This window comes from Loxodonta africana, chromosome 18 (genome assembly GCF_030014295.1).
Source record: "Loxodonta africana isolate mLoxAfr1 chromosome 18, mLoxAfr1.hap2, whole genome shotgun sequence".
Taxonomy (NCBI): domain Eukaryota; kingdom Metazoa; phylum Chordata; class Mammalia; order Proboscidea; family Elephantidae; genus Loxodonta; species Loxodonta africana.
This window is the reverse complement of record NC_087359.1, coordinates 17674883-17812277: the sequence shown is the minus strand read 5'-3', so window position 1 is coordinate 17812277 and position 137395 is coordinate 17674883. Positions and strand designations below refer to the sequence as shown.

Here is a 137395-nt window from a genome sequence, read left to right as displayed (position 1 = left end):
ACCCCGCCCTCGGCCCCGCCCATCTTTGCATATGCCTTCTGATTGGCCGGCAGGCAGATCCCGCCCCGCGAGCGAGCAGCCGGGGAAGCAGCGGGCGTGCCCGGCCAAGATGCAGCAGAGGATCCGGGCGGCGCCGGGCGGGCTGGGGGCAAAGCGGGCGGGAGCCGGCCAGGGGGCGCCCGCCGGGGCAGCTGCGCATTGCTAGCACCCAGGCCTGCCGGCGCACCCCGGCCCTCTCTGCCGCGTCCTGTCCGCCTTCCCCGCCCCCCGCCCTTTGTGCCGCCGCCCCGCGCCCCCGGCTCGGCAGGATCCCGGCCGGGCCGGACTGCGGCGGTGCCAGGCCCGCGTGGGCGCCCGGCCGATGGCGAGGGGGCGCGGTGCGCACGGAGGCGCCGCAGCCGGAGCGCCCGCCGCGGGAGGCCCGGCCCGCCGCCGGCGCCGCATTGTCCCGGGCCCCGCGCCCGGGCTCTGAGCCCGTGGCCGCAGCGCTCGCCGCCGCCCGTCAGGCCATGCGGAGAGCCGCCGGCATGGAGGACTTCGCCGAGGAAGAGGAGCCCTGGTACGACCAGCAGGACCTGGAGCGGGGTGAGCGTTGGGGGGCGGGAAAGCGGGGTGCGTCCGCGACCCCTGCCCGCTGCTCTATTGTTGGGCGGCAGCACCCCGGGAAGGGCTGGGCTGGGCGCTTTGGACTCCAAGGGGTGATGCGTCCGGAAAATGGGGACGTGGAGAGAGGGGCGGTACCGGGGAAGACAGAGACCTGCTAAAGTGGGGGAGGGGGCGTGTCTTATCGTCCTATTTCCCCAGACAGCAGGGGCATCCATCACCAACCCCCCATCTCAGAGGCAGTAGCTGCCCGGGTACCCCCAGTGTCCAGGGGACCTGGATACCGGCTGGGGAGTCTTAGGAGGCTGGGAGGTGGCTACTTCGGAACGTTTGCCGGGAGGGGGTGTGTGTGTGTGTGTGTGTGTGTGTGTGTGTGTGTGTGTGTGTGTGTGTGTGTGTGTGTGTGTGTGTGTGTGTGTGTGTGTGTGTGTGTGTGTGTGTGTGTGTGTGTGTGTGTGTGTGTGTGTGTGTGTGTGTGTGTGTGTGTGTGTGTGTGTGTGTGTGTGTGTGTGTGTGTGCGTGCGCGCGCCTGCTTTGGGGATGGTGTGTGTTATCCCATCCCAATTCCAGCGGCACGCTTCTCTGCCAGGATTCCTGAGCCCTAAGACACCCAAAAAGTTTCCTCAACTCCCTCATCCCCCCCCCCAGGGAGGGGGTGCGGGACCATGCAGGACGGTAAGGAGGGAAGGAGTCTCAAATCTGCCTTCAGTCGGGAGGGGTCGCCTGGCCTTTCCCCTCCTGGGCCCCCACTCCATCCTGCCCATGATTTGGAGGGGTCAGGGGTTTGGCCTAAGAGAATAGGGAGCCACCTCCACCTCCTTCCCCTATCTGATAATAGTAGAGAGGGTGGTTGGAGGGAGTTAGAAGCTGGTGATGAGGTGGCCCAAGTGACATCACTTGGAGTAGGGGGCGGGGCAGTCAGCACAGGAAGAAGGAGAGGCTGGAGAGGGTCAGAACCAAGGCCAGCTGGAGTTGGGTGGATCCACCCTGTCCTCCCCCAAAGTGCCAGGTTCCAGGACTGTCAGAGCTGGAGGGGGTGAGGAATCACGGCCCAGAGCATGACTTTCCCACAGTCAGGGGGTGTGGATGCAAGTCAGGCACAGTTTGTTCCCCAAGGCCCTGCCTGGGTCTCCTTCCACTGGCCATGCTGGCCCTGCCCCTGCCCTGTGGCCTCTCCCCAGATCCTGAGTCTTTGTTGCCTGGCCCTGACTCACTTCCCCACGCACCAGAAGCGGCAGATGAGTCCTTGCCCTTGTGCTCGGGACTGTGGGTTCATCAGCCTCCAGGACCATCGTGGGGCTGGGGATGCTGGGCTGGACCCTGACATACTCCGTGCCCGACTTCCCCTCCTGGAATCAGGTGCCCAACACTGGCTGTGACCACCCCTTCCACATCCTGGGCAATACCCTCAAAACTTCATTTCCCTGACACCTATTGGGCCTCAGTTAAGTGCCAGGCACCATCCTAGGAGCTGGGAATAGTCATAGCCCTCTAGGTGCCGGTGGGCTAGTGGAGGCAAGTTTGTAAGTAAGTGTGGATGGTCCAGCATTATGGGTACAGGGTGCAGTGAGGAGGGCTTCATGGAAGAGGTGGGCCTAGAAGGAAACCCTGGCGGCAGAGTTCTTGGGAAGATGGCCTCCTGGGGAGGGGAAGCTGTTGCCTATACTGTTGCCATCTCATTTAATTCCTGCACCCCTAATCAGGGCTCTGGCACCCTGCCCAGCCCAGATGTGAGAGGAAGGAGCCAGGGAATATGGGTGGGAGATGTGCTGCCTCCAGAGAGGGAGAGGTATCTCGATTGCAGCCAGGCTGGGTGGCCATGTTCTGGGCCTGGGTGGAGGTGAGCCCACCAGGCCCCTGCTCCCTGGCCCTGCTGGCCTGGCCTGCAGCAGTCCTCAGCTGCAGCCCCAGGCATAGCCAGAGCCCAGGGAGAAGGAGGCACCCAGAAATAAGACAGCCCCAGAAGAAACTGGAGCTTTTGACCAAACACCAACTGGCTGCGCTCCATGGGCCAGGTGCTGCGCTGAGGCAGGGGACATATGCCTGCTCTCAGTGGACACCACATTCCAGGAGAGGAGACGGAAAGGGGAACAAAAGAACAACTGGGATGGAGCAGGGAGTATTCTGTGGCCATTGGCCCAGCGGACAGTGAGAGCAGAGGGCGACAGCCTGGGACTCAGAAAGGTTTATGCCAAGTCCCCTTTGAGCGGGAGGAGGAATAGGAGATCCCCAGACAGAGGAAGAAGGTTCTAGGTGGAGGTGACATTTGTACCAAGGCATGGGACAGTGTGGAAGTACCACAAGGGGCTGGGAAGTGGCAGTCATCCAGAGGGCCTGGGTGGGGGTCCGAGGAGGTCCCTGGCACAGCTACTAAGGCCCCACCCCCATAAACCTAGCCCCTTCTAGCAGTGGGAGCCCCTGGGGGTCAGGTGTGAAGAGCTGGAAGGTGGCATGGGGGGAGGGTAAGATTCCTGTTGCCTCCCTCTTTCCTACACCCAAGTTCTCTTCTGCCCAGCTGCTCCCTGGTTACCTCTGAGAGGCCCAGGAAGTGGTTTTCTCAGCTGGCTCCCTGGTCCCCTCTCCCTGGCTGCTGTTTCTGCTCGAAGGACAGGCCCTGACTTCACTTTTCCCAAGCTTGGCCACACAGATGCTGTTGACTTTGATGCCTCGTCTATCCCAGTGGAGGGAGGCGGTTAGGACAAGTGAGGGCCTAGATTTTTGCTGCCTTGTCTCTGCCCACTGCCACAAGCACCTTAAATAGAAAAAAAAAAAAAAAAAAAACATTAATTATTAAGTACTGGCACTCTCTGCCCACCTCCTTACGCCACCATGGGGGAGGGGGCAGGCTCAGCAGGCCCTGTGGGTACCTCTTTCCAGGACAGAGATGGCTGCTGAGTCATAGATTTGATGACCTGGTGCCCAGTCTCCCCTGCCTACTCTGACCTTGAGTCCTTAGCCCTGGGAGAGAGCTCTGACATGGCCCCACCTCCACCTGGTTACCCCAAAGGTGGCCTGACCCTGATTCTGTGGACTTGACATTCATGCCCTGGAGATTGTGAACAGGACCCCACAGCCCCTCTGTCTTGTCCCTACCCTCTTTAATTTCGTCTCCTTGCTGCCCCTTTCCTGTGCCTCCTCTGCCTCTCTGGTGCCCTACCCGACCTCAGCCAATGAAGGGCAGTGAGATTTTGGGTTTTTTTTTTTTTTTACAAAGACTTCCCCGTGGTTCCCAGGCCAATCCCCTTGCAGGGGCCAGCAGGAGAGCTGCCAGCCCAGACTCAGTACGGTCCCGGCTCGGTCCAGTGTGACCCATGAACCTGGCCATGACAGGCTGTTTACTACTCTGGCTCTTACTTCCTGCTTAACCAGCTGCTCCATTCTTCGGCTTCCAGGCCTCCCTCCCCCTGAGGTCCCGTACCTCCCCGGAGCCTGAAACCATCTCCTGGCCTCAGCTGGCTGGTGTCCTTTCCTGGCACCTGGCTCCACTCAGTTCTCCTGCTCTGCAGCTTCTAGAGTCTTTGTGACCCCTCTTGGCAGCTTTGACCAGCTTACCCTGCACTGTAATTCAGTTTCTTTGAGACTCTCCCCTGCCCCAACCAGCTCGTTCTTCCCCTCCCTAAATCAGCAGGTAGCCTGGTCACATGCACCACTTTGCAGGGCACCCTCCCACATGACTGCTTTCAGGTGCCCTAGCCCACCAGCATTGGGAGCACACACAGCCCAGACACTCACCAGGAAGGAAAAGCATAACATTGCAGTTTGTCTTGGCCTTGCCTTACTCTACCTCTAACTCTGTGATCTTGAACTCTGGGTTAAGCTGCAGGGGCTCAATGTAGGACACCCGCATGGAGCCTGGTCCCTGATGCTAGTGCAGGTGGCAGCATCAGTAGCAATGGCCTCTTCACAGACCACCCAATTGTTTCCCGTGGGGAAACATTTCTGAGTTGTGACCCTCTGTTCTTTTTCACTTATTACTTGGCAACAACCAATTATTTCATATAGTTTGGAGACGTGAGGTCCCTGGGTGGCACGGTTTGTGCTGGGCTACTAACTGAAAGATTGGCAGTTCGAACCCACCCAATGGCACCGTGGAAGAAAGGCCTGGCAATCTACTTCTGTGAAGATTACAGCCAAGATCTGCCTTGAGCATTGGGCTCTCTTAAGAACTATCTATGTGTGATCAAATTGACAAAGCAACTTGAAAGATTAGATAGGAACCTTAGGAGGCAGTGAATTTATGTTAGTGGGGGAGAAACAATTTGGAAAAGGAGGGTGAGAATGGTTGCACAACTTTGAGAATGTAATCATTGCCACTGAATTGTACATGTAGAAATTGTTGAATTGGTGTATGTTTTGCTATGTATATTCTCAACAACAACAAAAATTAAAAAAAAAAAAGATGAGCACCAAGAAAACCCTATGGAGCTCATTTCTACTCTGTAACACACGAGGTCACCATGAGTTGGAATTGACTTGATGACAACGGGTTCGGTTTGGTTGGTTTGGAGATGTGCCAAATGCTTGCCGTTCCATTACAGAGGAGAGAAAGCGGGGGTGACTCTAGCATCGTGAGCTGGAGGTTGTCTTGCTGGGCTCCCAAATTATTGCCAACCCCATATCAACGATTTCAAAACCGAAGTTCATACTTGGGTGGGTACCTCCAGACTTTTGTCCAGTTGATTGTTAATAGATTCAGAAAGCAAGTGTCTTCATCCATTTTCTGGGTTTATGTTGGAATCATCACCAGAAAGTTCCATTGCTGAAGGCTAAAGGTTTTTGTCTGTGACTTATTTTTTCAATGGCTGTGGTAGGTGTTTAGGAAAGCTGCGTAGGGTTTTCCAGGCTAAGGCATTGCAGCTTTTCTCTAGGATAGCAGCTTTGCACTCTTTCTCAGCCTGGGAACATCTTCTCCAGGTGAAGTCTGGGCATGGGGTCCCCCTCAGGGCTGGGACCTCAGTCCCAGAGGCTCCACTTCTGCCAGCTCAAAGCCTCACCTGGAAGCAGATTAGGTTTGGTCTTGAGGGGCAGCTCGGCCCTGCATTCACCTCCTCGGCCTCTTGGCCAGGCCAGTGGCTGTCCCAGCCACTCTGGCTTTCGTAAGGCGAGGTCAGTCCTCACCCAGCTTGGGGGAAAGGAAGCCTGGGGCTCTGCCCTCATCCGCCCACCAAGAGTCACTGCTCTCCAGGGTCATCTGAGAGGGAAATTGCTATCCCAGGCCTACTTGGCGCCTAGCGAAGGGCGCAGCTAAAGCAAATGTATTTATGAAATTTGCTGGAAGGGTGTACAGAGACCATTCATCCTCCAGGGACCCTAAGACTATCACTGTGTATAAAAAAGGGAAGCAGTGAAGAGCTGAATCCCCGGACCGCATCCTATGGGGCCCAGTAGAGTTGCCTTTCTATATCTCGATCTGGGCTTACAGCACTAGCCTAGATTGAGAGCTATCGTAAGAAATAACCTCATGATGTAAAAAAAAAAACCAAAGCTTTCCTGGACAGCAGTTTGGGAAAATGAATCAAAGAGGCCTACCTTTTGTTCTGGTAATTCTGTTTCTAGAAAGTATTCTAAGGAAATAGGCAGCGATTGGCACAGAGATTTTTTTTTCTTTTTTACTGTTATTGTGAAAATATACAGAACAAAACATACATCCTCTCAATTTCTGCACGTACAATTCAGTAACAGTGATTACATTCTTCAAGTTATATAACCATTCTTGCTATCCTTGCACAAAGATTTTTGTACAACAAAGTTAATTGCAGACTTGTTTTTAATAAAGAGTGAAAGCACCCTGAAAGTTAAACAATAAGGACTATTTAGGGACAGCTACTTAGGGACCTGTATAATGGTCCCTGGGTGGCACAGTTTGCTCTCAGCTGCTAACCAAATGGTTGGCTGTTCAAACCCTCCTAGCAGCACTGCAGAAGAAAGGCCTGGCAATCTGCATCTGTAAAGATTACAGCCAAGAAAACCCTATGGAGCAGTTCTACTCTGTAGCACATGGGATCACCATGAGTTGGAAATGACTCAAGGACAACAAGTTTGATTTTTTTCATTTGTTTTATGCAACAGAATATTCTACATCCTATAAAGATGGTCAAATAGACATATATTGACACAGAAAACTACCCATGCCATGTTATTGGATGATAAAAGCAGGCACAGAAAAACATAATTCTGTTCATTTTACTTGGATCCATGCTCAACACCTGTGGGAGCAGCATCAAACGACATATCGTATTGGGCAAATCTGCTGCAAAGGACCTCTTTAAAGTGCTGAAAGCAAAAATGTCACTTTGAGGACTAAGGTGTGCCTGACCCAAGCACCTCATTGAAAAGATATTTTCAATCACCTCATATGCATGTGAAAGCTGGACAATGAATAAGGAAGACTGAAGAAGAATTAACGCCTCTGACTTATGGTGTTGGCAAAGAATGTTGAATATACCATGGACCGCCAGAAGAACGAACAAATCTGTCTTGGAAGAAGAACATCCAGAATGCTCCTTGGAAGCAAGGACGGTGAGAGCTTTGTGTCATGGACTTTGGACATGTTATCAGGAGGGACCAGTCCTTGGAGAAGGACATCGTGTTTTGTAAGGTAGAGGGTCAGTGAAAAAGAGGAAGACCCTCAACGAGGTGGACTGACACAGTGGCTACAACAATGGGTTCAAACGTAGCAACGATTGTGAGGATGGCGCAGGACCAGAGAGCGTTTTGTTCTGTTGTACATAGGGTTGCTATGTACAACAGAACAAAACTTTATCTACAGCTGTTTGAAGCCCAGAGAGCTGTTTGGAAGGATGGCCACCACTACAATGCCAACAGCACATTTCTCTAGGTGGTATATTTTCGTTTTTTTCTTCTGTCCCATTCCTCTCCCCTCCGACCACACACACACAGTGTAACTTTAATTACTTACAAATGCCATTATTCTTTCACAGCTGTTTCAGGTTGAATCTATTTGTTTATGGAATTCTCAGTTATAGACCTAAGATTCTTTATGAAGCCTATTTTCAAGTAATTTTTTTACCGTCATTTTTGAATCTTCCTGTACCATTTGATTTTTTCCGTCAAGCATGCCTTGTTTAACAAAAACATTAAAAACTGTTTTAAAAAGAAAACAGCCTGTGAAACTCATCCCTGAGCTTGCTCTAAGCATCTCTTCGAGGGCCTTGCTTCTACCACCAGTCTTAGTCTATGGACTAAGCTGCCTTAATCTTTTTTTTTTTTTTTTAACAGCTTTATTGAGTTGTAATTCACATTCCATACAATTCACACATTGAAAGGGTACGATTCAGTAGTTTTTAGTGTATTCATAGAACTCTACAACCAGCACCACAATTGACTTTGGAACATTTTCGTCACTCCTGCCTGCCTAAGTCATTTTAGAAACAAAGGGAATAATAAATATATTTAATACATGTTCAGCGGTTTGGTCTTGACCACCCCACGTGTCCACGTACCTTTGCACTACACTCGCTAGAGAGAATTTTTTTTTAATTGTGCCTTAAGTGAAAGTTTACAAATCAAGTCAGTCTTTCATACAAAAATTTATATACACCTCGCTATATACTCCTAGTTGCTCTCCCCCTAATGACAGCACACTCATTCTCTCCACTGTTTTTGTGTCCATTTGGCCAGCTTCTGTCCCCCTCTGCCGTCTCATCTCCCCTCCAGACAGGAGCTGCCCACATAGTCTTATGTGCCTACTTGAGCCAAGAAGTGCACTCCCCACCAGTATCATTTTCTATCCTATAGTCCAGGCCCATTCCTGTCTGAAGAGTTGGCTTTGGGAATGGTTCCAGTTTTGGGCTAACAGAAGGTCTGGAGACCATGACCTCTGGGGTCCTTCTAGTCTCCGTCAGACCGTTAAATCTGGTCTTTTTACAAGAATTTGAGGTCTGCATCCACTGCTCTCCTGGTCCCTCAGGGATTCTCTGTTGTGTTCCCTGTCAGGGCAGTCGTCGGCTGTAGCTGGGCACCATCTAGTTCTTTGGGTCTCAGGCTGATGTAGTCTCTGGTTTATGTGGCCCTTTCTGTCTCTTGGGCTCATAATTACCTTGTGTCTTTGGTGTTCTTCATTCTTCTTTGCTCCAGGTGGGTTGAGACCAATGGATGCATCTTAGATGGCCACTTGCTATTGCTAGCGTTTAAGACTCCAGACGCCACTTACAGGGAATTTTTTAAGGATTCCAGCATCTGCCTCTTTTAACCCCCTCCCTCTCTCCACTACACATCCCCCAGATTCCCTCCCAGCCTCTCTGATGGGTGTTCAGTGCTCATTTCCCTTTGGCAGGGGGTGAGGTGGGGTTTTGGTCCTACAGGGCACCGTAACAGGGCTGCCAGAGGAAGACGCTGGCTTTGCTGCCCAGGGATGCGGAAAGCCCCACAGAAGTTAGACCAGGAAAAGAAAAGGTTTGGGAGAGGAGCACGTGGCACTAGGGGGGCCAAATGGCACCTGACCAAGACTCGTCTCCCAGCGCAGCCATAAACCAGCTGGTGACCTTGGGCAAGTCTTTCTTCCCTCTCCTGCTCTGTCACAGCATCATAAATACAATGAGGAAGTTGGGCCTAAGAGCCCTGAAACCTCATTTGATTCTAACATTCAACAAGCCCTACTCCCCCTCAGCAAACCCCTAGTCACCTTTCCAAGCCCAGTTCCAGGCCACCCACCTTCCTCAGCCTCCCGCTGCCCACAGGAAGACCTAGGCTCTTTGATATCCACTGTCCCAGGGCACTATGACCATGTCTGTGGATGCTTTTATTCCATTCACCCATTCTTTCAAAAGAGATTATGAACCTGCTGTGTGCCAGGCACTGTTCTAGGCACTGGAGATATCAATGAACAAAACACAAAAATCCTTGTCCTAATTGAACTTGAGGCATTGGTGGTTCAGTGGTAGAAACCTTGCCTCCCACCCAGAACACCCTAATCCAATTCCTGGCCAATGCACTTCACATGCAGCCACTGCTCATCTGTCAGGGAGGCTTACGTGTTTGCTGTGTTGCTGAACAGATTTCAGTAGAGCTGCCAGGCTAAGAAGGACTAGGAAGAAAGGCCTGGCAACACACTTCTGCAAATCAGCTAATGAAAACCCTATGTATTACACCAGAACATTGTCCAATCCACAACTGATCATGGGGATGGCACAGGTCTGGGCAGCTAACGATAACACAGCTAACAACAACCGAGCTTACAGTTACTTGAGGGATACAAAAAATGAGTAAATTGTTTAGTAATTGTTTGCTAAGTTACATGGTAACTGGTGAGGAGAAGAGCTGAGCATGGAAGGAGTGCAGGGTGGGGGTGGGATAATTGTAAACCAGGTGACTGGGGAAGGCCTCCCTAAGAAGGTGCCAATTAACTGTGGACTTGGAGGAGGAGAGGGAGCGAGCTGTGGGGGAGTCTGGGGAAAGAACATTTCAGTGAAGGTGACAGCTGGTCCAAAGGCCTTATTCCTGGCTTACATCTCCTCCTAAGCCTGGGGGTTCCCTGAAGGCAGCGCCTGTGTTTTGGTTGTCTTGAGGTCCCTGGGACCGAGTCTAGAATGGATGTTTAGAACATTAAAGGGGTCCATTGGCTTTGTAGGGAGCCCTGGTGGTGCAGAGTTTAAGTGCTCAGCTGTTAACCGAAAGGTCTGTGGTTCGAACACTCCATGGGAGAAAGATGTGGCAGTCTGCTTCTGGAAAGATTGAAGCCTTGGAAACCCCATGGGGCAGTTCTACTGTGTCCTAAAAGGTAGCTACGAGTTGGAATTGGAATCGACTTGATGGCAACGGGTCTGACTTTGTTCTCGTGCTGCTCCTGTTTCTCCCACCCTCTGACCCCTCCCCCAAGACTTGCACCTGGCGGCAGAGCTGGGGAAGACGCTGCTGGAGAGGAACAAGGAGCTGGAGGAGTCATTGCAGCAGATGTACACCACCAATGAGGAGCAGGTGCAGGAAATTGAGGTGAGGGGCCACAGGGGCCTTGCACAGGGCACCCTCCCCGCCCCCCGCCAGTCAGGGCCTGTGTGTACCTTGGGGCAACTTCGAAAAATACACCCTCTTAGCAGACACAGCCTCGGTCCGACAGCCTTGTGTAGTTCACAACCTGCACAACTATCCCAGGCAGCCCTGTCGTACCATCTTCTTTACCCCGTCCCGCCCACCACGCCTGTAGATGAATACCCCAAGCAAACCTCTCTCTAGAAGTGGCAGGAGGGTTCAGGCAGAGACATTTTTCCACATCTGCTCTAAAGGGCCACTTAGTCCCCCTGTCCCCCCAGTACCTGACCAAACAGCTGGACACACTGCGGCACGTGAACGACCAGCATGCCAAGGTGTACGAGCAGCTGGATCTGACGGCCCGCGACCTGGAGTTGACCAACCAGAAGCTGGTGCTGGAGAGTAAGGCTGCCCAGCAGAAGATCTATGGGTGAGGGCCGGGCAGGGGCTGGGTGAGGGAGATGCCCAGGCTAGGCATGCTGGCTGGTGGATACCCCTTCTCCAGGAGCCCAGGCTAGGAACCTGCAATGGTGGAGAGTTTGCCCTTGTTAATACCATGCAGTTTAACATTCAAGCCACAAGGCTTCTTAAAGCACCAACTCCGCACCAGGCTCTGTTTTAGGCATGGGGATACAGTGGTGAATGAACTGCATCCTGCCCCTCTGGGAGTTTGCAGTCTGGGATGGAAGGCAGGTGTATAAATACTTGATTGCAGTGCAGAGTGTTCAGTGTGCAAAGAACTGCAGTGGCATAGAGGAGGAGTGATCGGCTCTGCCTGGGAGGTATGGGAGAGAAGTGGGTCCTTGGATAGATGGGGAGTTCCCCTGTCTGCGCTCAGGGCCAGGAGCATGCCTCAAGGTCACCTGTCTGTCCCCAAGCTCACGTCTCTCCATCTGCAGGGAGCAGGGGCCGCGGATACACAGGGAGGATGGCTGGTCTCATTCCCTTAAAGTGCCCCCATGTGTCTCCCCTGCCCCACTCCCAGCCTAACAGAGACCATTGAGCGCCTGCAGGCCCAAGTGGAGGAGCTGCAGGCTCAGGTGGAGCGGCTGCGGGGCCTGGAGCAGCTGAGAGTACGCCGGGAGAAGCGGGAACGCAGGCGCACCATCCACACCTTCCCCTGCCTCAAGGAGCTGTGCACCAGACCCCCGTAAGCAAGGGGCCCCTCGGGGTGCAGCAGCCAGGCTCTGACTGCCAGCCAGGGAAGGACAGGGAGGGTGGGCTCCCGGCAGCAATGAGAATAAGCCTTGGAACATCTTACAGGCCATCAGAGACCCTGGTCCTGTTGTTAATGAGAGTAATAGCAGCTGGCGTTGACGGGGCACTGACCCTGTGCCCACCACAGCCTGGGTGCCATGATTCTCCTGGCTGTACTGGGAGGTGTGTTTTATAATCCCCACTGCTCAGATGAGAAAAGTAAAGCCCAGAGGGCATGTGTCTTCTCCCAGGTCACACATTTAGTAGGATTCCAACCCAGGAGGGGTTAACCACCACCCCTTTCAGTTCCTATCAAATCTAAGACCATACGACTCCTTAATGTAGAATTTATACTGTGCGTATTTAGTGGGTGTTTCAGTAAAGGTCCTGGGAGGAAACAGTTCCTCAGAGTAATTGAGGAGGGATTAATAAAGAGGTGTGGGCAGCGTGGAAGGAAACACTTCATGGCCCAGGGTTAGTAGCAGCAAGGAGCTGCAACCATCCCAGGCCTAAGAGGGGGAGGGCAAGGGGGTTGCTGGAACCTGGAAGGTGTGAGAGGGTTGCTTGACAGGGCTTCCCAGGAGAGAGCCTGGGGCCACATACCCTGCAGCCTCATTCTCCTACCACCCTCTGACCTCCTGCTGGAGCCTGCCGTTGGCTAAGTTCACAGGAGAGTGAGGGTTGAGGCAGGCATAGAGGTCAGCCTCCTGGGGCAGAGAAGGGGGAGAGTAGGTCTAGACAGGCACATGAGAGCATCCCACACAGCGGACAAGACAGATGTGGTGTCCAGGCTGGGCTCCAGGGCCTTGGCCGTGACCACTACCCTATCCCCTCAGATGTGAAGATGCCTTCCGCCTGCACAGTTCCTCGCTGGAGCTGGGCCCGCGGCCCCTGGAGCAGGAGAATGAGCGGCTGCAGACCCTGGTAGGGGCGCTGCGCTCGCAGGTGAGCCAGGAGCGGCAGCGCAAGGAGCGTGCGGAGCGCGAGTACACAGCTGTGCTGCAGGAGTACTCGGAGCTGGAGCGGCGGCTGGGGGAGCTGGAGGGCTGCCGGCTGCGTGTGCAGGAGCTGGAGGCCGAGCTCCTGGAGCTACAGCAGATGAAGCAGGTGAAGACCTACCTGCTGGGCCGGGAGGATCACCTGGCCGAGGCCCTACTCGAGCCGCTCACCCATGCCCCTGAGGCTGATGACCCCCAGCCAGGAAGCGATGGGGACTTGGGTGCCCAGGATGGCATCTCCTCGCCGGCCACTTCCCCAGGCCACACTGTGCGCAAGAGCTGCAGCGACACAGCACTCAACGCTATCGTGGCCAAAGACCCAGCCAGCCGGCACGCGGGCAACCTGACGCTGCATGCCAATAGTGTGCGCAAGCGGGGCATGTCCATCCTGCGGGAGGTGGACGAGCAGTACCACGCACTACTTGAGAAGTACGAGGAGCTGCTGAGCAAGTGCCGGCAGCATGGGGCTGGCGTGCGGCATGCCGGCGTGCAGACCTCAAGGCCCATCTCCCGGGACAGCTCCTGGCGGGACCTGCGGGGGGTTGAAGAAGGCTCAGTGGAGGCCAAGGTGGGGGACAAGAGCCTGAGCCAGCACGTAGAGGCCGTGGACAAGCGGCTGGAGCAGAGCCAGCCCGAGTACAAGGCACTTTTCAAGGAGATCTTCTCCAGGATCCAGAAGACCAAGGCCGACATCAACGCCACCAAAGTCAAGACGCACAGTAGCAAGTGAGGCTTGCCTGCCTACAGCCTCCCCAGACCCAGGCGTAGGAGTCCCTCTCACCTGGCACCTGCAGCCTCCCCAGGCCCGGGTGTGGGGTCCCTTGCCTGGTGCAAGCAGCCTCACCAGGTCCAAGTGTGGGGTCCTTCTCACCTGGGGCCTTCAGCCTTCCTGGGCCCAGGCATGGGATCCCTCTCACTGGGGCCTTGCAGCCTGCAGTGAGAGAGCAAGCCCTTGAGTACCAATACAAAAGAGCAGGTGGCCACTCCAGAGATACAGGAGGAATGAGGCCGCTCTGATGCGGTAGTATGTGGGGTATCTGCATGTGTTCGGCTGTTAGGGGAGGCAGCCAAAACACAGCCTGCTTCCAGGAACCCTGACCACCTACTGCAGCCCAGAATTTAAAAGCCAAACGTTCCCACTCCCCTGGCAGGTCACCAGCTCTCCCAGTTTCCTGGCTTCCTGACCCTGTGCCTCGCCCTCAGCTTTGCAACCAGGCTTCTCAAAGCCATTCTGAATCAGTTGGCTTCTTTTCAGAGTTCTGTTTTTTGAGACCTTTGCAATGCAAGGTCTCCCTAACCCTTTGCCACCACTGGAAACACTTGAAGGGGGACCCTGGAGCCAGCTCTCGCAGGTTCTAGGGCTCCTGGACTATTCACTGCTTCTCCCCAGCTGAGATGCGCTGCCATTCCATAGCACCAGCTCTCCTACCCCAGGGTCCTGACCAGGTCAGAGGTGGTCCCTGCTCTGTGAGTGGGAAGCCTCAGCCAGGCCCCGAGCACTTCCACGCCAGCTCCTGTGAGGCCTGGCTTCTGCCCTGGGATCCTGGACCTCCAGTGATGTAGCCAATCAGAGGAGGGGAAAAGGGCGCACCCTAGCAGCCATACAGGAGACGGGCACCCTCTTTCCCTCCTAGCCAGCCACCTCGGGTTCCAGCCCCTGAAATGCCTTCTGGGTTAAGCCTTCCAGGGCCGGGGCAGCAGGAAGCCCCCCATCTCTGCATACCACCTCTGACGTGCCGAGCTTGACCTCTGCCCCCACTCAGGGACCGTGACATTTCATTCACTCCCACGGCCCCCACTGGCTGACCCCAGTGCAAGTCCTACTGCCCCCAGAATGACCTGGGCATGTGCCATCAGCCAGTGGTCCCAGCATCAGTCCATGCCCCCCACCCCACACTGGGGGCTGCAAGATTCTCGCCCCACACTGGATAGTATTGCATCGGGACAGGGCAGGGAACGTGTGTTTTCTCTCCCAAAAAATGCCTGCTCTTAACCTCCTTTTGGGGGGACTTTTGAGGACTCAGCTGGGTCAGGGGTTTAATCTTTTAAGTCTCCACAAAGCCAAGCTTCAGCTACAAAATGCCTGGGGTCCCCAGCTTGCCCTCAGCAGTTCTTCAGGGCCTCCTGTTCCTCCTGCCGCCCACCTGAGACCCCAGAAATAGGAGGAGCTATACATTCTGGTGGAAGGCAGTGGTCTGGCCTCTGTGTCAGAGCCCAGGAGGGAAACTTCATGCCTTATTTATTTCTAGCGGATAAAGGGGTTTTCTTAACAAGCATGCCTGACGCCCTGGAGGCACCACCCTGCTCCAGGCCACACTGTGAAGAGGGCTGGTGGCTGGCTCCTTCCGGTCACATCCCCGTAACTCAGAACTTTTGTCTTTTGGGGCTGGGCAGCTCCCGGTCCTCCGTGTGTCTCTGTCATCCAGGGTGGGGGGAAGGGCCTCATCCTAATCACACCCCAGCTCTGTAGCAGCCGACCAGCGTCACCTTTGGAGTATATGTGAGAGAAATATATTTACAAATGCTTTATTCTCTTCTTTAATAAAAAACGCACCAGTATTCTGAAAACAAGCAATGGCCTCACACCTATGGGTCCTGTGTCTGCGTCACACATCTGCAGGGAGTGGAAGCGGCCTGTGCTTCACTCCGTGGCCCTCCAGGTCTCAGTTCTCAGCCTGTCTCCCTTCTTGTTGCCAAGACTGGCACCCAGCAATTCTAAATAGTAAACCCGGAAGTTTCTAAGGCATTGAAGTGTCTCTGTAAGAATTACCTCACCAGATCAGTCCACCATATCTTCATGTGGCCCCCAGGGGATACACGGCAAACAACAGCCAGAGTCCCTATTCCCCTGGAGTTAACATTCTGGTGTGGGGAGATCACCACAAACAAAGATGTGATGGAAAAATTGGGGCAGGAGGGCAGTGCTCTCTCAGCTAGGTCGTGCATGCTCAGCCGGGGGCGGGGGTGACATTGCCCCAAAGGAGCAAAAATTGGTTCTTGGGGGATGAAAAATCTTTTTTAATGTATACAGGTATACAGGCTACCTGTGGTAGTAAAATTTCATGGGGGAGTGATTAGGGGAAAAATGTCTAAATAGGCTTCTTCGTGGGTGGGGGTGGGGTGTGATAAAGAAATTAAAAGGTTGATAAACACTGGTTGAGGGAGGTGGGGGCGCCCTGTGAAAGCTTTGACGATTTAGCTGACTCCTGAAAGCTGAGAAGGATTTGGAGTCCCTGGGTAGTATAAATGCTGAATATACTCAGCTGCTAACCATAAAGGTTGGAGGTTTGAGGCCACCCCAAGGTGCCTTGGAAGAAAGGCCTGGTGATCAACTTTCAGAAAATCAGCCACTGACAGCCCTGTGAGCACAGTTCTACCCTGACACACATGGGTCACCATGAGTCAGAGTGGACTCCACAGCAGATTTTTTTTTTTTTCTGGGGGAGAAGGAACCAGCGATAGGAAAAGGCGGGAAGAACCGTTTGTTGATTCTTTACCTTTTCTTCCCCTCCTTCCTCTTTCCACTACAAATGTCCACTTCCTGAACCACCATCCCAGGCTTTGGAGGACCAAGGAGAGGAAGGGGAAGGCTGGCCTAAGTATTCAGTGCCTACCTATTTAGGGGAACAGGTGGCGCCTCTCAGGCCTGTTTCTCCCAGAAGGGCCCCCATTCTGGAAGGTTCATGTCAACAGCAGGTGAGAGGAGCTTACCAGCTGCTCTTCTCTCCACGCCAGGCCAACTTGTCTCATCCTCTCCCAGAATCCAGGCCACCAGATGGCCCGAGCAGGCTGTTGTTTATTTGGGGCCATGGAAACCTGCAGCTTTCTTTTCCTACTGCTCTGGGTCAGGCTTGGGGCTGGAGGCCAGCCACAGAGAAACGATGCCCATAGAATGATTCCAACTGTGTTATTCATAATCCCTTAGCCTTCAACCTGAGTGAGTCCCTGGCTTTGCTCCCCTGAGCAGCTTATTCCAGTCACCATGGAGACACCTCTGTTCCCTCTAAGGTCTGAGGACTAAGGTAGACAGGGTGGGAACCCCGGAGACTCTACTTCCAGCCTAGAGTCCAAAAGGAGACTGTCAGTTGCCACCCCTTTCATAGATTTGGGCTTATAAAGTCAGTGCCTGGGAAGTTTATCCCTTCTAAAGGCTTTGCCCTAGTGGCGCAGTGGTTAAGAACTCTGCTGCTAACCAAAAGATCAGCAGTTCAAATCCACCAGCCACTCCTTGGAAACCCTGTGGGGCAGTTCTACTCTGTCCTATAGAATCACTAGAAGTCGGAATGGACTCGACGACAACGGGGTAAAGACTACCTGTCCCAATGATACTCAGAAGGTAAAGCCTTTTTCATTACAATCTCTTGTTTTAAACAGCCAGCATCCCCGGGGGGCATATTTTTCTAGGCAAGTATGCTTTTTCCTAAAAATAGAACTCTTCATTAAGAGACAACCACTAGTATTACTAACATTTATTGAGCTTTCTTTTCGTTTACCACACTGCCTCTCGAGAAAGTAACTTCCTAACTTTTAGCTGTTTTCAGACACCGCTGGAAAATTTTTCAGAACAAGAATGTCTCAGTTCTGGAGTTCATCATGCTTTATCAGCCCTAGAAAAGGGCTGTACTTAGCTTGTGGTTCTCTAATCTACCTTTTCTTCGCCTAAGTCTCCCTAAGACTCTGCAGTCTCCCTAAGACTCCACTGTCTTCCCAAAACTCCACAGTCTCCCTAAGACTCCTGGCTGGAAGAAATCACAGTCACATTCCACAAGCTACGTTCCCCACAAGACTGGGGGTGGAGTGTTCTACTTTTTAAAACTCTTTCTTTCTGCGACCTGCCTCCCACTCCTTCCATCTGGTATTTGTCCTACAAGAGTGTCTGGGTATAAACCATCACACGCATGCTCAGTGGGATTTGGGTATAGCCTGCTTTGTGAAAACAGCCCGAAGTTACTAAAACCCAGCTCTACCAGTGCTCAACTTTCAAAAACACATTTCCATAAAACTTGAGTTATCAATATTTATTAACTACTATGGACTGTGTTCTACGTGCTCGGGATATGGCAGCAAGCCGAGCGAGTGCCCTGTGGAGTTTACATTCTAGCTGGGGAAGAAAAAAAATACTTTGCTGTAGAGTCAATTCTGACTCATGGGGACCCATGTGTTAGAGTGGAACTGCTCCATGCTCCACAGGGCTTGGTTAAAAGCTTGGCTGCCCCCAAGAGACAGAAAGGGCCACATGAACCAGAGACTACATCATTCTGAGACCAGAAGAACTAGATGGTGCCCGGCTACAACCGATGACTGCCCTGACAGGGAACACAACAGAGAACCCATGAGGGAGCAGGAGAGCAGTGGGATGCAGACCCCAAATTCTCATAAAAAGACCAGACTTAATGGTCTGACTGAGGCTAGAAGGACCCCAGTGGTCATGGCTCCCAGACCTTCTGTTGGCCCAGGAGAGGAACCATTCCTGAAGCCAACTCTTCAGACATGGATTGGACTGGACAATGGGTTGGAGAGGGATGCTGGTGAGGAGTGAGCTTCTTGGATCAGGTGTATACTTGAGACTATGTTGGCATCTCCTGCCTGGAGGGGAGACAAGAGGGTAGAGGGGGTTATAAGCTGTCAAAATGGACACGAAAAGAGAGAGTGGAGGGAGAGAGCCGGCTGTTTCATTAGGGTGAGAGTAACTGGGAGTATGCAGCAAGGTGTAAATAAGTTTTTGTGTGAGAGACTGACTTGATTTGTTAACTTTCACTTAAAGCACAATAAAAATCATTAAAAAAAAAAAAAGAAGAAGAAGCTTGGCTGCCAACCAAAAGATCAGCAGTTTGAATCCACCAGCCACTCCTTGGAAACCCTATGGGGCAGTTCTACTTTGTCCTGTAGGGTCACTATGATTCGGAATTGACTTGACGGCAATGGGTTTGGTTTTTTGGTTTAATCTTTACATGAGCAGATCACCAGTCCTATCTTCCATGGCACCGCCAGGCTAGGTCCAGCGCAAACCATTTTGCACCATCTAGGGACCTTTCTGGCTGGGAGAAAAGATTGAAGTTGTCAAGAATTTCATTTTACTTGGATCCACAATCAACACTCATGGAAGCAGCAGCCAAGAAATCAAAGACACATTGCATTGGGCAAACTGGCTGCAAAAGATGTCACCTTGGAGACTAAGGTATGCCTGACCTAAGCCATGGTGTTTTCAATCACCTCATATGCATGCAAAAGCTGGACAATGAATAAGGAAGACCGAAGAATTGACACCGTTGAATTAGGGTGCTGGTGAAGGATATTGAATATACCACGGAATGCCAAAAGAACGAATAAATCTGTCTTGGAAGAAGTACAACCAGAATGCTTCTTAGATGCGAGGATAGAGAGGCTAGTCTCACATACTTTGGACATGTTGTTAGGAGGGACCAGTCCCTGGAGAAGGACATCGTGCTTGGTAAAGCAGAGGGTCAGTGAAAAAGAGGAAGACCTTCAAGGAGGTGGACTGACACAGTGACTGCAACAATGGGCTCAAGCATAACAACAATTGTGAGGATGGCTCAGGACCGGGCAGTGTTTCTGTTCTGTTATACACAGGGTCGCTCTGAGTCCGAACCGACTGGACGGCACCTACCAACAACAGGCGGGTCAGGGCGGGCCTCGTTGATAATGTGAGATTGGAAAGAGCGATCCAGGCGGAAAAAATAGACTCTGTAAGGGAGACAAGAAGTGGCGTTTCTAGGTGACACGGGATCCAGGGGGTTCTTTTCACTAGGAGGAGGCAATCTTGCGAGCTCGCTGTCTGGCCAACGTCAGGCCCACTGCTGGAACGAACCCCAGAGCGCCGACCAGACCCCTCGCGGGCGACCAACACGGAGCCTCTAAGAGTCGCCGCCAGAGAGCAACACCGAGCCCAGCTCGCCTCCTCCCCAAGATGGGGGCTAAAAGCGGCGCGGAACTAAAGTTCGACGGAAGCGCGAGCTAGCGGAAGGCTGATAGAAAGCGCCCGCCGGAAGCAGGCGGGAGTCCCGAACATGGCGGCCGCCAGGTACATTCCCTGGGGCGTGAGCCGAGCCGGAGGTTGGCTGCTCCCGCCGCCTGCGCGCTGTCCCCGCCGAACTCTGCACAAGCAGGTAGACGGCGCCGAGTTCCAGAGTATCTACAGCCTGGAGAAGCTATACCCCGAATCCAAGGGGGCGGACACCGCCTGGAGAGTCCCGGTGAGCGGGGAAACGCGGGATACGAAAAGAGCGTTTTTTTGCCTCTGCTGGGTGACGTCAGGAATCCGGGGTCTCCTTGGCCTGGCCTGCCTCTGCGTCGAAGCCCCGCCTCGCACCCTGCGCGACATTCTCCCGGGACAGGAGCTGGTTGCCCCAGGAACTGAGGCCTGGGTCTGGAGAGGGTGTCATGGTGCCAGCTGTGGCTCGGGTTCTTTACGCTTGGGTAGAGCCCACTGGATATGCTTCTTTCGAGGCCACCAGCTTTTCCGCGTTCGTTTCCCGGCCCACGGGCCCAAATTCCTGTCCCAAAGGCAAACGGGGGCATTCTGGTCCTCGAAGGTGGATAAGAAAGACCAGAGCTTGCAAAGTTGTTCGCTAAGAGGAAGATTACACTGTTCAGAGCCTCTAGTAACCCCAGCACGGCTGAGAAAGTAGGACCTATCCTTCGTTCCTCCTGCATGCATTTATTGACAGGCCACTGTGTGCATCCACTGTATTAGCCCAGGGAGCTGGGGAGCCAGGACTCATCCAATTCCATTGAGCTTCCACTTGCATCACTCCAAGAGAATATTCGTTCATTCATTCATTCATTCATTCAGCAAACTTTTACTGAGCATGCTGTGTGCACTGTGCTATGGCTGGATAGAGAATAGTGAACAAAAGACAATGCTTGTGCTTCTTTTTATATTCCAGTGGAAGGAGACAGGCCAAAAATAAGTAATATAGGGTATGTGAGGAGTGCTGAGTGCCTTGGAGAAAAATAAAGCCCAGAAGGAAGTGGAGTGCTAGGGCTGGGTAAGGTTGCAGTTTTTAAGTAGGATGGTGTGGGAAGGCCTCAGTGAGAAAGTGACATTAGAGTAAAGACCTGGAAAAAACAAGGCAGCTAGCTGGCTGTGAGAATAGTGGGGTGATGAACCTCCTAAGCAAAGGGAACTACAAATGCAACAACCTCTTGTTGCCCAGGAAGGATCAGGTGGGCTACCAAGTTTGTGGCTCCAGGCTGGCAGAGAATGTTCCTTTTGGAGTCTCTCTGATATATGTGTGCTGTGGCTTCCTTCCTCCCAGGAGCCAGGCCTCTGATGGGAACCAGCACAAGCTCAGGCTGAGGCAGGCAAGGCTGAGAGGTCAGTCCACTTCCCTAGAGAAGTATTCTGAGGTGGTACCTCCGGAGACTGGGGATACTTCATCCATCATTCTGATAGGATGAGTTTGCTGGGGGCCCTGAAAATAGCAATGCCTATATGTGCATTGTGGCTTTATGTAATTTCTTTTGATGCCTTGGACCAAGTAGGAGTTACCCAACAGATAATACGTATTTGACTCTGTGTACATTACTTTACAGGATGATGCAAAGCAAGCCAACAATGACATTCCTATAGGTAAGTAATTCTGTTTTATTAAAAAGCTGTCATTGCTCCCACCCCTCATATGCACCCTAAAAGGACAGAAATTATCTTTGGGAGTGCAGAACTGGAGTCCTTGCAGCATCATTTAGAACAGCGAATGAAGGATGGTGCAGCTGCTCAGTGGAGTACCGTGCAGTGCACAACGTGTATGGAGAGCTCTGGATGTGCTCGTGACATGGACAATCTCTGTAATAGATCAGTTGGTCATTACTTGAAAAAAATAAGGTGCAGTAGAGTATACATAGTATGCTACCATTTGTGTTTTACATATATGTATACAGGTACATGTATGTATATCTGAAAGAATATACAAGAAGCTGGATACAGGGCTGCCTTGGGGAGTAGAGAGGAAATGACAAACTCAGTGGCTGGGGAACAGGAGTGGAAGAATTCTCCATGTAATCCATACCTTTAGAATTTTGTACGTGTCAAGCAGAAGGCCAGGCCTGACAAATTTGGCCAGTAAAGAAACAATGGGCCCTTTTAGATTTGGACAGCTTATTACTTGGATGGACAGTGAAAGGAAGAGTAGCCGAAGGTGTGGCTCCCTGTGGCCCTTGCTCAGAGTGACACTGAAACAAGAGGCCAGATGTCCACTGATATGACTCCCTGTTGCCGAGGAGCCAGTGCCATGCTGCAGCTAAGCAACTTTGTAGCCTGCAGCTGTGTGCCTGAAGGTTGGGGAGGGGTATGTGCAAAAAGCCTTCTATCTCATCAGAACCTGGGGTGATGAGAAATTGTCTCATGACAGCCTCTGAGGGGCAAGAGAGAGGCAAGTGGGAAACGGCCTGTAGCAGCCCCTCACAAGCCCCCCATGTGCTCATGCTCTGGAAGGACTGCAGGACATTCCTGCAAAAACTAGACTCAGTGCAGGACGTTCCTGTGAAGACTAGACTCAGCACAGTTCAAGCCTTGCCTATGTAACCTCTGTGGTTACGTGCGACGTTGCAAGTGTACCATGGGGCGGGGGGGGGTCATTCCCCTACAGCACCATGTGCATATAGCCTGTTCAGAAACAGAATTTAATCTGATTTTTCATAAAGAAGAAAGCTTCTCAGAAGCAGTGTCAAGGCGGGTCACCAACGTCCACTGAGGCCTGTTCTCTGTCCCCATCGTGCGACATTCTTTGCCATCCAAACCTCTTATGGTTCACAATCTAGTCTCTGAAGTTTTCCCACTACCGCGCCTTCCTTGTGAGGATGGCGCAGGACCAGGCAGCATTTCGTTGTGTCGTACCTAGGGCCGCTGCTGTGAGTCGGAACTGACTTGACGACAACTAACAACAACAACATGCCTTCCTTACTTTCCTCTGAGACGCTACAAGACTGCTTTCCATGAATTATAAAAATGACAGAAGAAACCTCATTTTACAGATTAAAAAAAAAAACCTGAGACCCAGAGAAGTGGTGGGACTCTGCCAAGATCTCCCAGTCAGTTAGTGACTGAGCCAGTGTTAGAAACATAGGCTCCAATGCCAAACCAGGTGCTCACTGATTCAGCTGGGCACTGGGACTACACGGTGACCACACAGTAAATGAGATACAGCCCTGCCCTTGGAGCTAACTGGGATTCCACAACCACCACAGTTTGAAATTAAACATTAAACTGAGTGTGTCCCTTAGTTTGAGCTTTTGAGACAGTCCTTGCTTTAAAACAAACAGCAGAAAGCTAACATGGCAGGCAGCAGACCAGAAGCAAACGACCTGGGTTATGATTTCACTCCCTTGGATGTCTGTGTGACCTCAGCAAAGTCCCTCACCCTCAATTTGTTTGAGTTTTGACATCTGTAAGTAATCTCCAACTTGGCTAATTTGAATGTTACATGCATCTGTATAAACGCCATTGAAAAAGGGGTATTATGTGTGCCGGGGACAGTTCTACAGAGGGTAAACTAGTAGCACTTTACACATTTTCCCTTGGGATAATCAAATTTTTGTGTTCTTCTGGTTTACAGATCGCTTGACGATATCTTATTGTCGGAGTAGTGGTCCTGGGGGACAGAATGTTAATAAAGGTACAGGGTGCCTATGTTGTTTTCTTTTACTTTAAACTTCAGCTGAGAGACAGGCTCGAGGAGCTCCATGTCTGTATTTGTGTGTAATGAAAGGATTTTTCAGCAGAAGCTTAAATTCCGCCAGCTTATAATAATCCTCTTTCTTCTTTTGAATGAGCTCTGAATCTCAGACTTTCAGCCGTGGGTTGCTAGGACTAGGATTGGGTTTCGAGTCTAAACAAAGGAAATCACAGTGTGAGTTGGTAGCCAGCTACAAGAACAGGTTTCCTCCATCCTCATGGAGCCTGTTACCCCATTCTTTCCAGAGCCCAGTAAAACTGTAAGAAAAGCACTGAAAATTGAGCTACTGCAAGTTTATTTTTGTCCAGAAGCACCTCACTATCTTTGCAGGCTCACTCCATGACCAACTTTGTATCCCCAAGCTGACATAGGATAGAAATGTACATGGTGGGATGTCTCACCTCTCATTGTTTCTGGATGATCACCAGCCCCCCACTGAGAGTCTCAGTGACCCGTGTCCCTTCTCCCTTTGATCCACAGTGAACTCCAAGGCTGAAGTCAGGTTCCATTTGGCAACCGCCGACTGGATTGCAGAACCCGTGCGGCAGAAGATTGCCATCACGGTAACCAATGACCCCTTCCCCCATAATCCCTCAGTGGCTTTTAACCCTTTACTCTGTAGGACTCTGGCTTCTCCGTTATTCTCTGCAGCATAAAAATAAGATCAACAGGGCAGGAGAGTTGATACTCAGCTCTGAATGTAGCCGCTATCAGTTCCGGAATCTGGCCGCTTGCCTACAGAAAATTCGAGACATGATCACTGAGGCCAGCCAGACCCCCAAAATGCCATCCAAAGAAGATGCTGTGCTTCGGAGGATCAGGTACCAGAAAAGACCCTAAAAAATGCAAAAAAAAAAAAACGCACTGCCATCAAGTTGATTCTGACTCAGAGCAACACCGTAAGACAGAGCAGAACTGCCCCATAGGGTTTCCAAGGCTGTAAATCTCTATGGAAGCAGACTGCCACATCCTTCTCCCGAGGGGCCTCTGGTGGTTTCAAACCACCAACCTTGCAGTTGGCAGTTGAGCACTTTAACCACTGTGCCACCGGGGCTCAAGGAAAGGATGTATGTTTCTATAAACGGATCCCTGTGGACAAGAGGCTGCACAGGTAATAAAGGAGGCAGGGTAAAGTCCAGGACCTCTCAGCAGACAGGTGGAAAAGCCCCAGGAAGGGGGGAAGACTGACCTGAAACGAGGGGAAGGAGCTGGCACCCGCTGATTTGGCTGCTCAGGGTCCCATGGAGCTCCAGTGTCTCTTGCCATTTTCAAAAGCACTTATTGAGCATCTGGGCCTAATTGTGGTCTTTTTATTTTCAGAATAGAAAATGCGAATCGGGAAAGGCTGAGACAAAAGAGAATAAATTCTGCCATCAAGACAAGCCGAAGGGTAGACATGGACTGAGATGACCCCCTGCAGCTGGCAGAGACCACTCTGCAGGGTGTCTGGCAGCTGCAGCTAAGAGTCCTTTAACACCACAAAGAGATTTCTTTCTTTCTTTTTTGTTGATACTTGTCTATAATATTAGAGCTGCCACTGTAACATTATCATAGTAGATATAATATCTAATATGAATGTTCCTTTGGAATGAAGGTTGTAGGCACCGATTGTCAAGGTCTTTATAAGCAGTCATCATGTTGTCAAACCTTAATTGTCCATTTAATGTATTAGCTGCAATAAAATTTTAAACTTTAATAGGCTTCCCTTCTCATTCAGGATGCTTCAGAACAGAAGTCCTACCTTTCTCTCAGGTGAAGTGTGCCTAACAATTATTCGCTTGCCACTGACTATATGTCACGGTACAGGGGAAACAGGGAGGAATGAGCTCTGGGGTCTGCTCTCGGAGCGTGCACTCAGGTAGCAGGGCTGAGAGAGGTGAGTGGACGTTTGAGCTGGACCTTAATAAGTAAAGAGAGGAGTGGAACATGCCAGTTGAGGGGGACAATATGAATAATGGAGACAGGAAAGGGGGCGGAGGTGACAAGAAGCCAGTAGTACTGAATGGCGTATTGTGCAGAGGGATTATGGGAGATAAGTCTGGAGAGGAAGATGCAGGCTCAGTGTGGAGAGCCTTGAATTCAAGTTAAGGAGTTTAGATTTTATGAAACGTAGGTAAACGGAGCTATTGAAGGTCTTGCATGAGGAAGGCATACCATGTGTTGGGCAGTGGGTTCTTGGAGGCAGAAAAAGAGCAAGTTGGAACTGGGAAGTGATGTTTGCAACAGTATAGGCAAGGGAAAGAGCACCCAGGCTACGTGACAGTGGTGGATTACTCGTGTGTATGAATTTCTTAGAATATTCTGTCTTATTTTGATCTAATTTACTTGTTTGACAAATATCGTGATGATTCAAATGCAGGGTGATGAACAGTAGTAGTATATACACCTTATGTGAGCAGGGACCTCATCATTCATGTGAGAACGTTTATAAATGACCTTTTTACAAAATAACAAAAGATCTGAAAGATGTGGTCCCTGCCCTCGAGGGACTTAGGGCCTAGTGGGGAGCTGAGGCTTATATGCAAGGAAGTGCAACATTCATTAGTTCATTCATTAGTTCAGCACATACTAATTGACTGCCAGGTGCTAGCTGAAGTGGTGGGGAATCAGCAGTGCACAAAACAAAGACCTTTCTTCTGGGGAATTTACATTCCACTTGCAGGGAGAGAGAAAGATCAGGTGATGAGAAAAGCTGACAGGAAAAATGAAGTCCTGTTATAGAAACAGGACCTAAATGTAGCAAAGGACATAAGAAAGGCCTGAATAACCTGTGGGAGTGACAGGAGTGACTAGTTCCAGCAGGAGGCTCAGAGACATCCCTGAGGAAACTCCTCTTACAACTGATGGGCTGATCGTATCAAAGAAGTGATTACATTATATCACAAAGTGAAGGATAACTATGTCGTTACATAACTGCCAAACTACTGAGAATCATGGCCCAACCAAGTTGACTCAAACTTAGGCATCACAAAGATATACTTGAAGGAGGTGGCTTTTGAGATGGGCCTGAAGGAGGGGAGGAGCTGGGCATGGAAAAAGGAAAGAGCACGTCACCTGAAGCTCCAGTGCTGGCTAAGGTCAGGGCTAAGAAAGTATGGTCAATGCCAGGGCCCTGCCTGTGGCTGGGACAGTGTATACACTGATGGAGAGGATGGGCTTTGAATCCACCATCCCCCCAGCTGTGGGACCTTGGGCAAATTACTTCTCTGAACCTTAAGTGGAAACCCTGGTGGTATAGTGGTTAAGTGCTATGATTGCTAACCAAGAGGTTGGTAGTTTGAATCCGCCAGGTGCTCCTTGGAAACTATCAGGCAGTTCTACCCTGTCCTATAGATAGGTCACTATGAGTCAGAATTGACTTGGCAGTCCGTTTGGGTTTTTTTTTTTTTTTGGAAGTTTAAGTTCCCTATCTATAAACTAGAGATGATGTTACTAGTTCCTACCTCATAGGATTAATGTGGAATTTAAATGAGTAAGTGATTAATGGCACATACCAAGTGCTCAGGGAATGTTAACCATCCTTAATAGCTCATTTGGCTGGAACCCAGGGAACAAGGAGCTAAGGAAGGCAAGTTTGCCACGGTGAGTGGGAGCCAGATCCAGAAAGGTTTTAATGTGACAACTAAGACATTTAGACTTTACCCAAAACAGAGGATGCTGGGGAAGATCGTGTGGCCATGACTGAACAAGGCAAGGCTGCAGGGAAGGGGCACAGGTTGCAGGCTGACCCAGGTGAGCAGTCAGGTGCCCAGTGGTGACAGGGATGGGGAGAAAACATGCAAGAGGGCTTGCGGGCAGAAGATTGGCCGTGGTGGCGTGGGAGCAGGTGTGTGACTGGGGTGATGCCTGGGAGGACAGCTGGATGGTGAGTGAGGTTTTGTCTGTGAAGAGTTGACTCTGTGGGGCCTGTGGAGGACCGTCCAGGTACCATGCCAGGAGAGGGGATGGAGCCCTGGAGCTCAGGAGTGAGGCTGGATCTGGGAAATCCAGGCCAGGGGGACAAGTGGGGTCTTGGGAATGGATGGGAGCAGTTGAGGAGGGGGGCAAGCCAGAAGCTGGGGGAACGTATGGTTAGATGGTGAAGGTGGAAGAACAGGGAAGGGGTGGTCCAGGATGAGGTCGGCATCCCTGTAGGTCGCCCCAGGCGCATAGTGCTGGACCTGTGAAGACCCTCAGAAAACACCGGTGCCATGTGAAGTGGCCTGGAAAAACATTTAAGCCACGGAGGGAAACCATAAAGTGAAACAAAACAGGCTGGTGTGGACAGTAGAACACAGAAGTAGGACCCATCCTTTAAAAAAAAAAAAAAAAAAACGAGGGCAAAAGAATGAACATGGATGAATCTCATAGATATAATGTTGTGGGAAAGAAGCTAGACTTTAAGAAAGAGTATGGTTCTATTTGTGAGAAGTTCAGTGCCCGTCCACGTCCTCGACACCACGGCGGACAGACCGCGCCAGCCCAATGAACGCGCGCCTGTCTGGGCCTTTTTTAGAAGAAGGGGAGGCCGAACCGTCTGCAATAGCCTATTAGAGGAAAAGACGCCACCTTCGTGCGCCGCAAGCCCCAGTGGCCTAATGGATAAGGCACTGGCCTCCTAAGCCAGGGATTGTGGGTTCGAGTCCCACCTGGGGTACTTTTTTAGTCCACCCCCTCCCGGAAGTCGCCAAGCTTCGCTACCGCCCAGGCGGTCAGACCCGAACTCCAGAGTCGTCCCCACCCGCTCCCACCGCCCCAAGTCCGGTTCCCTGCCCTAATCTAACGGGGGGAAGGGCGAGGAGGGCCTGAGGTGTCCCCACTAGGCTGGGCTCAGGTTGCCGCCGTACTGACCCCCATCTTTTGGACAGGACTCGCCCAGTAGGCTGTAGAGTGCAGCGTGTTCCCAGGACGCCCAGCTCCGCGGCCCTCGCCCAGCTGGCGGGGAAGCCCGGAGCCCGAGAGGCCGAAAGCAGTGCCAGCCATGGGGCGCCCGGAGACGGGACAAAAAACTCGCGGAAACCTACCAACTGCGTTGTGAGACAAGTCCAGCGGGGAGGTGGGGTCAGTGCATTGCAAAGGCTGGGAGCAAACAGAGAAGCTGAGTCTCTACTGCAGCCTGGAAGGTGGAGCGGGACAGGGCAGAGACCTGCGCGTCCCAACACCAAAAGCTCCCGGCGGAGGAAGCCACCCCAGGTGGGACTCGAACCCACAATCCCTGGCTTAGGAGGCCAGTGCCTTATCCATTAGGCCACTGGGGCGCGGTTAAGAGTCGGTTCCACGTGGTCGGTGGTTACTGCCGGCTGAGCCCCACGTGCCGGAACGCCCGACCCCACGACGCCCGCGGACCCCGGAACCAAGCAGGCCCGGGCCCAGGCTGACAAGCGGAAGCCCCGCTGTCCCGCACCGTGTCAGCACCGGCTGCGCGAAAAGCAGGAGTTACAGGCCAGGTAACGGGGAAGTTATCGGCCCGGGCAAAAGGGTGCCCAGAAGGTGCCCAGAGGGGGCGCAGATGCAGCCAGTGTCAAGGGGTGTCCGAGAGAGCTGCTGGAGTCAATCTGGACGCGGAAGAGCGAGCGAGGAACGAGCCCACAAATAAAACCAGGGCCCGATTGCTGCGCCACGCGCCGCGGAAGGACATGGGCCACCCGCTCAAAAGGAGGGGCGCGCGCAAGGACTCGAACTCCTAGCCCCTGAGGCGAGGCCGGAGAGCTCATCTCTTAGGCTATATACCCGCACCGATCAGCGGGCTGCTGCAGCTCCAGCCAGGCTCTGCCTCTCAGAGGTGGCGTGCCGGCGACTCGGCAGGGGAGGGACGGGGCACGCGCGCTTCGCCGCAGGGAGCGTCACGGGCGGGAATCGGGATTGTAGCTCCTGGAATCCGTGGTAGCGCTGGTAAGTTCCTCGATCACGAAATAGTTGTCCTAATAGGGGCTGTTTGTGCGTAGAGACCGCGTGGCCTAATGGATAAGGCGTCTGACTTCGGATCAGAAGATTGAGGGTTCGAGTCCCTTCGTGGTCGCGGCAATGTTTTAACTCCGGAGGAGAGGGTAGCGCAATCGGTCCTTCCGCCAAATCCTGGTCCTTGTCCCTGTTTTAGACTTGGAAAGACGTCCGGATCCCCTCCGCACGAGTGCTCTCAGGTTCCGGAATTGGAGAGTCGGCGCCCGAGCCGCGTTGGGTTTTGCAGTTGGATGCTTGCGGGAACCCCCTGTGGGAGACATACACCCCTGACGTCATGACAGCCCCGCGGCGCCACAGTCCAAGAGGCATGTGATCGCCGGGTGTTCGTGTTATGTGCCAGTGACTTACCGGCTAAGGCACCGGCCCTCCAGGTGAGAGATGGTGGGTTCGTAGGCCAACTGCGGGTATCAGAATGGTTTGAAAGAAAAGGGAAGCTGAAAGGAAGTGCTTAGCCATGGCAGTTACGTTGTTTTTATTTTTATTTAATAGCTTTCTCTACTCTTTTTGGATGTTTCGGTTGCAATTAATTTACCTTTTGTTCTTGATGAAGCCCGGACTGCACTTTGAAAGGTAAACTGATACCAGGACAAACGGGACCTCATTTCTTGTTGCCTTTTTCCAAAGATGGTATCCAGAACCAGCTCAACATGCGAACATCCACCTCGTAAAGCTGCTCTGAAAGCGACGAATCCACATGCAAATGAAACAGCCCGTCATATGTGAACTCACCGCTATAAAATTACAAAAGCAGGAGAAATTCATTTCTGCTGTTAGAAATCAGGTTAACGTTACCCTGTGGGTGAGGTTGTGAAAGGAAGAGGGGCTGCTGGCAAACTGATAAGGTTCTGGGTTTTTTAAATCTGAACAGGTGTGTACCCTTTGTGAAGGTTTAGAGCTGTACACTTAACAATTTGTGCTTTTTCATATATATATAACACTTCAATAAAATGTTTAATTTTATTAAAAATGTACTGTTCAGGCCAGATTATTTATTTTACTTGAATCTCATAGCTCTTCAGGAAGTATGGGTGGGCTTCACATCTCCAACATTTTGGGAATAATGTATTTACTTGGAGAAGGGTTGTATTGTTTCATGAGATTTCCGTAAGTCCTTGACTCAACAAAAAAGTTTTAAATAATCACTATTCCTTGTACTTATTAAAAAAAAAAAAAAAAAAAAACACCCACAAACCAGAATAGGATCCTCCCCCTCTTTCCATCCCAGAGTGCCCGGGATTGGGAATGTTCTCTCTAACCCAAACCTGTCCCCACGTTTTGTAGATGCTCTGCCACGTGGCTGCAGCGTTTCCCTAGCCTGGACTTGTAGAGCCATTGCTTCTTTTATGGCCTTCAGCCTTCACTTTTCCCTCAAACCATCCTGTCTCCATGGAGCTTACATTCTAGTGAGAGAGAACAGTAAGCAATAAACAAGGTAACTCAAAAAAGACGATGAGGGACTGACTCTCAGTTGTAAAGTTTTGCTTAGAAAAACTCTCCCACCTGAATTTTATATAAAAATTCACCTATAATTTTTGTTTATTGTGGGGTTTTTTTGTACCATTTAAATCTGTAGCTGGAATTTATTTTCAGTGTCAAGGAGCTGTTTTTATTTTTATTTTTATTTTTTTTTTAATATTTGAACACTTTTCCCCAGTGACTTAAAATGCTACTTGGAGTATATAGTAAATACTTAAATGCTTATAGTTAGTATTTATGTTAGAGATGATTTCTGAGCATTCTTTTCTGTTCCACTGATGGAATCAGGTTTAGCTTTTTATGATAATGTATGACAGTACTCATTTCCGAATTTCTTAAATGTTTTCAGTCTTCTGTTTTCTGATTTTTCTGGGGTTTCATTTTAGTAACAACTTAATGCCATGAATTTGATTATTTTGGATATGAAATGTTCGTGATTTTTATTTTCTAAGCATTCTGTAACTACAGCTTTGATTTCCTGAACTAGTTATTCAAGGCAGGATAAATACCTTTTTTGTCCCTTTAATTGCCCGTAAGGAGATGGTACCCTCAGTGCAGCCAACCTATCCTTTCCTTTCATCCTTCTTGAATCTTTTTTTTTAAAACAGTTGGATTTTGGGTTGACCCAGCTTGAATTTTTGCTTCTAAAAGGGGTGTTTATCAATTCATAATCATCACTATGTTTAGTTCTGTATTTATGCTATTTTTGTTTTTGCTTATTTCTATCTTTAACTTTTGTTATTTAGGATGCTTGGGCGGGGGGGTTGATTTTCCTCTCTCTAGTGATTTGCAAAGCATAATCCTATTTAACTAGTGATTTTTTTTTTAATGTAAAATTAATGCATGCACAATGCAAAAATGTCAAACAATCCAGGAGGGTATAAAATAAAAAGTGCCTCCTATCCCTTCCAAATGCCTTTGACTGAGCACCTATTTTCAGTTGTTCACTGTTGTTGCTTACGGAAGGTCTTCCAAAGGTTCTGCCTCAAATGCTAGAGCTCCTCTCTGTTACAGAGCTTCCACGGGACTCACATTGGTTATTTCCTTGAGTGTGAGTTCTAACCACACTCCGAAAGCAAACTGAATGTATTTGTCTTAGATTCTTCATAGTTTCCCTTGGAAGTTGTCTGAATCCTTAGATCTTCAGCTGCCTGGCTGGATGCCAGTTCCGTGATTCAACAGTGGGGGAGGCAGGGAGAAGTATTCATTTCTGTTTTGTGCATCAAAGGCCTTCTGACACAGCTACCATTAAACATCTCAGATTATGTTGCACATAGAACAGCTCTCAGAAGAACTCACCCTGCTCTATACAACCCATTTTCACCCAAACTCACGTCCTTACAGAGGGGCCATGGCACCCGGCTTCCCTCCGCTTTCATCCTCTATGACTACTGCTTTCTCGAGAGTTGTCAGCCGTGTTGCTCTGCTCCAGTGAAGCCCTCCTGCAATACTTCGCAGAAACGTCACCAAGTTTTTGGCCTGTGCACACTATCCTTCCATATGCAGGCTTTTCTTATGGGATTTAAGCTTACCAGCTAGGATGCCTATGCTTAGATCACTTTCTTACCTAGAAACTTCGCAGCTTCTCATTTAATTCTTGTGACAATCCTGATGTTTGTAAACTCCCAAGACAGCAGTTAGCCTAAAAGCAGAAATTAAGTGATCAAGGGATTCAGTGGTAAGCGTACCAGGTCCTCTGACTTTAAGGGCAAAAGAACTCTCTCCATCATCTTCCCCCAACTCCTTTTTTTCTTCCCCATCTCCCCTTACTTTAACCCACCTCCATTTTCCCTGGGATTGCACAGTTCTGCTAACCACAGTAAATAGTTTAATGGGATTTTTAACAAAGGAACTGGTCAAGTTTTCCACACTGAAATACAAAGCTGTAATGAGTTTTACCTTTGTGACAAAGTTTCCTTTTATACCACTTTTATGTTCAAAAGCTGGAGCACAGAAAAGTGAACCCCTGCTGCTGGTCTCCTGCTACTCACCCTGCTGTTGTTACCCTTCCAACCTGGACCATCTGTCCTTGTGACTGACTGACGGACGAGTAGAAGGGAGCACTCCCTAGGAATCAGCAGTTTGAAAACAAAGAGAAAGTTCAAGGGAGTCGGTAGATAAATAAGGATTCCTCTGTACCAGTGAAAGACAGTCACAGACTCTACCGTTATGTTATGAAGACTTCAGCAGCTCTGGGAGCGCAGTGGTTAAAGTGCTCTTCCGTAAAGATTACAGCCTTGGAAACCCTACTGGGGCAGTTCTACACTTTCCTACAGGGTTGCTATGAGTCAAAATCAACTCAACAGCAGTGCGTTTGTTTTTTTTTGTTGTTGGCGGGGGGGTTGGGGACTCCAACACATCCTGATCATACACAACTGGACCAGCACCCGCCTTTAGGCTCACCTTTCCAGTTGCCATCACCTGGGAGGAGAGGTATAACTATCTCCACTGCAGAGAAAAAGCAGACACACAGCACCACAGAATTACTTTTATTTTTAAAGTTCAGAGTTTGTTACACAAGTGCCAAAGCTTCCTCTCAGACTCAATTTAAATATTTTCAATTGGCTGATGAGGCCAATAGGGATACTTGGTCGTGTCTAATTTGGTTTCAGGAAAGGCTTCGTTCAAGTCCTCAACGGTCATCAGCTCAAATGGAATAACGTTCCTCAATCTCTCCAGCTGCAAAGAACGGAAATGGGTCTGGTTAAGGTAAACAGGGCCGCAGAGATGCAAAACAAGAACCCAAGGCAGGTTACTGACACTAGGTGAAAGACTTGTGGCCAGGAAAGAGAGAAAACCTATGACATAGGCAAAGCCACGGCTCACACTTACCTCCTTCTCGTATTCCTCGATCTGGGTCTTTGAGGCAGCCAAAAACTCAGCACAATTCTTCACCTTTAAAAGAACAGTGAAATTCTGCTTTGAGACCAAGCTTTTTCTGTCCTGACCCAGAGGCTCCCAAGGTATAAGGAGTCCCAGAGCCCAACCTTCCCTTCCCACTGCTCTAGAGAGGAGCCAGTCCCTGGATGGTGTTAACAGTTAACATGCTCAGCTCCTAACTGAAAGGCTCACGGTTAAGAGTCTACACAGAGGCACCTGGGAAGACAGGCCTGGTGATCTACTTCCAGAAAGCCTGCCATTGAAAACCCTACAGAGCATAGTTCTACTCTGACACACGTGGGGTTGCCATGAGTCGGAGCTGACTGGACAGCAACTGACTGGTTTATACAGTGGCAGCCCCTACCACTGGGGAGATCTTGCTTTAGGAGGAAAACCACAGCTTTTCCTACCAAGTCACAAGCCCATGGAGGAGAGCCAGCTTTTGAGGGCAGGACCAGGCTTCTTCAGGTTACTCATCCAGGTAACCTAGCAAATGCCTACATTTCACAGGGGCCAGTTGCTATGAGGCCTGACCTCCTTCAGGGTCAGGACAAGCCCCTTGACCACCTAGTCAGATTTCCTTTGGGCAGAGCCACCTAGACTCCAATGCATGACCTTCTGTACTTTCAAGCAAGTAGTCAGGTATCTGAATACTCTCTTGGATAATTTTTCTACCCAATTCCAACTCCTTAAGTGTTTTTAACAGCTTTGTTGAGACACAGTCGACATAAGATAAAATACACATATTTAAAGAGTACCATTTGATAAGTTGTGACATATGTGAAGGTATCACCATGAGCAAGATAGTGAACATATTTATCAGCCCTCTCCTCCCATTCCCAGGCAACCAGTGATCTGCTTTCTGTCACTATAGATTACAGTGAAACATGTGAGTGCCAGAACTCAATGGGACTGTTCTGTTTTTCCAGGTTTCACAAGTTTTCCACCTTTGACAGTGTGCAATCACCACTTTTCTATTGCTATTAGTGGAAAATATTTAAGTTTTCCTTCTCTAACAGGTTTCCGCCTTACACAGGTCCCAGCTTTTGCAGGTCTTCCTGTAGTTGTTTTTCTAAAGTTTTCTATAAATGGAATCATATGGTATGTACTCCCCCTTTTTTTTTTCCTAGTGTCTTTCACTCAGCAGAACTATTTTAAAAATTCATCCATGTTGCTGCATTTATAAATAGCTCATTCTTTTTTATTACTGTCCACTCCTTAGTTTTCAATTTACTCTACCTTAACCTAGCAGCTAAAAAATACAGAGGTGTCAGGATTAAGAAAATTTTGGAATAAATAAGAGTCTCAACTACTTACATCTTCTTCCTCTTCAGCATCCACCAGGGCAGTATATTTGTCTTCCGGCACAGGAATCTTCAGGGCATTAAACTGCAAACACAGGGACTGTGAGTGGTCACCAATATACCCAGAACCCCAAAGTAGGGGCTTAGCCATCAATCCTTACAGTTTATACAAAAACGCATTCTCCATCCCGAGAAGAAACCAGGATGTTTCTAGGTGTCAGAGTGGAAAGAATATTAGACCAGGAACAGGAGCTCAAGGTTCTTCTCGCCGTCACGAGCTAACAGTGCACCCTGGATAATTCTTTATTATGATGAACTTCAGTTTCTTCATTTGAAAATGACAGCCGGACCTGGACCTCTAAGATGATCTCTTAGAACATTACAGTTCTAAAGAAATTCAGATTTCTTTTAAATGAAATCCTAGAGGACGGACTGGTGGCAGCAATATTTGCATAATGATCGGAGACTGTCCCCTCAGAAGATAGCGCAGAGTTAAAGTCCCAGCATGCAGCACTGTGCCTGGCAGAGTAGGCCCTCCATAAGCATCTACTGAATGAATAAACAAATGGACTCTGGATACTGAGGATACATGTAAGTATCAGAACATAGGTAGGTGAGAAATAACAGCTATCAGGGACAGTAAAAAGACAGAGCAGAGAAAGGAGAAAAAGAGTAGTAAAAGGGTAAAAAAGATGTTACTTCCAAAGGGAGACAAGTAGGAGGCTTTGAAGGAACTCAGGAAGAGCTGTGCAGAAACACTTAACCTGACAGCCCTTTGGCTCTCTGATGATGACTATAGTGTACCGTTTCTTTGGATAAGAAACTTGCTGAATGAACAGACCCTGAATTCTCTGCACTTATTTGCCATTGAAATCTACCACCCCAAGCTTTGGCCACACTCATCTTTTCTGAGCTTCCTTTAGGATCTTGGTGTTAAGCCCATCCTTCTTACCTCACTGTCATCATGCCTGTGTAATTATCTATGTTCCTTTTCCCCATGCGCAGGTCACATTACGAGACCACTGCTCGAGCTATCTGAAGTCTCACCTTCTTCTCAAAGTCGTCCACTAAGCCAGCCTTGGCCACGTTGGCCTTGTAGTAAGCCCAGTCAATAGCTGGTGGCTTCTCAGGTGTAGCAGCCAACCTGCTCACATGGGAAAGCAGAAGTTAGGATTGTTCCATGAGCAACAGGAAATTCACACAGCAGTTTCCCTGTTTCTTTTTCCTATGGCCCAGAGTTGTCATCACGCTTTTCTCTAGGAGGAAGATCATGGAAATGTAAAAAAAAAAAAAGACTTTTATTTGGAAAAATGCATGGATTTCTTTATACTTCCTGTCAGAGGAGCATCAGAAATTCATATATGATTCCAAAACACTGCCTTGTTTCCAGATTCAGTGGCAAGTAAGAGGCTACCTCTCTGGAAGGTACTGACCTAGAGGTGAGGGTCTCATGCCAGGACTTCAGGGAGCTAGCAATAGCCTTTTGGTTTTCGGGTATGATCTCCGCAAAAGCTACCCAGTCAATGGCTTTTAGAGCAAGTTTTCGCCCAGCCATCTTGGGATCCTGGAAAATAAAATAAGTCAGATCAAAACAGAGGGTTCTTGGAAAGGAGCCTGTAAAGAAAGGCATCTTAGAAACAGGCAAGTCTTTAAGGATAGTTTAGCTTTTCAAATTCAAGGTGGACAACCTGGCTTTTAAATATAGTCCCTGTCATCTCTGTACTCACCAACCCCTACTCATCCATAAAAGCCCGGCTCTCTATGTCTCTTTGGAAATGGGGCTAAAATAATACTCATGCACTGCATAAAAGTTAACAACTTAAATATATTTCTACCCAGATTGTGTCTTATTCCCTGACTCTCCAGTGCACAGAACCTGACACACCCAAGTTTCGACCAGCCTTAGTTAAACAGAGTAGGGTCTGTGCCAGAATGTCCTCATCTGGAAAATGAGGATAACATCAGCTGCCCTGACCTCAGCTGTTAAAAGTATTAAATGAAACTGTGCTCATGAACTTGCCCTACAGTCTTATACAAACTCAAGGGGCTCTCTGTTGTTGGATGCCGTTGAGTCAGAATCAACTCACCGTAACCCTGTAAGACAAAGCAGAGCTGCCCCATAGGGTTTCCTAGGTTGTAATCTTTACTGTAGCAGATAACCAGATCTTTTCTCCCCCAGAGCCGCTGAAAGACCTTTCAATTAGCACCTGAGCACTTAACCACTACATCACCAGGGCTCCTTTTAAAGGGCTCTCTACCTTTTCCCTATCAGATGGTAATATACTTGCACTTTCTTACTCATGTCTGACTGTTCCCTTTGGAACTAGCACATGTCCTGCATTTAACGATATTAAATATGTGAGTGTAAAAGAAAATGGTTACAGCCTTTTTTTTAAACCAAGAAAGAATATGGGAAAAGATTTAACTTTACGTAAGATCTTTGACATTGCACTATTTCTCATCAATGTCAAAGATCAAGCTATGGAGTGGATCACAGGGAGGTGAAAGAAACCTTTCTCAAGATTTTCAAAAGAAACTTGTCACACGCCTGCCCTTCCTTTCTTTCGTTTCCAGGACAGCTTAGGTTTCCTAAGGTGGCAGTGCGGGGTGACTTAAAGACACCAGGGAACCAAGCGCCCTTACAGAGACTTCCAAGCATCAGCAAAAGGTAGGCTTCGTGAACAAAGATATTTTTGTCCTGTTTTAGTCACTGCTGAATCCCCAGTGCCTCGAACAGGAGATGCTCGAGGGATACTTGTTGAAAGGATAAATGAACCCTGAGCCTGAGAAGCCCTGAAAGCTGAATCCGCTCGAATCTTGCAATCCTCAAAAGGGAGGGGACAGCGCGGACCTGCCAAGCGTCCCTGAGCAAGTGAACTACTATCTCTGTGTAATGCTTCCCCACCTCCAAAACTGGACGACTGAAGTCTGCTGCGCTGGGGAGCGGACTAAACGAAACAAGCTTTGTGCAAGCGCCTAAACGAGAGCCGTCCAGGTCACAGCCGGGCCCCTGCGAGCTCGTGAGCGGGAGGGGGGAGGGGAAGGCAGAGCTGAGCAAAGCAGTAGCAGCTACATTCGGGGCGCTCAGCCAGCAAGGCAGCCGGAGGGCCCGGCGTCCTCGGTGGGGGTGCAGCAAAGTTCAGCGCCAGCCTTAGACGTGGCAGAACAGAGAGACGCGCCGGGCCTGGGATCCGACACCTTAAACCCCACTCACCTTCACCGACCGCGGACGCTCACAGCCCTACCAGCAAGTAACGGAAGTGGGTCACCGGAAGGCCTCCCCTCAACCAACACAAAGTCACAGGGGCGGACCTTGCTTTGCAGATCAGCCAATAAGGATTAGGATTGGTTTCGGAAGTCCCGCCCACGAGGGCGGGCGCAGCGACTCCACCCCACGGGTCCCCCGGCTCTGGTTGGGGGCGCTCCCGTCCCTCTCCCCCGCCCCACCCCCGCCGATGGGCCGGCCCGGCTCTCCCTGCCGAGAAATGGGCCGGTCCGGCGGCGGTCGGGCAGCGGCGGCGGCGGCGGCTCAAGATGGCGGAGCTGCAGCTGGACCCGGCGATGGCGGGGCTGGGAGGGGGTGGCGGGAGCGGGCTAGGCGACGGGGGCGGCCCAGGACGCGGGCCCCCTAGCCCTCGCCCGGTTGGCCCCACGCCTCGCGGACATAGCCGCCCGCCAGCTGCCGCCGCGCAGCCACTGGAGCCGGGTCCCGGTCCGCCCGAGCGGACAGGGGGCGGCGGCGCAGCCCGCTGGGTCCGGCTGAACGTCGGTGGCACCTACTTCGTGACCACCAGACAGACCCTGGGCCGGGAGCCCAAGTCTTTTCTCTGCCGTCTCTGCTGCCAGGAAGACCCGGAGCTGGACTCTGACAAGGTGCGCCCCGCCCTCGGGCGCGCCCCCGGGGCTTCGGCCCCCCTGATTACTTCCAGGCTCGTCCCCAGAGTCTTAGGACACCTTCCTCACAGGAGGGCCCCTCAGGCTGGGGCCCCTCTTCCTCCCCCCTCCCAGGCTAGCCCCGGGGAGCTCAGAAAGACCCCCGTTTGTCCCCCCTTCTCAGGCGCATCCCGGTTTTCTCTCTGACCCCGCCCTTTGTTCTCAGCGACTCCTTACCCCACACTGGGCCAACCCGCACCTACGAGAACCCACTCCACATCCCTTCTCCATATTCTTCTCTACACCTCTCATCCCAGCCCTTCAGATCTGCATGAGTTTTTCACTGGCACCCCTTCAGCCCCTCACTGCCTGTGTCAGATGCACCCAGAACTGGGTCAGGGCAAGCGAAGGCATGTTTGTAGCTTTCTCAGACTTCCTCTTTGGACCCCTCTGCCAAGTTGGGTTAAAGTCTAGGGCTGCAGATGACTTGACAGCTACAGGAAGTGCCTCTCTTCATCTCACACTGTATCCTCCGCCTGGACCCAGAACTTGTACCTTCTAACAGGGACTGTTTTAGGTCCATACCCTAGGTCATGTACATCCCAAGTTACTATTTGCCATTGCTAATAGTTGACCAGTTTAAGACTCAGAAAAAATGAAGGCCAAAGAGTGTTGTTGGGCAAGATGCATGGCTGCTAACCAAAGGTTTGAGAGGTGACAGACAAGACCCTTAACCCATTTCCAGTCTGAACTGTTTGAATTTTAACTTTTTACATGTTCATCTTTTCGTTTCCGACTTAAAGGCATGAATCATGGCTTACATCATTGTATGTCCCATGTAGCTCCATCCGTTACCTTGCAATCAAGCTGGGGCTCTGTAAACGTTTGATTTCATCTATTCTTCTCCTGCCCGCCTCCTTTACTAAATCTCAGATTGATGGAAACCTATTTTGCCTTAACTTTAAAGAGATTCCAAAACCCTTGCTTGTAAGGGAATAATTTTATCTACCCTGAATCTTCCTTGTTGCAGAATAAGACAGTTTCTTTTTGGTCCTTTTACTGTAAAGATGAGTAGGATTAAAGCTGTTCTGAGCCAAAGCCCTGGCGGTGGCAAGCTTCCTCTGGGCACAGAGCTGGAGTGTGTGAGATTACAGCTGGCAGCTCAGACTCGCACTGATGTTGGCTTTGAGCTCAGGAGCATTGCCAGCTAAATAGAGGTTTTCTCAGAATTAAGAATGTGCTTCCAGGGCAGTGGAGAAGTAACACCTACCTCAAACAAAGATTTAAGTCACAACTATGACCCTTTCTTCCTCCCTTTCTTTATGACAAATATTCTACGAAAGAATGTTAGTAATTTTGTCCAATTTTAGAAATTCAAACTAGTTCAAAGATTTTAGAAATTCCAACCAGTAAGTAAATGCATAGTTGATGAGTATGTGTATACCTGAAATGAACTTAAAGCACAAGATAAATAAATCCAACTTTCTTGTCAATAGCTTGTGATAAGCAAACATTTACCGAAACTTGCCCTCTTACTAAAATTTTTTAGCTGATGGAGTGAATTGTTGTCTAAGGGCATTGACAACGAGGTTGAAAGCCTGCTCTGACTTCCTTTAAAAGCTCCTAAATTCTCCACAATGATATCTTGGTGTTTGGTTGGCAGGATGAGACAGGGGCCTATCTGATTGACAGAGATCCCACCTACTTTGGTCCTATCCTAAACTACCTCCGACATGGGAAACTCATCATTAACAAGGAGTTGGCAGAAGAAGGTAAGAACGATACTTGAATTGGACATTTTCAACATTCAGGTAGAACCTTTAATGTATTTTGTTTGAAATTTGCATTGAGCTCATGTACAGGCATAGTAAAAGTTGAAGAAAGTGAGCTGAAGGCCTTCCATTACTTGTTCTTGTCTAAAAACGTTTTGTCCTAGGACGTCCCATTGGTCTCTGTTCTGCCTCCTTGATGAGAAGGAAAATAGGTAACTCAGCTTTGCAGAGCACTTCAGGAGTTTCTGCCCAACCTGCAGAATCGTCATAACCCTTTTTACGTTTACTTGTGTGTTTTTTTTTTTTTTTTATGTGTTAGCAGTGAATGTTTGTAGCCTGTAGCAACACATCTCTGATGTTCAGGTATTAATATTTTCAATTTTAGTTTGAACTTGTAGCCTTAGGAGAAAAAAAAATGAAGGCTTGGCCTCATTTCTTTAAAGACTCTGGTCTCATGCTTCCCTGCAAATTTTTGCACCTGACCTAATTTATCCTCCAGTTCATTGTCAGGTGTGTATCGTTGGTTGCCTCATCATTTTGGTTTATAGGGCATTTGGACTGTAAATGGGTGTAGATGTCTTTCTAAAAGGCTTGGCTTGGTCTCACCGGAGGCATTGTTGGAAGATTGGGGCCTGTCCCTAAATCCAGGGCACCCTGACCTGGGAGCATTGGGTCTGAGTAAGAAAGCCGTAATGGCGGTCCTAGCTGATGGAGTGACTCTAAAATAGCTGTGTTCCAAGCAGGAGAAAGAGAAATCTTCTTTTTTTACTGTCTTTTTTCATTTTTTTTACACTTTGCTGTGGAAAATTTTAAATACTTTTAAAAAAAAAAAAAAAGTAGAGGGAATAGTACGGTAAGTTCCAAGCACCCACTATCCAGCTTCAGCAGTTGCCGACTCATGGCAGTCTTAGTTCTTGAAAAGAGGAATCTTGAGCATCTTTTTGTAATGCCTTTAAAAAAAATACTTTATTTGAAATAATTTCAAACTTAGAGAAAATGGTAAGAATGTACAAAGAACTCCCTCTACCCAGATTCATCATTTTTTAACTTTTTTTTGGGGGGGGGGGACCACATCTATGTTGGCATTCATTCTCTCTCTCCCTCTGCCCCCCTCCACCCCCTCCCACATAGCTGTTATTTCTGAACTGTTTGAGACTAGATTTCGGTTATCGTGCCCCTTTGCCCCTTAATACTTTCATGTGTATTTCCCAAAAACAGGGATATGCCTTTCCATAATCACAGTACAGTTATCAAATTTAGGAAACTTAACACTGATAAATTCTTTAATCTACAGTTCACATTCCAGTTCTGTCAAATTTTTTTCCTGGTACATAGTCACACATCGTGTTTAGTTGTCCTATCTAAGGCCTTTGAGTCTGTTTGGAGTAGGATTCTTTCAGTGATTGCCTTTGATAGTGCTCAAATAAGAAGTGTCCTGTGAAATTCGGCCCACACAAATGTACAGCCCTCCCTTCCGGGTCTTTTTAGAGGAAACTTTGGGTAAAAATTGCAAATTGAGGCGATGTCCAACGTGACTAGTCACAGGAACTCAGCGACATATGGGAACGGTGTCCTGCAGCTTGTGGGCAGGTGCAGGGAGGAAATGGCAGGGATGAAATGGAGGGAGCCTAGCAGCCCTTGTGCTTACCTCATTTTTTCGGTGAAAAGGTAATGGGTACACCCAAAACAGCACAACACTGTTTTTTAGGATGAAGGAGAGAGACTAGACTTTCTTCTGAAAAATGCCATTTTTACCAAGCATGGGAACTCCAGGCCCTTGTTGATGTAAGTTAGTGCTTGATTTCCTGATGAACTCACGTCTCTAACTGCAGTCCGGCCCTTGTTCTAGGTGTTCTGGAAGAAGCGGAGTTTTACAACATCGCGTCTCTGGTGCGACTAGTTAAGGAAAGGATACGGGACAATGAGAACAGAACTTCACAAGTAATGTGTTTTGAATTTTTAAGGGGAGAATGTCTCAAGTGGCTCTCTTTGTCCGTACGCCTGGCTGTGGTTTCAAAAGGATAATGTGCTGCTGTCCGAGTGCCCAGCCTCGCCCTGTTAACCTGAGGTCCGTGTGGACCACTGTCTGTCTGCTGTGCACACAGAGCACGCTCACCAGATACAGCAGGCCCAACCCCGAGAATTGCTCAGAATGAGGAAATAGAGAAGAAGAAATAACAAAGGGGAAAAAAACCCCAGCCCCATGTCCCTTGAGAAGAATAGGGATATTGTCACTGGCCACCATATGGCAGTGGGAGGAGCCCCGGGCACTTTAGGTCCAAACCCTGTTCTCTCTGACAGAGCATCTGTCTCCCTTGACATAAAGACCAAACATCTCACCACCGCAGCCTTTGGTCACTCTTTGCTAGGATGAACCTTTAACATGTGACCAAGTTGCATCCAGCTCCTGTAAGTCAGGCAAGAGTGAGTCTCAGGGCAGAGACTTTAGAAGCTGGTTGTAATTCACCCTTCTAACAAAAAAAACTATCTAGCATCTCTTTCTATTACGAAGTCTTAATTTTCATATAGTAACAAAAATGAAACCCAGACTTTGCCCCTAATTTGTGCGCCCCTAAGACAGTGGTGCACGCTTAGTTCATTATCTGTCCGTCATTCACGTGTTGGGATGCCCTCAATAGCTCGTTAGATTCCACAGCTAAAGGAGAAGGTCCTTGCTGTCAAGAAGCTTAAAGTCTAGCAGGAAAAACAAACACTCCCTTGTGTGTATTTTGGCTATAACTTAAGAACGTTCGACTGCACATGGTTACATGGGACAGCCCAGTTAACTGACCTATTAACGTGTTTAGTGCTGCTGTTCTGTCTCCTAGTTCAGTGCATAGTGCCTGGGGTCTTAAAAGTTTGCAAGTAGCCATCCAGGGCACAACAATTGGTCCCTGTTCGCCTGGAGCAACAGAGAGTCAGGAATAGGAGGAGGATATAGAATGTGTAGCTAATTGCCTCCATGAACACCTGCCTCCGATTGCTGTGAGACCAGAACTGTGCCCAGCTACATCACTGAACATTTTGATCAAAGATTCTATAGAAGAATCCTGATCATAAGGGGAAAAGTACAGAACAGAACTTAAAATTCTCATAGACCCCAGAATTTCTGGAGCTATGGAACCACTGAAACTGTAGCCCTGAAATAGTCTTTAAACCTTCAGCTAAAAATGCCCCCTGAAGTTTTCCTAAAACAGTAGTTTAGCTTATCTAGTAAAGAATGTCTGCCTTGAGCGTTATGCTGTTGTGAGACCTGCCTATATGGGATCAGATTGAAAAGAGCAATTCCAAAGATTAGATAGGAAATGTAGGAAGCAGTGAGTTTATGTTAATGGAAGGTGAGAATGGTTGCACAACTTAAAGAATATAATCAGTATCACTGAATTGTACATGTGAAAACTGTTGCACTGGTTAAATTCTGCTATGTATATTGTCAATGACAACAAGATAAATTAAAAAAAACATACGACTGCAGAGTTGCGGTAACAAAGGGCAGAGTGACCATCTGTCTTGTAGCATAACTTGCCTCCCACCCCATGAGAGACTGGTGGCCGATGCTTTCTGTAGGTCTAATCTAGAGCAATACGGAATTTTCTTTTGATTAAGAAGGAGGCATTAAGTTTTGTTTTAAAAATAGTGCCTTAACAATGAAAAAAATAAAATATACCTAGGAATAACCCTTGTAAGGAACATAAAGCCCCTATATGATACAAAAGAATGATATATTAAAGAACATTCAGAGAACAACGACAACCAAAGAGCTATTAGAAGTTAAAAATATGAGAACAAAAAGTTCAACAGAAGAGCTGGAAGACAAAATTGAGGAAGTCTTCCATATGATAGAGGAAAAAGACAGAAAAAAACGGAAAATGTGTAAGAAAGATACACATTAGTTCTGGAGGTTTAACATCCAAATAACAGGAGTTCCAGATAGACAGGGAAAAAAAAAAAAATACAGGGAAAGAAATTACCAATGGCGGAAGTCAAGCCAATTTCCCAGAACAGAAGGATGTCACGTTCCAGATTATTAGGTCCCAGAAGTGTCCAGAACGGTGTATGAAAACTGACATACTCCAGGGACAAAGTTGTAACATGTTAGAACGCTAGGGGTAAGAAGCTTCCATAGAGAGATTAGATTTTCATCTAAAGGGTCAAGAATTATTCTCCTCAATAGAAATGCTGGAAGCTAGAATAAAATGGAGAAAGACCTTAACATCCAGAGAGGGAATGATCCTGTGGCAGAGACACTTCATGCTCAGTGTACCCATGTGCTTCCCCAGTCCTCAGCCCCTTTGCCGCTGAGCGGGGCCTTGTGACCAGTTTGGCCAATGGACAGCTTGTAGAAGTGACGTGTCACTTCAAGGCTAAAGGAATAAAAGTTCTACACGCCCTTCCAGCTCCCCTTTCCCTGCCACAGTTACATGGAGATCTTATGGTGAAGCCAGAAGATGGAAACAGGCAGGATCTCTGAGCTACCTCCTAAAAGCCATGGGATCCACAGAGGGTCTTATGTGTAAGCAAGAAATAAACTTTAATGTGTGAAGCCAAAAAATAGCACCTTGTTCTTTCTGTGTTAGACTCCATGTATCAAAGTTTTCTGGCTCTAAATGGAATTATCTTGATAAATAACTGACACCTACGATAAAAAATCTGCTGTAAAAGACCTCTTTGATGAATTGAAAAGGAAAGTTGAGGACTAAGGTACGCCTGACCCAAGCCATGGTATTTTCAATTGCCTCATATGCATGTGCAAGCGGGGCAATGAATAAGGAAAAATGAAGAAGAATTGATGACTTTTAATCACAGTATTTGTGGAGAATATTGAATATACCACGGACTGCCTGAGGAACAAAGAAATCTGTCTTGAAAGAAGTACAGCCAGAATGCTCATTAGGAGCGAGGAATGCAAGACTTCATCTCACGTATTTTGGACATGTTCTCAGGAGGGACTAGTCCCTGAAGAAGGGCATCATGCTGGTAAAGTAGAGGGTCGGTGAAAAAGAGGAAGACCCGCAACAGGAATGATTGACACAGTGGCTGCAACAATGGGCTCAATCTTAAGAACGATTGTGAGGGTGACACAGGACCAGGCAGTGTTTCGTTCTTTTGTACATAGGGTCACTATGAATCGGAACTGACTCGAAAGCACCTAACAACAACGTGATAAAAAGTGAACTCTTTTATCCACTTTTTCTCCAGCAGTTTGCAAAGGTGGAAAGACAGGCTTAGTCATTTAGTTTTCTTCCCATTTTCTTCCATCTAGCAGACAACGTTCGAAGATGCATTTGTTGTTGGTTTGCAGGTTGTCATGTGAGATGTGTTCTAGTGCCGCCAGTCTTTCCCAGCTCATATTTAAATGGCATCTTTCACCATTAGATGTTTGATAGCTTAGACATTTTGAAAACCTAGCTTTATCTTTAGTTTTCCACATTGCAAAATAAGTTTTGATCGCTTAGTATAATTTTGGTGGTATCCTAAGTTGTCTAATTTGAAACCATTCAAATCGTAGTACCTAAACAGGCTCTGTTTTTTGCCGTTAGCCAATTCCTAGAGAGCATTGTAAGATTTCTTTTTGATGGCAGCAGTTAAGTTAATTAGTCCTTCAGATTTTGAAGGCTTGTGGGTTTAGATCCATTTGGAAGCTTTTTTTGTTCTACGAATGTCAAGACCTTTTTGATGTTAATTGATCTTTCCATCTGTCCTGTCCGTTCAGTGAAACTCTTGAGAAGTGGATTTGATGTTGTTCAAAGACACCTCCCTTTTGCACTTGTCCCACATGCCCCTAAGATGAAGTTGGCCTTATGTGGCTTTCTGTGGCTTTCCCTCCAAATACATTATCTCCTTTAACTTGTGACGGTCCCTCACACATGGCAAAACCTAAGAACTAAGGGTCCTCCCCCACCTTTATTTTAGTGACCGTTCATCTCTTTGAGTAGCTGCGGCCGTTCTAACCACGTTGCTGCCTCTGAAATTATTTTTTGCCTGGTGATTAATCTTGGTGTGTTTGACAGCTCCAGTGTTTTACTTAGGAAGAGAAAAAAAAAAAAAGAGGGCTAACATGGGCATCTTAAATACTCGGGACTTTGACATCTGTGGCCAGTATTGTAGATCGTTTGTGATGCTCTAAAATTCTATAATGTAAAGTATCTGGTTCCTTGCAAACTGTGTGGTTACAGCCAACTGGAATCTTTAGGAAATTTGTCCTATATTCTTAGTACTTTAGTTAACAATAACAGTATCTTATTTAGAAACAGAAAGCATAAAAGAAAGAATGCAGTATTGTCAGGCAGACCTGGGTTCAAGTCCCAGCTCTGCCTCCAATCCACTTGCTAGCTGGACAGCTTGGGGAGATGCCTCACCCTCTGACGTCAGTGTCCTCAGGGGTCGAATGGAGCCCACACCTACCTCCCAGGACTGTGGTGAAGGCTGGAGAAGGTGTAAAGCACTCAGTAATCAGTATCTGCTGTCCTCTGTCCAGTATTTTCCAAATAGCAAGTTGTTCCAGAACTAATTTCCCAGGTAACTGATGCCCATTCACCCTTTTGAAAAAGAACTAAAATTAAGTTTTTATCTTTTTTTTTTCCTGCCAAAGAGTTTATTGGTTTAGGTTTATGGGAAGTCCAAGGTGTACCTAGATTTAAGGATTTGAAGTTATTTTCAGAAATCACCTTTCTTCTCCATTCACCTCCACTGCCTTCTAGCTTGGCTTGATTTATTTTAAGGTAGATTTTTTTTTTTTTAATAATTTTTTGTTGTTGTTATTGTTAAGAATATACACAGCAGAACATAACCAATGCAACAGCCTCTACATGTACAATTCAGTGCGTCGATTACATTCTTCGAGTTGTGTAACCCATTTTCACCCTCCTTTTCTGAGTTGTTCCTCCACCATTAATGTAGCTCATGCCCCCTAAGGTTCCTATCTAACCTGTCAAGTTACTGTTGTCAATTTGATCCTGTATAGATAGATCTTAAAAGAGCACAGTGCTCAAGGCAGGCATTCTTTACTAGTTAAGCTAAACTTTTTTGGCTTTAAGAAGAGTTCAGGGAGTATTTTTGGATCAAGGTTTAAAGATTATCTCAGGGTAATAGTTTCAGGGCATCCAGCCTAGTTTTTATCATTTTTAAAGAAACGCTTATACATCCCTAACGTCATCGTGTACAAAGCTGGCTCTCTCTCCATGACTGAGGGCCACTGTTGTGGCGCTCCACTGCTGGTATGTGCCAGTCCCCTCTGCCCTCCGGGACCGGCTGTAGGCCCAACACTGAATGGTCCCAAATTCCTAAAACACTGACCTCCTCACATGAGTGATAACAGCACCTCGTGAGCGCACCGCTCTGCAGGGACTCTTGCCCTCATCTCATTTGGGGCCTCTGCTCCTCCACAAGCCAAGTCATGGGCGTGAAGGGTTCTTGTGTGGAAAAAGTATAGGAGCTTTAGTGCCAGAGGCTTGTTTGGGGCATCTGTTGTTGTTGCTCAGCCTTTTGGCTTCCAGTTCCAATTTATGTTCTAAAAAGTTGACCTCTACGAAAGGGTTATCTCCATTTAACACTTCGAGAAAAACTTCTTTAGTCAGGTAGCATCAGGAGAGGGTAAAAATAGCTTGAACGTTTGAACATTCCGCATATTATTCCTGTGATAAGGTATCACAGTGAAGAAACCAAAACATGGTCTCCATTGTCAGTATGTATGTGTCAGTTAGAAATGACTTAAGAAAAAACCCGGGCATTCCTGTGTCTGCCTAGGGCTGTAGATGGGATCTAAGTTTGCTCAGCCTGGTTGTTACATAATTCCTCCCTCTGAAGTTCAGAATCATTTTACCCTCTGATCCCTGTTATTGGACCCTCTCTTTTTTTCCTTAGAGAATTTTTTTTTTTAATTGTGTTTTAGGTGAAAGTTTACAGCACAAATTAGTTTCTCATTCAAAAATTTCATACACAAATTGTTTTGTGACATTGGTTGTAATTCCTGCAATCGTGTCAGCAGCACTCTCCCCCCAACCCTTTCCATCTTTAGTTCTCCGTGTCCATTTGTCCAGTTTGCCTGTCCTTCCTTGCCTTCTCCTCTTTGCTTGTGGGCAGGTGTCCTAGATGAGTTTTTATTGAAAACTACGGTGCTGCTTGTAAAGGGAGTGGTGGGTGGCTGCCAGGAAAAAAAATATTCTGAGCAAACTCCTCTTCCACATTTATTCCTTTGAAGAACCTAACTGAGCCAGCTACAAACTGTTGTGTCATTGATATGGTTCTCAAAAGCCCATTTCTGGCTGTTTTAGGGCCCCGTGAAGCACGTATACAGAGTCCTGCAGTGTCAAGAGGAAGAGCTTACACAGATGGTCTCCACTATGTCCGATGGTTGGAAATTTGAACAGGTATATTTCTTAAATAGTAGCATCCCTGATATTGATCTTATAGCCTGGGAATCCACAACCCTTCAAACAGACACCTCCATAACTAGCTAATAACCCTGTGAGAGCAGTAGGGCCAGGCACTGTCCTAATTAAAAACATGGGGAAGGAGAGCCACTTAGCGTGAATTATTCTCACGGTGGTGCACGAGGAGCTTGTGGTGAGCTGGGAGACTTGGGAATAGTGTCTCACAGCTTCATAGCCAGAGTTTTCACCTTGATTGTGTCCACAGGGAGCCGGAGCTTATTAGGCTTGAAAGTGCCGGCCTCAGAGAGATTCCTTTCACAAGTGCAGCGCTTGCTCTGGTGACACACTCTAGAATAAGTACCTAAAGGAAACAAGGCTCCAACAACCCTTCCTTCCCTATCCCAAGGCCAGACGGTACAGTTGTGTCACCAGAAGGGCACGGTGAGCAGGTGTGAAGTGAAGGGAATCACAAGAAGACGTGTACCCTGGCTACTTCCCGTGAGCGTAGGGATGTCTGTCCTTTTGGCTTACGTGCAGGTATTAAAGCAACTGAGAAAGGAACTGAAAATCAGCATTTTACTACTTTCTTCCATTAGGTGGCAGAATTGTTCACTTCATCTGTTGCCTTTAAAACACAGGGAGGCTGAGCATGAACAAAGTCATTATAATTTTATATGGATCGGGCCTGGTTTTAGGTAGAGTTTAAGAGGCCGTTGGAATTGTCTCCATAAACTTGGCTTCTAAAATAAAAGTCACTGTTTGTGATAACCGTATCTTAAACGTTAAATATAAATCTGCTGTTCAGCTCTGTCTTCGGAGCCAACATTGGGTTATTCCTTACATTTATCTTTCTACTACATAATTCTGCCTTATATATGTCAGCTAGCTCTTGTTCTTCGTGTGTAGGTTGCAAAATGTTGCTAATGGTTTATCGTTTTCTCCTCCAGAAGTTATTTTCCCTAATATAGTCTTAAAGAATTTTATAAAAAATATACTTTGTGAAACTAATGAATGATTTCTTATTTTTCTCATCTTAATAATGTCCTGTGGGAGGACAAAGTAGGCTACCATTGACTCCATTATATGGATGAGGATGTTAAGGCCCAGGCCGAGGTGCTCAGCCCCGCCACACCCAGCGAGTCAGTCACTCATGGTCTCCTGATTCGAGGCCAGCTGTGCTTGCCAGAATGGCCTCACCCTTGGGCTCAGCTTTTCCCTCTGGGTGTGTATTCCTGACTCAATTAAATCCTGAATTCCAAGTCTGTATTATTGAATTATAATGATCAAGATGTTAAGATGAGAAAAATAAGTAGTTTCACAAAGAGTGCTTTTTTATAATATCCTTTGTTTAAGACTGCACCCCAGATAAATGGCTGCCTTTGGGATTGCTGCAAGTGTTTGGGGGAGAGCTGGAGTGGCAGACTCATGCAGCTTCTTCCGGAAAGCTTCATTAAGCCCTAGTGAACTGTTGAGGTCCGGTTATGCCCTGGGGCATCGACAGCACTAGAGAATTCTTCATCTCTCGAGAAGTAAAACAAAACGACAAAGTTCTGCTCAGTCAAGAGGAGGGTTTGGTTTGTGTGGCCCTGGAGTGTCTTGAGATCACTACTTCTATGTTTACCGTATTCTCGTTTTCTCAGCTCATCAGCATTGGGTCTTCCTATAACTATGGAAATGAGGATCAGGCAGAATTCCTCTGTGTTGTCTCCAGAGAACTAAATAATTCTACCAATGGCATCGTCATAGAGCCTAGCGAAAAGGCAAAGGTAAGAAAGCTTTTCACCTAGAATGCTGTCCCTGCCTCGCTGGTTCCCAGCCCCTCATCAGTCATTGCCTGAGCTGTCGCTCACCGTGTATTCTCCCCTTCTGTTTGGCCTTTTGGCTGTTGGATTTCAGATCAGAATTTGTGGAGCAGTGACAGAGGCTTTTAGTTAGGAAATGTGAGCCTAAAAAAGATGGGCTTTCCCCAGCCTCTGTCTGATCAGTGGAAAAGAAAGCTTACTGTGATTCACTGCTGCAAGGTGATAATTCTGAAGCTCAGATTTGGAAAGTATTTTGCCTTTATTCTTTCAAACTGTTGTTCAGCAAGAGGAAAAGTATCTTGCTACTTTTGTGATTTTTTTTCTCCCTTAAATTACCCGAAAATTGTTTTAAACTGTAATCTTCCTTTTTCTCCACTGTGCCCCGCAACCCAAGCACACATACACACACCCCTAAACCGCTGATACATGGGAAGCTTAAACCTTTTTCTTTAGCATGGGGAACTTTGGTCCAACAGCACACTGTCCTCCTCAGCCAGAGTGTCTTGGGTAAGTTCGAGGCTCCACCCCTGCCTTGCCTCCTGGGAAAATTAGGGTTATTTGCAGCCTCTTCTCCCTCACCAATCTGCTGAGCACCCTCAGCCTGGAAATGGTGTACGTCCGGAGTCCACGCATGCCTCAGCCTTCTCCCTGCCTTCCACTTTCAGATTCTTCAGGAGAGAGGATCTCGGATGTAAATGAAGAATCTGACATGCCAGAAATCTAATGGTCAAGAGAGCAATCCAGCAGAGCGCCTCTCTGAAGTTACTCCTGCTCCTGTACAGTCACCGAGCTACTGCCAAGCAAAGCCAGGCCTGGCCCCCAGTGGAGAAGTGTTCTGGTCAAAACCAAAGGAACTCCCACCCCCACTCGCAGGAATCCGGAAACAGATGCGACTCCTGGCTGCAGAGTACCTTTTCAGAAACCTGCTTTTGTTTTCTTAGCCAGTATTCTAACAAATCTTTACCACAGCCGCTGGGCCCGGTTCCCAGTTGGAGCCTTTATGGGGGCCTGGGGGAAGGGGAAGAGGAAGACCCAGCTCCTTATAAATGGCCTGTACTGCAAGGACCTGGAGCAGGATTTGTGAAAGAGGATTTGTCCCTGAGCTGTGCCATGTTTTCATCCGTGGGCCCAGGTGGACTTTTGCGGCTGCTTTATAATGCCGTGTCCCTTCCTTTGCTCCCTCAGTGCAGCAGATGCAGAGAACTCCAGCTTCAGTTGGTCTCATTGTATTGAGGCTTTGGATAAAGGATAGAGTTGCCTAGAATACCTCATTACTCCTTTTGAACGAGAGCCACTTGGAGGAGAGGGAGGCTGGGTGTTCTCTTCCCCAGGGTCTGTGATGTGGCCCAAGGCTGACAGCTGCTGCTGGGAATCCACGCCATGGTCTGCTCTCCTCAGCTTTGCCTCGTTAGTCCCTAGCAGCCTGGACCCCCCAGAGAGTTGGCTTTCTTCCCAAGAAGAGGTTTGAGATGGCTGCATCCTGTGCTGACTCGGACAGCTGGAGGAACAGGGCTGTGGTTAGTTGATAGAACTGCTTCAGCAGCCTCTTCTCACCCCCGTTTACCCTGTCTTCCTTCCCTGTCCTTCTAACCTGGACCAAGGATAGAGGGACTTATAGACGCTCTGGTGAACTGGGGTGGGGAATGGTGTTTCTTGGAAAGTTGCCAAATGTGTTGTTGTATCCCAAAGTGTTGTTATTTCCGTGACTGTCCCTTGGAACTGCCTTGACTGAACGTGCGATTCTTGTGCCTCCCCTGGTTTCTTAGGTTGGCAAGCCTGGTCCCCGTGGCGTGCCAGCTCTGTGCTACCCCAGCAGTATAGGAGCCGGCGGGCGGTCCGCGGGGCACTGCAGCTCTGAGCCACCCCCACCTTGCTCCTTTCTATGGGCGCCTCGGTGCCGAGAACCAAGTCTTTGTTAAGCCCTCCTTTGAGCCGAGACCATAGAGCTTGTGTCTGGACTTTCTCCCTGAGCTTCTGAGTCTCCGTGAGCAGTCCTGGAATGTAAAAAGCCGGAGGATCCTTATTTTTCCCTGGGTAACTTCAGTAGTTTGGCAAATTGTGTGGAGAATGTGCCTCTGGGAAACGCTCCACCTGTAAAAGGCCACAACGCAGGCCAGTCACTCCTGGTACTTTCAGAGCAGAGGTTCTCTGTCTGCACAGCTCAACTGCTTAATAGGCAGGTGGAGGGGAGTGGTTTTTGTGAAAGACTGTTAAGTGTCTTTTGAGCTTGTGATCTGACCAAGCCCAGATGGCGTAACTCTGCACTAGGAACCTCGCTGTTTTCCTTCTTTCTCTGCATCTGTAGAGTAGGATAGAAATGTGTGTACCCAAGGTGCCAGGGGTTTGCTGATACCTATCTCTCTCCTCACGGATGTAAGTATACACGCTGGCGCCTCAGAAGTCTGGCCCATGCCTAGTGTTTTCACAGCCGTAAAGTGTTAGAACTTCTACCTACGGTGGAAGCAGTCACCCCTTCAAAAAGGTTACAGACACCCATCCTGTCATATCTTTTAGGGAAAACAAAGATTTCGGTGGAGTCAAGGAAAAGTAAAACAGTAAGAGCTGCTGGGACCAGAGCAGGATGGGGCTTTGGGAGAGGCACTTTTTGGCCAGTTAGAACAAGTGATGTGTGACTGGCTGGGAGGAAGAGAAGCTTCATTTTGGGTCTGTGCCCATCATGGCTAATTCATTTAGGCTCCTGGTCCCTCTCTGCCTCCTGGGGCATGCCTGGTAGTCAGCATGAGCTGGGGTGGATGCCTTAGGTCCCAACCCCAACCTTATTACCAAGGTCACCAAGGAGAGAGTTGGGCTGGAGGGCAGACATTGGGCAGGGACCTTATGGATGTGTTTTTATTCTTTTCAGAATTCCACCACGGGTCCTGTGAAAAGACTGCAGTTGAGCCCCAGACTAAGCGCTCTGAGGAGCACACAAATGACACAACTCTTAGAGGGTGGCTTTCACCAAGACCCCTCCTCATGGCAGCCCAGTGACAATTGGAATTGTCCCAGTGCTCTGGGAGTCTGAGGATGAGTCATTCTTTAGGGCTTCTGGGGAAATGTTTCACTGAAGTCCTTTATGAACCAAGGTGGTGGTCTTTCTTGGAAGCTTTTCCCCCAGAGAGTCTGGCTGATAGCTTCAGAGTGTGTCTGCCCATCAGTCTGGGGCGTCGGGTGTCAGGTGACCAGTGCCACCAGGGAGAGCGTGTCTTCCTGCCTTCTCTGCCCCAGGCGCGAGGCCCAGGGAGCAGCCTGGCATCTCGTGCTGTGACAGGTGGTTCTGCTTCCCTTTCCTTAGAAGCTGGTCCTTTTCCTTGGCAGCGAGGTGGGGCCCTACCGTCTCCGAAGTGACTTCGTTTCTGCACATTTGTAACTGATCTCAGGGTGTCAGCAAGGTGTGGGGGGAGGGCTGGAGCTGCTGAGGCCATAGGGCGCGAGGACATCGCCCCTTCAGCATGGCCTTTGACCCAGTGTTAGGTGCCGTGCCTGTTACCTGTTGGTGCCCTTTGCTGCCGCCTGTGTGTTTGAAAAAAGTCTGAAATGCTGTGACTTCTTTTGTCAATAAAGACAATGACGCAAACTTAAGAATCTTGAAACCTTGTGTGTGTTTTCCATCCCTGCCAGCTCCCTGGTGTCCACTCCCACTTCCTAGTCATGATTCTTACTGTTGTCAGGAAAGGAATTTCCCTGCACCTTTCCAGCACGCGTCTTACAAAGCCCACTTCTGCTGCTGCCAACGCTGCCGGCAGGTGCAGGGATCGGGCCACCTTCCCCCCCTTTCATTGTGCTGAGTCTGAGAAACCTCAGAGAATGCTGATGAACAGGAAGGGGGACAGATGGGCTGCCCACCAGAGAGCTGGAATGAGACAAGCGAGGAGTGTGAGATGGTTTTTAAGGGAAAAAACGTCTTCCTGAAAGAGAATAAGTGACTAGGTGTCCATTTCCTCTGCAAGAAAGAGGATGACTAAGAAAGGTGAGAATGAAGTAACAAATACTTACTTGATCCCTTAATAAGTATCAGGCAGGGTGTGGGTTCTCAGGTAGTATATCGTCCTCTCCTGCATGGGGCCGCAGTTGGGAAGACAAGGTGCACACACACAGATGAGTGAACAATGTTGATAGTTGTATGGGAGTCCAATCAGGAGAAAGACCACAGCAGTTACTTTAAAAGGGAACCAACAGTGTTGTCAACCAGGCATGGAGGAAGGGAAGGGCCAAGGGCACACTGAGGTATCACAGGAGTAGCGAGTGCAGGGCGCAGCCACACCTAAGACACGGAGCGAGGAACGAGGCCGGAATTACTGAAATGTAGAGCTCGGAGCTCGACAGCTAACCTAAAGGTTGGCGGTTCAAGCCTACCCAGTGGCTCCACAGGAGAAAAACCTGGCAATCTGGTTCTGTTAAAAGATGGCGGTGTGCTGGCCAGCTAATTCCGACTCAGTTACCCTATAGGACAGAGTGGGAACTGCTCTGTAGGGTTTCCTAGAATGTAGTTGCCATATCTTTAGCCTGTGAGCTGCTGGCCACCAGGGCTCCTTTTGTAAAGATTACAACCCAGTGCCGTCAAGTCGATTCCAACTTACAGTGACCCTATAGGACAGAGTAGAACTGGCCCATAGAGTTTACAAGGAGCACCTGGTGGATTCGAACTGCTGACCTTTTGGTTAGGTTAGCAGCCGTAGCACTTAACCACTGTGCCACCAGGGTTTTACAGCCTAGGAAGTCCTATGGGTTAGCTCTACTCTGTCACATGGGGTGGCTATGAGTCAGAATCGACAGTACCCAGCAACAAAGAGCTTGGAGGAGGAGCCCTGAGGAGAAGGAGGAGGAGCTGGCCTGTGAGAGGGTGGGGAGGCTTTCAAGGAATGTGGCGAAGCCGCCAACAAACTGCCAGCTAGCTGCTCCTGGAACCACCTCTTGCTGCCAGCCTGGAACAGTGTTGCTGTGGCTTTGCTGATAACAGGAAGGAAGCTGTCTCGTCTCTTCCCTCTAGCGTTGTATTGCAGAGCCTGTCAAGCAGGCACTGGTAAAGGAGAAGTGTGGCTGGCAGCCTCCCAGTCACAGCAGCACTGAGCACAGCCTACAAGGTAGGTGGGCTTGGGGCTGAGAGACAGTAACATAATAACCATATACAAGCTTCAACATATATTTGAATTTCCATACAATGGTAAAAACAAACAGGCCTTCATATAACAAGATGCAACTACCCATAATACAAACATGTTCTCACCCTCTCTCCAAAATGAGGAGACACAAAGTGCCATCAGTCACTGTAGCCATGTCTGAGAGACAGTTTCTCCTTCTGGGCCGTTAATTACTCCTCATGTTGCCTTCGGGGATTAGAGCATGCAGTTCAGATGGGCAGCTCAGGCCAAAATGGCCACTTAATGCCCTGTGCTCAAGCATTCGTCTCCACCAGGGCCCGGAAGCAAGGCAGGAGCTGTTCCCAAAAGAATGAACCAAAAAAAAACCAAACCCATGGCTGTCGAGTTGATTTTGACCTATAACAACCCGGTAGGACAGAGAACAGCCCCATAGAGTTTCTAAGGCTGTAATCTTAAAGGAAGTAGTGTGCCACATCTTTCTCCTGAGGAGCAGCTGGTGGCATCGAACTGCTGACCTCTCTGTTAGCAGCCAAACGCTTAATCACCACGCTACCAGGGCTTCTAAGAGAATAACCTAACCACACCCCTTGCCATCGAGTCGATTCCAACCCATAGCGACCCTATAGGACAGAGTAGAACTCCCCCATAGGATTTCCAAGGAGCTGTTGGTAGATTCGAACTGCCGATCTTTTGGTTAGCAGCCAAACTCTTAATCACTACACCACCAGAAATAGTTATCTGCAAAAGAGGCCACAGATCTACTCCAAGCCCTGGAGTACTGCATGGTGATTCTTCAGTTGGGGCTTGTGAGAGGCTCCATGTTGTAGTTGGCTGCCATGGCGCCAGCCTCTAACCAATGGTGATCTCATGCACAATGGAACGAAACACTGCCAGGTCTTGTGAATGGTTGTGGATCAGACCATTGTGGCCTGTAGGGTTTTCATTTGCTTATTTTTGGAAGTAGACTGCCAGGCCTTTCTTCCTAGTCTATCTTAATCTGGAAGCTCCACTGAAACCTGTTCAGCGTCAAAGCAACACACAAGCCTCCACTGACAGACGGGTGGTGGCCGTGCATCAGGAACACTGACCGAGAATCAAACCCAGGTCTCCGGCGTGGAAGGCGAGAATTCTACCACTGAACCGGCAGTGCCCTCTGAGGCTCCATAGAGCATCACTAGTTGCCACAGATAATTTGAGTTCCACCAGATCAGCTCAGTCATGAAGTCCAGGTGGCAGTGCAGCACTATATTGTTAATAAGATCATACCACACAGAAAATGTTTCCTCAATAAAACTTTGCTCTATAATGAACTCTGTTACTTTAGTGAGCCAGTTTAATTCCTTGGTTGGTTTTCTATACAGTGTGATTAAATTGTTTCTAAGTTTTCCTATTTCCATTTTCATTTAAAAATATTTTCATTAAGGTCCTTGTTCTCCATGAGATTTTATAGTGAAATTTTAATTCAATTGGCCAATTCTAGCTATTGCCTTTGTAAGTTTTCTTTTGTGGCAATTATTTCCTCCATGCTTACCGTCCCCAAGTCAAATTTCGCAGATCAAAATCTAAGTCTTATGTATCTAAATTTGTGTGTTTTTAACTGATGACAGTTTTCTATTTGTTATTTTTAGTAATAAAAAAAATGCCGAATGGATAGAAGATCAATAGTGTCTACACACTTCTTAGCTTTTCTATAGAGAAATTGTGAGCAAGTTCCCTCAGATATTCTTGGATTGCTTTTTGTCTAAAGTCGGGCTATTCTTTCTGCACACATTTCAGTCTGATCACTTTGCGCATGCACGTTGTACTGTTGACACAGTCGGCAGATCAGAGAGCAAAACGTATTTAGGATCAAAACAGCCTCAAAATATTTGTTCAGTTGTGACATATTGTCAGTAAACACACGTTGGAAAAAGAAGGGTTTCACGGGGTCCTTGAACTAGACCCTAAAGGTAGAGAGGGATGGGGTTGGCAGGTATAGGAAGGCATGCCACCTACCTCTAGTACCAGTTGCGTCTGGGACCTATAAGGACAAGAACGAACATTCTCTCACTTGTTGCCTTGCACTGCATGGCCAGAACTGTGCTAGGTGCTGACAACCTAAAAATGAGTCACTGAGTCACAGAGGGGAATGCTGGAGGCAGGGAGGCAGCCAGGACCTATACTCTCTCTCTGAGAACAACTAGAAAAACAGAGAGAAAGAGAGAGAGCATGCATATATCCCAGAGATCTAACAAAGCAGCAAAGAATTACAGGGCCAAGATCCAGGAGAAGGACAGCCAGAGATGTGAACCTAGCATTTAGATCCTCTTTTCCTTGGAGGTATCTGCTAATTCTGGAACAAATATTGGATCTCAGGGTGTGCCAAGGAGGAAGGCACCCTGGGTTGGAATCCTATGCTCCAGGTTGGAATCCTGAAGAAATACATCCTAGGAGAAAGGATGAGCCAGAAATAGACCAGACCCCTGAGAAGAACGGAACCTAGCTTTGAATCCTCTCCATCCCTGCTTGAACTAAGGTGATTTAGGTTACTAGTTCCCCTAGCCTCCTGCCAGAAGCAGTTATAAATCTATCCTGAAGGAATATAATATCACCCTTAGCCTCAAATTCTCTGTTATTTTTCATACATAATGTCCAGCACACAGCGAACATTGACGAGGCCAAGATAACCAGACATTATGTACTCTCTGATGGTTTGCAGCAATAGCAAGGACATCACTTAGGAAAGATTCTTGCCAATAAATTGAACCTGAGTTTTAACAGTTTACAGGAGACAGGAAATAGAGGATAAATGGCTCTGTTTCTTCCATAAATGAGTGGCAAGGGGGAAAAGGAGGACAACGGAGCAGTTATAAATTAAAAGACCTTAGGCAACCAAATGCAGTATGAGGCTCATATTTGGATTCCTACTGTCATGGATTGAATTTTGTCCCCCCCAAAAAATGTGTGTATCAATTTGGCTGGGCCATGATTCCCAGTTTGGGGTGATTTCCCTATATGTTGTAAATCCTGTCTCTATGATGTTGATGAGGGAGGTTGGGCGGCAGTTTTGTTAGTGATGCAGGACTCAACCTACAAGATTAGATTGTGTCTTGAGGCAATGTCTTGAGATATAAAAGAGAGAAGTGAGCATAGAGACGGGGAGCTCATACTATCACGAAAGCAGTGCTGGGAGCAGAGCACGTCCTTTGGACCCAGAGTCCCTGTGCAGAGAAGCTCGTAGTCTGGGGGAAGATGGATGAGAAGGTGGAGAGAGAGAGAAAACCTTCCACTGGAGCTGACACCCTGAATTTGGACTTCCAGCCTACTTCACTGTGAGGAAATAAACTCCTATTTGTTAAAACCATCCATTTGTGGTATTTCTGTTATAGTAGCAGTAGGTAACTAAGACACCAACCTTAGCTAACAATAATAAAAAAGACATTTATGTGACAATTTGATAAATTGAAACAATAATTAACATGAAGGAATTTGTGTGTGTGTGTCTGTCTGATAATGGTACTATGGTTTGTTTGGTTTAAAAAAAAGAAGAGAGAATTATTTTAAAAATAGGTACAGACACAGGGACGCAAAATGTCAATAGAAGAAACAGCATGTGGGGGAAGAGGATAAGAGGAACTCTCTGTACTTACTGCACAATTTCCTGTAAACTTAGAACCACTCTAAAAAATAAAGTCTATTTATAAAAAAAATAGGTACAGAGCTGTTCGTGGAAGAAACTACATGTTTGTCACTTGCTTTCAAATAATACGGTGAGAGAGGAAGGAATAGGAAGGTGTGTAAAGGAAACAAGACTGGCCATTTGTTGATGAAAATGGTGAAGGGCACATCGGGGTTCATTTTACTTGTCTCTCTACTTTTGTGTATGTTTAAGTTTTTTTTATAATAAAAGGCATATGAGGACAAAAGAAAGCATGATAAACACCAGGAGAAATGATGGGTAATAGAGAGAAGCCCACAGGGGATACAGATAATGGAGCTATTAGACATGGATTAAAAAATGACTATGCACAATGTATTTGAGGAAATAAAAGAAGATATTGATAATTTCAACAATGAGCTAGAAACTAGAAAGAAGAAACAAATGGAAATTCTAGAACTAAAAAAGTACCGTTACTGAAATTAAGATCAAATTAGACTCACCAGAAGAGAAAATTAGAAAATTAAAAAACAGATCAGAAGAAAATATAATTCATGGTGTAAAGGTTGGAAGTACATATAATTGGTGAAGCTCAAGAAGGAGGAAAAAAGACACAATGGAACAGATACAATATTCAAATAGATAAAGACAAATAATTTTCCAAAACTAATAAAAGACATCAAGCCACATTCAAGAATCACTGCAAATCTCAAGCAGGATAAATAAAACACATCTAAGCATATTGTAATAAAGCAGATAAAAACTAAATGTGAAGAAAATATTAAAAAACAACCAAACAAAAAAATTCCATTGCTTTCAAGTCAATTCTGACTCTTAGTGACCCTACAGGACAGAGTTGAACTGCCACGTAGGGCTTCCAAGGCTGTGATCTTTACGGAAGTAGACTGCCACGTCTCAGTCCTGCAGAATAGACGGTGGTGTTGAGCTGCCAACCTTTGGGCTGAACACTCAACCACTGCACCACCAGGGCTCTTTAAAGCAAACAGAAGGGAGAAAAAAAGACAGGTTGCTTTCAAAGGAGCAGCAGTAAGATTGACAGCCAGCCTCTCAACGGAAAAAAATGGGAGCCAGAACACGATAGAATTAAATCTCCAAAGTGCGTAAAGAAGATAGCTGCCAGCCTAGAATGAATGACTGCGAAATAAAGATTATCAACAACCAAAACCTGGGAGTACTTGTCATCAGCAGAACTGCAGTGAAGGAAATGCTAAAAGGTGTTCTTTAGGCAGGAAGAAAACGGTCCAGATGGAAGCTCAGAGACAAAGGAAAGAGTGAGAAGTAATTAGAGAGGTAAATATGAGAACTGATCTAAATCAATATTGACTGTACAAACAATAACGTCTATGGATTTATTGTTGTTGTTAGTTGCCGCTGAGTCAGCTCTAACTCATGGTGACCCTGTGCACAACAGAGGAAAATGCCGCCTGGTGACCCTGTGCACAACAGAGGAAAATGCCGCCTGGCCCTGGACCATCCTCACAATCGTTGCTATGTTTGAACCAACTGTTGCAGCCACTGTGTCAACCCATCTTGTTAAGGGTCTTCTTCTTTTTTGCTGACCCCCTAATTTTTTTTTTTTTTTCTACTTTACCAAGCATGATGCCGTTCTCCAGGAACTGGTTCCTCCTGATAACACGTCCAAAGTAAATGAGATGAAGTCTCGCCATTCTCACTTCTAAGGAACATTCTGGCTGGGTTTAAAATATAACACACAACAATAATAAAAGCTGGGATGAGGTAATGGAGTTAAAGTATTTTAGATCTTTTCCGCTGTCTAAGAAGAGAGAAAAACAACAACTTAGATTAGACTTTGATCAGTCATGAATCATGTCATAATTTCTTTGGTAACTACCCCCCGAAATAGTGGGGAAATGTATAACTATCAAGCTAATAGAGAGTAAGCATAAAACTGATTAACAAAAAATCAATAATGATAAAATTACAATTCGCTAGAAAAATGACAATTCGAACTGTGTATAAATCTAATCACCTACCCTCAAAATTGATCAAACTAAAAAGAGAAATAGGCAAATTCATAATAACTGTAGGAAATTTGTGACAACTCTCAGTAACCGTTAAAACAAGCAGACAAAAAAATAGTGATATAGATGCTTTGAACAGCAAAATTTACAAACTTCACTAATAAATACATGTAAAACATCGCCATGAGGCAACTGCAGAACGCAAGTTCTTTTCAAGAGTGTATGTAACAGTTAGCTAAATTGACCACGCTCTAAGCCAAAAAGCAAGTTTCAACAAATTCAAAAATTTAAATTAGAGTATATTATCTGATTATAGTGGAATTAAGTTGGAAATTAACAGCAAAAAATGAGAATTAGAAAATACCTGTGTATTTCAAAATTAAGCAACAAGCTTCTGAATAACCCATGGGTCAAACAGGAAATCACCATAAACGTTGTTGAAGGTATATTGAACTGAATAACGACAATGTTATTTCACTATGGGGTACAGTAAAATCCATATTTACAGGGAAAATGAATATAGTAACTAAATAAGTAAGGAGAAAATCAATTAAGCATCTATCTCAGGAACTTAGAACAGAAAATTAAACCCAAAGAAGTAAAGGGAAGGAACTAATAAAGAGCAGAAACCAATAGAAAGTAAACCTACAGTAGAGAAAACCATCAAAGCCAGGAGTTGAGGGGTTGGAGCTAACGAGTATGGGGTTCCTTTTTGAAGTAATGAAAATGTTCTAAAATTGATTGTGGTAATTAATGTTTGCACAACTCTGTGAATATACTAAAAACCATTGAATTGTATATATTGAATTGCATATGAGTCATATTTCAATAAACCTATTACCCACCCCCCCAAAAAAAAACACAACACACCATGACCAAGTAGGGTTTGCAGGATTCACTCCAGGAATCAAGGTTGGTTTAGTAATTGAAAATCGGTAAATGTAAATTTGCCACACTAAAAGAATAAATGAAAGATTATACTTATTTCAATAGGTATAGAAAATGCATCAGATAAAATATGACACCCATTGAAGATTTTTTAAAACTCTTAGCAAAGGAGGAATAGAAGGAAATTTCATTCATCTGATACAAGGTATCTACAATAAACCTACAGTAACCATCCTACTTAATGGAGAAACATTGAAAATATTGCCTCTGAGATCTGGAATGAGAAAGGATGTCTTCTGTTCACCATTTCTATCGCATCAGGGTGGCCAAGCCAGTGTTTTTGAGCAGGAGAATGACTTGATGAAGACTTTTCAGAGCATTTATGCTATTGGGTGGGAGAGAATGGGAAGCAGAAAGACTAGAAAAGCCACTACACAGGGTGATAAGAGTCTTTCTTTGGCTTATCTTGTCCCTTTTTCCTTCCAAGGGTCAGAACCGGAGTGGAAGCAACAGTCCTTAGGGTTGCCAATCAGGTAACTTTTGAATCAGTCAAATTTAGACCTGGGGGAGAAAAAAAACAGCTACTATTGAGTCGACTCTGACTCTTAGTGACAAAAATCCTATACTGTCTGGCCAACTCTGACTCACAGAAATCCATAGGGTTTCCAAGGTTGTAATCTTTACGAAAAGCAGGCTGCCACACCTTTTCTCTTGCAGAACAGGTGATGGGTTCAAACCGCCAACTTTTCAGTTAGCAGCTGAGCGCTTAACCACTGAGCCATCAGGGCTCAGGTCAACAAGCCAAAACCCAAAACCAAGCCCGTTGCCGTCGAGTTGATTCCAACTCATAGTGACCGTATAGGACAGAGTAGAACTGCCCCAGAATTTCCAAGGGGGGCCTGGCAGATTCGAACAGCCGACATTTTGGTTAGTAGCGGTAGTACTTAACCACTACACCACCAGGGCTTCCCAGGGTAACCACAGGGGCCTTGAAATATCATCTCTTCCAACAACCTTGTCAACTCACAAGAGAACAACCATGGTCCAGAGAGATTAAACGAATTGCCAGGATCCTGCTGCCCCTTAGTCGCCTCTCTCCCTCTCTGGCTGGTATGTAAGAGGCTTAAGTTTACTGCAGGTGACCCCAGGTGCCGGCAGCTTCTCGGCCTCCTGGGCTGAAGGCTCTGTAGGAAAGGGTCCACCCGCGGAGAGGCCGAAGGACCAGCACAACCACGTCTGGTGATACCCCTTTTGACCTGCTGACATCGCAGCCAGAATACTGGGGCTGCTCATGCCTGAATTGTGAGGTCATGGAGCAGAATTGTGGGGGACAGGCTTCTAGGCAGAGCCCCCTTGAGAGTGAGACCGAAAACCAACAGCAAAAAGGAAAGGTGAGAAGGCAGTCATCAGGCCCTATGAGCTGTAAGTAGCTGTGGGCTGGGCACACTGGGTGATAGGGAGCCTCCAGCACCAATGAACCAAGGCCAGGGGAGAGGCCTGGCAGCTGAGTGCCCAAGTGCTCACAGGGCAGCTGAACCTCTGGGTCTCTCCAACATGAAGGGAGCCTCACATGAGTACTTGTGCTTCGAGCCCTCTTCCGACATGCCAAGGCAGTGGCTCCGTTCCCCTGTCACGATGTCACTTCTTCCCCACCTGCCCTCTTGTCCAGGATTTGTTCCAGGAGTTAGGGCTAGGGAAAAAACACATGATCTCATTACGCGCTCCACCCCCAATTCATGCCTTCTGGAGATTGGCAAGAGGCCCAGGTGATGCACACGGTTTGTACTTGTCAAAAAATCAAACAATGCATTGCACTGGGTAAATCTGCTGCAAAAGACCTCACTTGGAGGACTAAGGTGCGCCTGGCCCAAGTCACAGTATTTTCATTCGCCTCCTACGCATGTGAAAGCCAGACAATGAATAAGGAAGACCAAAGAAGAGCTGATGCCTTTGAACTACGTGTTGGCAAAGAATATTGAATATACCACGGACTGTCAGAAGAACAAACAAATCTGTCTTGGAAGAAGTACAGCCGGAAGGCTCCTTAGAAGTGAGGATGGCAAGACTTCGTCTCACATACTTTGGACATGTCATCAGGAAGGACCAGTCCCTGGAGAAGGACATCATGCTTGGCAGAGGGTCAGCAAGAAAGAGGAAGGCCCTCAACAAGACGAACTGACACAGTGGCTGCAACACCGGGCTGAAGCATAACAACTATTGTGAGGATGGCACAGGACTGGACAGTGTTTTGTTTTGTTGTATGTAGGGTCACTATGAGTCAGAACTGACTCGATGACACCTAACAACAACACTAACATAAAGGTTGGCAGTTTAAACTCACCCGGCAGCACCATGGAAGAAAGGCCTAGCAATCTGCTTCCATAAAGATTGTTGTTGTCGGGTGGTGTCGAGTTGATTCCAACTCATGGTGACCCCATTTATTACAGAGTAGAACTGCCCCATAGGGTTTTCTTGGCTATAATCTTTACAGGAGCGGATCTCCAGGTCTTTCTCCCACAGAGCGGGTTTGAACTAGCAGCCTTTTGATTTGTTGTGCCACCAGGGCTCCTCCCATAAAGATCAAACCCAAACCAAACCCATTGCCATCAAGTGGATTCCAACTCATAGTGACCATATATGACAGAGTAGAGCTGCCCCATAGGGTTTCTAAGGAGCAGCTGATGGATTTGAACTGCCACCCTTTTGGTTAGCAGCTGAATGCTTAACCACGAATGCTTAACCAGGGCTCCCAGTAAAGAACAACCAAGAAAACACTACGGAGAGGTTCTATGCTGTAACACATGAGGCCACCATGAGTTGGAATCAACCCCACGGCAATGGGTTTGTTTGCCTTTTGGGGAGGAGTGTTGGCAGACAACATAGCCCTGTGCCCCATGGGCAAACAGCTGCTTCCAAGAGAAGGGGTGTACCCCCCAAAGCCCCTTCAGCCTCTGCCCTGGCTTCAGCCTGCTTTGCCCTTATCTTCCCAGGACCTGTCCAGGATCAAGTCCCAGCCCCACAGCCCTCTGCCCAGCCCTCAAGACTCCCCCAAGGTCAGCCCCTATGAGTAACAGCAAACTCCGAATGGTAAAGGACCAAGTCCTCTGTCCCATTTGCCTGGAGGTGTTCCACAACCCAGTCACCACCGCCTGCGGCCACAACTTCTGCATGGCCTGCCTCCAAGGATTCTGGGACCATCAGACTGCCATGGGTGAGATACCCTACTGTCCCCAGTGCCGACAGAGTTTTCCCTCCAGGCCCCGTCTCTGCAAGAATGTCATCCTTGGGGAGATGGTGGCCTGCTTCATCCAGAACAAGGGCCAGGTCTCTAGGTCCTTGCAGAACGTGGCTGGGCCAGGGGACGTGCCCTGTGACTTCTGTTCCCCACAGAAGTTCAAGTCGGTCAAGTCGTGCCTGCAGTGCGTGGCCTCCCTCTGTGAGAGGCATCTGAGCAGCCACTTTGAGGATGAGGTGTTCCAGGGCCACCAGCTGCTGGAGCCCATGTGGGACATCAAGAACCGCGTGTGCCGTAAGCACCGCAAGCTCCGCCGGCTGTACTGCCGCACGGAAGGGTGCTGCGTGTGCGGCGCCTGCCTGCTGGAGGGACACAAGAACCATGACACTGTCCCCTTGGAGGAGGAGCGCGCCTGCAAGGAGGTGAGAGCAGCTGGGAGGCCGGGGAATCGTGGTTCCCTGGGCTTGCCTGAAAGGCTCTCCCAAGCCCAGGGCACAAATTTCCTTGGAGGAAAATTAATGTGACGTTGGCTAGGACCTTGTCATGACATGAAAAAGCGCTATTTAAATGAATGTTGTTGTGTGCTGTCAAGTTAATTCTGACTCATAGTGGCCCTATAGGACAGAGTAGAACTACCCCATAGGGTTCCCAAGGCTGTAATCTTTATGAAAGCAGACTACTACATCTTTCTCCTGCAGAGCAGCTGGTGGGTTTGAACCGCTGACCTTCAGTTACCAGCTGAGAGTTTAACCATTGTGCCACCGGGGCTCCTCAATTAAATGAATAAGGATCCAAAATTGTATGTACTGTAACCAGTAAGGAGCCCCTGCGTGGTGTAAATGGCTAAGCACTCGACTACTGGCCAAAAGGTTGGCAGTTCAAAACCCAGTCAGAGGTGCCTCAGAAGACAGGCCTGGCACTCTGCTTCTGAGAGGTCACAGGCTTGAAAACCCTATGGAGCAGTTCTATTCTGCACACATGGGGTTGCTATGAGTCGGAATCAACTCATAGGCAACTAGCAACAGCTATCGAGGTGGTTCGAACCCACCTAGCTGCTTCAAGGGAGAAAGACCTGGCCATCTGCTTCCATAAGATAGCATGGGAAACCCTATAGGGCAATCCTACTCTGTCACGTGGCACCTAGAAATCGACTCAACGGCACCTATCAACATAACCAGTTGCCATTAAGTCGATTCCTACTCGTGGCAACTCCATGTTGTGTCAGAGTAGAACTGTGCTCCATGGGGCTTTCAATGGCTCAATTTTTTGGAAGTAGATTCCCAGGCCTTTCTTCCAAGGTACCTCTGAATGGACTGAAACTGCCTGTTTATACTGTAATCTGTGGTTAAAAAAAAAGGTTTTTGCACAGGAAAAACAAAGGCTGAAAGAAAACATCAAAATACTAACACAGGTTAGGTTTGGTGAATGCCTTCCTTTTCTCTACTTTCAAATTTTCTTGAGTATATTTGTACTGCTTTTTATTATATTTTAGGTATTCTATCATTTATATTCTATAACAGTACTACTCTAACATAGCCATTTAGTGGCCTGTTAATGGTCCATAGCAAGAAAAGGAGCTTGTGCCAGAATGTAAACAAACTTCATCACTAAGCACACTGTTTTGTTTGGCTGACTTTTTTTTCATAGCAAAACATTCTCGAGGAAGGAAGCAATGCATTTATTTACAATCCTACACAAGCTCCTTATTTCGTTTCGAACCAGCGACAGTTCATGGACAGGCATCTAGAATAACACCGTTCTAAAATATATCATTGCTGGAATGGGTGAAGAGTAATGGTTTATATAGAAGGACTTGGAAACAGGGTCCTGCTCTGGACTTGGCAGTGCTGCCCCAGGGAACTGGACGACTCCATACCTGATGTGCCTCTCCTGCTCCTGCTGCCTCTTAGACCTCCTGACCTTGCTGCCCTCAGAGCCCTTCACAACCCCTTCCTATGACCTGAAACCCTTATAGATCGCCATGGTCAGGAGCAGAGAACCTGATCCCGAAGACTGGAGAGACGGGCTCTCAAGGGTGAGCGATCTGGAGCAGAGCGATGCGCCATGGGGCCATCTATCTACCTTTCAGCTCTGGCCTTTCTCTCTCATTCTCATTAGAGCAGAGCAGGTGAATGCAAGTGGTATGTCTTTTCTGGGCTTTGACATGGGGCTGCTTGCAGACAGGTTTCTCCTAGGCCACCTCTTGAGTCAAGGGCACCTCCTCCTCCTCTACCTCACCTCTCACCCCAGGTCGAAGTTCGGAAGGTCCAGGCTAACGTGGAGAACCAGATGTCGATCATTGCCTCTGATAACCAGAAGCACCAGGGGCGGGTGGCCTCACTCTCGGTAAGGTTGAACTGCTGAGCCCCCTGTCCCAAGCCCAGGCCCCCCAGTGCCCTGAATCCGGGTGAGGGAACTCTCTAGGCTTGGAGGGGATGGTGTTGGCCAGGCAAACAGAAGCAGATGCCTGGGCCAGCTCTGGGCCATGGCAGTGGGGGCCCCAGGATGGGGCTCAGGGATGCCTCTCTATGTCCCTCCCCGCCCTGGCCAGAAACTGACCCAGACAATGCGCAATGAAGTGAACACCTGCTTCTTGGAGATCATCCAAGAGATCAAACAGCTGCAGGTGAAGGTGCTGGAGTTCGTGGAGAGAGAGGAGGCCGCGGCTCTGGGAAAACTGGGCAGCTCCATCCAGCAGAGCCACAGTCGGCTCCTGGAGCTGGAAGGGGACAGCATCTGGCTCCGCGCCCTGCTCACCAACCAGAGCGACCAGCAATTTTTGCAGGCAAGTCCCCTGCCACCTCTGTCTGGGGTCCTATCACAACCTCACTCCCCTACCACCCCAAACACCTAAACACACCAGGTCTGCCCAGACCTCGGATCAAGTATCAGCATCACCTCATCCAGTCCCCTGCCTCAGGGAGCCTCCCCAACCCGGGTCACTGGTCCTGAGCAGATGAGACCTGAGCTTATACCAACACCCTCAGCTTCTTCTCCACCTCAGAGCTTAGCCTTATCCTTTGGGACATTCTTCCTTTTTTCAGACCCTAACTTGATGCCATCATTCCCCTGGGACAGAGGGGGGTGTTCCCTAGGATGCTGGGCATCTGACAGTATTGGGGGTTTCTTCAGACTCCCAGAGCTGGGCTGCAAGTGAAGCCAGAACAATCTATAGAGCCTAGATTGAAATCTTATTCTCCAGCCCAGGCCTGGCCCCACAGTTGCCATCGAGTCAATTCCAACTGATGGTAATCCCATGTGTGTCAGAGTAAAACCGTGGTCCACAGAGTTCTCAATGGCTCATTTTACCAAAGTAGATCACCAGGCCTTTCTCTGAGATGCATCTGGGTGGACTCAAACCTCCAACCTTTTGATCAGCAGCCGAGCATGTTATCCATTTGCACCACCCAGGGACTCCTCTCTGGCAGGGTAGCTGGCAGGAAGGTGGCTTTCTCTGCGGACAGAGACCTACTCCAACCCTGTGCTTGGGGGCTCCGTGGATAGCTCTCCTTTCTTCACTTTGCTGCCATTACACCCCTGAGCTGATTTCTAGGGCTACTGCTCACCTCGTCCCCAAGTCCTCAAGCACAACTGGAAGCATTTGACAATGTTTTTCACTAAGTAATTAAAGGCTCAAAAGAAATCCTCCTCCCATAGTTTTCTAAAACTCCACTTAGCTTACCATGCTTGGCCACACTAGCTGTACCGTTGGCAGCACCCTAACCTGAGATCTCCAAACAACTGGGAAGGGAGAGAGAGAGGTCCAGGTTCGAAGAGGTGACCTCTGCTCCACCTCCCGCATGGTTCTGGGGCCACTAAGCCCCTGGCATAAGCAGGGGCATCTGTCAGAGCCCTTGCTAACAGGTGGTAGTGCCACCTCCCTGTGTGCCAGGAGTTCCCCAGGCTGAAGCACTTCCCAGCCCCCGTAGAGCCCCTGATGGGCACCAGCTTCGAGGAGAAAGAGAGCTTCCTCCAGATGCCAGAGACATTGGTGGAGCTCCAGACCCAGCTGGTGGGTGTGGGTCTCAGCTTCCTCAACCGGCTCCTCCTGAAGGGTGAGTACCTGGTGTGCCCTGTGACCTTGGAGACTCACCTGCCTTATGGGGGTGGGAGCACTCCACAGGGCAGTGGGTTGCAGTTCAGGGCACTTGCAGAGAGCCCAGGTTTCCTGTGTGCACCTTCCTCAGGTGACACAGCCTCCTGGAAGCCCACACTTCTTTCCAGAAGGATGCTGGACTGTGAGTTTCCTCAGCAAAGCCCCTCTATCTCCCCCAGGCATTAAGATGAACTCCTACGAGGTGTTGCCCCCAGCTGTGGACAGGAAAACACTCCTCAAGTGTGAGTCCACAGTATGGTTTCTGCCTCAGGGTGGGAGGGATGGCACAGGGTCCCTGGATGCCTCGACCTCCCAGCCCCAACTCCATTCAGTCCAGGACCTCCAGAGAGACACCGGGGACCCCAGAAGGACTCAGTGGAAAACCCAGGGTAGATCAGAGACCCCAGGGCAGTGGTAGGCAGTGGAGAAGACCCTATCCCACCCCATCCCTGGGGGTAGGGCAAGGCCTCACCTACTGCCCAGAGACCAGCTCTACTGCCCTTTCTGGCCATCTGCCGGTGCCTATCAGCTTCCCCTGGGTTGGGCCAGGCCAGTTCAGATGGGCCAGGGGCCAAATCCCAATGACTTCTCTGAGAGCTCCAGGGCCAAGGTTGACTTCCCTTTGGTGTCCCCCTGTGAGACACCTGTGGAAACCCTGGCCTTTCCCTCAGTCCCACTCAGCTTGGATCCTGAACAAACAGGAGAGGGAGATGACCTCGAGGGCCTGGTTGGAGGTGGGAGCTCCTGACCGCAAACACTCCTCCCCAAGGTGGGGGAGTTCAGACATCACCTAGCTCATCCTACCTCTGACAACTGCCCCCGGGGAGTCAGAGTGGGAGACTTAAAGGCGGGGGTAGAGAGGCCACTCCTAGGAACCTGGGATGGAAGCTGGGGGGCCCTCTAAGCAAACAGCCATGCAACCGAGCCCCCTCCTTCCTCCCTGAGGGGCCCAGCGCCCCGTCCCCGGGGACCTGACCCCGCTCGCTCCCCGGCCCCCAGCCTACTGTAACCTGAACTTCGATCCGGCCACGGCCAGCGCCGAGCTGTTCCTGTTCAAGGAGACGCACTCGGTGCTGAACCTGGGCATCCTGCTGGAGCCCGCGGCGGCCGGCGGCCCCTGGCCCGGCTTCACGCAGTGGCCGCAGGTGCTGTGCTCGCGCGGCCTGGCGGAGGGCCGTCACTACTGGGAGGCCGACGTGTCCGACTCCTGGGTGTGCCTGGGCGTCACCTACCGCCGCGGAGGCCCCCTGCCCTGCGGCCCCCCGCGCCGCAGCATCGTCTACCTGCTGGGCCGCAACCCGGACTCGTGGTGCCTGGAGTGGGACTCGCTCCAGTTCTCCGTGTGGCACGACAACAGGCAGACGGTGCTGCCTGGCGCCTACCAGCGCACCCTCGGGGTGGCGCTCGACTGCGCCGCCGGCTGCCTGGCCTTCTACGGCGTGGCGGGCGGCGCCAGCCTCATCTACCGCTTCCTCGCCACCTTCCTGGAGCCGCTTTACCCCGCCGTCATGGTCAGCAGCGGCGCCTCGGTCACGCTCAAGCAGTGCCCCGAGCCCTAGGGTGGCCGGTCGGAGAGGCGGCCACAAATAAAGCTGGACTGACGCTCTGGCTGGGCCGGCGGGAGGGCTGGTCGTCCTGCCCCAGTCCTCGCGGGTGGCGGGCCCTGCGCCGTTCCGCGCGCTCAGGGGAACCTGTCTCCCTCCTCACTCATTGACTAGATTCGGGCAGAAAACAAGCAGGCCGCCCTCCCTCCCCACAGCTACTGGAGCAGGGAACTCTTGCCCCTGGGCTGAAAGACAGTCCTGTGATCCCAGCTGGGGTGCTGAAGGCCCAGCCCCCTTCCCCAAGGCCCTAGCAGAGGCGGCTGGGCTTGATTCTCCAGACTGGTCCTGGCTACCCGGCACCAGAGGTTCAGGGGTCTATCCCCAAAGGCCTCTCCCCTGAGAGAGGTGGGATTGGAGCAGGTGGTTTCTCTGGGGCTCCTCCCAAGGCGGCCAGATTGAGAGGTGGCATCTGATGGATTGGGGCAGGGGGTGGCTTGTCTGAGTTACTGGCCTAACTGGGAACTGAGAGGTTAAGCTGAAGGAACCCAGGCCTGTCTCAGACCCTAAAATGACCCCACTGCCCTGAACAGAGGTTCTCACATCTCAGATATTTCATAGCCCAGAGAGGCATGAAGTAGCATTGCCCTGGGGGCAAACCTTAAACCCACCTCCACCCTCAACCCTCCCCCTGCCCCTCCAGCCAGCTTCCCACCCTACTCAGCTCCCAGACACAGCAGCTCTGCCGGAAAGCAAAGGGGCTTCCTCCTCCATCTGACCTGCCCATCAGGTGAAGATGAGGTCTGAGTGAGTGCACAGAAGTCTACCTGAGAGGTGGGATCCAGCCCGGGTCATTGCCCCAGGGACCTGGCAGGGTCACAACTGGGGACTCAGCCCCTCTGGGGAAGCTTAGAGTTCTCTCAGAGTGTGAAGCTCACCTTGGCAGTTTCAGCCTCAACCAGCCACTGGTTCTTGTGGCTTCTCATACAGAAGCTCTGAGTAAGGTTAATGATTGGCTCTGAAGAGGAAATAATACAGTCCAAGGGGGGGCCCTAGGGCAAGGCCATCTGGAACCAGGCCAAACGGTGCCCCATGGGGGTATTCCTGAATTCCATCCCCGCCTGGCCTGTTCCCAGAGAAATTAATGACCCTAGCTTTGGGGAATACCTGGGTGGTACAAATGGATAAAGCACTTGGCTGCTAACCAAAAGGTTGGCAGCTCAAGTCCACCCAGAGGCACCTCAAAAGAAAAAGGCCTGGTGACCCATTAAAAAATCAGCCATCGAAAAACCCTATGGAGCACAGTTCTATCCGGACACACATGGGGTTGCCCTGAATCAGGTTTGACTTGATGGCAATTAGTTTTAATTTTTAGTTACAAGGTGGTGATTTGGAACAAGGGGCGACCAGAAAGAGTTGTGTGTAGGGTGTGCTCTGAAGATCTCCATAAGGGTGGAATCCCCTTTCCTAGGTCTCTAGGACTTCATAGTGGTCGTCCTCAGGGTCCTCAAACTCTAACAATTCAAAAGGCCAAGTGGAAACTAGACCTGCACCCTTGGTGAGCTTGGCCAGCAACCCAAAATGCCAAAGTTCTTTGCGTGTTGCTGAGAGAGCGTCGGATGGCAGAGGGATTTCTGGAACCCGTGGGGGGAACCAACAGGGGAGGCCTCCCGGGTTGGCAAGGTTAGCCAGCGCTCTTGGATAATCCACATCAGTGAGCTCTGCCCTCCCCACTCCCCCACTGTGGATCGATCATGGTGCAGGCTGTCCTTGAAATGCCACCCACTCACCTCTTATCACCTGCTGGTGTCTTGGCACCCATGGAATATTTTTGAGTTGGAATCCCAGAAGGCTGTACTCTGTGTCTCCAAGGGCTATTTTACTTCTAAAAGTTTCCAAATTTTTGCAAAAAGATTGTGTTCATATATCACTTGGGTAATTTTAAAATTAAAGACATCTTTAAAAAATAGTATTCATTGCATTTCCTGGCTATACAAGTAATTTTACTTTCTTTTAACATAGTGCCTACTGTGTACAAGGTACTCACCCAGGTGCAAAGTTTAAGGGTGGTGCAAACGGTTCAGCATTTGACTACCAGCCAAAAGGCTGGCAGTTTGAACCCAACCGGAGGCACTGCTGATTCGGAAAGGTCACAGTCTTGCAAACCCTATGGAGTAGTTCTACGCTGCACACATGGGGTCGCCATGAGTCAGAATCGACTCAATGGCAACTAACAGCAACAGTAAAAAATCTCAGTATTCAAAATAACTAATTTTGGTGCAAAATTTTTAAAGATCAAAATGAAATGTAAAACTCCATAGTGATTTTATATTTAGGTCTTTGATCCATTTTGAGTTTTTGTGCATGGTATGAGGGATGGGTCTTTTTTCAGTTTTTTGCTGACCGATATCCAGTTACGCTAGTACCATCTGTTAAGGAGACTGTCTTCTCCCCATTTAACAGACTTGGGGCCTTTGTCAGATACCAGCTGCTCACAGGTGGATGGACTTACGTCTGGGTTCCCAGTTCCGTCCCGCTGGTCCGTGTACCTGCTGCTGTACCAGTACCGGGCTGTTTTGACCACTGTGGCGGTATAATAGGTTCTAAAATCAGGTAAAGTAAGGCCTCCCACTTTGTTCTTCTTTTTCCGTAATGCTTCACTTATCTGGGGCCTCTTCCCTTTCCATATGAAGTTGGTGATTTGTCTCCCCATCTCATTAAAAAATGTCATTGGAATTGGGATCAGGATGGCATTGTACCTGTAGATGACTTTGGGTAGAATCGACATCTTCAAAACGTTGAGTCTTCCTATCCATGACCAAGGTATGTTTTTCCACATATGTAGGTCTCTTCTGGTTTCTTGCAGTTTTCTTTTTATAGGTCTTTTACGTCTTTGGTTACATTTATTCCTAAGTATTTTATCTTCTTGGGGGCTATTGTAAATGGTATTGATTTGGTGATTTCCTCTTTGAAGTTCTTTTTGTTGGTGTACAGGAATCCACCTGATTTTGGTATGTTTATTTGTATCCTGATACTTGGCTGAACTCTTCTATTAGTTCCAGTAGTTTTCTTATAGATTCTTCAGGGTTTTCTGTGTATAAGATCATATCACCTACAAATAGAGATACTGTTACTTCTTCCTTACCAATCTGGATGCACTTTATTTCTTTTTCTAGCCTAACTGCTGGGGCTAGGACCTCCAGCACAATGTTGAATAAGAGTGGTGATAAAGGACATCCTTGTCTGGCTTCCATTCTCAAGGGGAATGCTTTCCGACTCTCCCCATTTAGGGTGATGTTGGCTGTTGGCTTTGTATAATGCCCTTTATTATGTTGAGGAATTTCCCTTCTACCCCTATTTTGCTTAGTTATCATGAATGGGTCCTGGACTTTGTCAAATGCCTTTTCTGCATCAATTGATAAGGTCATGTGGTTCTTTCGTTTTATTTATGTGATGGATTACGCTGATTGTTTTTCTAGTGTTAAACCATCCCTGCATGGTTTGACTCCCACTTGGTCATGGTAAATTATTTTTTTTGCTATGTTGTTGGACTCTATTAGTTAGAATTCTGTTGAGGATTTTTGCGTCTAACTTCATGAGGGATATTGGTCTATAATTTTCTTTTTTTTTGTGGTATCTTTACCTGGTTTTGGTGTCAGGGATATGCTGGCTTCATAGAATGAGTTTGGGAGTATTCCATCTTTTTCTATGCTCTGAAATACCTTTAGTAGTAGTGGTGTTAACTCTTCTCTGAAAGTTTGGTAGAATTCTCCAGTGAAGCCGTCAGGTCCAGGGCTTTTTTTAGTTGGGAGCTTTTTAAATTACCTTTTCAATCTCTTTTTTCGTTATAGGTTTATTTAATTGTTCTACCTCTGTGTTAGTTTAGGTAGGTAGAGTGTTTCTAGAAATTTGTCCATTTCCTCTAGGTTTTCAAATTTGTTAGAGTACAACTTTTCATCACGTTCTGTTATGATTGTTTTAATTTCAGTTGGAAGACAGATTTTTTTAAAAGGTTTTTTTGTGTGTGCTTTAGATGAAGATTTATAAAGCAAATAAGTTACTCATTAAGCAATTAATACACATATTATTTTGTGACTTTGATGGCCAACCCCATGACATGTCAACACTCTCCCATTCTCGACCTTGGGTTTTTCATTACCAGCTTTCCTGTCCCTCCTACTTTCTATTCCTTGCCCCTGGGCTGGTGTGCCCATTTAGTCTCATATTGTTTTATGGGACTCTAAAGAAGGATTTTGACCTTGCACTTGTACAACCCTGCCTTATCCCCATCACCTTAATTCTAGCCCTGTTGTTGTGTTGTTGTTAGGTGCTGTTGAGTTGGTTCTGACTCATAGCGACCCTGTGTACAACAGAATGAAACACTGCCTGGTTCTGCACCATCGTCCCAATTGTTATGCTTGAGCCCATTGTTGCAGCCACTGTGTCAATCCATCTCGTTGAGGGTCTTCCTCTTTCTCAATGATCCTCTACCAACCACGATGTCATTCTCCAGGGACTGATCCCTCCTGATAGCATGTCCAAAGTATGTGAGACAAGTCTCACTGTCCTTGCTTCTAATAAGCATTTTGGTGTGCATCTTCCAAGACAGATTTGTTCATTCTTCTGGCAGTCCATTGTATATTCAATATTCTTTGCCAACACTGTAATCCAAAGGCATCAGTTCTTCTTTGATCTTCCTTATTCATCGTCCAGCTTTCACATGCATATGAGGTGATTGAAAACACCATGGCTTGGGTCAGCCCTAGTTCCAATAAAATTTTATTTACAAAAACCGGTAATAATCTGTTGGCCATAGTTTGCTGATCTGATTTTCTAAAATTATTGCATGAAAATATCTTGATTATGCACTGAGCTTTTTGGAGCCCTCCTTAAATACTGAGCCCCAGGAGAGTGCCCCACTTGCCTCACCCTAGTTGGGGATGTCCCAGTGACTGAAGGGTGCTACTGGAATCTAGTACTGGGCCAGGGGTCAGGGATGCTAAATGTCCTACAGTGCTCAGAAGTCATGCCCAAAATGCCTATAGCGCCCCTATTATAGGTGTTAGGAACATGTACGTACACCGATTGATTTCACCGCTCACTCCTGCCAAAATAAATAATACTCAAAGTGTCAGAAGCCCCAGGGCACCCATTACAAGGCTTTTAGGTCCCTGCCAAGTGTTTCTGGAAGTGGAATCTGTCTTCATTCACAGCTATGGACTCCTGGTGCCCCGAGGACATGAGCCTTGTTGATTTTGTGTTCAACACAGCAAATCACGAAGTTGAAATTACGCAGCTCGAGATGACACTGATGGTTAGATTTCTGCTCAGTTTGCTCCAATGTTCTACAGATGTCACTTGAAAGGCTCTTTTGGGCCAGGCATAGAGCTCACCTGGTAGGGGGTGAGGCAGGTAGAGTGGTCTGAGAACAGAAGGCCAGGAGGGCTTCCGGGGCAGCAGCCTGAGAAGCAAGCAGGGTGTTTTTGGAAGATGAATCTGGCAGTCCAGGGAGCTGATTGGAGGCATCCTCTCAAGACTCAACGTCTGGACTATGTGGGTCTGATGTGGCCCCAGGGTCAGGAAGAGAAAAAGATATGAGCAATTTCTCCAAAGAAAATATACAAACAGCTGATAGCATATGAAAAGAGGGTCAGCCTCATTAGCCATTAAACCTGTTGCCATCGGATTGATTCTGACTCATGGCAACCTCAGCAAGCAAGCAAGCTGAAAGTGAAGAAGACTTGAAGCACTTACTGATGAAGATCAAAGACCACAGCCTTCCTTATGGATTATACCTCAACATAAAACAAGAATCCTCACAAGTGGACCAATAAGGAACATCATGATAAACAGAGAAAAGATGGAGGCTGTCAAGGATTTCATTTTACTTGGATCTACACTCAGGGAAGCAGCTGTCGAATCAAATGACACATTGTATTGGGCAAATCTGCTGCAAAAGACCTTTTTAAAGTGTTGAAAAGCAAAGATGTCACCTTGAAAACTAAGCTGCGCCTGACCAAAGCCACGGTGTTTTCAGTCGCCTCCTATGCACGTGAAAGCTGGATGATGAATGAGAAGACCAGAGAAGAACAGATGCCTTTGAATTGTAGTGTTGGTGAAGCATATTGAATATATCATGGAATAACAAAGTAACCCACAAATCTGTCTTGGAAGAAGTACATCCAGAATGCTCCTTAGAAGCAAGAATGGTGAGACTACGTCGCACATATTTTGGACATGTTGTCAGGAGGGATCAGTCCCTGGAGAAGGACATCATGCTTGGTAGAGGGTCAGCGAAAAAGAGGAAGACCCTCAATGAGATGGATTGACACAGTGTCTGCAACAATGGGCTCAAGCATAACAACAGTTGTGAGGATGGTGCAGGACCGGGCAGTGTTTCGGTCTATTGTACATAAGGTCGCTATGAGTCGGAACCGACTCCGTGGCACCTAATAAGAACAACAACAACACGGCAACCTCACGTGTTACAGAGTAGAACTGTATCATAGGGTTTTCTTGGCTGTAATCTTTATGGATGCAGATTGCCAGGACTTTCTTCTGCAGCACTGCTGTGTGAGTTTGAAACCACCAACCTTTAGATTAGGTAGTTGAGCACAAACTGTTTGTACCACCTAGGAATCTTTAAAAAAAAAAAAAAAAAAAAAGCCCAAACCCATTGCAGCCTCCAGGTTCTGCTGTTGTAGTTTCTGTGCCGATCTTATTGCCACTTCTTGCTATCTTGTGCCATCTCTGGTGTTACAGCTTTCTCTGTCTCCTGAGTCTAGGAGGTTCTCAGTGCAGGGACCCCATGTTCAAAAGATGCACTCCTGCTCTCTGCTCCTGGCTGTTCTTCTTGATGGTAGTGAGGGCCCTTCTCCCCTCTGGGATCAGCTCTTTTGTGCCTAGTGGGTTGATGAAATTGACCAATCCCCTTGTTAGGGTTCCATATACCTTATTTGCATAGTCTTGTCCCCCCACGCAAGCGTCGTATATACTTTATTTGCATAATCCCACCCCTGGAAGCATTCTATGCACCTTATTTGCATAGTTAGCAAGGTGTCCAACCCCTTTGGTGGGCCACAAGACTTTATTTGGATAGTCCCACCCAATCATTTTTGTGGGAATCACAAGACCCTGGCTGGAGCCATATTAAGTAATTCACTGTACAGCACCTCCCCTGTTTGCTTTCTTTAGGGAGGGAAAGGAGCCCAGGGTGAGTACCTGGGTCCTGCCTGAGTGCCTGGGGATGGAAACAAAGGGGACTATATTCAGCCTATTATGAGTACCCAGGATACCCTATTATGGGCACTGCCAATCACAGGACTGAGCCAGGCTGAGATAAGGGGTGCTGAGATGGTACAGACCCCAAGTATGACCCCCCTGCCCTCCCAAAATACAGTCCTTCCCAAGATCTGGGACCATCCCTACAGAACCATGGTGGCAAATCTTACTGGGTCCCATTTCCTTCTCCTAATATTGGTACCCAGGGAACCTCAGGCTAAGCCGAACATCCGTCCATGTCAGGGCCAGCCCTTCCTTTGCAGTTACAGGAAAGGAGGGGGTGCCAACCTCTGTACTGGGATCATCCCAGGCAAGGCAGTGACTTATGTCTACAATGTTCCTTACAACGGCACACTCATCCTAGTTGAGTGTGAAGCCATATGTTATTATAGTTTTTGATTTGGATTTCCCTAATGACTAATAGGAAACCCTGGTGTCATAGTGGTTAAGTGCTACAGCTGCTAACCAAGAGGTTGGCAGTTCGAATCCCCCAGGCGCTCCTTGGAAACTCTATGGTACAGTTCTACTCTGTCTTATAGGGCCACTCTGAGTCGGAATCGACTCGACAGCAGTGGGTTTAGGTTTGGGTTCGGGAATGACTAATAATGTTGCACGTCTTTTCATGTACTGGTTGGCCATTGGTATCTCTCCTTTGGAGAAATGTCTATTCAAATCCTTTGCCCATTTTTAGTTGGGTCGTTTATTTGTTGTTGAGTTGTAAGAGTTCTTTATGTAATCTTGACACAAGTCCCTTATCAGATCCATGATCTGCAAATATTTTCTCTCATTCTGTGAGTTATCTTTTCATTTTCTTGATAGTATCCTTGCTGGTTTTTCATTTTAATGGAGTCCAACTTACCTATTTTTTCTTCTGTCACTTGTACTTTTGGCTTTCTATCTAAGATTCCATTGCCCAACTCAAAGTCATGAAGATTTACTCCTATTATTTCTTCTAAGGGTTTTATAGTTTTAGCTCTTACATTTCAGTCCATGATCTACTTTGAGTTAATTTTCGTATATAATTTGAGGTAGAGGATGCAACTTCATTCTTTCGTATGTAGAGATCCAGTGGCCCTAGCACCCTTTGTTGTAAAGACTATGTATTCTTTCCAGATTGAATTGTCTTTGCACCCTTGGGGACAATCAATTGACTATAAATGTAAGGGTTTATTTCTGGACTCTTAATTCTATTCCTTTGATTTATATGTCTATTCTTATGCCAGTACCATACTGTTTTGATTACTGTAGCTTTATAGTAATTGAATAAAATTTAAATAGTGCATTCTAAGGGCTGGCTAAGGAGTACTGGTGGCAGAACAGTTAAGACTGGCAGTTCTATGGCACCCAGCAGCTCTGTGGGAGATAAGACTTGGGGATCCGCCCCCATAAAAATTACAGTCTGAAAACCCGATGGGGCAGTTCTACCCTGTCTTGTAGAGTCCGTATGAGTGGAAAATCTACTTGACGGCACCCAACAGCACCAACAAGGGCCGGCTAGGCGGGGATGAGGCTAGAAAGGGGCCTGGGGTTCTGGGCGGCGTGCAGAAAAGTTGGGGGCGGGTGTCCTCTGACCTGTTAAAGGGCCGTCTTTACTGCATCCCCCAACTGCCTGCTGGGTCCCCGTGGGTGCGCCCCTCAAAGACCCCTGAGCAGCTAAAACCCCCAAACGAAGGAGTTCCTCGATCCCTGACCGCTCCCCACTTCCACCCACTTCCACTGGGAGGTGCAGTAGCTTAATTACCCACTTTCTCCTTCCGGGTCCTGGAGCCCTAGAACACGGGGCGGGAAAATCGGGACTACGGAAAGCGTGCGTCTGGTCTATGTAAATTACATGCTAACGACATGGAACTGTGCCGGCTGAGCCGGCTGGGGAGTCTCCGAGCTGCAGGACGGCCGGCGCCACCGGGACCCTGGCCACGCCCGCGCCACCCCCACAAGGACACACCAAGGCGGGGCTTCTCCTCCCCGAACCAGACCCCCCCCCCCAGGGAGGTGCGGACGTGGGTCTCCGCCCCCAGGAGCCCCCGGAGCTGTCGTCGCCCCGGCGTCCCGCCACCTCTCCGCCTGGGCCCCTCGCGAGCCGGTGAGCTGGCTTCCGGCCCCGATGCCCCCCGAGACCTCCCTCCCGCCGCGGTCCCCGTTAGCACCGTTTCAGACCCCGCCCGAGGGCCTCCCGGGTCCCTTCCCACCTTTGGCAGGCTCGTGGGGGTGAGGATCCAGAAAAGTCTCTCTGTCCGCCGGGTCCTGGCCTGCCCCAGAACTTTGGCCGGGTTGCCAGCGCCTCGGACGACAGAGGACCTCCACGCTGGAGGGAGGGAGGCTCTCCAGGGCGACCCCCTGCCCTCTGCGGTCTTGGCACCACCCAAGGTTTGGCCTGAAATCTCAGAACCGCTCCCAGGGCGCCCCGGAGCCCCACCCGAAGAGCCCCGTCCTGGGCAGGGTGGAAAAGTGGAGGAGAAGCCAGATTCCGCATGGAAGACTCCCGGGCCAGAAGGGGACCTGAGGTTCCTTTTGCCTAGCCCGTCCCCTTCGAGGCAGAGGCTAGCCACTTCTGGGCGGCTTCCCTCCTTCCGGGTCCCCTGCTAGGCACAGGGTTTGAGGGCTGCTTCTCTTCCTCGTGGCGGGGGCTCTCTGCTGCCAACCTGTGTCCGGGCCTCAGGCAAGGGATCCTGCCTGATGGAGGGGCCAGGGAGGCAGAGGGTCCCAGGGCCTGTCAGGGGCTGCCCATCCTTCTGCGGCTTCCAGGGCTGGCAGTTCCCTGTTTTCCTCTCCTGAACTTTCCCACCAGTGGAGGGAGCTAGCCCTCACTTAGGACACCAGTCTAACCCCGAACCCGGCAGGAGAGCATGGGTTTTCCCCTGTGTCCATGCAGGTGCTCTCTGGTGGGGCCCCAGGTCTGATGTCTGTTTGTGAACCCTCAGATGTCCAACTGGGACTGCGTGATCTGAGGGGCAGGGAAAGGATTTTGAGGGCCCAGTGTGCCCCTGGCATGAAACACCAAACTCGTTGCTGTCAAGACAGTTCTGACTCAGTGACCCTATAGGACAGAGTAGAACTGCCCCATAGAGTTTCCAAGGAGCCGCTGGTGGATTTGAACTGCCGACCTTTTGGTTAACAGCCTGAGCCCTTAACCACTGTGCCACCAGGGCTCCAGCATGAGACAGGGAGCCCTAAAAACATTGACCAGGGATTCTGTGAGATGGGAGAGAGAAGGACCAGACATTTCACCTCCTCAAGCCCAGCTCTGTGCCACTTGGGCAGGAAAAGGGCACCTCACCCTGGCTGGGGGCGGGGGGGTCCCTGAGGGCTGAGGCTGGCAGCTCCTGGGCCCAGCCTGGACCAGCTGCCCACCGAAGGCACAGGAAGTGAGAGTGAAGTATCTCTGGCTGCATTTCCCTCCTGGCCCCAAACACCACTAGGAAGAGCTGACCTTACTCATGGTTCCCCATGCCAAGGAAAGACCACTTCCCTGCTGGGACAGAGACAAAGCCAGATCCCCCAGCCCCACCTCTTCTCTGCCCTGCTTGAGTCTTCTGGAATAGGCCTGCCTGCTGGAGAGCTGGGTCACCCATGGTCTTGGGCTTGCCTGTCCCCCAGGGAACACAGGTGGGTAACTGCTGGGCCAGAGGCTGGGGGTGCACAAACAGGTCCCTGCTCATAGTGATGAAGGGGGTAAGAGGGGCAGGGCAGCAATGATAAGCAAGGGAAGGATCCCCTCCAGATAGTGCTGAGTGATGTACAGGAAGGGGTCTAGCCCAGATTGGGGTGGGGTTTAGGATGGCTTCCTAGGACGGACAGGACTTCTCTCTGGCTGAGAACTGTGGAAACTGCAGAGGGAGCAGCTTGCTGGGGGAGGGGGCTGCAGAGCCAAGTGGACATAAAAACTGTGTGGGAACTGGAAGTTGTTGGGAGTGTGAGTGGGAATGGCTATCTCATGGAAGGACACATCTGCAGAGAGCCCCCCAGAGAGAGGCTGGGGCCCTGCTTGCAAAGACAGAGCAAAGGTGCTTAGAGTTGTCACTGGAGTTTGTGTGGCTGCAGCCCACGAGGTGTCACAGCTGACTGATCAGCGGCTTCCCTGAGACCTGGAGACAGGAGATACTTGTGGAGAGCCAGCCCTACGGAAAGGTTCCAGATGAAAGGTGGGGTGCAGAGGGGAGGGAAGGAAAGCCTTGAAAAAGCCCCCCGAAAAAGGGGCCGCTGGGGCAAGTGCTAAGGAAGACCTCTCCATAGAAGGGGCAGGAGAAGGAATGGGAGAGGGGGTAGGCTGGCGTCCAGTCTCCAGAATTCCCCCCTCTCCTCTCGTGGTCTCCTCTTGAGTCTACACCCCTTCTGCCCAGCCACCTCTGGATCAGGGACAGCTGGTTGCTCTGAAGGGAAGCAGTGAGGGTCTCGGGGCTTGGGAATGCCAGGGCAGTGAACTGAGACAGCAGTGACCAGCTGGCAGGAGGAAGTGAGGAGGCGGAGGAAGGCTGGGTGGGCCCTTCTGGGAGGAAGAGGGAAAGGTTGCAGGCCCAGGAAGGCTGAGGGGCGGGCAAGTGCTGGGAGGAGGGTGTGGAGACTTGACATTCAAGGTAGCACAGAGAAGGATCAAGTGGTGTCCGTGCCCTTTCCATTTGCTAAGGGAACAGAAATCCTGGAGGAGGCAAGAGTCGGTTTGCTGGAGGAGTCAGTGTCTGAGGTACAGCCCAAAGCCTGGGGCTGGGCAGGGGTCAGAGCTGGGGGACTCTCTGGGGCTGAATGTCACATGCAGGTGCCAGGAGGACACACACACACACTCACACACACACACACACACTCACACACAGACTCACACACACACACACTCACACACACACACTCACACACACACACACACACACACACACACCCTGAGGCTGTGACGAATGGCATGGCTCCTGGGGGGTTTTCTGGGGAGGGAGGAGGCCTCGCACTGAGAAGTGATTGGAGCATCTGAAACAGGCAGTTTAGGGTGGATCTAGCTGAGGTGCTGTTTTAAAGCTCTTGGGCCTAGAGGGAAGGTGTGGGGTGCTGGGCTTGGCAGGAAGAGGGGATTTCATGTTTCTGGCAGCTTCCTGAGCTTCCAAGATCTTCCCAGAACCTGGGGCTAAAGGGAGGGATGCTGTGGGAACAGCGTGGAGTCAGTTGTCTTAATTGAGGTGAAGGCTTCTCCCACTGCTGCCACAGCCTGGAGCCCTGAATGCTGGTGAGGTGGAAGGGGGACCCGGTAACAGGAGGAGGGCTTACATTTGGGGAGGGAGCCTTGAGACATGGAGGCAGGTCCTGGCCATTATGTGATGAGGGGAGAGTGGCCTGGGCAGTGGCCCTGAATACTGATAGGGCAGGTGTGTGCGCCCGTGAGTGCATGAATCTGTATGTCCGTGTTGTGTGCATCTAGATATATTTGTGGGTGTCTGTATTTCTGTGTAGTACTTGTCTGTGTATGTCTCTGGACTCGTCGCCATGTAAGTATGCATTTGTCTGTCCTGTCTGTGTGTGAATGCGTGTGAGTGTGTCTGTGTGGGGGCCTGCGTTTGTCCGTTCGTATCTGTGTCTGCTGTGTGCCTCTCTGTGTAAGTGTGTGTGAGTCTGTGTGTGACTGTGTGTGTGTGTCTGTGCTTGTCTCTGTGGCTGTGTGTGTGTGTGTGTGTGTGTGCGTGTGTTGGGGTGCTCAGAGAAGCCCTTGCAGGTTGTTATTTAGCACAGTTATGGAAACTGACTCTTGGCCACAAGCTCCTTATCATGGAGTGATTTTGCAGGTCTCCTGTCTTGGTCATCTAGTGCAGGCATAACAGAAATACCACAAATGGATGGCTTTTACAAAGAGAAATTTATCTTTTCACAGTAAAGTAGGCTAAAAGTCCAAATTCAGTGTGTCAGCTCCAAGGGAAGCCTTTCTCTCTCTGTCAGCCTTCTCATTAATCTTCCCCTGGACTAGGAGCTTCTCTTCACAGGGACCCCAGGTCCAACAGATGCACTCTGCTTTCTTGGTCGTGTGAGGTCCCCAACTCTCTGCTTGCTTCCCTTACCTTTTATCTCTTGTAAGATAAAAGGTGCGGCAGGCCACACCCCACGGAAACTCCCTTTACATTGGATCAGGGAGGTGACCTTAGTAAGGGTGTTACAATTCCACCCTAATCCTAGCTGTCTTCCAGGGGGTGGTGCCCCCTGTGATACCTGGTGCTGGGGCAGGAGGAAAAGGCGGCATTCAGCCGTGCCCAAGGAAGGCGGCATGTAGGCAAGGGGAGGGCTGGCAGCCTGTGGCCGCTGCAGAGCTCCGTTCTGTCCCCTCCCCAGGAGGCCCCAGAGGTGGTAGCGGCAGCATCAAAGGCCGCTGCTGCGGTGCTGGGGGCAGAGGATGCCCCGAGCCTTGGAGCGCGAGGAGGGCTGCTGGGCCTGGGCAGTGCTGCTAGCTTCCATGCTGATCCAGGGCCTCACGCTGGGCTTTCCCACTTGCACGGGCGTCTTCTTCACTGAGCTGCAGCACGACTTCCAGGCCAGCAACAGCGAGACCTCCTGGTTCCCCTCCATCCTGACGGCGGTGCTCCATGCAGGGGGTGAGCAGCCTGAGGGCAAAGGGGGGCTCTAAGAGGGGTGAGAAGGAGCCACAACCTCCCCAGCCTCCTAGGTCCCTCTCTCTGAGCCCACAGACTTGAGCTTGTGGCGTGAACTCCTACAATTTCACCTGATTTCAGCAGGGCTAGCCCCCTCTGGCTGGAAACCAGCTGGATTGGGTTGTGTCTCCACCAGCTGGCCCAGGGAGGGCTGGGAGATGCATTCGAGGACAGCACAAGGCTGTGGGTGTGCTAGGGTGTCCTGCTAGGCTTGGGAAGAGCTGGGGTTGGGGTCAGCCTGCTGAGCCTCTGCCACTCTCCGGTTAGGTGATCTCTCTGAACCTCAGTTTCTTCCTCTGCAAAACGGGGATAATATTCACCCTGCCCACCACCCACATGGGATTGTGGGGAAGATCCAAGGAGACCTGGAAGTGCTTAGAGCTGGGAAACTAGAGACCCTCATGGGGGCTTCAGGATGGGGAAGGTGACTTGAGAAACACACCTAGAACCATGGGGGCAGGGCAGGGGGTCCATCTCCCCCTGGGCTCCCTGTGGAGGGGATGGGCAAGAGGGCTAGGGAGACAGAGGAAAGACAATCCCCTCTTCCCTCTTCTCCTCTCTGGGCACCTCCCTCTGTCTTCCACACAGGAGCCTATTTCCTGGCAGGCTCCTCTAGGAATGTGACCTCGCCCTGACCCCAGCAATGGGGGAGGGGCAGCAGCTGCCCAGGGAGGGTTCTCCACAATAGTCCAGGTGCTGGGACTCACCTGCCCTGCCTCTGGGAGCTCTCCACAGGGACTCCACTGACTGCAACCTTAGGAGGGGCCTGGTCCACCGGCCTGATGGCCCACAGGGCTCTCCCCGTTTGGTGTTTGGTCACCTCACCTGACCCCAGCTCCCTGGTTATCCCCCCCCATCCACTGCACCCGCCTGGCACCAGGACCTTCCCTGGAATTGGAAGGGAGGCCAGACAGGGTAGATTGCCACCCTCTCTGGGATGACCCCCGAATCTGCTGCCCAGGGCATGGGCTCAGGACAAGGGGAGGGTCAGTCCTGGCCCAGACCACCATGGCCTTCTGGCCTGGTTGGGTGGGTGTGGGAATCTTGGTTGGCTCCTTTCCGTGTGGGCGGAGGGGACTGGGCATCAAGCATCTAATGGGATCTCTACTCTCCAGCCAACTTTAGAGTCACCACCCCCTACAGCCATACCAACATCTCAGCTGGCCTGGAATTCCTCTGTCCACCAGCCAGCCCCCTCACTTAACATACACCTTCAGCCCAAGCTCATTCAGAGTGTGGTAGAAATTTGAAGCTCGCTGATTCTAAGCACCACCCTCCAACACACACGCTGGAGAAGAGGAGCGTAAGCAAGCACAGGGCCTACCAAGGCTGCAGAGTGGGTTCATGGCAGAAGCAGTGCCCCCCGTGGAGAAAGCACCCTGCCTCCCAGCGCCGCACCCAGCACCCTACCCAGCACCCTCTGCAATCTAGCTGGTTCTCGTACAAGCCGCCACCCCCAATTCATGATGACTCAGGGCTTTCCCCAATGTCATCTTTCCTAAGTCAGCATTTGGGTGGTAAAGACGTACGAGTCAGTGGCCAGGCCCCAACTGATTGATTATCTCTGGGGGCTGCTCACTTCCCTGGTACCTCCCATCCTCATACTGGCTCACACCGGCCCACGCATCCCCTCCCTACCCAAACACACACGTACACGCACGCACACATGCACACGCTCACCCTGTTCCTTTGGTTGCGCTGGGAGAGTAACTATGGAAAAGCTCAGTTATGCTGTGGTTGGGGGAAGGGCTTTCAGTGAATGGGGCCCCTGTGAGGAGGAGGTATCAGGAGCAGCCGGCCCGGACTGGCTTATTTCTGCATATCCTGATCTGGGCTGGTAAGAAAGTGCCTCAGGGTGGAGCTGGGTTGGGGAGAACAGGCCTGTTTCCAACTAGAGCCAGAAGTCTGGATGTAAGACCTTGGCGATGGCTGGAGGTGATGGGAGAGGGGAGACGGCATGCCTCCCCCATCCAGAACCCTCAGAGGGCAGTAGAAGGGGGTGCAGTGCAAAGGCCCAGGCAGCCCACCATAGGGGCAAAGGCCTCCAACTGGACAGGGTGGAAGGTGGTGGGAGGGCTGTGGCCCCAGGTGTGAGCGGCCCTGCACTGCAGGTCTTCTGAAGGGAGGAGAGCAGGGCTGGAAGTGCCCAACATGATTTCGGTTCCCTGGGATCCCCCTTCCAAAACAGACCCACAGGCAGGTGTCCACACAGGTCACGAGCTGACCTGATTTCAGCTGAGGAACACTTTCAGCCCTTCACATCCCAGCGGGTCAGCCATCAGTCAGTCTAACCCCTCACTCTGTAGGGGAGGAACCTGAGGCTCAGAGAACGATGGAGCCTTGCTTGGGCCACTTGGCCAGCCTGTGGCAGGGTGGGGATCAGAACCCAGGCCTTCAGGCTCCAAGGCTTGTGCCCTTTCAGCCCCCTGGCTATTTCCTGCTGGGACTCCCTCCCCATCCTGCATTCACCCCGCACCCCCTGACTTCATTCAGCTGCTCCCTGCTCTTCTTCATCTCTCCCCTCCACAGGGCCCCTGTGCAGCATTCTGGTGGGACGCTTTGGCTGCAGATGGACAGTGATGCTGGGGGGCTTGTTGGCCAGCCTGGGCATGGTGACCAGCTCCTTCTCCAGGACCCTCAGCCAGCTCTACATCACAGCGGGACTCATCACAGGTAATTGTTGCTCCATTCCAAAAATTCCCTGGTGCCTACCTAAAAGTGCCCTGGGGCTGAGGGGGCGGGAGCCAAGTGAACAGAGCAAGCAGGCAAGCTCCCCATCTTTTGGAAGCTACAAACCAGTGAGAGAGACGGATAATGAACAAATAAATAAATAAGGACTATGTCTGATCCTGACAAGTGCCATGAAGAAGACAGGACAGATGATGGAATTGTGTCCTGGGCCAGGGTGGGGGGTGGGCAGAGAGTATACAACCCCACGTGGTGCACGGTATAGCTGTTCCTGGCGATCTGCTTCCGTAACAATTACAGCCAAGAACACCCTGTGGAGTGCGGTTCTACTCTGTAACACGGGGGGTGGGATCACCATGAGTCGGAATGGACCTGAGGGCAATGGATTTGGTTATAATTATTATTTTTTAATCTTTATGGAAGTAGATTGCCAGGCCTTTCTTCTGTGGCCTTGCTGGGTGGGTTCAGACCCCCAATCTTAGGTAACAGTCGAGCACAAACCATTTGCACCACCCCAGGATCTACTATTACACAAATAAAGAGGTAAAATATCTAGAACATCCCATGAAGAAAATAAAGCAGGGTCGAGGGGAGGTTGCCATTTTCAGGAAGGTGGTCAGGGAAGGAGTCCAGAGAAGGCGATAGTTGAAGGGAGGCCTGATGGAGGTGAGGAGTCAGCCCCCAGGCTCTCTGGGAAAGAGCATTCTAGGCAGAGGGAACAGCAAGTGCCATTGCCTGGAGTGTTCAAGGAACACCCAGTGACCAATAGGTTAGATGGGCACGGACAAGGAGGTCAAAGAGGTGGGGAGGAGGATAGGTGGGAGTCCGGTTCATAAAAGGTTATGTTGTGAGATGGAAAGCCATTTGAGGGGTTCGGGCAGAGGGGTGAGTGATGTGATCTGACCCATAATGATATACGGTTTCAAGAGTCAAGAAGGGTGACACCGAGGTTTTATGCCCTGAGTTACCAGAAGGATGGAGCCGCCATTAACTATGATGGGAAAACCCAGGGAGGAGCAGGTTTGGGGAAGATGGAAAGCTGAGGCTTAGACATGTCCAGTCTGGAGTTCAAGGAGTAGTTCTGAGCTGGAGCAAGCAACTTGGAAGTCATGAACTGGACGGGACTTAATGTCAAGATGAGGGGCCACCTGCTGTCTGCCAGGGAGTGAGGGTGGGCAGCTGGAGAGCCCTGAGGATTGTTCCCGGGGCCTCCCGGGTGAGAGGTCTACCTGGGAAGGAGAATCAGTAGAATGTAGGCCCAAGAACAGGAGGAAGAGAGCATGCTAAGGAGGCAGGGGTGACCCACTGTGTCAGACCTCCTATGAATCAAGTCAGGTGAGAGCAGACAGCCGGGACACCATCAGTATGGAGGCTGATGACCTCGATGGTGCAGAGGTGAGGATGAAAATTTGGTCGGAATGGGTTCAAAAGAGAACAGAAGGGCAGGAGAAGGGGATTCGGAGACAGCAAGTAGAGACAATACTTTCAAAGAATTCTGCTGGAAGGAGAATGAGGTAGTAAAGAGGAGAAAGTGGATGATGCAGAAGAGAGGGACTGCCGGAGGGATGCCTTCAAGTGGGCAAGATCAGGGCCAACGTGGAGGGCTGGACTTAATGGGAGCACAGCCTTCCACCTCTCCCAGGTGGAAGCCAGGTGGTCAGCTGAAGGGGAGGAGGAGGAGGAGGAGGCAGGGATGCGGAGAAGAAGAGGGCAGGAGTAGCCAGCTGGGAGGGTGGGAGAGGAAATGGAAGAGAGTGCCAGAGTGGGGTCACAGGCAGCCCAGGGCCCATCGGAGGCCAATGGTCATGGCCTGGTTGCAGCTTTTTCTCCAACATGTTCTGCTGTGCACGGCAGGCGTGGAGCAGGGGGAGCTGGTTTCAGCAGGGTCAGGGAGCTGGAGAAGGCTCTCTGGGAAGGTAACCTTTGAGCTGAGATGGGCAGAGCTGATGGCAGCTACAAATGTCCCAAGGCTGGGGGCAGCTTGGTGTCCAGAGGACGAGAAGGAAGGTTGATGTGGCTTAGTTGTGGGGAGTAACGGGAGAGTGGCCTGAGATGGGATCTCGGAGGGTTAACAGGAGCCAGGCCAGGCAGGGCCCTCCAGCCACAACAAATTTTGGGGATTTTTTCTAAATGCAGTGGGAAGCGTTTGAAAGGTTTAAGTGGGGAGGAATTAATCCGATTTAGGTTTTTAAAGATCACTCTGGTGCTGGACTAGCGGGGCAGAGCTGAGGGGTGGAACGTGTATAGGGAGGTTGTGAGGAAGGCTGATTCCACCTTAGCTGCATGAGGATTTGAGGGACAGCGTGTAGCATAGTGGTTAAGGGTACAGAACCTGAAGCCACACTGCCCAGGTTCGAATCCTGAGCCTGTCACCTTGGGCAAGTCACTTCACCTCTCTGTGTGTCAGTTTTCCCATATGAAAACCGGGGCTAATAATAGCATCTACCTGACAGGGTCGTTATGAGGGTTAATTGTGCCATCACACATCAAGCACCTCACTCCCTGGGGACTTGGAAGTGGAGCCAGGCTAGAACTGTAGCGGGCAGGAGTGGGAGGTGACCCTGCAAACCCACTCTGGGTGCAGTGTGAAGGCCCCAGAGCACCCTCGAGCTGGTCTCCTTCTCCCTCCACAGGCCTGGGCATGTGCTTCGGCTTCCAGTCCAGCATCACAGTACTGGGCTACTACTTCACCCGCCGGCGGGCGCTGGCCAACGCGCTGGCCTCAGTGGGTGTCTCCCTGGGTATCATGCTCTGGCCGCTGTTGTCCCGCTACCTCCTGGAGGATCTGGGCTGGAGGGGCACCTTCCTCATCTTCGGTGGGGTCCTCCTCCACTGCTGCGTCTGCGGGGCCGTCATGAGGCCAGTGGCCACCACCGTGGCCCCTGAGACTAAAGAAGGCCTCCCTCCACCGCCCAAGACACCTGGGCCTGGCACCCTGGCAGCGTGTAGCCAGACCATCCAGCGCCACCTGGCCTTTGACATCCTGCGGCACAACCCTGGCTACCGTGTGTATACGCTGGGTGTCATGTGGATGATCTTGGGCTTCCCACTGCCCCATGTCTTCTTGGTCCCATACGCTGTGCGGCATGGGGTGGACGAGAACCGGGCTGCCCTGCTCATCTCCATCATCGGCTTTAGCAACATCTTCCTGCGGCCAGTGGCCGGGCTGGTGGCAAGCCGGCAAAACTTTGCCAGCCACCGCAAGTACCTGTTCACCCTGGCGGTCCTGCTCAACGGGCTCACCAACCTGGTGTGCACAGCCTCGGCTGACTTCCGTGTGCTGGTGGGCTACTGCCTGGTGTACAGCGTGTCAATGAGCGGCATTGGTGCCCTCCTCTTCCAGGTTCTCATGGACATCGTCCCCATGGACCGCTTCTGCAGTGCCCTGGGCCTCTTCACCATCCTGGAGGGCATCTCCATCCTTATCGCCCCGCCAATGGCTGGTAAGGCCCCCGGAGGGTGGGAGGGCGGCCAGGTGTGCCTAGGTACAGCCTGAATGGGTGGGGGATGGGGGGGCCCCAGTCCACACAGCTTTGAGTCCAGTCCAGCATCTCCAGGGGTTGGAGCTTGGAGTCTGTTTTTCCTAAGCACCCCCATGAACAGTGCCGCACACTGTTCCCCAGCTGGCACTGGGGCTTGTGTATCAGACCTACCTGAGTCCTTCACCTTCTTCTCTGTGCCTGTTTTCTTTTCAGTCAAGTGAGGATAATATAGAATCTCCCCCACTGGCTCCTTGTGAGGATTAGGAGTTATATACATCAAGAGCTTAGCAGGGAGCCTGGCACACAGTAAGTGCCTACCGGGTGCGTGTTTGCTGTTATTAACATCCTAGACCCTCCGTTTCCTGCCTGGGGGACCCCACCAAGTCCTCCTCCTTCACTGAGCCACAGTGACATCTGCAAAATGTAGAAAAGAACACCCACCACTAGCCATTTATTCACTCATGCCAGTCCCTGGCTGTGCATGGCTGAACACAGACCTGGTCCGGCTCACCTTCAGGAATGAAGGAAAAGAGAGCCATTTGTAATTACACTGGTGGTTTGTGCTGAGAGGGAAACAAACAAAACATGAAAAAGATCCACATGAGAGGACCTGCGGGGGCTGCTGGGAGCCTGTCTTGCAGAGTAAATGAGGAAAGGTTCTTAAAGCCCTGATGCTGGGTTGCAGTCAACAGACAACACAGGTGGTGGTTATTACAATAAGACCCTGAGATTGTTCTTGTTAAGTGCAGTCGAGTTGGTTCCAACTCTTGGCGACCCTATGCACAACCTGTGTGCAACAGAATGAAACTGCCCGGTTCTGCACCATCCTCACAGTTGTTGCTATGCTCGAGCCCACTGTTGCAGCCAGTGTCAGTCCATCTTGTTGAGGGTCTTCCTCTTTTTCGCTGACCCTCTACCAAGCACTACGTCCTTCTCCAGGGAATGATCCCTCCTAATAACATGTCCAAAGTATGTGAGACATAGTCTCGCCATCCTTGCTTCTAAGGAGCATTCTGGTTATACTTCTTCCAAGACAGATTTGTTCGTTCTTTTGGTAGTCCATGGTATATTCGATATCCTTTGCCAACACCACGATTCAAAGGTAACAGTTCTTTGGTCTTACTTATTCATCGTCCAGCTTCTGCATGCATAGAGGGCAACTGAAAACACTATGCTTGGGTCAGGCGTACCTCAGTCCTCAAGGTGACATCTTTGCTTTTTAACACTTTAAAGAGATCGCTTGCAACTGATTTGCCCTATGCAATGCGTCTTTTGATTTCTTGACTGCTGCTTCCATGGGTGTTGACTGTGGATCCAAGTAAAATGAAATCCTCGACAACCTCAGTCGTTTCTCCGTTTATCTCGGATTTTTGTTTTCTTTATGTTGAGGTGTAACCCATACTTAAGGCTGTGGTCTTTGAGCTTCATCAGTAAGTGCTTCAAGTCCTCCACTTTCAGCAACCAAGGTTGTGTCATCTACATAACGCAGGTTGTTAATGAGTCTTTGTCCAATCCTGATGCCCTGTTCTTCTTCATATAGTCCAGGTTCTTGGATTATTTGCTGGACATAACAGATTGAATAGGTATGGTGAAAGAATACGACCCTGACACGCAAACCTTTCCTGACCTTAAACCATGCAGTATCCCCTTGTTCTGCTTAAACGACTGCCTCTTGTTCTGTGTACAGTTTCCTCATGAGCACAATTAAGTGTTCTGGAATTCTCATTCTCCGAAATGTTACTCATAATTTGTTATGATCCACACAGTCGAATGCCTTAGCATAGTTGATAAAACACAGGTAAACATCTTTCTGGTATTCTCTGCTTTCAGCCAGGATCCATCTGACATCAGCAATGATATCCCTGGTTCCCCATCCTCTTCTAAATCCGGCTCAAACTTCTGGCATATACTGTGGCATATATGATATACTGCCACAGCCACTTTTGAATAAGCTTCAGCAAAATTTTGCTTGCATGTGATATTAATGATATCATTTGATAATTTCCACATTCGGTTAATCACCTTTCTTGGGAATAGGCATAAATATAGATCTCTTCCAGTCAGTTGGCCAGGTAGCTATCTTCCAAATTCCTTGGCATAGACAGGTGGGCACTTCCAACACTGCATGCATTTGTTGAAACATCTCAATTGATATTCCATCCATTCCCAGAGCCTTATTTTTCACCAGTGCCTTCAGTGCAGCTTGGACTTCTTCCTTCAGTACCATGAGTTCCTGATCATATGTTACCTCCTGAAATGGTTGAACATTGACCAATTCTTTTTGGTACAGTGACTCTGTGTATTCCTTCCATCTGCTCTTGATGCTTCTTGCATCGTTGAATATTTTCTCTTTAGAATCCTTCAGTATTGCAACTCGAGGCTTGAATTTTTTTCTTTAGTTCTTTCAGTTTGAGGAACGCTGAGCGTGTTCTTCCCTTTTGGTTTACAATCTCCAGCTCTTTGCACGTCATTATAATTCTTTACTTTGTCTTCTCGAGCTGCCCTTTGAAATCTTCTGTTCAGCTCTTTTACTTCATCATTTCTTCCTTTTGCTTTAGTTACTCTATGTTCAAGAGCAAGTTTCAGAGTCTCTTCTGACATCCATTTAGGTCTTCTCTTTCTCTCCTGTCTTTTTAATGACCTCTTGTGTTCTTTGTGTACGATGTCCTTGATGTCATTCCACAACTCGTCTGGTCTTCAGTCATCAGTGTTCAACACGTCGAATCTATTCTTGAGATGGTCTCTAAATTCAGGTGGGATATAGTCAAGGTTGTACTTTGGCTCTTGTGGACTTGTTCTGATTTTCATCAGACCCTGACATAGACACCCCCAATGGGGAATCTTCCCCCGAGTGCAGCCCTGGAAGCTTTAGTTTCCAAGGAGTTTTCCAGGCAAATAAGTGGAGAGAGCTGCCTAGGAGGTATGAGTGGGTCCTCGGAGGAGGAAACCCTTGGTGGCGTAGTGGCTAAGTGCTACGGCTGCTAACCAAAGGGTCGGCAGTTTGAATCCGCCAGGCGCTCCTTGGAAACTCTATGGGGCAGTTCTACCCTGTCCTACAGGGTCACTGTGAGTCGGAATCGACAGCACTGGGTTTGGTTTTTGGGAGGTGGCTGAGCAAATATCTCAGACTCCACTCACCTGGCTGCTTGGCTGCCTGCCACCCAGGGTAAAGGAGTCATGCTCTTAAGTTGCCTTCTGGCCAGAATCTTTTTTTTTTTTTATTTAATGTTTTGATGTTTAGGTGAAAGTTTACAGAGCAAATTAATTTCCCATTCAATGATTTATACACAGCTTGTTTCATGATATTGGTTGATATTGTTGACCCCTGAATGTGTCAGCGCTTTCCCTCTTTCCTCCCTAGGTTCCCCCTGTCCATACGCCCAGCTTTCCTGCCTCTACTGACCTTCTGAACTTTGCTTTTAGGCAAGTGCTGCCCTTTGATCTCATATAGTTGATTATTCTGAGGTGCACATTCCGTACTGGTGTTATCGTTCATTTTATAGGGTATCTAAGTGCCACAGTCTCTGGGGTTCCACCAGTCTGTCTCAAACCAGGAAGTCTGGTTTTATTTATGAGTTTGAATTTTCTTCCATATTTTTCTCCCACTCTGTCCATGACCTACTACTGTGATTCCGATCAGGGCTGTAGGTAGTGGTAGCTGGGTGCCATCTAGTTCTTCTGGTCTCAGACTATGGTTCATGTAACCCATTAGTCCTGTGGACTGTTTTATCTTGAGTTTTTGGTTTTCTTCACTCTTCTTTGCTCCGGGCAAGAAGAGACCAATTGTTCTATCTTAGATGGCCACTCGAAAGCTTTTTATATTTTTAAATATATATATATATTTTATTTTATTGTACTTTAGATGAAGGTTTACAGAACAAACTCGTTTCTCATTAAACCATTAAACAGTTAGTACACGTATTGTTTTATGACATTGGTTAACAACCCCATGACATGTCAACACTCTCCCTTCTCAACCTTGGGTTCCGTATTATTAGCCTTTTTGTCCCCTCCTGCCTTCTAGTCCCTGCCCCAGGGCTGGTGTGCCCCTTTAGTTTCGTTTTGTTCCATGGGCCTGTCCAATCTTTGGCTTAAGGGTGAACCTCAGGAGTGACTTCATCACTGAGCTGATAGGATGTCTGGAGGCCATACAGGGTTTCTCCAGTCTCTGTCAGGCCAGTAAGTCTGGCCTTTCTTTCTGAGTTAGAATTTTTTCTATGTTTTTCTCCAGCTCTGTCCTGGAGCCTCTATTGTGATCCCTGTCAGAGCACTCAGTGGTGGTACCTGGGTACCATCTAGTTGTACTGGACTCAGTCTGGTGGAGGCCGTGGTAGATGTGGTTTGAAAGCTTTTAAGACCCCAGTCACTACTCACCAAGGTAGGATGGAGAACATTGTCTATATGGATTATGATATGTCAGTTGACCTAGATGTCCCCTGAGATTATGCACAATCTTTTTAAGAACTCTCCCTGCCTGGGCCACAGTGGGTTTATTTTCCTCCCCTCCTTTTCGTTCAACACATACCTATTGAGCACCTACTAGGTGCCAGCCACGATTCCTGGCACTGGGGATATAGCAGAAACAAAAAATCATGAATTGGAAAGCACACAGTTTAGTGGGGCAGGGGGTGGGGAGACCTGGTAGCCCCAGGCAGCAGCCTGACTTGCCCTCTGCTCCCCAGGGTTCCTTGTGGATGCCACTGGCAACTTCAACTGCGTTTTCTACATGTCCAGCTTCTTCCTCATCTCAGCTGCCCTCTTCATGGGTGGCAGCTTCTGTGCCCTACAGAAGAAGGAGAAGCAAGGCAGGCCAGCCGAGGCAGAAGGAGCCTTCACAGAGGCTGCTGGAGAGCAGTGCCTCACCCTGGAGGGCACAGATAGTTCTGAGAAGCGGCTGTGCCGTGAGATCATGTATGTGACTAGCGTCTGAGCCCCAAGATCACGTGTGTGACCAGCATCTAAGTCCTGCGATCATGTGGGTGACCACTGTCTCAGGTCAGGAGTGGTGCCTCCTGCTCCTTCCGCAGGGGCTGGGTGAAGGGCTACCCAGGAAGCCAGGACCAAAGGCTATCCAGGCTCTGTAAGCAGGACTCTACCAGGAGCTGGGACCTTGGAGGCTAGCCTCTGAAGACTCAGGATTCCTTCCAGCCAGCTGAATCCAGGAGCAGGTCCTCCTGACTTTTTCCTTGGGAACCACCACCCTGGGGCCCAGGAAAGTGGGTCTGAGCCCTGCTTGAGTCTGTCACGGCTGGCTGGACTCAGCTGGCTCCCCACTGCTGCTACAGCTCAACACACTGGACTTTAAAAAAGTTCAGTCTGGATGCCTCTGATGGGATCCCTCTTTGTCCTCCAGCCTCCAGATAATTCCAAAGCAGACATGCCTCCCCAGAGGCCATCCTGTCCTTTCTCTTCCTGAGTGGCCCAGCCTTATCCTTAGGGTAGCTAAGGCTGGTGCTCACTGGAGCTGCCCCAACACAGGCTGCTGGGCCCCACACTGGCTAGAGCCCTGGGAAGAAGGGCCCGGGCAGAGAAGAAGCTATGGCCTGTGGCAGTGGAGGGCCAGGCTGAAGAGCGGTCCTGGAGGTGGAATTTAGACAGATTAAACACTGGGTAGAATGCCCTTCCTGGCATCTATGCCTCAAACTGGAGGGAAGCCCCTGGCTGGGATCCTAGAATTGATGAAGCCACAGGGGTCCCCCCTGCACACTTGGCAGGGTCTACTCTAAAGCCTCCCTCCTGTCCCCACCCTATAGGCCTGGCCAGGAAGGTTAAGGCTAGGGTAAGGGGAAGGCAGGCATTTGACTGTTCAGAGAGGACAGCTAGTAAGGACCTGAGGCCCTCTGTGAAAATAGGGCTACTTCTGTGACGGAAGGAGTCTCTGGGTGATGCAGTTAACACATTCAAATGCTAGCCAAAAGGTTGGAGGTTTGTGTCTACCCAGAGATGCTTCAGAAGAAAGATCTGGCAGTCTACTTCCAAAAAATCAGCCATTGAAAACCCTAAGGAGACAGTTCTACTCTGACACACATGGGGTCTCCGTGAGTCAGAATCAACTCAAAGGCAACTAGTCTGTGTCAGAAGCCTTCCACTCCCCTCTCCTGTCTTTCCTGTTGTGTCCGGACCCCCTAGGGTAAGTTGCTAGCTTAGCAGCTGCCAGCCCATCCACCCCTGCTCCCTCTTGGCCTCTGCCTGTGGCCTGGAGGTTAGAGCTTCTCACATACATTTTGCTGGTGACCTTCCCTGAGGTCATCACCCTGAGAACTGGCCCGCATCAGCTCAGGCCTGTCCCAGCAGGGTGTCAACCGAGGGGAAGGAGAAAACAGTCTGTTTGAATGGCACACAAGGATACTTCCTGCAGCAGGTTATAAACCCAGTGAACTAATGAAGCTGAAAACATGCCTGGAGTAAGCTTCCCTTCCCCCTTCCCTTCTCCCAGCCTGATGGGCTGCTCAGGTGCAGGACCTTGCTTGTTGATTCAGGCTCAACCAGGCACCACAAGAAAATCCAATCAGGCCAGGGAGAATGGATTTTATTTTCATGACCTGACTCCAGAACTTTCTTGGCCACATGTCCAGCTGGCGTGAATAAGTATCCTCTGGGATATCCTCTCTCTTCCAGCACCCTGCCAACAGTGCCCCTTTATGGCCAAAGAGATAGTGTAGAAGCAAGGCAAGGGCACTGGGAGGGGACAGAGACCCTAGTGTATGTTTGAGAATATCACAATTTGCTGTGTGAGTTGGGGCAAACTGTTCCCCAACTCTGGGCCTTGAAAAAGAAGGAGGCTGTCTTGGATGAGCTGAGGTCTCTTCCATTTGAAACATCTAATTATGTGAGAATGGGGGCAGTGGTGGTTGAGTGGGAGAACTCTCACCTTCCAAGTAGGAGACTTGGATTCGATTCCTGGCTAACGCACCTTACGTGCAGCCACCACCAGGGGAGGCTTGCTTGTTGCTACGGTGCTAAACAGGTTTTCAGTGGAGCTTCCAGACTAAGAAGGACTAGGAAGAAAGGCCTGGCCCTCTACTCCCAAAAATCAGCCTACAGGTCACAATGGTCTGATTTGCAACCAATCATGGGGACGGTGCAGGACCAGGCACCATTTAGATCCATTGTGTACTGGGCGCCTTGAGTTGGGAGCTGACTTGACAGCAGCTAATGACAATTATTTGGGTGCTCTGGCCCCTCTCCCCAGTACATGCTTGGCCACCCTGTGCTCTAATGGGGGAAATGCTTGGCTATGTTTTACAGTCCATCTCCTTCATCTTGAGTAGAAAAGGAGGGAGCTGGAGGCCGGTGGGTTGGTGAGAGCTTTTGGTGCTGGTAGCCTCCAGGATTTGATGTGTTGTACATCCTCAGGCCGTTCCCTGAAAACACATTTAAGGGAAAAAAAATCAGTAAACATTCAGCATAGGAAACTTTGACCCTGGCCAGGAAATGGTGGCAGTGATCTCTGGGCAGAATTCCTTCAGCAAATAACAGCATCTACCGTAGAGCAGCGGCAGGACAGAAGAGGAAGGCCTTGCCCTCAGTACAAAGCCAAGGGCAGAATTCTTCCCCAAGGAGGAAGCCCCATGAGGCCTCAGGAGGGGTAAGACCAAACAAAAGGAGGAAGATACGTGGCCCAAAAGTTCCACAATCCACACTTAGCTGATATCCTGGGAATCCCCTCTGGGGAAAGTCGTGAGGAGCTGATGGGGCTCACTCCATTCTGCCCCCCTACCCGAGCCCTGAACTTCTGGACCCCAGGCCCTTGCTGCTTTGTCCAGCCTAAGCAGAGGAAGCCCCAGGGCTCCCAGCCCATATCCCAGCTGAGATGCACTCCCTCTGGCCCCATCAGGGCCCCATAGTAGCTAGGGCACTCATAAACAGACTACTTTCTAAACTCCTGCCTAAGGAGTACCCACCAGTGTGGCCCTCATTCCAAGCCCAGCCTGTAAGGCACAGGGTCCTTGTCCTCAGGATGCTCACAGTCTACACTCCCTACACACGGTTTTCAAGCACGATGGGAATGGGCGGGGTCTCCTCCCTCCCAAGTGCTCCATCACGGTGCCCACGAGGTCTGGGAGGTACGTCACCTTCCTGGGAAGCACTAAGAAACCGGGCAGAAGAGCTTCAGCTTCCATGACTCTAAAACCCAGAAAGCCATTGAAGTGGCTCACTTGGGGGAACCGAGGCTCCTTCTAGGGCCTCTCGGTGCTGTCCGGGAGTACACCCCCTCCCGCCAGAGATTTCTGGCCAGAGGTGGCGGACCTAGCTCCAGCTGGCAAGGAGTGGGTGTCGAACTCACCCGTATTTTTTTTTAAATATTCAAATGATTAATATGCAGTGCCCTACTTATGAAAGATTAACTTTTGCAGTTTGATATTGGAAAAAACCTATACTATTTTTTTTTTTTTTTATAGTACCCTGGTGGCCAGTGGTTAAGTGCTACGGCTGCTAACCAAAGGGTCGGCAGTTTGAATCCGCCAGGCGCTCCTTGGAAACTCTGTGGGGCAGTTCTACTATGCCCTACTGAGTCGCTATGAGTCGGAAACGACTCGACGGCAGCAGGTTTTTTTTTTTTTTTTTTTTTGTATAGTAGCCTTTAGAAGCAATTCTACTCTGCACACATGGGGTCATCGCCGGCTTTTTGAAAAGCCGACCCAGCTGTAGTGTCAGAGGACCGATGTGGGGAGCGCAGGGAGCCGACGCCCACACTCCAAAGGTGCGTACCCCGCCAGACGCGGGAGAGCGTGCAGGTGCTTCCGGGTCTGGAGGGGCCGCGGGCTCGAGCGATGTGGCGGGAAACAAACCGCGCACGCGCGCCGAGCTCTGCGGTGGTCCCGCCCCTCGCTCCTCCCCTTCCGGCTTCCGTCGGGGGCGGGAACGTTGCGCCTCACTCCTCCAGCCCCAATTCGCTGGCGGATGTGTTTCCCGCGCCCGGATTTCGATTTCCAAGCTCCGCCTTTACATGGTCCTGAGGCCTCACTCGGTCCCCTACACCCAATCCCAGCTGCAAAGCGCTGCAGAGCCTGAATTCAGGAAGGAATCCGTTTCTCAGTTCCCGCACCCCTTGCTTCCCACGCTCTCTCCGCCGATCCCTGGGACCTCCACCACCCCGACCATGGCCCAGAAGCCGAAGGTGGACCCCTATGTCGGGCGGCTGGGATACCTGCAGGCTCTGGTCTCAGAATTCCAGGAGACGGAGAGCCAAGGTGAGAATGGCTGGCGGGATGGAGTCCAGGGGGCCGGAGGCCGCCGCGACCGCCGCCCTAACCTGGTTCCAGTGCCGCTTTCCCCTTGCAGACGCCAAAGAGCAAGTCCTGGCCAACCTCGCCAACTTCGCCTACGACCCTAGCAACTACCAGTATCTGCGGCAGCTGCAGGTTCTGGATTTATTCCTCGATTCGCTGTCGGAAGAAAATGAGACCCTGGTGGAGTTTGCCATTGGTAAGGACGGGGACCAACCTGCGGGGGCCCACCCTCCTTTGCACTGCCTGGTGGGCTGCGGTGAATCAGTGAGCTTCTAGGAAAGGAATCAGCTGTGAACCGCGATGTCCTGAGCAGACCTTTTTTTAAAATTAATTTTTATTGTGCTTTAAGTGAAAGTTTACAAATCAGGTCAGCCTCTCATACAAAAATTTACATACACCTTGCTATACACTCCTAATTGCTCTCCCTCTGATGAGATAGCACAGTAATTCCCTCCACTCTCCTCGTGTCCATTCTGGCAGCTTCTGGCCCCCTCTGCCCTCTCATCTCCCCTCCAGACAGGAGATGCCAACATAGTTTCCTGTGACCACTTGATCCAAGAAGCTCGTTCTTCATCAGTATCATTTTCCATTCCCTATTCCAGCCCAATCCCTGTCTGAAGAGTTGGCTTTGGGAATGGTTCCTACCCTGGGCTAACAGGAGGTCTGGGGTCCATGGCCTCTGGGGCCCCTCCAGTCCCAGTCTGACCATTAAGTCTGGTCTGTTTGCAAGAATTTGGGGTCTGCATCTCCTTGCTCTCCTGCTCCCTCAGAGTTTTCCTGTTGAGTTCTCTGTCAGTGCAGTCATTGGTTGTGGCTGGGTACCATCTAGCTCTTCTGGTCTCAGGCTGATGTAGTCTCAGGTTTATGTGGTCCCTTCTGTCTCTTAGGCTCATAATTATTTTGTGTTTTTGGTGTTCTTCATTCTTCCTTGTTCCAGGTGGGTTGAGACCAATTGATGCATCTTAGATGGCCGCTTGCTAGCATTTAAGATCCTAGACACCACTCTCCAAAGTGGGATGCAGGATGTTTTCTTAATAGATTTTATTATCCCAATTGACTTAGATGTCCCCTGAAACCATGGAACAGACCCTTTTTTAATAACACTGTTGAAGGGTCCAGACAAGTTCTGCAGAATGTCTTACCTTCCAGTTTGTCTGGTTGCCTCTTCATGGTGTCATTTAGCTTGTTTCTTTGCCACCTTATTTCCTGTAGCCTAGAAATTAGATTTAAAGTCCTTTTTTTTTTTTTCCAGTTATTGTTATCGTTGAGAAGGTACACAACAAAACATCCACCAACTCAACATTTTTTACATGTACAATTCAGTGACCTTGATTACATTCTTCAAGTTGTGCAGCCATTCTCACCTTCCTTTTCTGAGTTATTCCTTCCCCATTAATATAAACTCACTCCCCACCAAGGTTCATATCTAATCTTTCAAGTTGCTGTTGTCAATTTGATCCCGTATAGATAGATCTTAAAAGAATATAATGCTCAAGGCAGACATACTTTACTAATTGAGCTAAACTATTGTTTGGTTTTAAGAAGACTTCAGGAGTTGTTTTTGGTTTAAGTTTTAAAGATTATCCCAGGGCAGTAGTTTCAGGGGTTTATCCAGCCTCCATGCTCCAGAAAGTCTGAAGTCCATGAGAATTTGAAAATCTGTTCTGTATTTCTCCCCTTTTGATCAGGATTCTTCTGTAGAATCTTTGATCAAACTGTTCAGTAATGGTAGCCAGGCACCATCCAGTTCTTCTGGTCTCATGGCAAAGGAGGCAGTTGTTCGTGGAGACAATTACCACACTTCCATTTCCCTCTCCTATTCCTGACTCTCCTTCCTCTGTTGCTCCAGGTGAATAGAGACCAATTGTTGTGCCTTGGATGGCTGCTTGCAAGCTTTTAAGACCGCAGGCACTATGTTACAACCTAGGAGCTGGACAGGAGCATGTTATTAGGCCATTTAACTGGGATATCCCAAGATTTAATGACCTGGCAGAATCAAGTAGCAAATGTTTTTCTCGAAGACGTCATATGTGAGTGTGAATTAGATTTTTGAGAGAACATTCAGTTCTACCCCAATGTTTGAGGTACTCAAGGCTAGAATACAAATGGGGGTTGACCCCCCTTCCCTTCTCATCGAGGGGCCTTACATGCATGTGGGTGGATACCAGGCTCCGTGTTCACACCCCACCAACAGCTGCCCCAGCTGCCTCTTGGCCATTCCTTGAGCTAAGAGTGCACACACCAGCAGTGAGGCCCACTCCTGGGAGTCAGGAGCCAGGAAGGAGACCCAGGCAGCTGTGGAAGTTGGTTTAGGGCCTGGAGCTCTGGGTGCGGGGGTGCGGAGTGGGCTTTCGGTGGGCTCTGCCAAACAGGGCCCTCTAACACTGGGCCTGGGACAGGAGCCCCAGTTGCCTAGGTCTTGGAGTGGTGTTAGCCTATCTCTGCCCTTCTGGGAGATTATTATGGTAAACGTTAGGTGCTGTCAAGTGTAATTTGGACTCAGTAATCTCATGTGACAGAGTAGAACTGCCCCATAGGGTTTCCTAGGCTGTAATATATATATATATATATATTTTTTAAATAGTTAAAGTGAAAAATTTTATTATATATATATATTCTGCCACAGTTTTTCTAAAAGAGGAAAAAAAAGTTTGTAAATAGACCTCCTTTCCTTTAAGTTTAGTTTAAGATAAAACAGAACCTGTCATCACAGTCAGATGCCACTTCACATCTGTTGTAGTTGTTAGGTGCCGTCAAGTTGATTTTGACTCACAGCGGCCCCGTGTGACAGAGCAGAACTGCCCCATAGGGTTTTCTAGGCTGTAATCTTTACTAGATCAGATCACCAGGTCTTTCTCCCGTGGGGCCGCTGGGTGAGTTTGAACTGCCAGCCTTTTGGTTAGCAGCTGAGTGCTTAACTGCTTAAAGGGTCTCTAGGATTTCCTCCTTTCCTTGAAGTAAATCCTACACCCCCCACCCCCACTGTTTTGTAACTGCTGCACAGCTTCTGCTGTCAACAGCAACAGTGGTCTTTTTTTTTTTTTTTAAAGTTACTGCTTTTGTTGAGAAGGTACACAACAAAACATCCACCAACTCAGCATTTTCTGGGAGAGCTAGAGGATAGATCCCAAATCAAACTTTTGACCCTGGAGAAAACGTGCCTAACATCAAAGAGAAGTTGTCCTAAGAAAGGCTTACTAACCAGGATTCTGCTCTGCTGGGTCTCTTCAGGTTCAGGGGGCAGCTTTGCCAGGCAGGAGCACCCCGCCATCCTGGCCCAGCGAGACTTCTCCCTGGAAGCTGGGCGGCCGGCTTGGGTCTGGGCCTGGGCTATTGCTCTCCTGGGCTTGGTGTCCACAGCCGACTTCTCCATGTCTTAGCTGGATTCTCTTGGGTGATCCTATCTCTCCTCCAAGCCTTGTCTCCTCACCTGTGCCTTGCCTACCTCACAGGATGGTTGTGGGGATCAGAAGTGTATGTCTGTGTGTCTGTCTGCTTCTCTGTGAAGATACTTTGTCTAGGACTGATAGTAACCTTATCCCTGGGTATGCTTTTCCCAGCCGCTTAATAGTATGTGTGTTTCTGTTTTTCTTTTTTTTTTTGTTGTGGTAAAAATATATATATATATAACACATTTACCAATTCAACAGTTTTTACATGTACAATTTGCTGCACTGATTACATTCATCACGTTGTATGATCATCACCAGTATCCATTCCTGAACTTGCCATCCCTGTGAACAGGCACTGACTGCTTCCTGAGCAGTGGCTCCCCCTTCCCCTCCCTCCCCTCCCAGCTACTAATAGACTTTGGTCTCTATACATTTGCCTATTCTAGCTAGTTCACAAAAAAGGGTCCTACAGTATTTGTTCTTTTATGACTGACTTCACTTCTGTGTAATGTTTTCGAGGTTCGTCCATGTTGCAGCCTGTGTCAGGACTTCATTTCTCTTTATGTCCCATCCCAGCCACTTTTTCCTCCTCTTCTCCCTCTCATTCCTCCCACCAGAGCAAGGCCCCTGTCCCATGAGCAGCAGCTTTCTCAGCATTTGAATCCCTCCATGGGAACCTGTGCAGATTAAATACCGCTTGCACTTATTGTGCGTGACTTAAGAGAAAGTCCCTGTGGCACTTAGCTGTGTATTGGTTACTGCTGTCATTCTACTTAATGGCTTAGGCACTAACTGGGGCACACTCTCAGGTCCTCAGTCTGCTGCTAAACAGCTCTGGGCTGCGCTTTGTGGCTTGGAGCCTTTTATCTTTGGTGGTAGACCTGAGAGTGTGACCTCTAGGACGGAGCTTCAGTTATCTCTACGTGTCTTGAATGCTCAGGTCTTGTGGTCTGGGGAGGAGGCTGGAAGGGGCGGGAAGGGCAGGCAGGTCCCACATACCGGCTGTGACCTGGTGCTGGGCCCGGAACAGAGTTGGTCCTGGAGAAGCCAGCAGCAAGGAGCGCTGGGTCAGATGGCTCTGCTGCAGCTTGCAGAACCCAAACCACAGTGCCTGTGGTTGGCAAGCAGCAGGGGGAGTTTGGTAAGAGCTGGGCTTTGGGGTCAGACAGGCCTGGGTTCCAGTCCTCCCTCTGTGGCTCACCATCTGGGCGTGATTTCCCTTCTCCAGTCATCTCCCAGATGGGGGCAGTATCAGTGCCCGCCTCCCAGTGTTGCTGAGAGAATTTGATGAGATAACGATGCTGTTGTATGACCAGGGTCTGCAGCTGTAGGATCCACTTGGTCTCCCCACAGGGACCTGGTGTCCAGAGCCCCTTTGGGGTAAACAGCTCCCTCTTCTGGGCTGGGATGGGATAATGTCCTATCAAGGGAACCACCCACCTGCTCCAGAGATTCTTTCCTTCTGGAAAAAAGTTACTGAATGATAGGAAAAAATAGGAATGTCAATCTCGGCGTCCCAGTGGGGTGGGGGCCCAGGCAGAGTTAGCTGAGTGAGCCTCGCCATAATGTGTGCTGGCCGGGGCTCAGCCTTCTAGCTGCAAAGCCAGGCTGTGGAGCTTCATGATGATAACGGCATCCACGAGTACCCATTGTGTGCCATGCGCTGTGCCATGTGAGTGTCATCTCCTTTGAGCCTGAGACAGCACCGATGGGCAGGATGCTCCTAACACTTGCTTCCAATGAAGAATCTGGGGTTTAGCAAGTTAAATAGGTTCTAAGGGTTAAAAAGTGCCAGACCTCTGTCGTAAACTTAAAGCAGACAGATTCTCAAAGCTATTCACTTGACCACTTTTCTGCCCTTAGAAAGTTTTCTGATTCCTAGGCCTGTGCACTGTTAAAGCTGGAGAAGAACTTAGTCCAAACCCATCGTTTTACTGACAAGGAAATTGAGGCACAATCAGCTGCCCTTCAACCGGCATCAGAACGCAGGCTTCCTTCTGTCCGTCCTTGCCGCCCACCACAGTGGTAGGTGGTCCTTCCATGATGTTCTGAGATAGTAGCTGCTTTCTCATCAGCGCTTGACTTCCTGTCTGAGGCCAAGAGCCCCAGCTCCGTGGGCCTTCAGTTCAGGCTGCAGTTAGTTCTGTCAGTGTGGCAGCAGCTATTCTGTGTTGCCTCATAACCCCCCTCCCTGCCCAGTATAGCTGCAGCCCTGAAGAAGGATCTGGTGGCAGCAATTGCGGAGAACATACAGGGGCTTTCCAGTCTCCTTCTATATATACCTTTCCTTCTGGACCCTTTTGTTACTTAAACAAGGTTCAAGTAGCTGGCCTCCCAGAATTCAGGATAAATCGCTTTCCTTTGTTCTATTTCCTGCAATACATGTAGCTTCCACTAGATGGTGGTGGTGCTCAAGAGAGAGGCTGGTAAATCCTCATTGCCTGTCTGGAAACTAGTGAAATCGAACACAGGCACATGCTGCAATGGAGGCCTGGTGGTGCAATGGTTAGCCGCTACAGCGGCTAACCAAAAGGTCCGCAGTTGGAATCCACCAGCTGCTCCTTGGAAACCCTACGGGGCAGTTCTGCTCTACCCTATAGGGTCACTATAAGTTGGAATCGCCTGACTGAAACTTTTTTTTTTTAACACACCCCATGACCCAGCGGCAATGTTCATTGTGCATGCAGACACATGTTCAGAAATGTCACTGACAGCATTGTCTGTAACACTCCCAAGCTGGCAACAATGGGTACCGACACCGGGTCACTCATACAATATTTAGTAATGAAAACGAACAATCTGTAGCTACATGCAGTAATCTTACAGCTGGTGTTAAGCAAACATTATGACTTCATTTCTGTAAAATCCCAAAAAAGGAAGAACTGAACTGTATAATATTTAGGTATATGTGTGTATGTAGTAAAAAAAAAATATTTAATTAAATTTTAAAAAGTTTCTGCTTATGTCTGGAATTAAGGCAAGGGGAAATTAAATTAGTCCCTCCAAGTCAGGGAGTGATGGTAGAGGCCGCCCTGGCAAATAATTTAAAAATTATTAAATTATTAGGAATCAGGGAGATAAGCATTCTGGATTGCCGACTGTGTTCGTTCTTGACCTCGGCGGCGGTTACACAAGCATTTGCTTGATCCTAGTTAAACTGGAGCTGTATGTATGCGTCTGCCGTTTTGTGCGTGTGTGGCCCTGTGCTGGCCTCTGGGGCTATCAAGAGGTACACGCTTGACCCCTGCCTTCAAGGAGTCCACAGTCTGGTTGGGGAGACAAAATTCACTGGCGTCCAAAAAGGAGTGTGTACCAGGTGTCACATGAATGGTACAAGACAATTAATACTCCTCAAGTGTCTACCGTGTGCCAGGGAGGTGTCTCAGTTACCTTGTTTAATTCTCTCCAGGAAGCCCTGGTGGCGCAGTGGTTAAGAGCTATGGCTGCTAACTAAGAGGTTGGCAGTTCAGATCCACCAGGCGCTCCTCGGTAACTCTATGGGGCAGTTCTATTCTGTCTCACAGCGTCGCTATGAGTCGGAATCGACTCAACAGCAACGGGTTTTTTAGGAACCCTGGTGGTGCAGTGGTTAAGTGGTCAGCTGCTGACCAAAAGGACAGTGGTTCAAAGCCACCAGCTGTGTCACCAAAGGAAGATGTGGCGGTCTGCTTTCGTAAAGATTACAGCCTTGGAAACCCTACGAGGCAGTTCTGCTCTGTTCTGTAGGGTCTCTATGAGTCAGAATCGACTCAAAGACAAGGGTTTGGTTTTTTTTTAGTTCTCTCTGCCCATTTAACTGGTGAAGAAGCTGAGGCTTAGAGAAGCTGAGTGGCTAGCTCTGAGTTACCTAGGCCCTCAGTGGCAGAACTGGGATTCCAAGGAGATCTACCCATCCCAGAGCCTCGCACTGTCCGCCATTGCCTGTGCTCCCCTGTCCCTCCCACCCTTACTGCACGGCCAGGCACCAGGCTCATACAGCCTTCTGCTGAAAAAGATCCCCAGGAGTCTAACCAGCGACTTTCTCTATGGTCTGTTTTGTCCCTCAGACTTGAAATTTCAGAAGGAACCTTTTTCAAGATGCTAAGCAGATAGTGTCAAATGAAGATTTTGATCCTGGGCTGGGCTGTGGTGAGTGGTATGTCTGGGCTGCCTTTTTTAGGGTTCGCTTGGCCGCTGGGTGCTGGCTAGGCGCTTGTCAGCATGGCCTCATTTAGCCCTCTGGACAATCCTCAGACCCTGCCCTTGTCGGCCAGGGTGTCCCTCCCAGCCCAGATGTCCTACTTGCTCTGTGACCCAGGGTCACCCTCCTGCCCTCTCTGATCCTCCAGCTTTCTCATCCCAGGCCACATTTGGGGTTTCCTGTTCTGCCTCTCCTGGGGGTTTCCGTGGCTCCTGGCATCTAGCGGCCCTGTCGTTGCCTCATTCTGTTTCTCTTGTCTTGTTTGGTTTGTTCAGAACTTGTTCGTCAGCCCGTCAGGACTTGTTCTTCTTTTTAACAGTTTTCTGTGGTTGGGCAGTTTAGGATGCTTCCAGTTTTGCGTAGATGGTTTTCCCAGCACTTCTTACTTCAGGCCAGCTCTCTGAGGGGCACTTGGGGAAAGCTTAAAGTAGCAGAGGCTTCGTGCAGGTCTGGCACCGTCTTGGCTGCTCCAGTCCAGCCTTCTCACCGAGCCCCTGAAGCTCCCTGCAGTTCCCTTCCCAGGCTCTTGCTCCCCTTTTAATCTGAGAGGCTTAAGAGGGGCTTAGAGGATGTACCTGTGGCCGAGGCCCGGGCAGCTGGTGAGCTCTGGCAGGACACCTGGTCCATCGGGGAGGTTTCCAGGGCTGGGGAGAGTGAGGAGGTTGTGGCCAGGGGCCTGTCCTGAGGCCTCCTCAGGTTCCCAGCCCCCAGCAGATGCCATCTGGTGATCCAGCCCCACCCAGACACACCTGGTGGTGATGCTGACTCATCGCCAGGTCAGTGACTCATGGCTTCATCTTATCACACCTTACAGCAGCAGGAAGTGGCCCACTCCCCACTCAGACTAACCCACCTGCTGGTCCCTGCTCCAGGCTGAGCCTGGCATCTGGCCTTGGGAGCATCAGTTGTCCTCGTGGCTCCACAGGGACTCAGTTTCCCCTGGGAGTGGCAAAGGGCTCCCTTCTGGGGCTTGGGCAAGTTGCTGAATCCCTCACACCCTCAGCTTCTCCCGCTAAGATGGCAGAGACAATAGCTCCAGCTTGGTGTAGGGTTCATCCATGTGTTCAGCATGTGTTCAGTGTGTGTCCCCTGTTCTGGGCTCCTGCGATCCAGAGGTCAGCAAGGGAGGCCCTGCCTCACGGAGAGCACCGACTAGTGAAGCAAGCAGCAGGACGAGCCCAGGCGTGCTAAGGGCTGCACGACGGAACCGGGTGCTGAGGTCGAGATTGCAGAGAAGGCCTCTGAGCGTGGGTGGTCTGGGAGGGATTGCTGAGAGGGGACAGTTCAGCTGGCTCCTGAGGACAGTTCAGCAAGTGCAAAGGGTCCAAACAAGAAAGCTTGGTGTTCTGGCGGCCCTGAGTGCTGGGGCACCACAGTTAGCCAGACGGTGGCCTGATGTGGCGGGACAGACCCTGGAGGGCCTGGTGGCCATGCAAGAAGGGGGCTGTGTGTCCTCAGGGTGATTGGGACTCAGGGACAACCTGTGTGAAGTCCAGTAGCTGGCACCCAGCACTGGCTGACAAGTGGGTGTTTCCTTCCCTGGTTTTGCACGAGAGGGGCCTCCTAGTGCCTCTTGTCTCTCCAGCTGCTCTTCCTCCTAACTCCCAACCCCTCCCCTCCTTCAGAAGCTACCTGTCCGAGCTGCGCAGGTGTCAGGACCACCACGGCCCCTGCACGCCACCCAGCCTCTTTCCCTCGAGTCACATTTTAAAAACACTTAGACTCGCAACTCATATTGTGGAGCGCCTCTGTGCAGGTCACTGTGGACATGGCAGGAATGAGCCGGCCAGGGTCTTGACCTCAGGGCGCTTACCTTCTAGAGCGGCTCAGAAGGCAGGGAGCAAGGAAACATACAGACGAAGAAGCAGGTTTCTCGGAGTTTTTAAGTGTATGGAGAAAGTGAAGTGGTGACCAGGGCAGTGCCCCAGGAGTGGAGGGGACAGTCACACGAGGGCTCTCAGGGAAGCCCTCGCTGGGAAGTGCTTGTACCAAAAGGTCCCAAGATTGGACCCAGTGGAGACGGGGAGGCAGATGGTGCACGGCCGGCAGACCACAGGAAGGAGTAGGGACTTTATTCCAAATTCTGGGCTTCACTGTAGCAGGCCTCACGCTGAGCCAGGTGCAGTGAGGGAGGGGTGCGCAGGGCCAAGGCTGGGCTGCCCCGCCCCTGGAGGGGGATGGCTGTGTCCCACAGGGGCAGCATGGGCACCTGCCCACCTTGCTTGGGATGATGTCCTGCTCAGGTTTCAGGCTGGGCCAGTGAGTGGGGCTGTGCCCCTCACTCCTGATTGGACTTGTTGGGCACATTATACAAATGAGCTGAGAAGCCCTGCGGCTTTCATGCACAGGGAACCTAAAGGTAGAGGGACTCTGGTGGCAGGAGGCTGAGTCAGGATACACAGGAAGTCACCTTTGGGCATTACAGTAGCAGTGCTGGCCAGTGACCACCAGGCAAGGTGGAATCTGCCCCTGGGGCCGAGAGGACACTAAGTTGAGTGGGGCGTGCCCAGAGGTGAGGTGTGAGAAAAAGGGGGGCCCGGCCTCACTACCCGAGCACACGGGGCTGTGTTCCAGGCCTCTTCTGTTGTCTGTCCCCCAGAATCCTCATAACAGCAACCTAGAGGCTAAAATGGTCTAACTTCTCCATCAGTTGTCCTGCGCTGATCAGACGGTGCACCGCAAAGCTGCTAAATGGAGCCTGAATGTAGATTATTGGCAGAGACAGATGGTCACAGTACATTGTGTTTTATTTTTGTTGTTGTTGAGAGTATACACAGCAAAACATACACCAGTTCAACAATTCCTACTGTGCAGTTCAGTGACCTTGATGACATTCTTCAAGTCACGTGACCATCCTCACCCTCCTTTGCTGAGTTGTTCCTCCCCCGTTTATGTAAACTCACTGCCCCCTAAGGTTCCTATCGAATCTTTCAAGTTGCTATTGTCAGTTTTATCCCATATAGATAGTTCTTAAAAGAGCATGAAGCTCAAGGCGGACATTCTTTACTGGTGAAGCTAAACTATTGGTCACAATACATTGTTAAGTGAAAAAGCTGGCTTACCAAACAGTTAAGGAAAATATCCCGTTTCTACGAAATATGTGTATCTGCACATAGAAAGTTATGGGATGACAGAAAGGGATGTTAACTGGATGGTAAGATTTGTGGTTTTGCTTCTTTCTCTAAACATTTTAAGAGCTTTATTCAAGTATAACTGGCAGGTGATAAGTTGTACATATGTAAGGTGTACAACTAGGTAGGTTTTAACGTCTGTATACACCCATGAAACTGACACCTCGCCATGGTATTTAAACTCTTCAAAAATAATGATCTCTTGTGGCTCCTGTTTTTGTTTCTCACTTTAAAAAAAAAAAAAAGGGAAGCGGATCAGCCATTGAACTGGCTGCACCAAGTGGGAAAGGGGTTCATGCTTCTCGGAGGTGCCGGCCTAGTGGCAGGGGCAGCAGGCAGCCAGGTCTCTCTGGAATCCTGAAGAGGAGGCCTGGGGACCAGAATGGACCGTGGACAGGCCTGGGCCCTCCCCTCCAGGACTCAGTCGGGCAGGAGGCAAGAAGGGGCCTGGGGAAGAGGCCCAACTCACCCTCTCTCCCCAGGTGGTCTCTGCAACCTGTGTGCTGACAAGGCCAACAAAGAGTACATTCTGCGTGCAGGCGGCATCCCGCTCATCATCAACTGCCTGTCCAGTCCCAGCGAGGAGACGGTGCTGTCTGCTGTCACCACACTCATGTACCTGAGCCCGTCTGGCCCTGGCTCCCACCCTGAGCTGACCGCCCTGCCTGTGGTCCAGTGTATGCTGCGCTTCTCTCTCTCGGCCAACACACGGCTCCGCAACCTGGCCCAGATCTTCCTGGAAGACATCTGCTCCCCGAGCCAGGTGGCCGAAGCCCGCAGCTGGGGGGCGCACTCTGCCCTGGGCATCCCATTGCCCAAGGACTGAGGCCCACAGCACCCCTGCTTCTGGGGGGGCCTCACGCAGAAGATGAGACCAAAACCCGGTGGGGGCCGCACCGCACCCCCCAAGCAGTCTCCCAGGGTGGGGCCTTCTTAGCCACTTTGAAGGCCAGCTTTTTCAGCAGGACAGGTGTCTCCAACCGTGACGAAAAGGCATTAGAAGACCTGAGGAACCAGACTTTATGACATATAGAGAAGAGAATGAGGGTGGTGCCATTTCATGGGCTGGCTCACCCCAAACTGGAGGCCACAGTCCTGCCTCCGGGACCCACCCCACTGCAAGCCCCACCTAGTGTAGAACCCACGCATTCCTGGATCCAGAGGCTTCACAGAAGGGGCTTCTCAGGCAGAGCTGCAGGGACCAGAGGCTCAGGAGCATTGTCTGCACTTAAGTGAACAGGGCATTGCCCCTGAACAGAGGGTCTGGAGTGATTTTGAGGGATAGGAATGAGAAGTCTCGGGGCCCTGGGAAACTGGAAGGGTGTGTCTCCCAGTAACTGTTAACGTAGCCATCAGGCATTAAGGCCGAGGCCACAGAGGAGACAACACATCAGAATAAAACCATGAACCCGTGAAGCTGTGTCTTCTCACCACCCCCAGGTCCTCTCTGCCATCGGGGTTAGCCAGAGCGAGTCCCTGCCAGTCAACACAGAGTGTGGGACCCAATGGAAAGATGAGGCTTGGGAACAATGGGGGGGGTCCTGACTCCTCTTCTCCACTGCCTTAAAGTTGGCCCCTGAGATGGCCAAGGAAAGGCCGAGTACCTTAGAACGGGAGGAGGAACAGTATCTGTTATGGATCGTGTCCCCCCAAAATGTGTTGTAAATCCTACTAAACCTATGATTATAATCCAATTTGGGAATACGTTTTTTTTGGTTAGTTAATGAGGCAGTATCAGTGCAGGCTTTAAGAGCAGATTAAGCAAGCAGGCAGAGAAGGGGGAAGAGAGATGCCCACCACATGAGACCTCCAAGGAACTGAGGAACAGAAGTTGAAGAGACAAGGACCTTCCCCCCAGAGCCAACAGACAGCGCCTTTCCCGAGAAGGCTCCTTCTAGCCTCCTAAATGGAGAAAATAAATTTATCTTTGTTAAAGCCACCAACTTGTGGTATTTGTTATAGCAGCACTAAGAAACTAAGACAATATCCTAATGGCTGTGGAGGTGGGCAGATTCAGGGTCACTGGACTCAGGAGAGCAAGGAGAGGGCTGGAAGGCCTCATCAGCCCTACTCCAGTGCCCCTCCTACCCGCTGTACTTTTACTGTCCCAAGCAAAGGGCGCTAAGAAACCAGAGAGCCAAAGTTTTTTATTAAAAGGTTCCTGACCACCTTCACCAGGGTGCTCCCATGTTGACCATGCCCCAGTGCACGATCTCAGGAGGTGCCAAGTCCAAGTGTCTGGCTGATGAGAGCAGTGGTCCCCATATCTCCCTGCCCCTCCGTGCCCAGTCACTTGACCTTGCTCGGATCCTCCCTGGCCTGCCTTCCCTTCCCTCAGCCACTGTCCACTGCCGAGGTCCCTCGGCTTATTCCTGGAGGAGCCCCAGGCCCTCACAGTCTTACAGTGAGGCACCCCGCTTGCTGTCTATGATCTCCCGCCAGTTGTCACTCCAGGAGAGCAGCCGTCGTCTCGTGGGGGGCAGGGCCAGGTGCTGGTTGTGGCAGCAGGTAAACAAGATGTGCTCCCAGCTTGGGGTCTCCTCCTGGCCTGGGGCAGAACACAGGAGAAAAGTGGTGAGCATGGAACCTACTTATCGTTACTCCCTCTCCCTAAACCAGATGCCTGCAAGGAGGTTGCCAGGGAAATGGGTCCTACCTTGAATGGTGTCCTTGTCATCAATGAGCAGGTTCCCCATGACCACCGTCTTGTCCCTCGTCAGGATAATGCGCTCCACAAACTGGGGCCCCAGGTGCTTCTCCACCCACCGGTACTACAGGAAGCACAGACTGTCAGTGGGGCCTGGTGGGCCCTGGATCCAGGGCCAGTGAGCAGGCAGAACGTGGCTAGCGAGTGGGAGCTGCAGCCTGAGAGGCTGGTCCCCTCCCCCCTGGCTGTTTGCCCATGAAGTGCCGAGGGACACAGCGCCGCACCTTCTCCCTCACACAGTGCTCGTACTTAATCAGGGGGCTGGTACAGATGAAGACCTCGGTGCTGCAGGAGAGGGGTGCTGTTAGATGGAGGGGGCCCCCGCGTCGCCCCATGTCACTCCCTTGCCTCCCCACCCTCTCTTACTCCTCCATGTCGTTCATCTCCCGTATGGCTTCCAGGGCCCCAGGGATTGGCTCCAAGTCCAGGAAAAAGCCTGGGGCTTCATACACACTGGCCACTTTGTCCTGGAAGACAACCCTCCGTCTGCCTCCAGCTGATCCGGCTCAGCTGGAGTCTCACAAGGATTCTGGAGGGCCCTCAGGCCCAAATCAGAGTACCAGAGGATTCTGCTTAGTGGTGGGGGGCGCTCTCCCAAACTGTGTGTGTGTGTTGCGGAGAGGGGGGCTGTGAACGGTGAAGTTAGAGTACCCTTCATCTCAAACAGAAAGGGGGTGTCTCCGTACATGGAGCAGAGACGGCTCCAAGGGGGGCGGTTTACTGGCCTGGGACCTGGACTCCCCTCTTCGGGGGCGACGTGGGGTAGTGGGATCCAGACTGCCCTCCCAGGGGCGCTGTGGGGTCGTGGGTTCCGGGGGTTCTTGTGGGGGCCATGGGGTCCGAGCTCCCCTCCCAGGGTGGCCGCGGGATCCCGGGGTCCGGGCTCCCGGGGGCGCCGCGGGGCTGTGGGATCGGAGCTCCCCGCCCGCGCAGCGCCCCACTCATTCATTCCTACCGCCAGGTCGGGCCGCAGGGCGCGGTACTGCTCGCGGGCCAGGAAGCCGCGGCGCTCCTCCAGCGGCACGTGCGGCTCGGCCGGGAAGCGGCGGCGGAAGCCCCGCAGGAGGCCGCCCTCGAAGTCGGCCAGCACGCCGTCCATGTCCACCAGCACCCGCACGGCCCGCGCGCGCCGCGCCGCCATCGCCGCCCGAGGAGCTGCCGCGCGACCACGGGCGCGGCCGGAGCCGGGGAGCTGGGCGGGCACGGCCGGCGGGAAGGGCGGCTGCGCCGAGACCGGCGGGGGCGGGGCCGCCGCTTCCGCAGCCGCCGCGGGAGGGGCCAGCCGGCTCATTTGCATAGGGCCAGGCTTATTTGCATACGCGCGCGGGAACCCGGCCGCCGAGTCTGAACCCGAGGGCGGGGGCTTTAGAGGATCGGGTTTCCGATCCTCAGCTTCCCAGACTGGTCACGTCCGCCTCCCCCCACCTCACTGCAAATGCACCCCGCTCCCCGAAATGTTACGGGGGTGGGCCTTCCAGCGCCCGACACAGGGGTGATTCAAAACACCAGGAGGCAAGCGGTTGAAGTGAAAAAAACAAACAAAACCTGTTACGGTCAAGTAGATTCAGATTCATGGCGACCCCAAGTGTTAAAGAGTAGAATTGTTCCTTAGGGTTTTCTGAGCTGTAATTTTAGCAGAAGTACTGAGCATCGAAGCCCGGACCTCGTGCACGCTAAGCATGCGCTCTACCGCAGAGCTATACCCTCGGTGGCCTAGTGGTTCGGGGCTACGACTGCTAAGCAAAGGGTCGGCAGTTTGAATCCGCCAGGTGCTCCTCGGAAACTCTATGGGGCAGTTCTACTCTGTCCTATAGGGTCGCTATGAATCGAAATCAACTCGAGGGCACTGGGTTTGGGTAATTTTAACAGAAGCTCTTGTGATGCAGTGGTTAAGCGCTCAGCTGCTAAAGAAAGGGCAGCGGTGGGAACCCACCAGCTGGTCTGTTTCGGTAAAATTTATAGCCCAGGAAGCCCGATGGGGCAGTTTTATTCTTTCCTATTCCGGGTCACTATGAGTGGCGTCGACTCCACAGCAATGTTTTTTTTTTTTTAAATCTTAACGGAAACAGATCTCCAGGCCTTTCTTTTGCGGTGCCTGGGTGGTTTCCAATCCCCAATCTTGAGGTTAGTAGTAGAGCACAAACATTTTGTGCCACCTAGGGAGTTCAATAACCAGTCAGGGCTACTGAAGCCTGTGGGGCCCCAGTCTGCCCTGGACTGCATACCCTCGAGTCCTGGGGGCCTGTGGTTCTCCCTTCCCTGCTTTTTCAGGGTGAGACCCCAGACCAGGGCTTGAAGCCATCAGCAGCAACAAACTGCTCCTTGTCGGGGGACCCACTAATTTTTTTTTTTTTTAGCTTAAAACATTTGTGACTTTAAAAAAAAAAAATTTTTTATTGTGCTTCAAGTGAAAGTTTACAAATTAAGTCAGTCTCTCATACAAAACCTTATATACGCGTTATATACCCCTAGTTGTTCTCCCCCTAATGAGACAGTACATTTCTTCTCTCCACCCTGTGTTTTTGTGTCTCTTCAGCCAGCTTCTGTCCCCCTCGGCCTTCGCCTCTCCCCTCCAAACAGGAGCTGCACACATAGTCTCCAGCCAGCTTCTGTCCCCCTCAGCCTGCACATCTGCCCTCCAGACAGGAGATGCCAACACAGTCTCATGTGTCTACTTGATCCAAGAAGCCCACTCCTCACCAGCATCATTTTCTGTCTTATAGTCCAGTCCAATCCGTGTCTGAAGAGTTGGCTTCGGGAATGGTTCCCGTCCTGGGCTAACAGAAGGTCTGGGGACCAAGACCTCCGGGGTCCCTCTAGTCTCAGTCAGACCAAGTCTGGTCTTTTTATCAGAATCTGGGGTCTGCATCCCACTCCTCTCCTGCTCCTTCAGGGATTCTCTGTTGTGTTCCCTGTCAGGGCAGTCATCGGTTGTAGCTGGGCACCATCTAGTTCTTTTGGTCTCAGGCTGATGTAGTCTCTAGTTTATGTGGCTCTTTCTGTCTCTTGGGCTCATAATTACCTTGGGTCTTTGGTGCTCTTCATTCTCCTTTGCTCCATGTAGGTCGAGACCAATTGTTGCATCTAAGATGGCTGCTTGCTAGCGTTTAAGACCCCAGGTGCCACTCTCCAAAATGGGATGCTGAATGTTTTCTTAATAGTTTTTATTATGCCTGTTGACCTTGATGTCCCCTGAAACCACGGTCCCCAAACCCCCAGCCCTGCTACACTGCCCTTCCAAGTGTTCCTGCTAAATGTTTGAAGTGAATGAATCTGTTCAGGGTATGAGCCAAATCAGTCAGGCTCCGAAGAGACCAGTTCCTAACCCAGAGCTGGCCTGCAACTTGGAAGCATCTATTTTAAACACCCACTTCTACCTGGAAGACAAACTTTCCATCAAGCCCAGGTAATGGGGACCGCCCTCCTTTCATGGAACTAAAACCTCTGACCAGTAATCAGCCATTATATCCCCCGGGAAATACTGGATGTTACTGAATTTTGTTGACCTCCCTCTTTGTAGATTTCACTCAATTTCCTGACTATACCTAAATCTATTTCCCTGCAAATTATAAACTCAGATCTTGCTGTGTTCTGCATCGCATCACCGCAAAACTTCCCAATACCCATGAAACTCATCATAAGGGGGACCCTGGCATCTCATCGTAAGGCCATCTAATTTCAAAATGCTTAAGAGGTAGAATCGGCAGGAGCAATAAATACTGAGTCTCTGACTGGCTCTTTTTCCTCCTTCACTGAGGCATCAGTCACACAAACCAAGCAAAAAGCCCAAACTGGCAAGGAAATGCTGTGTCTGCTGCGCCTGTGGCGTCTTAGAAAACAGTCACATCAGCACCATTTTAAGATCATTGCCTCACTTTTTTTAAGCTTTCTAACCAGAAAGTTGAATATCCTTCAGCAAACATGTTACATAAGCCAGTTGCAGTCCAGTTGATTCCGACTCCTGGTGACCCTACAGGACAGAGCAGAACTGCCCACAGGGTTTCCAGGACTATAATTTTTATGGAAGCTGACTGCCACATCTTTCTCCCGCGGAGCGGCTGGTGGGCTTGAAGTGTCCTCCTTTCAGTTAGCAGCCAAGTGCTAATCGCTGCAGCACCAGGGTAACTTAAACATGTTACATGGAATCCCTAAAATCTGAAAGAACCAAGATGACTGCTGAACTGTCCATCCTTCAAAACACCTTTGGCTTTTATTAGGCGTTTGTCTCCATAGACTATAAAAATCAAATCAAACATTTTAAGTCGTGGCACAAACCACGACTAGAAGCCTCACCACTACTAACGGGCTGAGGAGGGTACAGGTTGCCTAGCTCTGAAGATTCACAGTAGAGACTGAGGCCGGTGAAACCAGTGTTTGTTAGTACTTACAGGGCTAGTCTTTGTTTCAGTAATATTGGGAGCCTCCTGCAAGACTATTGATTCTCTACAAACGCTTCACATAGTAAGTAAGGGAAGAACTCAAAACCCTCACAACCTGGAACTCCCCTTTTCCTTCTCAAAGATATGCCTACCAGCTCCAGTGAAGTCACTGATTACACACTGTATGTTAAGTCATCTCAATCCTGGGAGGTACCGTGGTGATGACCTAGTTCAGAGCTTTGTTAGGAAATTGAGGAGCAAACCAAAAAGCCAAAGGAACACAGCTGCTGAGCAGCGCAGCTAGATCTAAAAAGCAGGTCTCAACGCCTGATTTGGACATCTGATATAGCATGCTGATCTGCGTCTGTCTATAACCCAAGGAGCTTTTTGTTAATTTTCTAACTCCTCTTAAAAAAACAAACCCATTGCCTTCGAGTTGATCCCAACTCATAGCAACCCTATAGTACAGGGTAGAATTGCCACATAGAGCTTCCATGGAGCAGCTGGTGGACTCGAACTTCTGACCTTTTGGTCCTCCTTCCTTCGCTCTCCAATTTGACCACCCACCACAGCAAAGCACCTCAGAGCCGTGGAGAGGCCTGGAAATTGTAAATACTACGACCCAGCACAGAGGGTAAACGGTAGAGGAGTCTAAAACATACTGGCTAATGATTATCTTCAGCTATCAATTATCTATATTATTCCTGTGTTTTATTACTACAGATCTCAACAGTGAATTGTAACGTTGGTACTTTGAACTCAGGAGTTTAAACACACTTTCATTACAGAATTTTCTCTAGGGAGAAACCCATTTCTCCCTGGGCCTTCAACAATCGGTTTTAACTTTCAATGACTCCTCAAATCAGGGGCAGCATGGTTTATAGTAACAAAGAAAAAGGCAACTCAACAGGCAGGAGAAAAGACTTGAGGCAATCTGGAAATGAAGACACAGGACACAATGTTTCAAAATGTGTATATTGTTTACTTGAAGCGACAGTCCAGGATTGTGAAGTACAACACACATTTTCAAGATGAGACTTTCAGGTCACGGTCAAGCACCGCATCATGCACACAGCATCAAGTTATAAGAACAAATGCTTCCCCTTGGCACCCGTCCCTCAAGAAGACCCGCTTCATGTGACTCACTCCCCTGCTTGCTTTACCCTGCTTGGGTCCCGTCAATCTGTGCGTCCTAAGCCTTCCTCTGTATGGCAGCAGCAGGCTTTGCTCGCCAGCCAGTCGTGCTAAGAGCTGGCTTGTTTCTTAAAATTAAAAAATAAAAGGCAGTTTCTTTGCTTTGCAGGTAGCAAGGCCTGAGGCTCAGGCCTCGAAGGTTCGGTATGGCACAGTAGAATAGGATATGCTTTCTAGCAAAAGACACTGCTAAGTTAGGGCAACACCAAGGGGAAGGTTCTGTGTCAAGAGCGCTTGGTGTGTCAGGGGCCGGGGAGGAACGGTGCCTGTGGACTGTTCCCTGGTCTGCCCAGTCAAGGCTTGGGAAACCCAAGTAAAGCTGACAAGAAAAGGGTTTAAAAAACCTCAGTACAAAAGATCCTCTAACACATTTGGAACTAAATTATCTGTGCTTAGAAACACAGTACTAAGTGTCACAAAGCTTTCCCTCAGATCTACTTCTAGAAAACCGTCATGCCATGGCCAACAGACCCAGGACGTCAGAACAGAGCGACGAACCTCTTCTTTAAAAAGGAAAAATAAAATAAAATAAATAAAAAAGACAGCAGTACATAAAGTGCTTCTTTTTTAATGAAACAAATCCAAAAAGATGTACAGTCAGGCTCAAGTTGTGCAGTTCACAAGCATGGAGAGAACAAACAAACAGGAGGACGGAGTTCAGACAGTGGAGTTAACCCAGGACTAGGCTGGACTTGCCGCCAGGTGGGTTTCTTCTGGACGGCACGGGCGCCGGCGCCACCGGGCTGGGCACAGGGGCAGTAGGCATAGGCTTCTCCTCGCTCTGTCCCAGGCTGGCTGGCAGGTCTGTGTCCACGGCTTCTAGGATAACAGAAAACAAAAGTAAAATGCGTAACTACTTCCAGTTAAGGTTAGGAGTCTAAGATTTCTTTTTCTGAGGATGGTTTGAAATATACCTAAAGGAATAAAGAAAACTGTTGCCAAGCATGTACATACTACCTGGAATTAATGGAATCCCTGGGGAGGAGGGTGCAACAAATTTGGTTGTCAATTGAAAGCCTACTCAGAGGCACCTCGGACGAAAGCCCTGGCGATCTCTGAAACATCAGCCGTGGGAAACCCTGTGGAGCACAGTTCCACTCTGACACGCGGGGGCGCCGTGAGTTGGCTCGGCAGGAGCCAGTGAATATTCTGGCCTATTTGTTCCCCGGACTTGTTTTTCTGTATTACACACATGTATGAAGATGTAAACATTTAAATTAGAACATTACAGATAAGCCACAGCTCTGACTCCAGGTCCATCCTAGTGGGTCCTCCTCTTCCTGTCCCTGGAGATAACCACTGCAACGAGCTGCGCCCAGCTTTCCCGTCCATTTCTGTTTCATAGACATTTATATCACATGAGCTCATGCCAGACACCAATGAGAAATTCTAATTTTGAAAAAATTTAGTTTCTTCAAGTCCCTCAAAACTAAATGTTAAAAGTCCATGCTCCTTAAGCCACCTGTCCCAAGTTTTGATTTAGTCAAACTTTGAAAAGTCCGAGAGAAAAGAGGTCTAAATATTGAAGAAAAAAAAAAAAACTCTCAGATCAGAAACAACAACAAAATCTCAGGGGTCACCCATGAGTTTCCTAATCCTGAGTCAAACTTTAAGATTAAGTACTGAAGTCCTACAGACCCATTACTGTCGACTTGATTCCAACTCACAGCAACCCTATAAGCCGGGGTAGAACTGTCCCACAGGGCTCCCAAGGTGTTACCTTTATGAAAGCAGACTGCCACATCTATCTCCTGCGGAGCGCCTGGTGGGTTCGAACCACTGACCTTTCAGTTAGCAGCAGAGCACTTAAGCACTGAACCACCAGCCACCAGGGCTCCTTCTAAAGTCCTATACCCATTGCTGTTGAGTCGATTCTGACTCATAGCAACCCTACAGTACAGAGTAGAACTGCCCCATAGGATTTCCAAAGAAAGGCTGGTGGATTCAAACTGCCAACCTTTTGGTTAGCAGCCAAGCTCTTACCCACTGCACCACCAGGGCTACTAATGTCTTGTAAGCGTCCCCTCATCACCTTGGAAAATATGTTCGATTTATTGCAAGTACAAAAAATCCACAAAAACCAAAAACAAAACTTTGCATTAAAAAAAAAAACGAAGATAAAAAGAATACAGACCATGAATTCAGTGTGAGCCAACTTATCAATTCCTTTCCTTTCTGCTGGGCTGTGACCAGGGCTCACCCCACACAAGATCTAACTGAATCCTCCATTGTCTGTGTGGATCCAGCAGTTATCGGGGAAGGCTTCCGAGGGACACAAGATTATCCTACAGCTCTACAACAGTAGTTTTATTTCCAGAACATGCTGTTTAGGTAAATCAAGCTTATTCCCTCTAATCTTATCTTACCTTTTTTTGAAAATAGATTAACACCTCCCCTTCCCCAATATGCAGACTAAAGAGTCCTTAGGCCGTACAAATGGTTAAGGTGCTCGATCAACAACCAAAAGGTTGGAGGTTTGAGTCTGCATAGAAGCACCTCAGAAGACAGGCCTGGCAATCTACTTCAGAAAAATCAGCCGCTGAAGACCCTATGAAGCATAGCTCTAGCCTGACACTCATGGGGTCATGAGTCACAACTGACTCTAGGGCAACTGGGATGGAGACTTAAAAAACAGCAAAACAAACCAAAAAAAAACCCCAAACCCATTGTCATTGTACCGATTCCGACTCCTAGCAACCCCATAGGGCAGGGCAGAACTGCCCCACAGGGTTTCCCACAGGGTTTCCCAGGCCGTAATCTTTACAGAAGCTGACTGCCACATCTTTCGGCCACCAAGTGGCTGTTGCGTTCCATTTGCTGGCAGTCAAGCACTTAACCACTGCATCTGCCTAACAGCAAGCAGGCCTTCACTTGAATTCCTGATTGTCTAGTCAGGACCGTTCCTGCGAGGGAAGATGGTTGTTACTGGCCTGTAATGAGATAAGAACTGGAATGGAGAATAGGCATTTAGAAATTTTACAGCAATTGGACAGAGAAAGCATTTCTATCTAATCTATGTAACAAAATATCGAGCTTTAAACAAAAATACTTCTACTCTGATACACATTTTACATACGGGCAGACCGGCTCCTGTGTCTTCACGCCGCATGTGGCGGTAAAGTGGACCAGTGCACACGGCGCTTCTTATCCGGCCCTAACTGCAGTGCAAGCAAGGCTCCGAGCCTCTCAGGGATTTAAAAGCTGCACGTGGAGCAAGGGAAGGTGACTGCAATGAGGAATTTGTTGGGAGTAAGTGTTGGTTCAGTCGTTTCAAAGTCAGGGCAAGTTTATGTAATATTAAAGTGCAAATAAGAGCTGTCTAAGTGAGTCAAATGTTTGCAACCCGAGGGGCTGCCTGTACTCTAGGCCTTTTTCTTCTTTGGCACATCAATAAGGTAAATGAACAAAAAATACCTATATCTGAATAGAAAAAATGGTCCAGTAAAAGGATCAAAGAATCAGAAAGGGAAGGCTGTTAGGGCTGAATTGTGTCTCCCCAAAATTTGTGTTGGAATCCTGTGGATGTAATTCCATCTCATCTCGCAATAGGATTCTTTGTTATGTTAATGTAGCTGTTATCAGTGTCAACAAAAAAAAACCCAACCCCCCTGTTATCAGACTACTCACTTTTAAGATATAAAAAGAGCAGATTAGGCACAGGGAAGCCATGACAAAAGGGGGAAAGATGCCACGTGGAGATTCCCAAGGGATGGCTAGAAGAATGCTAGAAGCTGAGATAAGGCTCCTTCCCCCAGGGCAGATGGCGGGGGGTGGGGGGGGGCATGAAAAAACCTACAGCCATGGAGTGATTCTGACTCATGGCGACCCCTAGAGCGTGCACCCTGAATTCGGACTTCTAGCCTCCTGAGCCATGAGAAAATAAATTTCTGTTCTTTAAAGCTACCACCTGCTTGTGGCATTTCTGTTATAGCAGCACTAGAGAACTAAGACAGCACCATCTAACCTGCCTGAAGGCAGAAAAATGACTTCTGCCTGCTGTCTCCCTCTTTCCTGAAGATTTCCCAAGGTGGCAACTCCAAAGTCCTCCCTGTAGCCATTCCTGTGCCTATCTACCCTAATGGTCCCGGCAATTTTCTTACATCCAAACAAAATTTGTTTTACTTAAACCTCATCTGAGTAGCAGAGCTGGGTTGACCTTTATGCTATCAGCTCCACCTTGAATGACTTGGCCCTTGACATTTTCTGTAATGACAAATGAGCTAATGTAGCAACAGTAAGGAACAGAGAAAACTTCGGTGCCAAAAACCGTGAGCATTAAAAAGAAAATGGGAAGAAAAAAAAAAAAGCTGCACCACACTGTACAATTCAGGGTGGAGAATCTACAGCGAGGTTGGGAGGAAGATTTTTAGTTACTCAGAGAGACTAATGACACTTTTTTATAACTTTATAAGGGTGCCCATGAGTGACTCATTTGGGGCCAAGTGCAATAGTTATTTCATACTTTTTAACAATAAAATGAGGAGCCCCAGTGGCACAGTGATCAAGTGCTCAGCTGCTAACCGTAAGGTCAGTGGTTCGAACGCACTGGCGGCTACGGGGAAGAAAGATGTGACAGTCTGCTTCTGTAAGGATTTATAGCCTTGGAAACCCTACGGGGCAATTCTACCGTCATAGGACTCAGAAAAATCTGGATGACAGTAGCTATTCTTTTTTTTAAACAATAAAATATTCACATTCTGAGAAATTAACTAATGCAGTCTCATAAAGCTTTTAGGATAAGCTCTAAAATGTACGCGTGAAGAATGCTGAAAAGGGAAATGATTTGTTACATAAATATTTACACAATTAAAAAAAAAAAGGATGAACAGGAACCTGCATGGGTCTTCCACGAAATAACGTGTAAGTTAATGCCGGAAAAAGTTACACGTCACTCCGACCTCAATAAAGCCATAAAATAAAAGAAACCTAACTGTACAACGTGAAAAAATTGCTCTTGATGATATTTATTGTAAAGCAACTTTCAGAGAGCTCTCCTACCCAATACAAAATCTCCAAACAAACCGAACTTAAGAAGATCCTGGGTGCCTGGTGAGTGCCACACTCTGACTGCATGGCACTGGGTCACTGATGACAGACAAGTATCCAGGTAAACGCTTGTTTCCATAAATAATCAAACCTACAATCTTATTTATTGTGCCTTTCATTTCCTCAGCTAAAAATTTTAAATAAATGAATAAGCTACACCACTCATCGGAAACCCTGGTGCCGTAGTGGTTAACCAAAGGGTTGGCAGTTTGAATCCACCAGGCGCTCCCTGGAAACTCTATGGGGCCGTTCTACTCTGTCCTACAGGGTCGCTATGAGTCGGAACCGACTCAAAAGCACTGGGTTTTGGCTTTTTACACCACTCACAGCACTGGCTCTTTATCCACAGATACACAAGTTGCTGTCGAGTTGATTCCTACTCACAGCAATCCTATAAGACAGACTGAACTGATGACCTTTTGGTTAGCAGCTGCAGCACCTAACCATTACGACACCAGGGTTTCTCTGATTCATGTCGTAGAAACTTTATGCTCAAGAAGTGATTCTGAATTATCTAAAAAGAATCTGTGAATAACTCACCACTAAACTTGCAGTTCTGCCTGATTTCAAACAAATTAAATATATCAAAGTTCTCTTTCCATAATCAGCTCTTTATAAATGTACTAGAAAATATAGCTCTTGCTCATACTTGGAGCTTATATTGGCCTTATGAAAAAATAATACAAATAATAATAATAAAAGCCTGCATCACTAGACTCAACAGCTAGGGGCAGGCCAGGAGGGAGCTGGGGCGGGCCAGGAGGGAGCTGGGGCGGGCCAGGAGGGAGCTGGGGCGGGGCAGGCCAGGAGGGAGCTGGGGCGGGGCAGGCCAGGAGGGAGCTGGGGCGGGCCAGGCCAGGAGGGAGCTGGGGCGGGCCAGGCCAGGAGGGAGCTGGGGCGGGCCAGGCCAGGAGGGAGCTGGGGCGGGCCAGGAGGGAGCTGGGGCGGGCCAGGAGGGAGCTGGGGCGGGCCAGGAGGGAGCTGGGGCGGGGCAGGCCAGGAGGGAGCTGGGGCGGGGCAGGCCAGGAGGGAGCTGGGGCGGGGCAGGCCAGGAGGGAGCTGAGGCAGGCCAGGAGGGAGCTGGGGCGGGGCAGGCCAGGAGGGAGCGGGGCGGGGCAGGCCAGGAGGGAGCTGAGGCAGGCCAGGAGGGAGCTGGGGCAGGCCAGGAGGGAGCCGGGGCGGGGCAGGCCAGGACGGAGCGGGGCGGGGCAGGCCAGGAGGGAGCCGGGGCGGGGCAGGCCAGGAGGGAGCCGGGGCGGGGCAGGCCAGGAGGGAGCCGGGGCGGGGCAGGCCAGGAGGGAGCCGGGGCGGGGCAGGCCAGGAGGGAGCAGCCGTCTGGAGGGAGCAGAGGGCCATCTGCTGCTGCAATCCCTGTAAACCCATCATTACACTCCTCAGTAATTCTCTGGCACTTGTTAAAGAAGTGCCAAGAAACACTTCAAAGATTTAAAATAATTAAGTAAATGATTACAGCTCATTCCCACCATATAAGTGGTAACATGGATGCTACCTGACAATTAGCATCTGCCCCCTAAGTCGTCATTTCCAAGATCACCAGGTAACCGATGTCTTGCTGAATAAGCACCTCAGTATAAAAACAAACAAAATTAAACGCTGTGAGTTGAGCCTGAAAGGCCAGAGCTGCTTAAGGAAAAAGTTCTCATCAAATCCAACAAAAACCAACTTGATGAACTTCCATATATTTTTAAAAGATCCTCCCATCTTTTTCCTTAACTGCCCACGAGGGGAATTGAAATTCATTACCATCTCTCTCCCAGTAGTTTCTAGCACTGGTCTCTGGGCTGGAGGATACAGAGCGTGGCCATGTTTACCCACTTTCTAGTTTCATTTTTCTTTCCTCACCACCCAGACGACGCTAGCACTCAGGGCAGCAAAGGCAGGTTTCACTTCCCTGCCTCTCTCCCCAAGACTCGATTCCAGTCAAAATTCTGAGCTGTTCTAAATCCTCTGGCAGAGCCAGAAATTCAGTCTTCTCAAGTACTCACCATGAACATCACCTTCTCCCTGGAAGAGAAAAACATTTAAAAGTTTACTTCAAATTTTAACTCTGCAGTCCACAAGCAGTCACACTTCACTGCAGTTAACATCTATTTGAAGCCAGATGTGGAATGCCATTTTTTTAAATATATAATTTACTGATTTTTTGTTGTTGAGAACAGACGCAGCAAAAATATTCATCAAGTTTCTACATGTACAATTCAGTGACTTTGGTGACATTTTTGAGTAGTACAACCATTCTCACCCTCCTTTCTGAGCTGCTCCTCACTAACATAAGAGCTCGCTGCCCTATCTAAGCTTAGCTACTCCCTGTTCCCACCTGTTGTCAGTTTGATCCCATTATAGATAGATCCTAAAAGAGCACAATGCTCAAGGCAGACATTCTTTTCTAGTTAAGCTAAACTATTGTTTGTTTTAAGAATATTTCAGGGCATATTTTTTGGATTAAGGTTTAAAGAACTCCTTAGGGCAACAGTTTTGGGGGATGGGATTTCATTTTGCTACAGTCAAGTACAGGGTCAGATCACCTCTATAAAAGTAACCTTTATTCAACTTGGGACCTGCTACACAAAATGTCTGCGTGACTATTGGCCCCAGTGTCAGTAACACACCCGAACACCAAAACACCTGATACCGATTAGCAGTTTAGAGGGTCTTTTCTCAGAATGGGAAACCGGTAGATCTAGCCTTCCATTTCTCTGCTTCCTTCTCATGGAGCTGTTGCAGAAGGCCCCCTTACACCTCTGCCCCCCACTTAGACTGTTGCTGCCGTGGGGGCTCTGAGGCCCCTAGTCAGAAGGACTCGCTACCCCAGACACACCCCCGGGGCTTCTCAACAGCACTCACACAGACACCCCGGATGCTAACGCCAGTGCTGCGGTCTCCTAGTGCTCATCTCAAAGCCCTGGGCAGCGCTTGCAACAGTGACAGTCCTTGAACCCAGAAATGCTACCATCTGTGGGATACACAGGAAGGGCGTGTGAACCAGATAAGACTAACCCTTATGAGGAAAAGGGACATTTGAACAGGTCAAGGTCATGTTCATTCACTCTTCAGACTTTCTTTTCTTTATCTGTCAATCTCCCACCACCAATATGGTCTCTTTCCGAAACACTTCTACATAAAATTCCAGTGGCAGAATTAAGACTGAGTAAAACAGGGGAAATTTACTTTCTAAAACATCTTCATTGCATAGCCTTTCTTTTTCCCCCTGTTATGTCACACTGACCTTCAAATCTAGAAAGTCTCCGGAGTTTGCCTCAGAAGAGTTCCTTCTCTGGGGCCAAGATGACTCAGAATCTTCCCTACCACCGCTAGACTTGGCACCTAAAAACCAAAATACACTTTATGAGAAATAGAATAGACCGAGAGCAAAACACTTTAGTAACTGGCATTATGTGTTGATGTCATTACAAAATGAAAAGGTTAGGGAGGGTAAACTGCTGGCTCAAAAATTATATATTCATAAAAACCAAACCCACTGTCATCGAGTCGATTCCAACTCATGGTGATCCCACGTGTTACAGAGTAAAACTGTTCCATCGGGTTTTCTCGGCTGTGATCTTTGCAGGGAGCCCTGGTGGCGCAGTGGTTAAAAGCTCAGCTGCTAAACCAAAAGGCTGGCAGTTTGAATATACCAGCTGCTCCTTGGAAACCCTATGGGGCAGGCCTACTCTTCCTATAGGTTCGCTATCAGTCGGAATCTACTCAACAGCAACAGATTCGTTTTTTGTTGCATTAATCTTTGTAGAGGAAACCCCGGTGGCGTAGTGGTTAAGTGCTACAGCTGCTAACCAAAGGGCTGGCAGTTTGAATCCGCCAGGCGCTCCTTGGAAACTCTACGGGGCAGTTCTACTCTGTTCTATAGGGTCGCTATGAGTCGGAATCGACTCAACGGCACTGGGTTTTGGTTTAATCTTTGTAGAAGCAGATCGCCAGGCCTTCCTTCTACAGCACTGTTGGGTGCGTTCAAGCCGCCAACTTTTAGGTTAGTAGTGGACCACAAGCAGTGCCACCCAGGGATCTATTAAAAATCCTATAAAGGGACTAAATAAATTTGACTTGAACCCTTGCTTGGATCCATCACACAGGCTCTTCAATGTTTTCCATTTCTTAGCACCAGTCTTTCCTCTTACGATAAACTTAAAACTGTTGTTCATTTTATTATGATTAAGGTAGTACAAAACCAGATGAGGTGGCTTAAACTGGGTCCATCTCTTTGAACAGTGATTACAGACGTAAGCAATACCTGCGGACTTGGCCCAAGAAGGGGGATTTTCTTCAGATGTCCCAAAGATATTAGAGGCCATTTTGTTCTTCCTCACAGGTTGTTCTGCTGGTTCATCGAAGCCTAATGAAAAATTGGATCCACCGCCTGGAGGCCGCAAAACCCTAGAAATAATGGCAAAACATGCACTGCAGACCGTACCAACACATTTCTCAACATCAATATTTTCAAACGCTTTTCATTTTATTTCCCTCGTCTATCCACCATCACACATCCACCACATACGCATCACATAAACATTTCCTAATGGGGAAAAGGCATGAATCCCTTCATAGTATAGACTCAGTGCTGGATGTTAACACGCCAAATGTTGCTATACAACCTTGGTGGTGCGGTCGTCACACCAGGCGGTGCCAAAAGGTGGAAAGCTGTTACATGGAACAGCCTGTTTGTGTCTCCTTTGACGGAAATGGCCAAGGACCTAATAGACCCTCTCCACTCGACTGGACACAGCTGAATATATTTGAACAGAAGTTCAGAAGCATGTCTCATTATGTATTTAAAATGCATCCTCATTTTTATTTTCAACTAAATCAAAAAAGGGGGACACACATATAAAAGTTAACTTGACTAATTCAGAAGCCCAAGGAGAGCTGATAATAAAAAAAAGAATCTCTCTTCTCTCAACATCACCGCTAAGGCCTGTTTAAACACTTGCACCTCACTCTCCTCACTAATACACGTCAGTGACTAGCCACAGGGAGAAAGTCAACATGAGAAATTAAGTGTAAGATTCTGTAGCAGGTCCTATACCCATGGTCCTCTGACACCATCTACAGCTGTTTATCCAACACAAGTTGACCAATTTGTCCCTTCCCTGGGAACTCTTCATTGCCACCACTGAAAACATAGAAAATTGAGACTGTCTTGTGGGAAAGCTATCAAACTACTGATTCAATTCCTTTATTGGTTATAGGAGTAGTCTGGTTTTCTATTTCTTCTTAAATCAGTTTAAGAAACACTTTTCTAGAAATGTATCCATTTCATCCACGTTTCCAAATGAACTTGTTCGTTTGTAAACTCATCTCATTATATTAGAAAAGAAAGGCTGAAAACTCAACATCTGAGGTATAAATTTCCTTCAAAGTACCCCTCGAGAAGCATTCCTTGAGTTTTGATATCAGCATTTTCATTATTGTTCCATTCTAAGTATTTTCTCATTTCCATTATTTTCTTCTTTGGCCCATATATTACTTAGAAGAGTACTTTTACATTTCCAAACAGACGGTCTTGCTGGTCACTGATTTCTAATTTTTAATTACAACGTGTACAGACAACAAAGTCTGTGTGGCATGGATCCCTTGAAATTTGATGAGAATTGCTTTGTGACCCAAAATGTGGTCAATTTTGTAAATGTTCTAGGTGTGGTTGAAAAGAACGTGAATTCCCCAGTGTTATATGGGTCCACTAGATCATGGGTGTTAACCGAGTTGTTTAAATCTTCTGACTTTTTACTATGCTTTATCACTTACTGAGAGAAATCTGTTAACCACTTGCACTATAATGGTAGGCTTCTCAGTTTCTCCTTATCATTCTGTCAAGATAGAGAGTTCTCCCTCAAAAGGACTGATCACTAGGGGACATTGTTGGGCCAACTGGCTACCATTGTGATTAAACAAGCCAATATATATATCCCTAACTCGCATTGTTTACCAAAATAAGTTCCAGTTAGGCCAAGTATTTTAAATAAAAACTAAAGCAAAAGCACTAGAAGAAAATAAGTATGGACACTGCCCTAATCTTGAAGAACAGGACTTTCTAAGCCCAAGAAGGAATGCCAGAAACCATGAAAAGACAGATTCAACTGGGCAGAAACACCTGTAACATTTGACAAAGGATAATGCCACTCACCAGTACATAGAAAGCTCTTAAAAACAAAAGAATTGCAAGGGAAAAATGAACAAAAGGTACTAAAAGGCAATTTAAAAAATACAGATGGTCTCTGAACATTAAAAACTCAACTTTACTGGAAAATAAATCCAATTTAAAACAAAGGGATATATTTTTAGTTTACTAGATTGGCCAAAATGAAAAAACTGCCAGCAATTTCCAGGATTAGTGAAAGTGTGAGAGTATAAATTTGCACCAACTTTCTAGAGGGCATTTGATATAATATATACCAAATATTTAGGTTTGCATTTTATCAGAACCAGCATTTCTATCTCCAGAAATTTATTCTACATACATTATCAGGTATACACGAGGATACTCCTATAAAGATGTTAATCTGTAAAAAACTGGAAATACCCTAAGTATCCATTAGTTAGGGATTGCTTACCAAAATATGTTCATAGAATAGAAAGCTACATTCAGTGGGGTGAGATTTATCTTCATTAATGGCTGTGAAAAGTTGCCCAAAACATAGTGAATCAAAACCAAAAGGCTGGACAGCAAACATGAGTCCAATGACCTATGTTATATAAAATTATGTGCATAGACATACACTTACCTAGCTGTGTGATCCTGATTAAGTTGCTTAACCTCCCTAAGCCTCTTCTATAAAACGGGGATGACAGTAGTTGCCTCATAAAACTTTTATTATAAAGATTAAATCATAAATATTGTGCTGAGAAGAACAATACCTGGAACAAGACTATCATGACGATTGTAACTAGACACAGATGTCTGAAATATGTTCACCACGATGTTACCAGTGGGTCCCTCTCACAGATGGGATTTCAGGGAATTTTAATGTCTTTTTTATACTTCACATATTTTATAGCAATTAATCTGAAAGTATTCTAAAGACTGCTTCTGGATTCAGGCTTCCCTTTTTCTTTTTCTTTCGACAATATCTACTTTTCTTACTGTCTATTATATATGACCCTCTGTCTGTGGACACCTGGGTCCACTTTGGGTCTCCAGGCAGAAATCCCAGCTCCCTGGGTGGTGGAGGCTGATAGCCCGGCCTCATACTCTAGGTACCCTAGGGACCCAGGACTCCCACACTGCCCCTTTTCTGCACTATGTGGGACCTCTGCCCGGACCTGTACTTTCCTGGTCTTGTCTCTCTGCCAGCAAATGCAAGGCAAGGTTAAACCTAAACAGGAACCCAAGGAAATCTAACTTTGCCGACTAGCAATATGGCTGCCCCTCAGACTTATCTAATCCTTTCCATCTTCTCCGCCCATCTGGTCAGGCCACTTTCTTCACTGTTGCATGAACAGGTCTTGTTTATCCTCACCTCTGGGTCTTTACTCAAGTACATCCTCCTCCCTAGAGGCCTCCTTGGAGCTGTAGTGGCAAAGTGGTTAAGAGTTATAACTACTAACCAAAAGGTTGGCAGTTCAAATCCACCAGCTGCTCCTTGGAAACCCTATGGGGTAGTTCTACTCTGACCTACAGGAATTGATTCAACAGCAGCGGGTTTGTTTTTGTTTTTAGAGCACTCCTTACTCTTCTTTCAGTGACTCTTCAAAATCCAGCCCATCCCTTAAACTTCTTGCTCAAGCTCAACCTTCTCCATAAAAAGGAACCCTGAATGATCTAACAAACTACCAGAGCAGAAAGGGATGTTAGCAATCCTCTCATCAGGAGTCACAAACATTTTCTGTAAGGGCCAGATAGTAAATATTTAACGTTTTGTGGGTCATATGGTTTCTGTCACACCTATTTACCTCTGTCGTAGCGCAAAGGCAGCCATACACAATATGAAAAAAAAGTGACTGTGGCTGTGTTCCAATAAAACCTTATTTATGGACACTGAAATTTGAATTCATATAATTTTCACGTGTCATGAAATATTCTTTTGATTTTTTTTTCAACCATTTATAAATGTAAAAATCATTTGTAGCTCATGGGCCCTACAAAAATCAGCACAGACTAGGTTTGGCCCATGGGCAGTAGGTTTGCGGAGCCCTGCTGTCTAGCTTCACAGCCTTATCTTTAGGAGAGAAGTCAGGCCCTGAGAAGCTCCAAGCACAACGCCCAACATTAAACTGACAGAGATGGGATCAAACCCCAAATCCTCAGTACAAGTGCTCAAATTAGGAATGTTTCAGAAGAACTAGATGGTGTCCAGCTATAACCGATGACTGCCCTGACAGGGAACACAACAGAGAACCCCTGAGGGAGCAGGAGAGCAGACCCCAAATTCTCATAAGACCAGACTCAATGGTCTGACTGAGACTGGAAGGACCCCAGTGGTCATGGCCCCCAGACCTTCTGTTGCCCCAGGACAGGAACCATTCCTGAAGCCAACTCTTCAGGCATGGATTGGACTGGACAATGGGTTGGAGAGGGACGCTGGTGAGGAGTGAGCTTCTTGGATCAGATGGACACTTGAGACTATGTTGGCATCTCCTGCCTGGAGGGGAGATGAGAGGGTGGAGGGGGTTAGAAGCTGGTGAAAAGGACACAAAAAGAGAGAGTGGAGGGAGAAAGCAGGCTGTCTCATTAGGGGGAGAGTAATTGGGAGTGTGTAGCAAGGTGTATAGGGGTTTTTGTGTGAGAGACTGACTTGATCTGTAAACTTTCACTTAAAGCACAATAAAAATCATTAAAAAAAAAAAAAGTCGAGGCAACCCAATCATTCCAAATGGTATATACATTTCAAAACACCAAAAAAAAAAAAAAATTAGGAATGTTAAATGGAGGAACCATACAATGTCATTTTTCTCTTTGAACTACAATCCTATATAGTTGGGTTTTTATTATAGTTTTCTTGTTTTCTACCCTTAGACTGTAAGTTCCTTGAGTACAGGACAGGGCTTCAAACTGGGTTCATTCAGGTTCCAACCCCTGGTGACAATCCCCATTTCTAACAAGTTACCAGGAAGTTATACATAAGAATCACGTAGGGATCTTGTTAAAAGGTAGGTTCTGATTTAGTATATCTGAATATCAAAGCCCTGGTACAGGAAGCGTGTCTTATATTTCTTGTATAGCCCCTCTAGGCTCCTCCCCTGAATCTAATATTAGTGTCTGCCCATAGTAAAATTCAATTTTCAATTCACAGTAAATAACAATTCATATTTCCCCAAGGAGGGAAGACCTTATTGCATTCCTTTGTAACATGTAAAACACTTAAAACCCAACCCACAGTTTTATTAAGGTCTCAGATATTAAATATCCACTTAGACTAAATTCATTACCTTAATTAAGATAAATGTGCTCTGGCATGCATTTTCTAGGTTTGCTTGAATCACAACTGGAGGCTACTAAATTCTTATGAGGTTTTCTCTCCTGATAAAGCTGGAAGCAACTAGTTTTTTTTTTTTAATCATTTGTACCCTCAAATCAGCAAAGATATTTGAAATAATCAAATTTAACTTGCTTCACTCCCTGAAGATTAGAATTATTTTCTTCATTGTTCATAGTGAAAACTCTGTGATTTATTTTGGCCAGCTGAAAATCTTCAGAGCCCTAACCAGCTGCAAAATATTTTTGGCCTTAAAAGAAAAAAAAAAAAAAAAGAGAGAAGACACTAATACCCAAACACCAGCTTAAAAGAAAGTCAAACCTCTGACGAGGGCAACTTTTTAAAGGTCTGCGTTCCTCCTGCAACAGTAGGTAATACCTATACGATGACGTCAGTGCTGTAGAGACCATTTGTAACAGCGAGACATCCCCAAACAAAGGATTTGGATCATAAGACAGAAATTATTTCAATCTTATTCTTTAAGATCCTACTATACTTTCTGAACTGCACACATAATAACTAAATCTAAATTACATATTTAAGGCTCAACAAAAATGTCCCTGTACTATGGATAGCAATTTTTAAAAAAGATTTCTCGATTGTCCTTCTCTCTTTAAATCCAGAGTTCCCATATCATTTTTGCAACTCATTCCCTCTCAGCCCAAATTTAAAACGTGCTTACAGAGCCAGGAGAATGGCACTGGAGAAGAGAGGTTTAGGAGAATCCGGTGAGATTATAGAAGAAAAGGTGGGAAGTAAATAAAAGGACAATGCTACAACCCCGAGATCACACTATTGGAGACCAAACTGATGACAAACGGCAAATTAAAACACTCATTTTGCAGAACCCAAGATCATTTGTCTCACATGTCAAATGTCCGTCATCAAGAAAACTAGCTCGAGGATGCATTTGACCTGGTTGCTGCAATTGTTGATGGAAGCCCTCAACTGAACTCAACCCCAAAGGATAAAATCCAGATTACATGTCATCATGCCAACAACTGAAGTGTGACCGGCAGAAAGCTGACCTCATAGCACGAAATGAATAACCAAGGCTCAGTTTGTTCCGGTGTCCTCTGCAGAAAATTCTCTCCTCGGAAGGAAGACAACAGAAGAGGCAGTGACTGGTATTCTGGTAGGTTTCTACTACTCAACTTCCCCATCCTCCCACAAACCACTACGTACTTTAGATTTTTCTTAATTGTATCCACCCGGTTCTACACTGTAAAACTGAAAGAAATGAATTGAAAAGGAACACCATCTCTCCTGCTTTCTCCTAAGGCTCATCTGTTGAGGTTTCCTTTTGTTCCCAAGTTCTCTAACCCCTGTGAGATACTGCTGTTTCAGTCTTTCTTAGCCCCACAAAATGGCTCCCTTTGTGCCACTTGCCCAGGACCCCAAGGCTGGTCACACAAGCCTGCAGGTCGTGATCAGTGTGGCAAATAGGTGTCCAGAAAAAGCGGAATCTAAGCTTCCTTGAAGCCTTGAGCAGGGTCCCAGAGATGCCAGTAACCCGCTTTCAAGAACGATATGCCATTAGCCGAGACAATGTGGACCCCTTCCACAGAATCCAGAGCCTCCCCACAACTCAGACAAGGGCTTGGGTAAGGGTCTCAGTCCAAACACCGTGCCCAGTGCCCTCTCCCCAAAACACAGTGGGACGAATGGCAAGAAGGGCCCTAGCTTCCCAGGTGGAGACGCTACGGAAGAGACAATGGATGTCTCCGGCCCCGCCCCAGACCAGGAAACCTCCTCCAGCAAAGGAACTGGGGCCAGAGATTAGCAAACGTCAACGGAGGAAGCAAAAAGGTGCGATGCAGAGCCCGAGGTGCGAAGGCTTGAGCGCAGAAAACCCCCTGGCCCTGGTTCACTCCCTCTCCCGTTCGGGGGTGGGCGCGCGAGGGCAAAGAGAAGGGGGTCTTTCCTTTGTTAGGAGAGGGGAGGAACTTCGAAGGGGGCCGGACGGTTGGGTCCAGAACCGGCGGGGGTCGCGGCGACCAACCCCGCCCGACCCCAAATGCCACCTGCCGGGCAGGCCGAAGTGGGTAGGGAGAGCGGCGGGGGTACGAGCCCGCCGGCCCCTATCGATCCGGTCAGGATCCGATTGCAGCGCCCCAGCGCCCGAGCGCGTTGTCAGCCGCATGCCCCCCGGCCAGAGGCAGGAGCGCGTGGCCCGGGGGTGGGACAATGGGGCCTGGCCGAGGCGCCTCCGAGGCTCCCGGGCACCGAGGGGGGAGGGGGCACGACCACCGCCCCGGGCTCGAGTCAGCCTCTCCAGAGGGGAGAAGGCGAACCGCTCGCTCCGCACGCTCGGATGACGAACACCCACCCTGCAGCCAGGGGCCCCTGCCCAGCGCTCACTCCAGGGCAGGAATGAATGGAAGAGAAGCGGGGGCCGGGGCGGGGCCGGCGCGCCCGGCTCTCCGGGCGACACAAAGGCGGCGCTGACGGCCGAGTCCCCTCCGCGCACCGGGCAAGAGGGCGGCGCGCCGGGCACATTACCGCCAACGACCGGCCGCCCGGACCCCGCGCGGCCCCTGCGGGAAGCGACCCTCTTGTCCCCTCAGCCGGGAGCGGCTCGGGCGTGGCCCGACGGACTCACCGGGAGCTGTTCCTGCTGTTGGGGTCGACGCCCTTGAAGGTTGTGGTGGTGGTCATGGCGCCGACGAGCGAGGTGGGCCAGCACGAAGAGACACTGAGAGTCAGAGCCGAGGGGCGCAGAGCTCCTCCACAGCCCACAGGCGGCGACCTCGGTAGGAGCCTTCGCCACCGCCCACCGCCGGCGGCAGGTTTAATACAACCCTCAGGCCCCGCCCCCGTCCCGCCATCACTGGCCGATTCAAATAGCTCTCTTGGCTCCTATTGGCTCCGTGAAGTGTCAAGCATGGTGCAGCGTCAGGAGAGGCTACAGCGGCCACTGCTCAGCCTAAGCCCGCCCCCTTCCTGGGCAGGGAAGGTCTGGGGACGCTCTCCCCCTCCCCCACCTCCAAATCTCAGCGATGATTGGACCGAGGATGAACCTGCCCTGCGCTCGGTGCAAGCTGTGCTCGCTGTCACTGAAAAAAAGTTACCTCACAGAGGCAGAAGCTCGCTGTGGGCGAGTTGGCACTGGCGAGTCAAGGGCAGTTTTGTCGCTGTTACTATTCACTCCTTTGCCTTACTCACAGTGGAATAGTAAGGGCATCCTCCTTGAGGGATGCAAATCACTGCTACAAGTTGACA

General features: G+C 49.2%; 9 protein-coding genes and 3 non-coding genes across 25 annotated transcripts; 8 read left to right on the top strand and 4 right to left on the bottom strand.

Annotated features, from left to right (window-relative positions):
* Positions 1 to 446: 446 nt before the first annotated feature.
* On the top strand, positions 447 to 15356 carry CDR2L (cerebellar degeneration related protein 2 like). Its single transcript, XM_064270778.1, has 5 exons — positions 447 to 585; positions 10442 to 10554; positions 10872 to 11020; positions 11576 to 11740; positions 12624 to 15356. Exons 1-5 carry the CDS (start codon positions 510 to 512, stop codon positions 13513 to 13515), a joined length of 1395 nt encoding a protein of 464 aa, XP_064126848.1. The 5' UTR covers positions 447 to 509; the 3' UTR covers positions 13516 to 15356.
* A 4434-nt stretch (positions 15357 to 19790) lies between these two features.
* MRPL58 (mitochondrial ribosomal protein L58) lies at positions 19791 to 25175 on the top strand. Its single transcript, XM_003417272.4, has 6 exons — positions 19791 to 19999; positions 21342 to 21378; positions 23360 to 23419; positions 23960 to 24042; positions 24131 to 24300; positions 24800 to 25175. Exons 1-6 carry the CDS (start codon positions 19814 to 19816, stop codon positions 24882 to 24884), a joined length of 621 nt encoding a protein of 206 aa, XP_003417320.1. The 5' UTR covers positions 19791 to 19813; the 3' UTR covers positions 24885 to 25175.
* A 2867-nt stretch (positions 25176 to 28042) lies between these two features.
* On the top strand, positions 28043 to 28115 carry TRNAR-CCU (transfer RNA arginine (anticodon CCU)). The gene has a single exon. It is a non-coding gene; the product is annotated as a tRNA-Arg (tRNA).
* A 528-nt stretch (positions 28116 to 28643) lies between these two features.
* On the bottom strand, positions 28644 to 28716 carry TRNAR-CCU (transfer RNA arginine (anticodon CCU)). The gene has a single exon. It is a non-coding gene; the product is annotated as a tRNA-Arg (tRNA).
* A 688-nt stretch (positions 28717 to 29404) lies between these two features.
* TRNAR-UCG (transfer RNA arginine (anticodon UCG)) lies at positions 29405 to 29477 on the top strand. The gene has a single exon. It is a non-coding gene; the product is annotated as a tRNA-Arg (tRNA).
* A 3892-nt stretch (positions 29478 to 33369) lies between these two features.
* On the bottom strand, positions 33370 to 38419 carry ATP5PD (ATP synthase peripheral stalk subunit d). Its single transcript, XM_064270780.1, has 6 exons — positions 38294 to 38419; positions 36513 to 36643; positions 36127 to 36223; positions 35093 to 35164; positions 33728 to 33790; positions 33370 to 33574 (listed from the first exon to the last, which is right to left on the bottom strand). Exons 2-6 carry the CDS (start codon positions 36632 to 36634, stop codon positions 33443 to 33445), a joined length of 486 nt encoding a protein of 161 aa, XP_064126850.1. The 5' UTR covers positions 36635 to 36643; positions 38294 to 38419; the 3' UTR covers positions 33370 to 33442.
* Positions 38420 to 38511: 92 nt separating this feature from the next.
* Positions 38512 to 54483, top strand: KCTD2 (potassium channel tetramerization domain containing 2). Of its 2 annotated transcripts, XR_010318303.1 has the most exons (7): positions 38512 to 38952; positions 40616 to 40724; positions 42574 to 42665; positions 48998 to 49093; positions 50737 to 50862; positions 51564 to 52415; positions 53762 to 54483. XR_010318303.1 is itself a non-coding variant. In XM_064270779.1 (6 exons), the coding sequence occupies exons 1-6, from the start codon at positions 38614 to 38616 to the stop codon at positions 51591 to 51593; spliced, it is 792 nt and encodes a 263-aa protein (XP_064126849.1). In that variant the 5' UTR covers positions 38525 to 38613; the 3' UTR covers positions 51594 to 54483. The 2 variants fall into 2 exon arrangements, 1 of the variants encoding a protein (XP_064126849.1); XM_064270779.1 differs by having other exon boundaries at positions 38525 to 38952; positions 51564 to 54483.
* An 11129-nt stretch (positions 54484 to 65612) lies between these two features.
* On the top strand, positions 65613 to 71418 carry LOC100674177 (E3 ubiquitin-protein ligase TRIM47-like). Its single transcript, XM_003417394.3, has 6 exons — positions 65613 to 66185; positions 68014 to 68109; positions 68315 to 68548; positions 69656 to 69818; positions 70039 to 70101; positions 70859 to 71418. Exons 1-6 carry the CDS (start codon positions 65613 to 65615, stop codon positions 71416 to 71418), a joined length of 1689 nt encoding a protein of 562 aa, XP_003417442.3.
* Positions 71419 to 80454: 9036 nt separating this feature from the next.
* Positions 80455 to 100036, top strand: SLC16A5 (solute carrier family 16 member 5). 8 transcript variants are annotated; one of them, XM_064270773.1, is made up of 6 exons: positions 80455 to 80764; positions 82137 to 83362; positions 84979 to 85238; positions 87825 to 87968; positions 90617 to 91426; positions 96148 to 100036. In XM_064270773.1, the coding sequence occupies exons 3-6, from the start codon at positions 85040 to 85042 to the stop codon at positions 96393 to 96395; spliced, it is 1401 nt and encodes a 466-aa protein (XP_064126843.1). In that variant the 5' UTR covers positions 80455 to 80764; positions 82137 to 83362; positions 84979 to 85039; the 3' UTR covers positions 96396 to 100036. The 8 variants fall into 8 exon arrangements, 6 of the variants coding, with proteins under 6 accessions (XP_064126843.1, XP_064126842.1, XP_064126840.1 ...); XM_064270772.1 differs by having other exon boundaries at positions 82101 to 83362; XR_010318301.1 differs by lacking the exon at positions 80455 to 80764 and adding an exon at positions 95697 to 95843 and having other exon boundaries at positions 81558 to 83362; positions 96148 to 96258.
* ARMC7 (armadillo repeat containing 7) lies at positions 100032 to 113537 on the top strand. Of its 4 annotated transcripts, none has more exons than XM_023556907.2 (3): positions 100032 to 100659; positions 100751 to 100830; positions 111884 to 112130. In XM_023556907.2, exons 1-3 carry the CDS (start codon positions 100131 to 100133, stop codon positions 112022 to 112024), a joined length of 750 nt encoding a protein of 249 aa, XP_023412675.2. In that variant the 5' UTR covers positions 100032 to 100130; the 3' UTR covers positions 112025 to 112130. The 4 variants fall into 4 exon arrangements, with proteins under 4 accessions (XP_023412675.2, XP_023412674.2, XP_064126846.1 ...); XM_023556906.2 differs by having other exon boundaries at positions 100039 to 100659; positions 100751 to 100894; positions 108137 to 111985; XM_064270776.1 differs by lacking the exon at positions 111884 to 112130 and adding an exon at positions 105973 to 108102 and having other exon boundaries at positions 100039 to 100659; positions 100751 to 100894.
* Positions 113531 to 115255, bottom strand: NT5C (5', 3'-nucleotidase, cytosolic). Its single transcript, XM_064270777.1, has 5 exons — positions 115064 to 115255; positions 114475 to 114575; positions 114333 to 114393; positions 114058 to 114172; positions 113531 to 113949 (listed from the first exon to the last, which is right to left on the bottom strand). Exons 1-5 carry the CDS (start codon positions 115247 to 115249, stop codon positions 113801 to 113803), a joined length of 612 nt encoding a protein of 203 aa, XP_064126847.1. The 5' UTR covers positions 115250 to 115255; the 3' UTR covers positions 113531 to 113800.
* A 4978-nt stretch (positions 115256 to 120233) lies between these two features.
* JPT1 (Jupiter microtubule associated homolog 1) lies at positions 120234 to 136949 on the bottom strand. 3 transcript variants are annotated; one of them, XM_010596964.3, is made up of 6 exons: positions 136776 to 136949; positions 128995 to 129137; positions 127975 to 128072; positions 126734 to 126752; positions 126238 to 126312; positions 120398 to 120500 (listed from the first exon to the last, which is right to left on the bottom strand). In XM_010596964.3, the coding sequence occupies exons 1-5, from the start codon at positions 136829 to 136831 to the stop codon at positions 126245 to 126247; spliced, it is 384 nt and encodes a 127-aa protein (XP_010595266.1). In that variant the 5' UTR covers positions 136832 to 136949; the 3' UTR covers positions 120398 to 120500; positions 126238 to 126244. The 3 variants fall into 3 exon arrangements, with proteins under 3 accessions (XP_003417318.1, XP_023412673.1, XP_010595266.1); XM_003417270.4 differs by lacking the exon at positions 126238 to 126312 and having other exon boundaries at positions 120234 to 120500; XM_023556905.2 differs by lacking the exon at positions 126238 to 126312 and having other exon boundaries at positions 120234 to 120497.
* Positions 136950 to 137395: the final 446 nt, after the last annotated feature.

Coding starts and splice junctions, on each gene's coding strand:
- LOC100674177 (XM_003417394.3), top strand. CDS start 65,613: ATGGTAAAGGACCAAGTCCTCTGTCCCATTTGCCTGGAGGTGTTCCAC. Junction 68,549..69,655: donor GCGACCAGCAATTTTTGCAG/GCAAGTCCCCTG, acceptor CCTGTGTGCCAG/GAGTTCCCCAGGCTGAAGCA. Junction 69,819..70,038: donor CAACCGGCTCCTCCTGAAGG/GTGAGTACCTGG, acceptor TATCTCCCCCAG/GCATTAAGATGAACTCCTAC.
- CDR2L (XM_064270778.1), top strand. CDS start 510: ATGCGGAGAGCCGCCGGCATGGAGGACTTCGCCGAGGAAGAGGAGCCC. Junction 586..10,441: donor CCAGCAGGACCTGGAGCGGG/GTGAGCGTTGGG, acceptor CCCTCCCCCAAG/ACTTGCACCTGGCGGCAGAG. Junction 10,555..10,871: donor AGCAGGTGCAGGAAATTGAG/GTGAGGGGCCAC, acceptor CTGTCCCCCCAG/TACCTGACCAAACAGCTGGA.
- KCTD2 (XM_064270779.1), top strand. CDS start 38,614: ATGGCGGAGCTGCAGCTGGACCCGGCGATGGCGGGGCTGGGAGGGGGT. Junction 40,725..42,573: donor CAAGGAGTTGGCAGAAGAAG/GTAAGAACGATA, acceptor CCCTTGTTCTAG/GTGTTCTGGAAGAAGCGGAG. Junction 49,094..50,736: donor ATGGTTGGAAATTTGAACAG/GTATATTTCTTA, acceptor TCGTTTTCTCAG/CTCATCAGCATTGGGTCTTC.
- ARMC7 (XM_003417392.4), top strand. CDS start 100,131: ATGTGGGGAGCGCAGGGAGCCGACGCCCACACTCCAAAGGTGCGTACC. Junction 100,660..100,750: donor CCAGGAGACGGAGAGCCAAG/GTGAGAATGGCT, acceptor TTCCCCTTGCAG/ACGCCAAAGAGCAAGTCCTG. Junction 100,895..111,883: donor CCTGGTGGAGTTTGCCATTG/GTAAGGACGGGG, acceptor CTCTCTCCCCAG/GTGGTCTCTGCAACCTGTGT.
- ATP5PD (XM_064270780.1), bottom strand. CDS start 36,634: ATGGCTGGGCGAAAACTTGCTCTAAAAGCCATTGACTGGGTAGCTTTT. Junction 36,224..36,512: donor CATGAGACCCTCACCTCTAG/GTCAGTACCTTC, acceptor CCATGTGAGCAG/GTTGGCTGCTACACCTGAGA. Junction 33,575..33,727: donor TCGAGGAATACGAGAAGGAG/GTAAGTGTGAGC, acceptor CGTTCTTTGCAG/CTGGAGAGATTGAGGAACGT.
- SLC16A5 (XM_064270773.1), top strand. CDS start 85,040: ATGCCCCGAGCCTTGGAGCGCGAGGAGGGCTGCTGGGCCTGGGCAGTG. Junction 87,969..90,616: donor CACAGCGGGACTCATCACAG/GTAATTGTTGCT, acceptor CTCCCTCCACAG/GCCTGGGCATGTGCTTCGGC. Junction 91,427..96,147: donor TATCGCCCCGCCAATGGCTG/GTAAGGCCCCCG, acceptor TCTGCTCCCCAG/GGTTCCTTGTGGATGCCACT.
- MRPL58 (XM_003417272.4), top strand. CDS start 19,814: ATGGCGGCCGCCAGGTACATTCCCTGGGGCGTGAGCCGAGCCGGAGGT. Junction 21,379..23,359: donor CAACAATGACATTCCTATAG/GTAAGTAATTCT, acceptor TCTGGTTTACAG/ATCGCTTGACGATATCTTAT. Junction 23,420..23,959: donor GGGACAGAATGTTAATAAAG/GTACAGGGTGCC, acceptor TTTGATCCACAG/TGAACTCCAAGGCTGAAGTC.
- NT5C (XM_064270777.1), bottom strand. CDS start 115,249: ATGGCGGCGCGGCGCGCGCGGGCCGTGCGGGTGCTGGTGGACATGGAC. Junction 114,576..115,063: donor CCCTGCGGCCCGACCTGGCG/GTAGGAATGAAT, acceptor GTTGTCTTCCAG/GACAAAGTGGCCAGTGTGTA. Junction 113,950..114,057: donor TGACAAGGACACCATTCAAG/GTAGGACCCATT, acceptor GTTCTGCCCCAG/GCCAGGAGGAGACCCCAAGC.
- JPT1 (XM_003417270.4), bottom strand. CDS start 136,831: ATGACCACCACCACAACCTTCAAGGGCGTCGACCCCAACAGCAGGAAC. Junction 129,138..136,775: donor AACAGCAGGAACAGCTCCCG/GTGAGTCCGTCG, acceptor CATTATTTCTAG/GGTTTTGCGGCCTCCAGGCG. Junction 128,073..128,994: donor TTCTTGGGCCAAGTCCGCAG/GTATTGCTTACG, acceptor TTTGGTTTTTAG/GTGCCAAGTCTAGCGGTGGT.